Genomic DNA, 119,234 nt, shown 5'->3' with positions numbered 1-119,234 from the left:
GAAAGCATAGTGTAGACGTGCTAGTTTTGACTCTCCACAGTCCATTAGGGTGGCTTGTTCCCTATCAGTAGAAATTAGAGGTATGGAGGGTATGAAAGTCCTATTTTCTTTCTTTGAAGCTTTCTGGTTTTCAAGAAACGTTTACTTGCACATTTTTCTTTAGTTAGACAAACTTGCACCAAGTAATCAAGTGTTAATTTTTTTCTCTGCATCAAGGTAAACCAGAGAGACAGCTTGTAGAGGTTTTTTGTGTTTTTCTCCCCCCTGCCCCCTTACAGGCAGATATAGGCAAACTCTCAAACACATGTGAAGTTTGACAGGACATGAACTTCTCCTCTAAGCCTCAACCTATTCTGGATTCAATCAACACATTTTTAACACATAAATGAGCATTCTTGATATAATTTAGGAGATCATGTGCTCTTTATACAATTGAGTCACCAGTACTCTCATTTCAGTTGCTGGTCAAGCTTACAGACAAGACCCATGTCAGTCTAATAAATTTCAGTCAAAAGCCTATAACTGCTGCCTGACTTCATACTGTTTGCTTTAAGATTCCTTAATCCACATCTTACCCAAAAACTTTCTGTTGACTCCCTTCCTGCATGATCATTTCACTTTAGCTTGCCTGGATCTTAGCAGCTGTTAAAACCCTTACAAATTCTTCTCCAGCTTCCAGTTCCATATGTTGATACTAATCTAATGCAAATATAGAAATGATTTAAGGTAGACACAGCTGGTAGTAATTGCATATCCCAGTTGACCATGCTGCTTCAAGTGAATTTTGTAGCTAAAACATGACTGCATTTAAGTACAACTCCTCTTATCTCTTAAATGCTGAGCTGTTGTCACCAATCCACACTTTTATAACTGGCTCAGCTCTACTCATTAGCATGCACACAAGCAGCTATGTGTTCGCAAACTATGTGGAGGGGTGAACAGATTTCCAAATAAGCCTTTTTCAACTATTCAAAATACATACTCTGGACTATAACAGTCTATAATAGTAATAGCTCATTCTATGCGAGTGAAAAGCATGAAGATATGCTAAAGTATGTTAGTTGAAACAAATTCTTACCAGTATACAATTACGTTGCAAATTAAGGTTATAAACAATAGATTAGGGATGGCCTTAGTAAGGTCATAGTTCATAATTTTTATCAAAACTTGAAAGGTTGTGGCTGACAATTTTACACCAACTCTTAAAAGCTGAAATTGTGTATCTTTTAATTCTACACTACACAGCTTTATCAAACCTACACCTATTACAAGAAATTAATGTTAAACACATGGAACAGTACTTCAAATGACTGTCTTCCTGTTTACAGTTCCTGTATTAACTTCCAGCAAGTCCTCTCTCAACACTAAGGATTTTAACAGTGATAGTCCTAGACTAGATGAAGTTCTACTGGTTTCCAATATTCTCACCATAGTGTCATCAAAATCTAGGCAGCAGAGCAGACACAGTAGAATACTAGTACTCGAAACAAAAACATAGTAGCAGCACACAAGGTTCAAGAAAGCAACCAAAACCCAGTGGAGAACTTTTTTGATCAGGTGTTTTTGCTTAGGTCATTCATAAGCACATAGTATATCTGAAAGCTGAAAAGTGCACAAATACAAGTGATATTGCACAATCTCCGTTTAGTGTAGTCGCCTAACCCTAGACTGGTTCATGCCCTTGTCCTTGCTTTCATCCCATGCCTAAACACCTAAACTGGATACACTTTGGAAATACTCTAAAGTGTAAATGATTCTTTTTAAACTCCATGTTTTTAATCTAACAGAATATCTTCAGACTAAAACAAGACCTAATTTATATTAATCTTTTGGGGAAAGCATTTAAGCTGGTAAATCTCAATGCCTTTTGAAAATGTTTAAGCAAAATTGTGGATGTGGTATATAGGGTTAATGTAGACCTTTTTTCTGCACACTTAACCCTTTCCCCTTTCATCACTCTTTACTCATTTGTTGCTTTTTGAATATCTGCACTGCTAACATCTATGCAGGATTCAAATTTAAATTTAGATTTCATAAATCCATGGAAAAGAGGACACAGCACTACTCAGTTCTTGGTAAATCTTTTTTATGGGGCCAAGTCTTAAAATATGGTAGTATCATAATTATCTTACAATGACTGTTGGAGACAGGTTGTCTCCTGGCTGCAATGTAAGATGATTAGCATTAGGTTTTGTTTCAAATTCTGTGAAATGAAAAGCCTGTTTATAGTATACTGTAAAATAAGTTTCCTTAACTGTGGATTAATTTATTGGAATAGTGGAATAAACTTGAAATGGCTGTGTTGAAGGTAACATAAGATTTTTGCTTTTTCAGGCCACAAGTGTATTGAGGCAGAAATACAAATGATCTGCCAGAATGGTGGCATTTGACATAATTTTGTACTTAAAGAAATCCACATCCTGCTGTGCTAAGATGCAATAATTTCATTATTTATCCCTGTAATGTTACCTTGGCTTTGCTATTTACCTTTTCCTCATAGACCACCTTCAATACAATGAACTACAGTTATTCTGTCAATAAAACAGGTAATAGATGAAACTAGTTCAGAGCTCTGACAGTCAAAGCTTTGAGTGTGGGCTATCACAAATAGCTTTTGATCTGCTGCAGATTTGCCTTCCTAATCATACTAGTATCAAATCCTGATATTTGCCTTTCCATATTTGAGAAATGGGCTTATAGAACTAACCATGTTGTTGGAACTAGATAAAACTAGGTTTTTTATATACATTTGTGAACAAGTCTTTATCCTTAAGTGTTGAACTTGAAATAGGATGCTTGCCTTCGAACTGTGGGTAGTATATATGCTTGTATTTACTGTCTAAATCACTTGCTGAAGGATGAGAAGATCCAGGTACGAGGTTCCCCTCTTGTGTTATCTGGACCACTGATCTGCTAGATCACCCTAATCCTTGACTCTGAGAGCCAGCCTCACTCTGCTCTCCTGGGAGAACCCCCAATCCTGAGCTGTTCGTGTATAGTCTATGGCATATTAGCGGCTCCCAGCTACTTGCAACTGAATGACACTAGCCAATATCTCTGGTCCCAGACACAACCCTAGGAACCTCCATCTTGCACTGTCCAGTTATGCCCACTGGATGCTACAAGCTCATAGGAGTTTGTCAATTTAACAAAAAATTGATATGCACCAGGCTTGTTATCCTAAGGAAGCCTCTGATTCACTGTAAACCAAATGCATTGCTTCAGGTACAAAGAAACAAATTGATAACTCTGAAGATCTTAAATGATTATAAGTCAGATTTGGTCAAATGAAATAAAAGCAACATGCATTCTAAGCTGTTTTTAACACTTTCAATGTCCTTACAGACTTAGTCAGTCTGTGGTGAGAAGCATCTGCTTACTTTTCAGTCAGGCTCTCTCCTTTGATCAGCACTTCAGTCATAGCCCACGTCCAGACTACCCTGCCGTATCGGCGGGTTAAAATAGATTGCTCGGGGATCGATATATCGTGTCTAGTCTAGATGCAATATTTCGATCCCCGAGCGCGCTTACATCGATTCCGGAACTCCATCAACCCGAACAGAGTTCTGGAATCGACACAGAGCCGTGGACATCGATCCCGCGCCGTCTGGACGGGTGAGTAATTCGATCTTAGATATTTGACTTCAGCTATATCTAAGATCGATTTTCCTCCCCTAGTCTGGACAAGGCCATGGAGTGGTGGTGGTGATGGTGTCTGTAGATGGAAGAGAGAGAGAGCATGGCAAAATCTCTCTCCCTTTTATTATGTCTTTGCTTTCCTCTTAGCTCCCCTTCTGCCCTCAAGCCCCTTTCAGACTCGTGAGCATTACCTCATCACAGTCCCAAACTGCAAGCCAAAAGAGTGGTACAGTCAAAGTCAATACCAAGTACTTCATCTCATGCAGGAACAACCCCTACTCTAGGGCACGGCTCCTCTACCTTCAGGTACATGTGATGGAAGGACCTGAAGGTGTCTGTTATCTGGAGGGTTACATTTACCTGTGATGTGGGATATGAGAATTTTTGCCCTGTACCAATTCTCTCCCTGCCTGTAAGACTGCATCTCTCTCTCATCATTCCTGTCTCAACTGTCCATCTCTTTTGAGTGTAAAAGTGTATTCTTCATCAGCCAGTAGTGGTGATTTGCCCACATTCTCCTATAGCTCCCTCCCCAGAATTTGGATCTGAAAGGGAATCTAGGATATCCTATTGCTCTAAACATATAGACTATCAGGCTCCGATGTCTTTGTACCCTTCTCCACTTCCTTCTGGTGCCTCATTCTGGCAACAGTAAAATCCCTGTGGGTTTTTAAGGGAATACTCTGCTCATGCACCTTCTCATACTAAGTAAGTCAGGCAACAGCCCACACCCCCTCAAGCTCCTCCACTTCCAATCCAACAACTGGAATAACTCTCGAAGGAAGAACTACCCATATCAGCACTCACAGCAACCTCTCTTGTATCATGTCTGGCTGATAGCTACTCTTTTTATGAGTTCTTGAGGCACTCTAGAGTCTACCTGAAGTTCCTTAAACTATTAGTCTTATATGCTCCCATGTCAGGACAAGATGCCTCCCAATTCAGGCCCTCTTGTAGCCTGCAAGAAACATGTGACACATTCCTGCAACCATTTCCCTGACGGCTAAGAAGACAGAAAATAGTAATGGGAGCAGAATATCTATGCTCCCCTAAAGGCGGCAGCTACAAATGAAAGGAATAGGCAACCCTGCTCTAAGATGACCCTACCTTAAGCATCTCAACCTCAACGGCTGAGACTTCTGTCTTTAAAATGTGTTTTAATCCCCTTTCCCACACACCCATGCTAGATAACCAGCTATGTAAGGAGAAGAATAATGCTGCTATTACATATGTGTGACTTTAAAACACTGAAAAACTTAATTACTTTTGGATCCAATAGCAGGCTAAACTGTTGAAATGCTTGGAAACGGTTACTGGACCATTGACTTAGTTTACTGTTTTTCATTTAAATGAAAACCCCAGAACAAAGACTACTATACGTCTTGACATTTTTTTTACCTCAACACAGCATCCTCTCTGTTACCATCCTTCTTATAAAAGATGGAGCACTATGTAAACTGTCACTTATTTGTACAAGCAATGAAGAAATACTGAACGAGGTGTCATGGAGGATAATATCAATTTCTTATTGAAAATGCCAGATTTGCTGTAATGGGGGTGAATACAGGACAGCAAGGTACTTAAACATAGCCAGTTTAAAGTTATGCTAGTTTAAAGCTGCAGCAGAAGACCACATACACAGAAACAATATCTCTGATAAGGCATGGTGTGAAGGTTTTTGATGCAAGGGGCTGCATAGCCAAGATGTTGGTAAGGGTATATACTGCATTTTACATCTAAGTTACATTCTAGGCCAGTTGTGTACTGACAGAATAGTATTACAATCTGAACAATGTGACCTATGTGACATGACCTTAGAGAAAGGCTAAAGTTACTCTCCAATTTAGGGGGGATAATGTAGAGAAGTGGTTCTCAACTTACTTACCATTGTGTTATGGGGACTGTCGGTTGAGCGCCACTGCACTAAATACATACTGGCCTACCTGGCCCTATGCTGCCAACCGGCCCCTTCCCCTGGGGGCCAGATCCATACTGTGCAATGCCCCAACCCCCTACCCAGCTCTCCACTGCTCAGAGACATCCCCTCCCCCAGACTCCTATACCCAGCACACCACACCCTGTGGCTGCAGAGCCAGGAGCGGAGCCTCAAGTAAAATTTGGGGGTGCTGTAGCACTCCCTGTGCACCCCTAGTTCCTGGGCCTGCACTGCCCTTCACACCCCTCCTCCTCCACTACCCAGAGCCTACCCAGTGACCCACTCTCTCACACTCTGCTCCCCTGCCGCAGTCACCAACCCCACTGCGGGCAGGAGTGCTCCAGCAGGGCTGCGGACACCTCTCCCCACTCAGCTGGTCCCACCCCTTGCCAGACAGGGAGTAGCAAATCTGATTTTTTTATTTTTATTTATTTATTAGCACACACTGGAGCTGCAGCAGTGTGCTAATTGGACTGCATGTGGCCTGTGGGTTGAGAAACACTGGTTTATAGAAACTCGTACTGTAGCTGCTTTCAGGAGAAGAGAGTTCAAGCAGCTGGGTAGGCAACTTGGTAGTCTTAGGGCTCCAACTATTGATCCAGGCTGTTGCCTAGAATATTTTCTTCACTCTAACTCCAAGGACAGTCGCTAATGAATACTTACCTCTTGCATTTTGCATGGAACTGAAAATCTGTATGCTCCTTAACAATTAAAATTGTCTAATTGAAGGAAAACACAAATTAGGCTGCCCCATTTCCTTTTCTTTCTCTCCCTGCCCACAACTGATTTGTCCTACATACTGATGTATGAGAGTAGATTTATGTATCCGGGGAATGTGGCTAACCTGCAGAGGTGAAAGTAAGCCGGTATGCCCTGGTATGCTGCAGCGGACTGGCTTCCCTAGGCGGCAATTTAAAGGGTCTGGTGCTCCCAGCAGTGGCTGGAGCCCTGGGCCCTTTAAATAACTGCCTGAGCCCTGCTGCTGCTACCCCAGGGCTCTGGCAGCAGGGCTTAGGCTGTGATTTAAATGGTCTGGGGCTCTGGCTGCTGCTACTGCCCTGGGCCCTTTAAATTGCTGCTGGAGCCCCACCACCACTACCCCAAGGCTCCGGCAGCAATTTAAAGAGCCTAGGGCTCCAGCTGGCGCTACCACCCCAGGTGCTTTTAATTGCCACCAGAGCCCTACTGCCGGAGCTGGCAGAGATTTAAAAGGCCCAGGGTGGTAGCAGCGGCCCAATCCCCGATGCCAAAACCCTGGAGTAGGGGTGGCAGCCGGGATCCCTGGGGCTCCATTGGCAATGTAAAGAGCCTGGGGCTTCACTGCAGTAGTGGCGGCTGGGAGCCCCTGGCCCTTTAAATCGCCACCAGTGCCCTCTACCACTGCTGCTACCCCAGGGCTCTGGGAGCAGGGCTCAGGTGATTTAAAGGGCCCGGGACTCCACTGTAGTAGCGGCGGCTGGAGCCCCAAGCCCTTTAAATGGTCCCCTGGGGCTCCCAGCTGCCTCTGCAGCTGCTAGCTCTGGCAGTGATTTAAAGGACCCTGGGTTCCCAGCTGCTACTACTGCAGCCAGAGCCCGGGGCCCTTTAAATCTTGATTTAAAGGGCCTGGGGCTCTAAAGGGTCCATCTCTTCCAGTTGAGACCATGCCTCTTCTGGTTGATGCCCCACCCCCTGCTCTGGACTCTGGAATACCGGTAAATCCTTTACATTACTTTCATCTCTGCTAACCTGACTTCACTGGAGTCATGCCAGATTAACATCAATATAGCTCAGTGAAATTTGGCCTTATAAATAAACAAAGTAAAATTTACAACTATGCTAACTTGATGAAGTAAATATTACCCGTGTAAAGGGATTGATTACCTGCCAAGAATTCAGAGGCACAACCAGAATTTTCCTAAGGAAGGGGCTTGAAGTGGAAGACATGGAGGAGGCAGCATGAAGAGATAGCATGCCAGGATTCAGGGAAGCAGGGACCCAGGTCTGGGGGAGTCCTATGGCTACAGCTCCAGGAAGAGCTACTGCCTTCCTCTGCACCCTCCACTGTGCTGGAAACTGACAGCTTCAGTCGCCACTTCTTCCAGGATCAGTCCCCGCTGAGGACCACTGGAGAGACCAGGACTAGCTAGGACCCCTTCCTCCACTTCTCTCCCACCAGAGAGATGAGGAGAGACTGAATTTGTGGTAGCATCTATGGCCAAGACTCCTACCCCACATCTGCCTCCCATTGCACCCCTGTAAGAAAGTGAAGGAATTTCCTTCACCCTACCCTCTTATTGTTTTTGCATAATTGACCAGGAGCATTTTCAAGGCTCTTTTACCACTCTTTAGAAGGTTAATATTGGTGCCTGGAACTAGTTAACTGCATTGATATAGATGTCAAACAAGTGCCTGTGGGCTGGTTCAAACTATGTATGTATTTGGCCAGCAGGGTAGATACATTGCAAAGAATCTGTAAGCTTACATTTTAAAAAGTGAGTTTCTAGTCCTCATCGTTACGAAGAATTCCAGATGTGAATGGAATACAATTGATGCAGTGCTGTCTTCCTGAATCTGCAGATACCATGAAATTTCCTCAGTGTAGACAAAGCCTCAGCGTGTTTCTTCACCTGCAAAATGGCCATGATAATAATACTTAATCACTACACCAGGATTATGTGAAGCTAAATTCACTGTTAATAAAGCACTTCTAGATCCTATGATGGAAAGGTCTCGTGAAGAAGCTATTTTTTACATGAAAGAAAATGTGGCCTAATCTTCATCGGTAGAAAGAAACATGACTGCTAAAATGTGGTTGAAATCAGATGCTACAACTGTGGGGAGTTAAAAAGAAATAACTATACTTATCAGGGTGAAGGGATGAGGTAATACTAATTAAAATTTCAAATTTTCAAAGTCCATTGGTTATACCTACACTCTCTCTAGTTAAACTGGGTCATATGCACTTGAGAAATGCAATTGTGGGACAAGCAAATACTTTTCTGTTATGTAAAGAATTCAGGTATCTTGTGACTTGGGAACTTGAAATGTTTAGGGCTAGACTATCAATGGCCTTTATTTTTGTACCTCTCAAGATATTTCTATTTTGGTAAAATTGCCAGTATGACCCTCTGATTTAAAACCAACTGAATTAATCTCTGAACTATTAGGTGGGGGCAATCAGTGATAGGTAGGGCCCTACCAAATTCATGGCTATGAAATCTGGTCTTTTGCATGCTTTTACGCTATACTATACAGATTTCACAGGGGGAGACCACCGTTTCTCAAACTAGGGGTCCTGACCCAAAAGGGAGTTGCAGGGGATTGCAAGGTTATTTGTGTGGGGGGGGTCACAATATTGCCACCCTTCTGCACTGCCTTCAGAGTTGGGCAGCCAGAGAGTGGCAGCTGTTGGCTGGGTGCCCAGCTCTGAAGGCCGCAGTAGTGCAGAAGTAAGGGTGGCAATCCCATAACAGGACACAGAGAAGCCTACTGTCTTCCACACTGAATAGTTCCTCACACTCTGGGAAGGGCCAAGACCTGTTAACCTGTAAAATCCAAAGCCGTTTTTAGGGCACCATGTCGAGTAAGACACTGGCCTAAAAGCACAATGGATTGATTTAAATCCAAGTGGAAAGCCTCAATTTAAATCAGATTATAATCAGCTTTTCTATTTGTACTTCAATTATATACTAAAGAAAGGGGCATTCTCATTGGTTGATATAACCATTAAAACATGTTGATTTTCAGCTAACTAGAACCTTTACACTAGCTTTGATACATCTTTTTGCTAGTAGCTAGGAGGGTACACTGTAACTATAAGCAATTATTTTTCACTCTCACTTTTTAGAGAATGAACAAAGTAGAGCCACCAATCTTGGCCTCTGAGGAACCCATACCTTTCAAATAGAGAATCCCTGCTCCACTAGCAAGGCAAACCGTGGGGGCATCTTGAAGAAAAGACTCTGGTGGCTGCAGCCAGCTGGGGATCCACCCTTTCTAAACAAATCTATCAGCTGGATGGCTGGGGCAAGGATCACCTCTACAAGCTGCAGGGGGAGGGGACAGAAACACCTAAACCAGGGGCTCTCAAACTGGGAGTCTGGACCCCTCAAGGCGTCATGACCTGTCAGCCTCCACCCCAAACCCTGCTTTACATCCAGCACTTGTAATGGTGTTAAATATATACACACTTTTTAAAATGTATAAGGGGGAGGTGGTGTCAGCAGTACAAAAGTCTGAGGACCACTGACCTAAACCCTCCAAACACCTTCAAGCTGCTTTGTGGAGCAGCTTTGATCCCCCTGAACAGTTTCCAGGGGAACAATCTCTTTCTCCCCTGGCCAGGAAAAAGCTGGAGGGAGCACCTGTGGCTATGCTCCTCCCCCCGGGAAGGTGCACACCTCCATCCCTCCACCCACTTAAGCAAAACTCCAGCTGGGTGGCAACCGGGGGCACCTGTCACCCTCCCGTCAAACAGTAATGCCAGGACCAGCTGCGCCGGGAGGGCGGTCAAGGAGACAAGTTTCCGTATCATAGCATGGCCGCCCCCATGGGGGACAGAGCGTGCTGTGGCAGCCGCCGTAAAGCAGCTCTACAATGCCACTGTCCCTTTCCGTACAACAGTATGGTGGCCTCCTTCCTTTTGCCCCGGCTGCAAGAAGCTGAAGGAGGCGCGGTGGCCGTAAAGCAGCCCCCGTTTCCCGACGCCTGGCTGTCGCGCGCACCGGTGTGAATGGCCGCGGGGAGCGGAGCAGGCTGGTGATTGCGGGCTGGGGGCGACATGGATCCCAACAGGATCATCCAGGCCCTCAAGGGCACCATCGACCCCAAGCTGCGCATCGCGGCAGAGAACGAGCTCAATCAGGTGAGGGGGCCGGGACCAGGCCCTGCCCCTTCGCCCGCGGAGACGGGGCCCCGGCCCGGGGCGCGGGGGGAGACCCGGTGATTCTCCCCCCTCCCAGCGGCTGGGGCGTCTCCGCGCTGCCCTCGTCTCTAGGGCGGGGGCTGCTCGCCCCTCCAGCACAGCGTGGGGGGGGGGGTCCCCCGGCCCTTGGGGGCCGCCCTGTGGCTCTTCCCCGGCTTGGCCAAGGGCAGGCAGATTCCCCCTGTGCCCTCACAGCCCCCTTCGCTCGTGGTACGGTGAAATGGGGGCGGCAGAGGGGTCAAGAAACCCCCCGAGGGAGCCTGGACATCCCCGAAGCATCCTGCCCGGGAGCTTCTGCTTCATGGCTGCCCCGGCCACCAGCTGCCGTGCGTCAGGCGGCCTGCGGGCGCTGGGCCTCCGGGCGCTGCTCTCAACCCTTCGCTGGACCCCAGCCCCAGGGATGATGGTGCTTGTGGGGCTCATCTCTGCTGGGCGTGAAGGCGGGGGAGAGAGCAGTGAGGGGAACCTAGAGAGCACCCTAATTACCTCTCCGCTTCACCTGAGCTGTCTATTGAGCCTGTTCATCCTTCCTGTGTGGATGGGGGAATCTGTCACTTTCAGCATCTGACAGCTGGCTTTGTAGTCTCTGTGGAGTGGTGATAAGGGCAGAGCCAGCTTGGTCCTAGGCACCAGTGGACTCTAACTACACGCAGCTCCTAAATGGAAACAATGCTTAAGGGGATTGTCAGCTGAAATTGAAAATGGTGTAAATCTGAAGTACAATAGAAATGTTGCCACAATTAACAGGGAAATCTGATGAGACAGTTTGTTGTGAAAAAAATATTTCCCTGCAGAGTTTGAAAGTTACTGGCTGCAACTGGCTATGGATACTGCAACTGGCTATGGATGAACAGACTTCTGTGCCGCTGTGGAGTTCCACTGACTTCACTGGGAACCTGTGTGGTTATAGAGGTCTGCCCATCTGGCACCAGTTACAGGATCAGTGCCTTCACTTTCCTAGCTAAGTTTGTGTGCTTAAAGATATGAGTCAGGAACTGTCAAAGTAAAGGTTGCACTGAATTCTTAATTTGGTGGTCTTGTACGTGTGCATTAGACTTGAAATACATGATTATGTACTAGTTTTTCAAGTAATACATATAATATACAATACTTCAGTACATTGTATGTGCAGGTTGCAATGCTCATGTGCCATACATCATTTACTATGAATTTTGTACATTGACTCTCATGGATTCCTGATATATATATTAGACACACAGATTATGCAGTGTTTGTGTATATAAGGTTCTGGAAAAACTGTGATATTCTTTCTCAGATATCCCATTATATCAGGTGGTCATGTAGTTAGACTGTACTGTAATGGCACAAGGGTATACAGTTAAGTTTATGCCTGCAATCATAATTTTTGACACTTCCTGAGTTTTGGTTTGTCAGACAATCTTAATATTCTCCTATCATAGGCATTTTGATGGAATATAGAAGAATAACTTCAGTTTTGAACTTATTTTGAAGAGACTTACCTTTCTGGGTCTTCACTATGTTAACTGAAATGATTAATAAGGCTTCACAGGATTCAGGTTCAGTTTAGAAATTTGTCCTTATTCTAATTTTCCACACGTGCAATTTAAAACCACTCCTGAATTAGTTATATCTAACACTCTCACTTTTAGTGGTGGCAAGTTGTGTTCACTGTTGATTGATAATGGGCATTTGAAATGCTGTGTGGGGTGGTTATATCAAAATGTGGCCACCTTCTTTATTCTACAAAGTCCATATCTATTTAAAAAACACAAAAACAAATGCACAGTGCTTGTTTTACCTTAATTAAAAACAACATATGAGAGCAAAATTACAATAACAAACTGCTGTATGTTTGGCAGGGTTAGAGCAAAAGAATGATTGTCTGGATTCCTGGATCCTGTTCCTGACTGTGTAATTGATTTGTTGCACGAGTGTTATAAAGCTTAAAGAAACTTTTGAAGATTGTTGGGATTATCAGATGAAAGATGTGATGACTGCAGATTACTAGCAATATAGTTGTTATTTGGGATTCTGATTCAGTTTCAAGGTGCAGGAGTACTTAACAATGTTTTTAAAAGCATGTATTTTTTAAGGAAAGATGACAAGATTTTTTAATCTGGTTTAGAAAATGATTCCTGGAATTAAGAGAAATGTGTAATATTTTTGGAGGCCTCCTGTTAAACTCATAGACTTTAAGGTCAGAGGGGACCATTATGATCATCTAGTCTGACTTCCTGCACAACGCAGGCCACAGAACCTCACATACTCACTCCTGTATCAGACCTGTGTCTGAGCCATTGAAGTCCTCAAATCATGGTTTAAAGACTTCAAGGTGCAGAGAATCTTTCAGCAAGTGACCCATGCTCCACGCCGCAGAGGAAGGTGAACCCCCCCCAGGGCTTCTGCCAATCTGCCCTGGAGGAAAATTCCTTCCCGACCCCAAATATGGCAACCAGCTAAACCCTGAACATGTGGGCAAGACTCACCAGCCAGACACTCAGGAAAGAATTCTCTGTAGTAACTCAGATCCCACCCCATGTAACATCCCATCACAAGCCACTGGGCATATTTACCGCTAGTAGTCAAAGACGAATTAGTTGCCAAAATTAGGCTATCCCATCATACCATCCCCTCCATAAACTTATCAAGCTTAGTCTTGAAGCCAGATATGTCTTTTGCCCCCACTGTTCCCCTTGAAAGGCTGTTCCAGAACTTCACTCCTGTGATGGTTACAAACCGTCATCTAATTTCAAGTCTAAACTTTCTGATAGCCAGTTTATATCCATTTGTTCGTGTGTCCACGTTGGTACTGAGCTTAAATAATTCCTCTTCCTCCCTAATATTTATTCCTCTGATATATTTATAGAGAGCAATCATATGTCCCTTCAGCCTTCTTTTGGTTAGGCTAAACAAGCCAAGCTCTTTGAGTCTCCTTTCATATGACAAGTTTTCCATTCCTCGGATCATCCTAGTAGCCCTTCTCTGAACCTTTCCAGTTTGAATTCATCCTTCCTAAATATGGGAGACAGAATTGCACACAGTATTCCAGATGAGGTCTCACCAGTGCCTTTTATAATGGTACTAACACCTCCTTATCTTTACTGGAAATACATCGCCTGATGCATCCCAAGACCTTTTTGTCAACCAGGCCTACGTCACTTTTGATGAAACAGGCAACCTTTTATGAGTGTAATATTTAATTTAAAAAAGAAATGTAAATAAAACTAATAGTCCACACACACAGTTTTTTAACCAGTGTTTTTTCCTTTAAGAACATTCTGTTAATCCTCTAACATCCCTTCTTACTTCCTCTTCTACCTCTGGAAAGCCTTTCTCTGGTGAGGAGACCCTGAAGCATTTATCTTGCGCCTTATCACCAACCTACCTTCAGTTAGAGGCAATTTGTGGAGATTTATGCTTGGTCTTCCTGACTTCCAGGGAAGAATATGCTGCCTTCCCAGAGACTCCGGCTCTAGGTCTAGAGATAGAAAGATGGAGTTTGGGACCCTATATTTACAATTTCACTACAACCCCCTGACTTGCACAAATTTATTTTTCAAAACGTAACAGATAAATGTGTATTATAACTTGTAAATAGATTACATTGTTTCTTCTGCAGCTTACTGAATTTTTATATCTGTAAAGAGGGAACTGATGAAGAGAATACTTTGCACTGATACATCCATTTTTATTTGAGATCCCAAATTACTTTACAAAGATTAAGCCTCCAAGCACAAAGCAGGTTAAAATCAAACCAGTTTTGCAGATGAGTAAACTGAGAACCAGGAAGTTAAGTGATTTGGCAAAGGTGTTGCAGTGACAGAACAATTAATTGAACCTACAAAAGGAATCTTGATTCACCTTTAGTTGGTGAAGAATTGTGAGGCTGGACAGAGAGCTAATGATTTCTTTCCAGTGCTTTGAATCCAGCCCGGTCTATCATGTGTGATCCAAATTGTATTTGTTTTGGAGTTTAGGCAGTGACTCATTCATGGTGCTACTATCTCTTTTTTTTTTTATATAAGCCTCAGTTTTGATACCCTCCATCCCTAATTCTCAAAAAAAAATCCTTCTTTGAGTAGAGTCCTTATGGGAGCCCCATTGTAGGTGTGTCTGCACCCCTGCACCTCTGATCAGGGAATTTCCGTGGCAGTCTCCATTCAGTCTACACATGCATTGCACCCCCCCACCCTATGCTCTGCCAGGAGGCTAACCGAAACTGTCTGCCAGGAGGCAAACCCTCCTCAGTTTCTTCTCAACCGCCCCTGGATAAAGATGGAGATTTAGCTGTCCATTAGCGGATCATTAACTTCTTCATACTTGTTAATTTTAGTTACCTTTTTTTGGAGCTTTCCTACTTTATTTTGGATATTATTTTTCTTTGACCTTCTCCTTCCTCTCCCCAGGGTCTGGGGACCCCTCTGGACAGGGTATGCCTGATTCACAGGGCTTCAGGAAGTGTCTTAGTTGCAAGAAATTTATCCCGGTGACTGACGGACTCATGTGTCACTGCCTGGGGAGAGAACCGCATACCACAGAAGTGTGGTTTGTGCCAACAACTGAAGGCCAGATCCGGAAAGGTTAGAGAACTGAGCTGCAAGGCTCTCTTAATAGAGGTGGCACTTCAGCCACTCTCTGAACTGTGTCAAGACCTGGACAATGGGAAGTCTCACTGAAACCCTCTACTTCTAAGGGAGGTGAGCCCAAGAAGACATCCACAAGCCAGTCATGCAAGGCCTCTAGGAAAAGGGCCATGAGTCTCCACAGCAAGCCCCGACCTAGCCGAAAATGATTTTTGGCTTGCTTAATGTCATCAGTACTGACGGCACTGAAGCTCTCTAAGTCCAGTACCCAAGGCTCGCACAGCACCGCTCCAACAGAGCATGTTGGGCTATATAAGGACCCACAGGGCACAGGCAAGGAATCATCAGTACTGACTGGGTGGGAAAAATCCAGAAAAGCTGCCCAGGGGAAGGTTCCTGTGGTATGGACAGCAACATCAGTACCATCTTCAGCATGCTAGATAGCAGCGGACCATACTATCAGATTCACGTCACCAACTCCTTCGGTGCAGACATCTCGGCACCACCAACCACCACCGGTACCAACGCCTTTAGCACTGCCAGACTTCTGATACGCAACAGACCTTTTGTGTGTGATGCACTGGATTCTCCTGTACTCAGTACTGGGGCCTCAGTACCGAGTCCACCCAAAGCTCCAGACTCACTGGAAACATCATGCCATACTCCACCTTTTTCATCCACTGAGTCTGATAGTGAGAAAGAAGATGTGTTCTCTTGCTGCTCCTCTCACCCACCCTACAGTGCCCAATTCCAGTATGGACCTCATGCATACCATCCCTCTGATCCCCAGTCTCCTTGATATGGGCAGCCATTGTACCAACTACCACCCCTCCCCAGTGGTCCTAATGGGATCGTTGGCAAGCACACAGACATCGTGCTTCCTATGGCACTAGTTTGACCCATCAAGAGCCAAGGAGACATCCTCCTTCAGCTGCTGCATCGAGGGCATCCTAGCCCCCTGAACAATTAAGAGAAGAACAAGAGACACAAGTCAAGGAGAAAGCTATCCCCCAGACTAATTTCTCATCATCATCACCATACGAGGCAGGGATGCCCCTGCCACCATTGTTGGCAGATGAATTTAAGCTGTTTCAGGAGCTGGCCCAGCGGGTGCCAGAGGCACTGCAGATAGCACTACAGGAGATGACAGAGTCACACCACAAAGTAGTGGACATTTTACATTCTTCTACCTCATCCAGAATGGCCCTCCCTATTAATGAGGCCCTCTTGGACCCTGCCAGACTCATACTGCAGACTTCAGTGTCGGTCCCACCAACATGCAAGCGGGCCAACAAAAAGTATTACATGCCAGCAAAAGATGGAATTTCTCTTCTCCTACTCACCTCCCAGTTTGGTCATTGTGGATGCAGTGAATTCAAGAGGTTGCCAACCCCATCTCACATCCACACCCTACGACCAGGACTGGAAGCATCTAGATCTTTTTGGGAGAAAAATATATTCATGAGCCTGTCTTCAGTTCCATATTGTGAACTAGCAAGCCTTAATGGCAAAATACAGTTACAAACTACTAAAAACTCACTTCCTTTATTGATCATCTCCCAGATTCACACAGAGAGCAATTTAAAGCAAAGACATCCCTCCAAAGTACACTCAGTGCACTTGACACAGTGGCACATTCCATCTCTACTGCCGTGGTGATGAGACGAGCCTCTGCTGCGCTTATCCAAGTTCCCTAAAGAGGTGCAAACAACTGTGGAGGACCTTCCTTTTGAAGATACAAAACTGTTCACTGAGAAAATGGATGCTTCTCTCCATACTTTAAAACAGTGGTTCTCAAACTGTGGTCCGCAGACCAGCAGTGGGACACAAGCTCCATTCAGATGGTCCGCGGATAATTCCCTCTAAGGTGCATGCCTGGGTGGCCACACACAAGAGAATGAAGGGTCACCCACCTAATTAGTGGAGCAGAGCGAGCGAAGCTCTACTAATTAGGTGCCTGGACCCTGAAGAAGACCACATGTAAGGTGAGGTGTTGGCTTTGGGGGAATAAGGGGTAGGTGGGAGGGGGCAAAGGGGTAAGAAGAATTTGGGATGCACAGGGCTGCAGCAGCCAGAGATAGAGGCAGCCTTCCCTAGCTCCTGGGCTGCAGTTGCTGGGGAGAGAGGCCCTCCTTCCCAGCCTCAGCTCTGTGGCAGGGGAGAGACACCCCCCCCACCCAAACTCCTCCCCAGCCCAAGCTCAGGGGCTGCCATGGCAGGGAGAGAGCTGGCACATCCATCAAATTAGAAAGGTAAGACTACTGATCTACAGATAAAAGCACACAACTCATATTTTTATAACAAAAAATGTTTGCTTATTAATTTTTTTGTATAGCGATTTTATCCAAAGCCCTTTTCAATAGTTATCTAACAGTACAAACAACATATATAAAGATAATTAAGTGGTCTGTCAAGAACCTCAGCAATTTTCAAGTGGTCTGCGGGAAAAAAAGTTTGAGGACCACTGCTTTAAAAGGTTCCAGGGCTACTCTTAGATCGCTCAAAATCTACACACCTGGGCAGAAGAGAAAAGATAGCCCCCAGTCTTCATTCAGACTCATTTTGTCACAGTATTCATCCCAGAGATTTTATGAACTCCAGAGAAAGAAGACAAAGTTCCCCAAATGGAAACCATCAGACTCAACCTCCTTCTTCACAGTCATCCACCTTAAAATGGCAGTTTTGATGGGTTAGTCAAGGTGCCTGCAAACCATTCTCAATGCTATCCAACACTGGAAAACTTCCCTCATCCCTATGGATGCTGTCTCACCCTGTTCTGCAGCTCCTGGGAAAGGATAACCTCCGACAAATGGGTTTTGGAGATTATTAGAGATGGGTACTCAATCCACTTCACAGCTCCTCCCCTGCCAACATCTGTCCTCGTCCATCTTCAGGGACCCTTCTCACAAGAGTCTGCTACGAGACGAGATTGACCATCTCCTCAGCATAGGAGCTGTAGAGCCAGTGCCCATACATCTAAGAGGCAAAGGCTTTTACTCTTGCTACTTCCTAATACCCAAGAAAAAGGGAGATTGGAGACCTGTACTAGACCTCAGAGTGCTCAACAAATTTGTCAAGGCTCAGAAGTTCAGGATGGTCACATTGGCCATGATTATCTCAGCATTAGAAAAGGGAGACTGGTTCTCAGCCCTTGACCTTCAAGATTCTTACTTTCACATTTTGATCATGCTGAATCACATATGATACCTCAGATTCACATTTGGTCAAGACTACTACCAGTACAGAATACTCCCTTTTGGCATCTTAGAGGTCTTCAGAGTATTCTCCAAAGTCATCTTGGTAGTTGCAGCCCACTTAGTCTCCCAGTGCATTATGATTTACCCTTACCTGGATGATCGCCTCCTCAGGGCGTGTTCCTTCACCGAAGTGTTACCAAGACTACCCTGGATCTATTCAAGAACCTGGGCCTGCAAATCAAGGCACAAAAAATCAACATTAATACTAGTACAGAAACTAGAATTCATAAGAGTGGACCTCAACTCAGTCCAAGCAAGAGCACTCCTCCCACATCACAGGTTCTTCAGTCTCTTCACAGTTGTAGAGACAATGCATCCAGCCCCCAGATATTGGCCAGACATTGCCTTTAGTTTCTGGGACACATGACCGGGGGCACATCGCTGATACTTCATGCAGGACTCTGCATGAGATGCCTCCAATCATGGTTCAGTTAGGTTTACAGTCTGAACAAGGACAGCCTAGACAAACTGCTATTGATGCCCACCAAAATCAAACAATCCCTGAATAGGTGAAAAGACCCAGCAAACACCTGCATGGGAATCTCATTTGCTCAACCTCCCCCATTACTACTACTCACTGCCTATGCATCCCTCATAAGACGGAGCACCCATCTCAGTGGTCTCTCAGTACAGGGCAAAGGGTCTTCATTTGAGACTTGCCTTCATATCAATTTAGTTGAACTTTGAGTGGTCAGGAACATATATTCACTTCCTGCCAATGATCAGAGGAACACACACAAAGATCATGATGTATAATATAACCTGCATGTATTACATAAACCGACAAGGAGGTGTGAGATCACCCCCCCTTTGTATGGAAGCTGTCATAGGTTTCACCCCCACACTGAACTTTAGGGTACAGATGTGGGGACCTACATGAGAACCCCTAAACTTAAGTACCAGCTTAGATCTGGTTGCTGCCACCACCCAAATCGTTTAGAACAGCTGTTTATGAGTCATTTGGGAAACTCGATTTCCCCCCCCCCACCCAAAATCTTTCCCTCTCTGGGTAGCCTTGAGAGACTCCTCCACCCATTCCCTGGTGAACACCGATCCAAACCCCTTGGATCTTAAAACAAGGAAGAATTGCTCATTCTCCCTCTTTCCCCCCAGCAGTCCCTGGTGAGTCCAGATCCAATCCCCTTGGATCTAAAAACAAGGAAAAATCAATCAGGTTCTTTAAAAAAAGGGTTTTAATTAAAGAAAAGAAAGGTAAAAAAAAAACCCAAAAAACCTCTGGGAGAGATTAGCATACCAGCTACTCTCACAGACAACAGATTCAAAACACAGAGGATGTTCCCCTGGGCAAAAACTTAGTATACAAAAGAATCCCCAATTTGATTATCCCACTAATGCAAAAAGACAAAGTCACAAAAGCAAATAAACATAACCTTATTTATTCTAAATACTCACTACTCTGATAAGAGGCTGATTCCATGATCTTTTCCACTCCAGCCAAAACTGAAACTGACTAAGACAAAGGGATCTTCCCTCCTTCCTTTTGAAACATCCTGTCCCACCATTGGTTCCTCTGGTCAGGTGTCAGCTTGGCTAGGTGAACTTCTTAACCCTCTACAGGTAAAAGAGGCAGTAACCCTTAACTGTCTGTCTATGACAGAAGCACTAAAGCTATGGAACTGGCACGTTTCCCACACTGTTACAATATCAGTGGCATACACAATATGACAGTGAACAGTCTCAGCCACAAATCCCCCCACAATCATGAGTGGGAGATACTCAGTGGTACTCTGCGATATATTCCAATGGTGGGGGACACAGATAGTAGACTTCTTTGCTACTTCTCAGAACAACACCCATGGTACCGCTCCAGAACGGGCATCAGCCAGCACTCCATGGGGGACTTTCTCCTCCTCTCATGTGAGAAGGGCCTCCTTTATGCCTTTTCCCCCACTCCCTCTGTTGCTGAAGGTCCTGGTTGAAAGTAAAAAGAGAAAAAGCAAACATAATATTAATCGCTCCCATCTGGCCAAGATAGACGTGGTACTCTTACCTGTCACAACTGGCACTGTGTCTACCGATGACTCTTCCAATCACTCCTTACCGCCTCTTGCAGAGTCAGAGATGCACTCTTAATCACCAGCCTACAGATACTTCAGGTCAAAGCCTGGCTCCTTCATGGTTCCAGCACTTAGAAACATCATGTTCTGAAGAGGTACAAGAAGTGTTATTAATATTAAAGTGGCTATCCATTACACTTACCTACAGAAGTGGTCCAGGTTCTGGATCTGCTGCCAGTCCAAAAGGGTCGCACCAGATACCACCACTCTACCCATAGTCCAGAGGCTCTCAACTTTTCCAGACTACTGTACTCCTTTCTGGAGTCTGATTTATCTTGCGTTCCCCCAAGTTTCACCTCACTTAAAAACTACTTGCTTACAAAATCAGGCATAAAAATACAAAAATGTCACAGATCACTATTACTGAAAAATTGCTTACTTTCTCATTTTTACCATATAATTATAACATAAATCAATTGGATATAAATATTGTACTTACATTTAGTGTATAGTATATAGAGCAGTATAACAAGTCATTGTATGAAATTTTAGTTTGTATTGACTTTGCTAGTGCTTTTTATGTAGCCTGTTGTAAAAGTAGGCAAATATCTATATTAGTTGATGTACCCCCTAGAAGATGGTTGCATACCCCCAGGGTATGCATACTCCTGGTTGAGACCACTGTCCAAGACTGTTTGTTGGATCTCAGGTAATGGGGACTTTCATTAGCTTGTTAAAAGTATACTTAGCAGCAATAGCAACCTTCCACCAAAAGGTGGAAGGAGTACTCAGGTTTTCCCCACCTGACTATGAAGAGGTTTCTCAAAGACATAGCAAAACTCTTTCCCCAATCCAGCTTCCTACCCCAGAATGGGACCACAGTGTAGTATTAAAAGGACTGACTAGACCACCCTTTGAACTCATGGCCACTTGTTTTTTAACTCCCCTTTCCTGATCGCCATTACCCTGGCAAGAGAATAGGGGAGATGCACTATCAGTGACGCCATCTGATAGTGCATCTCCCCTTCACAGTGTTCTTTCATGACAAAGTTCCACTTAGACCACATCCAAAGTTCATCCCAATTTGATTTCTGCATTTCACATGAATCAACTCATTCACTTTCCAATGTTTAATCCCAAGCTTTATCAGGACAATAGGGAAGCCATCCTCCATACGCTCGACATTAGGAGAGCCATGGCCTTTTATTTGGACAGGACAAGAATTTTTAGAAAATCTCCGAGACTCTTCCTCGCCATTGTGGACAGTTTGAGCTGAAATCGCTGTACCTCTAAAGACTCTGTAAATGGGTCTCGAACTGTATCAAACTCTATCATATTTGCAACTGAGCACCCCTATCTACAATCTGCACACATTCTATGAGATCGGTTTCCTCATCCGTTGCATTCTCCAAGGGTATCCCTGTATCAGAAATCTGCAGAGCAGCTACCTGGGCATTTGCACATACCTTTGCAGAACACTATGCCATCCTGGAGGACTCTGCTGCAGACACCAGATTCGGTGCCATGGTACACTCATCCATAACAAACTCGACACAGAAGCCCCAAACTCCAGTGGGGGGATACTTCTCGGGAGTCACATACAGTGGAGCACACATAGGGACACTACTCAAAGAAGAAGTTGTTACTCACCTTGTGCAGTAATGATGTGTATCTCTATGGGTGATCCATGACGTACCCTCTTCTTTGGAGTTCTCATCATAAACTCTGTGGCAGAAAAGAAAATGAGGAGGGTTTACCTGCACGCTATTGGTTAGCCTCATAGCAGATGATGAGGGGCGGGAGAGGCAACACATGCGTGGACTGATTGGACGCTGCTACCAACATTATCTGTTCAGCAGCACAGGGACGCAGATACATCTACCGTGGAGCACCCATAGGGAAATTACTCAAAGAAGAACCATCGTTACTGTACAAGGTGAGTAACTTCTTCCTTCTCTGAAATTTTGTGTGTTTGAGGGCTTTTCTGAGCCTTCTTATAACCAGCCCTCCCAGGGTATAGTGTCAAGATGGAAATCCTTACCTGGTTTGCTGAAAAACCTGATGGGAAACAAATAGACTCTGATCTTTCTGCTCAGAGTTGGCAAAAGTGACCTGCCAGTTTGGGCATGATGGCGTGTATCCAAGACCAATGATCTAAATTCCTTGAGTCTGTATCAGTCTCCAGAAGCTCTTGCATATTTGTTGTGTTGCTAGCTGTTACTGCTGTGGCGTCATGTCAGACTATGTTGACACTATAGCTTATATCAGCGTAACTTATGTTGTGAATGACAATATAAGTTACACCAACACAAGCGCCGGTGTGGACTCATTTCGTTATGGAAATTATCATTATTTCATTATGGAAGTGCTAGATCAAGGCATCTGGGCCATGAGAAAGAGACCTAATCTTGTATTTCTGAGCAGTTGAATGAGATGTAGTCCAAGAAATGATGTAGTGTAGTTGTGTTCAATTTTTAGTTAAAGTTCTTCCCTTTCAGCAAGGAAAATCTTCAAAACCACTAGAGCTGCCAAATGTAAGTTATCTGAAGAGTTTGGTGAAGCCTTTCCAGAGGAGATAACATAAAGAGAGCTGCTGTCATGCAGACACTGGGGAAAAAGCTTTCTTTGAAACATCTATTGTCTGGAGCTGAGAGAAAAGAGATCATAACTGACTAATAACTACAGATGTTGCTGAGGCTGAAAAGTCACGGAACCATGCAGAGTTCCCTGTTCCTCATGCAGAAGGATGCCGACTGAATTGTGGCAGTATACTATCATATTTTCACCTTTTAATCTGGCATGCTTTGCTCAGAAGTTCACTAAAAGCAGTGTTTCCACTTAGTTCTTCCGATTTTCTGAAAATAGTGTGTCTGAAAAGTTCCCAGAAAATACATGAAACCTTGTGGCTTTGAAATCTAATCTGTCAGCACTTGATTTTAATTATGTATGACTAGTCCAGTAGGTTTTCCAGATTTTTAACTTTTCTCTTATGTTACTATAAATTTAATCCATCAGTTATACTGCATATAACAAAAGCATTTGCCAAATATACTTTAATGTAAAGTAAACGATTTACTGATTTAAAATGGAGTGGGGTAGCATTTCCATTAAACTCTGAAGTATTTCTCACAGAAGTGCTATGTATCTGTGAAGCAAATCAATATGCATTTCTCTTTTAGGGGATTTTTTTTTTTAAATAATTCAGGCACTTTCTATTATTTATAATCAGTTTTGTCTAAGTATTTAATATCTCAGAATCTCCAAGAAAGTGCCTTTGTCACATCACTAATGCCACTTCCTTGCCTATATGTGCTCAGTTTTATAAATATTTATTTATGGTGCTGGAGGGGGTGAATTTAACAAAAGTAAACTTCCATTCAAACTTCCTGTGGAAAGTCTCAGAACACTGCAGTAACTCTCTCAAAAATGATCATCCTAATTTTCTTACTCATTTGGCAATGCAATATTTTAAATTTTTTTAAAAAACACAACTTTAACTATTGGTTGTTCTGTATAAATTTCAGTCGTACAAGATCATAAATTTTGCTCCAAGTCTACTACAAATCATAGTTTCGGATCAAGTTGAATTTCCAGTACGTCAAGCAGGTGAGCTAACTCCTTGTTTCATTTTCTTCCTATTGTAAAAAGTCAATAAGATATTAAAACAAAGTGGCGAGCTATTGTTATGTCATTAAAATTGACTCTATTTTGGCCTTTGAATTAATGTAGGTCAGTGAAGGAGCCAGAATGACTTGGTGATTCACTTTCTGATGTAGGGTGAAATCTGGTTATGGCACACCAAATCTTCTCCCTTACTTTCTTGTGTTTGTAGTGATCTCTCAGATTAGTTTGATTGCTCTGCCTTTCTGGGCAAAATTTGGATATACAGGAGGGCATGAGGAGCTCAGATTTTTTCTTATGAGGAGAGATGGAGCCCACATGAAGAAGGTATACGGAGATTGGGGATCTTATCTGAATGGGTCTGGCAGTGTTTTGAATCCTTAGCTTAGAGAAATAGAAGTCTTTATTAACATGGCCAGAGTCAACGCTATATACTAACAGACCCTTCTCCCAAAAACTGACCTTAAGAAAGTTTCTTTAGATAAGTTATGGGTATATAGCTAGCTAAATGCATCTTGAAGAGATTCCTTATATGCATGTGATACCGAGTGCGTGGTATAGCTAATATTAAGCACGTGTGTAACTCTTTGCAGGATCAGAACCTAAATTGTTTTGTTTATAAAACATGTTGATTAATCCTGTACAATAAGTGGCTAAATGTGAACCTTTAATTAGAACAGTGAGTATTCCACTTTTCCAAGAAGAGTTTGATGGGCATTTTTCACTCACAGTTCTCTTTTTAGCATATGAAATAGAATTTTCCATACAAGGTGGGGGAGGGGTTGAATTTTTGAGAGGGGAGGGGAGTTAAAAAAGACCAGTTAATCCCCTGAATGCATTGGGGCATGCTGCTGTATGCTGTTCATTTTATTTGGCCTGTATATTATCGTTGATAATCCAACTGTGAATGGCATTGTTAGGACCATGTTGGCATAAAGAGAGGCACTTCATTCAGCTGTCACTTCTTTCATATGGTCATTTTAATAAATTAGACTCTTATTTTAATTTGGCAGAACAAAACAAATGTATGTGTGGAGCATATTTCAGTATTTTTTGGAGGGAAGGAGGTGGGGAATAGAAAGACAGTGAATTTATACCAAATTGCTAAATCAACAGAATGCTACAGTGGCTGTGAGAGCAAGAATTTATTCAAAATCACAATCCATGTAGAAAGCACATGTCCCTGGTGTGACCTCAGTGTGTTAAGCTATTGTATTGGTCATTCTGGTCCATTTTTTGTCTGAATACTCTGTCTGAAAAACAAGTTTTTTAATTTCTGACATCCGCTTGACCCTTTTAACATGCTTTGCACACAAACTACAGAATTTGGTTAATACTCTTCAGTCTGTCAAAACTGAGAAAAATATTCCACTCGAATGTGCCTGATTCATGCTTTAATATGCTTTAAAATCCCAATCGGGAATTAACTAAAAGGAAAATAGTGAAAGGATTAGTATTCTAAAGGTTTATTAAAAACTTTCTGCTAATATTATGTCTGAAAGAGTAGTTACAGGCATTCTTTAGGGGTAAGTAAAATTTTCAGCTAAGGATTACCAGATAGCACTTTTTAATGACCTTCATTAAAGGTGATAGGGAACATCTCTGTGGAATTCCAGAGAATTTTAATGATGAGATAAGCCTTGGGGACGTTACAGTGGACCTTTTTGCTGGGATAAAAGGTATGCTCTATGCCAGTTCGATACCAGGCAGTTCCCCCAAGTAGAACGTACTGGCCATGCATACAGTTATGCTTTGTTTTAAGTCAGCCCTGCAAAACTATACTTACTGAGGGTGAGTAGTTTATTTTAAAGTTGAGTGAAATATTGTAATTTCCATTCATTATAACTATGACAAACGACAGACGAGTAGCTTTTGTGCCTAGGCTGATAAATTGTTGTGACAGTTTGCAAAGCTGGTTGTAATAAAGAATACTGTCCAGTAAAGGCTGTCTGAAATAATCCCATATTCTGTATAGGACCACACATTTGACCCTGATGTTTCTAGTGATGAAAAGCTTGGGTTCGTTGACTAAGATCTCCCACAACAGCTTATGCTGAATTATCTATTTGATCTTGTATTTAGCTGTGACACTCTTCTTCAGATCTGGGAAAGATACTAAGAGCTCTGTGTTGCTTGAAAGCTTCCCTCTGTCACCAGCGGATATTGGTCCAATAAAAGATATTGTTTCATCCATCTTGTCTCTCTAATATTTGCTAAAGGACAGATATTCAGGAGTTCTTAGCCTTCTGCTCTGTTTTGTTGTTCAGCATCACTTTGTGCCACTTCCAGTTGTAATCCACATTGAATGGTAGAGACTTTGTTGCAGAACTGAATTTAAGTAATCCTTTCCATACTGCTATGTTAGGATTTTTTCTGTAACTTAGCTGCCATTTACCTGAAGAACATGGTGACACAGTACTGGCCGGATCGGGAACCGCCACCTGGAGAAGCAGTATTTCCATTCAACATTCATGAAAATGATCGCCAGCAGATTCGTGATAACATTGTGGAAGGAATTATTCGGTCTCCTGACTTAGTGAGGTACGTTATACTGTGTATATGTTGACGAAGGGCTTGACTTTCAGAGGTTCTCAGCTTCCGCAACTCCTTTAATTTGTCTCATTAGATTGGACTGTTTTTAACTTGAGTGTCTTCTGCTCACAATAAGAGATTTACTACAAAGTGTAGAAAGTTCAAAGTAACTCCTGAAACTTGGTCTAGTCACTTTCTATTTATTTTACTAAGTCAGAGGAGATCGGTGCATGGGGCTGTCATGGTAGTTATTTCAGCCTGCCACTGACCCTCAGTTCCAGATAAATACCATTCACATCATAGCCTGAAAATTTATTTTTTTGGTGCAAAGTCCGTTACTCAGCTGCTTTCATGACTTTTATACATGTTGGAATAACTTATTTCCATTAATGTTTTCAGTACCAATGTTTTACAGATTTTAGGAAAGCTAAGATATGCTTCTCTACTTTTGAGGACAGTGGTCTAATTCATAGGTTTATTTCTAGTTATGACTGTTCATTGACCTAAGTAAAATTAGTTTGATAGTATGCATCAGGTTTCTAGCGGACGGGTATCCCATTTAAAAAAACAAGAAGAAACCATTTTCCGTCACAAATGCCAACAGATGGGTTCCTTGTTGGTAAATTATCAGAAAGGTACTTGTGGGGGAATTCTGCACCAAAAAGAAAAAATTCTGCACACAATATTTTAATATTCTGCATATTTTATTTGTCAAAATAACACAATTTAATCACACTAGTTTCATTTATTTTGGTACTTTATTTCAAAAATGTCTGTCAGCAAGTATATCTGTAACAATACAGACAACAAAAAAGACTCCAGAAATGTTTTTTGACAAATAGATTTCTTCCTAGCCATATTAATACAGAAGTTTGAGTAATAATTCATTTATACTGCAATATAGAAACTTATTTCCTGCACCCCTCAGAAATAGTGCAAAGGTTTGGGAGAGTCAGGGCTAACGAAGAGCTGAGGGAGAGGGAAGTGATTGCTGGGAGTGAACCTGGAGGGTTGTTGAGTGTGGGTGGGGATTGGGTTTTTGTTCGTTTGTTTTGTTTGTTTGTTTGTTTTGGAGGGAGGGATTATTAGGAAGTTGGGGAGCAGCCTCCCCAGTGCAGACCTGGCTGACCCCTAGCCTCTCCCATTCATTCAGGCACATCTTTCCCTGCACCCCCCTCCACATCCCCATGTGTCCTTGCACCCCACTCCCATTGAGCCACTGGCTCTTTACTGTCACCCCACTAGCTCCTGTGCCCCTGCTTCACTCTTCCCCCCCCACTAGCCCTTCTGAACCCCATTCTGTGACCCCTCCCAGCAGCTGTGTGTGCCCCGCTCTATCCGTCCCTCCATACACCATCTCCCCCATCGACTGGCTCCACAAGCATGTCACTGTAAGGAAAAGCTGCCTTTTCTCCTTTCCTCTCCTTGGCTGGCTGCTCCAGCTGGTGAGCCAGCTGCCCTTTCTTCTGATGCCACAGCAGATGAAAAAAAATCTGCAGGGGACATGAATTCTGCATGTGTGCAGTGGCACAGAATTCACCCAGGAGTAAGAAAGGTAAGGGATTGAATGGCCACAGTGACTGAGTAGTATCGCAGACACTTCAATTCTCATGTCTGAATTTAGCAGCAAAGAATCCTGTGGCACCTTTATAGACTATAAATTAGAGTCTCCTTCCCATGGGCCCAGAAGATGAAGTTGTCATCAATGTCTGAATTGTGAGACTCTCACATTTGAACCCTTTCTTTCACTCAAGTTTATATCTGAAATCTCACTGAATGGAGCTCAGGACTGGGAGCAGGAGCCCATGTATTGAGTAACAAAGCCACTCAAATATGGCCCGGTCGTCCCTCCATCATGCGAGCAGGGAAGGGTCTCCACTATTACAACACCCAGCTCTGGTTATTTTCTCCATGTTGGTGGAGTGTGCCCTGCCTCCCATCCACTGCTGGTGGAGCCTGGTCAGAATCTTATTGGCTCTTAGCTCCCAAACAGACAGCCAGTGGGGAGGCAGTAGCTGGAATTGTGTGGGATGGGTTGGAGTCAGAGCCTGTGTTGATGGGGCAGCAGAGCGTAGCATAGTGGAGTGGTATGAAGCAACAACTTCACTAAAAGACTGTACCTATCAGAAACCCAACTGAATCTTTAAAAAGAACTTTTTCTGGAACTGTGACACTCCCCCAGGTCTTTCTGTAATGTTATATTAGTATTCAGAAAAGCACATGCATTACATCTTTTCCACCTTGAGATCTCTGGTGCTAGTGGATAGAGTTTCTGTTAAAAGCCGTGTTCTCTCCAAGCCAAGGTTGTAGCACAGTGTAGGTACCTTGCACTGCTGTTATCTGTACTGTTACTGTTTAATGGATAACTAGAGTCCTGCAGTCTCCCCTGGCATTGTTCCAGAACCACAGTCAGCACTAAGTTTGGTTATGTCTACCCTATGCAGCTTTTAGTGACACAGCTGTGCCGCTACAGCCATGCTGCTAAAAGGCTCGCAGTGTAGCTGCTGTTTGTCATCGAGAGAGAGTGACGACAAAAAACTTCCATCCCCAACGACCGGTGATAGCTTTGTCAGCAGGAGAGCGCTCCTGCTGACAAAATGCTCTTCATACCAGCGCTTTTCCTTGACAAAATTTTTGTCTTTTGGGTGTGGGGAGGGGGGTTTAATGCCTCTGAACGACAAAAGTTTTGTCATTCACTTGCCAGTGTAGACAAAGTCTTAATCTGAAAAGCACAAAAAAGAAGTTTGACAGGCTTTTGCCATATCATTTTAATTGGTGAAATGTCCAAAATATTTTGATGTTGACCAAAACAACCACGTCTGAAAACCAGTTGTTTAAAAGCCTGTAGCAAGAAATCACTGTGGGTTATTGCTTTTAACTTGCATAAAATAGAGGTGTTCAATCAGTGCCAAGTAGGAATGTGGTGATTTGCTAGAAGGGTAAAAAGAAGCAAGGTCAAACAAACTTTATTATAAGTAGAGCAATGCTGTGGCGGGTATCACCTTTTGCTTGCCAAAGCAATGGTAGGAGGGTGTAGATACAGAAAGATGGAGGTGTGAAGCACAAACTGCAAAGGGATGAGAGGGAGGAGGAAACTGAGGCAAAGCTAAAATAATTAAGATTGGGAGCCCCTTGCTGAATAATGACATCCCTCCATGGAGTGCCTGTATGGAGAATTGCAAAGAGGATTCTCTACAGTAGAAAATTAGGTAAAGAGAAAATATTTTTGCAGAATTGTTTCCTCCCTTGGCAGAGTCAAGAGCATTGATTTCTAGATGATCCAAGGGAAATCATAATTTGGTGAGGAAACTTCAGGCTGGATCACACACAAGCAGGGCTGCCCGGGGGGCGGCGGGGTGGCAAGTGGGGCTATCTGCCCCAGGCCTTGCAGGGGCCCCCATGAGAATATAGTATTCTATAGTATTGCAACTTTTTTTAAATGGAAGGGACCCCCAAAATTGCTTTACCCCAGACCCCCTCAATCCTCTGGGTGGCCCTGCACACAAAACAGTTTTGTGTTATAAAAATTTGCAAGCTTACATTTTTTTGTTGCTCCTTTTAATTTAAAAAGGGGTAGTGCTAGTAGCTTTCATAAAGAAATTGTATGTAACACTTGGTAGGTGTGGAAAGTGATAAGGACGGGAGAAAAAGCAGCTAAAAAAGCCTGAAGTTGGATGAAGAGCAAGTTCCCTTAACATTAACTTCAAGTCTTTTTTTTGTTCTTCCTTTCTCTTCTCCTGGCCCTCTCCCCTCAAACTCTTCCAGTGTTCTCAAAGTATGTATAATCCAGTACGTTATATCCATTAAATAATGAGAGTTCAGGATCAAGCCTTTAATATAAACTGTTCACTGTTAACATATTTATCTTCTTATAACACATTGCTTTTTCTTCCTTTTTTAGGGCCCAGTTGACAATGTGTCTCCGTGCTATCATTAAGCATGACTTTCCTGGCCATTGGACAGCAGTTGTAGACAAGATAGGCTATTACTTGCAGTCTCAGAACAGTGGGAGCTGGCTTGGCAGCCTGCTGTGTTTGTATCAACTGGTGAAAACTTATGAGTAAGTGGATTTCCATCAGTGGAATAGAAATCATCAGTGTTGTTATCTCAGCTGATTTCTTTACTTGGAAAGAAAGAGCTGAAAGAGTATTGACAACTCAGATGAAGGATGGGAATTTCTGATGCCCATATGCTTGCTTTCTTCTGTGTAAATGAGAACTATTGGTCATGTCTATATTGACAGCAATTTGAGAGCAGAAAATACAGCAGCAGTCAGAGTTTTAGGGTATGTCTATGCTGCAGAGAAAAACCCATAGTGCAGAGTCTGAGTCTGGGTCAGTTGGCTCAGGTGGCAGGGCTAAAAATAGCAGTGTAGATCAGTGCTTCTCAAAGCCAGTCCACTGCTTGTTCAGGGAAAACCCCTGGCTATCCATACTGGTTTGTTTACCTGCCACGACCGCAGGTTTGGCCTGTTGCGGGTCCCACTGACCACGGTTTGCCACTCAAGGCCAATGGGGGCTGCGGGAAGCAGCACGGGCAATGTGCTGGCCGCCCTTCCTGCAGCCCCCATTGGCCTGGAGTGGCAAATCACGGTCAGTGGGAGCTACATTTGACCAAACTTGCAGACGTGGCAGGTAAACAAACTGGGCCAGACCACCAGGGACTTTCCCTGAACAAGCGGCGGCCCGACTTTGAGAAGCACTGGTGTAGATGTTCCTGCTTGGGCTGGAGACCAGGCTCTGAAACCCAGTGGGGAAGTGAGGGGGTCTCAGAGCCCAGGCTCAAGCCTGACCAAAAATGTCTACACTGCTCTGAGACTTGGCACTGTGGGTTTTTCTTTGCAGTGTAGGCATACCGTTGGTGATTTTTTTTTTCCCCCTACCCCAGTCTACTTTTTTTTTTTTCTTGAGTTTCTTCCTTGGGTATTTTACTTGAGTAGAACTATTTGTGAATAACTAACCTAATGTATGTAACAACTTTGCTCAAAAGCTCCCAAAATGTTTTATGCACCACACACACAAGAATCATGATCTTTATGTTCTGGTAGTGCCCAAAATGTGCTATGCACTGTCCACACACAAGAAAACATAGTCTCTACCCCAAAGTATGTCCAGTCGAATCAGACAAGCAACATCGGAAGAGGGATTCTCTCAAATACATACATTTTACAACTTAACTAAATATCAACTCCCTTTATTGTTGTGTCACTGAAAGTGCAGCCTACTTGGATCAGAAATTATAACCAGATAGCTAATCCACACACAACAGCATGGTGCTAGGGAGAAAGAAACTTTGAGTCACTACCACAATCTGTATACTAACATGAAATGCCATGGGACCTTTTGAGTCAGCCAGAACTTACCTGACACACTGGATTGCAAAGTACAATAAATACATCTTTGAAACTGTTTCATGAGGCAGGACCTGAAAACCCCCCCCCTTTTTTTTTTAAATGGGATAACTCTGTTTTTTAGGACTTGCCTTCCTTTTGACTGAGCTTATGGAAGTGGGGAGAGGAAGAGCAAGTATGAAAAGAGAATCTGGGAGTGATATTGATGCACACAATATCTAATGCTTAACAATCCATCAGTGTTGTGGGTCTATGCCAAGATAAAGTCTTGAAATGTTGTATCCCTGCTGCTTATGTAGGGATGTCTTTGGTCAACCCATGCTATTTCATGTAGAGGAGCCTCTTGCAGTGAAGTCCTCACCTTTGTCCAAGCTGGCCTATCCTTTCTTGTTTCTAAAAGAGCTGTTTTGTGTAAAATGGACGAATTTGAGGAGGTGGGGGGGGTGGGGCAAAGTAGTTTTGGATTGTAATGTTGCTCAACTAATCTGTCAGCCACAAGGCTTAATAAGCAGTAATAGCCTTGCTCCGTGTGGAATCCATGTGGACTTAGAAAGTATTGAAATGTAAAGTTAAGTCTAAAACTGAAGCTGCACTCTGTTTTTCTTGACGTCCAACTTTTGTAACTGTATTCAGGGCCCTGGATGTGTAAACCACACAGGTAGCAGTTTGCACGGATGCACCATGACACTTAGAATTTCTCAAGAGTTGCTGCCTCTTTACAATGCTTTCTGGCACTGCCAAGAACTGAGAGGATGACTAATTCTTGGCCACTGCCAAAACATGGAAGTCCACATTGAAGGCTAAAGTACTTTTTCTTTGTGAAGGAGTAGAGCCATCTGGTGGCCCTTAGTTATTGGAATACCTTTGTACACATTTGGAGAAACAGCTGTAATTTACTAGATAACAGGTATGACAAAGTTCCTCCTCTACCTTGGTGGGGCCTGTGCTTATTGGCAGATTTGCTCGCCTCACAGATTCACCACATGGGTTGGGAAACAGCACAGAGACCTTCGCCTCTGGTAGAAGCCACAGTCCAGGTCAATTCCTCCAGGAGTTGGGAGGAACCCGGGCCCGCCCTCTACTCCAGGTTCCAGCCCAGGGCCCTGTGGACTACAGCTGTCTAAAGTGCCTCCTGGTACAGCTGCGTGACAGCTACAACTCCCTGGACTACTTCCCCATGACCTCCTCCCAACACCTTCTTTATCCTCACCACAGGACCTTTCTCTTGGTGCCTGATAATGCTTGTACTCCTCAGTCCTCCAGCAATATGTCTTCTCACTCTCAGCTCCTCGCATGCACACCACAAACTGAAGTGAGGTCCTTTTTAAACTCAGGTTCCCTGATTATCTAGCCTTTCCTAATTGATTCTAGCAGTTTCTTAATTGGCTCCAAGTGTCTTAATTATCCTGCCTGTCTTAATTGGTTCTAGCAGGTTCCTGATTACTCTAGTGCAGCCCCTGCTCTGGTCACTCAGGGAACAGAAAACTACTCATCCAGTGACCAGTATATTTGCCCTCTACCAGACTCCTATACCCCACTGGTCTGGGTCTGTCACACAGGATACAACTTTTTTTCTAGCTGTACTTTCAAAGAAAACGCTGAATTGTGAATATGGAATCTGCTTTGTTGTATTGTTGTTCAATACTGTATATACCCTGGGTCTGATTTTCAGAGGTGCCAAACGCTCTCTACTTCCTCTGACATCAGCTGGAGCCACAAGCATGTGGCATCACTGAACATGGTCCCATTTGTTATAAATTTTTTTGATCACTTAGTTATATTTATAAAAACACAAACATAAATGTTAAAAAGTACCCAAAAGCCTAGCCAATCAAAAGAGCTTTCACTATCTGTTGAAGGCTATTCACTTATTTACTGAGCACCAGCAGTGAGCTTGGTACTACAAGAACATATAAAAAGTCCTAGTCCCTGGTCCAAGAAGCTTACAGTCTAGTCACAAGGATAATATTATTTATTATTTGTATTACTGTAACACCTAGGGGCCCTAGTCATAACCCAGAACTCCAGTGTGCTAGTTGTTTGTACAAACACAGAACACAAAGGAGGTCCGTGCCCCAAGGAGCTTACAGTCTAAGTAAGATTAGTCCTGCCTATAGTGGCATTAATGTTGACTTAACCTTTGTTTTGACATTTTTCCATCTGCTGGTAGAAGAGTTAGCATGCATTGTGTGGGCTGTTAGATGGAGGCTGGAGGAGGGGAGAAATGTGTAAACACTGCACTCACGAATGTCAGGCTTTTTTTTTTTTTTTTTAAAGGTAAAATAATTGGATTGTAGGGAAGGAGTAGACATTAGAACTGGGAATACTCAGACCCTTGACATCTATGTTTGTCCTCTTTTGCAGATACAAGAAAGCAGAGGAGCGAGATCCTCTCATAGCAGCAATGCAAATATTCTTGCCTCGGATTCAGCAGCAGATGATCCAGCTTCTTCCTGATAACTCCCATTACTCTGTACTGCTTCAGAAACAGATCTTAAAAATCTTCTATGCACTTGTGCAGGTAGGTTTCTGTGCACCGAGAGCGATGTGGAATTGTAGATTGCTGGGGACAACAGCTAATTTGCACACACAAAGCCAGTTTGATAAGATACTGCTTATTCTGTACATGTATATAATTAACCAGCTAGCAATTCAGAACAAAATAATGTGTTGCATTTCACTAAAAATGCTATTCCACCATGCTAAGAGGGTTCCACAAGCCTTAGCACTTACAATCTTTGCAACGTGCCCTAAAAGTTAATAGATTCAAGCCATTGTGGACTAAGAAGGAGCAAGTCACAGGGCTGGTCTAGACAAACAGTTAGTGCACAGCAAACTGGGATGTAAATCTACCTTGCACTAGCTGGCCACAGGCTCACCAACTATGTGGACCCTGCTGCCATGTTCTAAGTTCTTCTTCAAGATGTGTTGCACGTGTCCATTCCACTGTTGGTATCTGTGTTTCCCAGAATATGGCCATCGGAAACTTTTCCCTCAGCAGTGCCTGTCCGGGTGGCTTGAGTGGCCTCTGCTGTTGCACGACATCATGCAGTTATAAAGGGCAGAGCTACCCTCTTCCCTCCTCAGTTCTTCTTTCTGCCTATGACAGTCATTGGAACTGCTTTCTGTTGCTTTGGCAACACTCATCACCCTTTGTGTAATAATTTTATGTTCAGTTGTAAATAGTTTTGGAATTTTTAATAGTTTAAAAAAAATTCTGTTGCTGTTTCCTGTTTGGAATGCTGTGGCCAGTGGGGTATGCCCCTGTCACCAGGCTTCAAGGCCTGTGCTTCCTGCACAAAATCCTTGCCCGTGAGTGATCCACACAACTCATGTCTGAAGTGCCTGGGCAAGACTCACTTAAAAAGACCAGTGCCAAATTTTTTGGGACTTTAAGCCTAGGACAAAGGAGGACAGGGAAACTAGGCTGAAGTTCCTGCTAGTGGAAGAGGCACTGAGATCACCCTTGGAGCTGTCCCGGTCTGAGTTGATATTGAGTGCTGCAGCTTCAGTCAGAAGTGTGCCTTCACAACTATCCAAATCCCAGCACTGATCTCCTTCTCTGGTGCTTGGGAAGAGGTATAAACCTTCCAAAAGGGCATCAAATCTAGGAAGATCTCCACCCTCCAAGCCAGATAAGGAGGAAGGAAAGAAGTCGAGTAGAGTGCATTCAAGTTCAAAGTACTCCTCCTCCAAGTATTTGGCAGTAATGGCACTGTTGATTCCAGTGCCAGTACAGGCTCCGAGTCTGGAACCACAAATGGTACTGTTGACTTCAGTGGCATTGCATCAGTTGGAGATGATCTTGGTGCTGGCTATGCCATAGAGGTTTGCTGCTCAAAACACCTAAGTCTATCAGTACTGGTGTCTCCAGTGATACAGGAAATAGTTCTCCCAGTGCCATAAGATCTCCCAGAACTGACTCTTGTGGTGCAGCATTTGGTACTGCACCTGTCTTCAGTTTACAAATCAGCCTACCTGTCGGTACTGTTGGTGGGGAAGCTGACAATGTTGGCTTTTCTTCAGCATTTGGGATCTCTGCACCATTCTCCTGTACCAAGAGGCAGCCCTTCCGTGGTTGATGGAAAGAGAGTCCCCTTCTTCAGACTCTGACGCAGAATTATATGTCTCTCAGCCTTGAGGCAAGACTTGCCATTCCACCCTTGACCCTACCACCACCCAGGATACCTTTGGGATCCTGCCTCAGGGCTTGCTCCGGTAATGTGGCCAAAAGGCCCTTGGGGCCCAGTTCCTTATCAGCTGTCTTTTTGGAACTCTTAGGGGTCTCCTCCAGCCTTCAGGTCATCCCCACACCCTTCCTACTCAGTATCTTGATCCCGGTGAGGCGAATCATTGCACTGAGTTGAATCTGCTCCTGTGTCCAGTACTGGGCCTGATATTGAGCAGCCGGCAGAAGAGGTTCAGCTGAATCTTGAGTTGACTTCATCCTCATCCTCTCCAAATGAGGTAGCTTCCTCTAGGACAACATCATCCCCTCCTGAAGACTATAAGGCGTATCAGGAGTTACTATAGATGGTGGCTTCGGACCTAGACATTCAGGTCAAGGATTTCAGGGAGCCCCTCATTGCCTCATTTTGTCTATAATAAGTTCATCTTGAGTGGTTTTGCCAATCAATGAGATTATTTTGGAGCCAAAACAGTCCCTGCGGCAGACCCTCATCATTGTTGCCTCCCACATGAAAGCATGCGGAGCGCAAATATTGTGTGTCCTCCCAAGGGTTTGACTGCCTGTAATCCCATCCTCCTCTAGGGTTGCTAGTAGTTGCAGCCACTAATGAGAGGAAATGCCAGGGTCCTCCAGCTGCCATCCCTGAATTCAAAGATGTAAACAAGCTGGATTTATGTAGTAAAAAATGATATTTGACCGGGGGGGGGAGAGGAGAGGGGTTGCAGCTTAGAATGGCCAACCAGCAGGCTCTGGTGGGATGTTATAATTGTAGCTTGTGCAGTTCTGTGGCTTAATTTAAGGACCTGCTGCCTGAGTATGCTAGGCAGGAGTTCTCCTCATTCTGTTTGAGGGCAGGTCAGTGGCAAGGACTTTGCTTCAGGCCAGGTTAGGTTCTGCAGACTTGGCTGCTAGGTCCATAGCATCTGCAGTCTGTGAGAAGGTACTCTTGGCTATGGTCTTCCGGTTTACCCCATGAAGTCCAGCAAACTATCCTGGATTTTCCCTTCAAAGGTCCTTTGTTGTTCTTGGAGCAAACAGATAGCAAGCTCCATGGACTCAAGGGCAGCCTTGAAATCTTTGGTTTTGTATACACTTGCCCCAGCAAGAAAGCTCTATCAGCCTCAACAGTTGTGCTGGTGTATGGGTCTGGTTCCTCTTAAGGACCTGTTGAGGAAGAAGAGCAGGGTTTTTAGGCATAGTCCTGCCCCTCCTTCAGCTTCTGCATCAGCCCTTGGCCCTTCTAGACACCCAGGGAGTGCTAAGTAGACATTTTGATGGCTCAGTCGAAAACATCATGCCAGTCACCACTATTCCAGTTCCTGTTTTGCAAATTTTCTTCTACTTCCTCAGTGCTTGGTCTTGAATTACTTCAGACCAATTATCAGCGGGGTAGCTGTGTTAGTCTGGATCTGTAAAAAGCAACAAAGAGTCCTGTGGCACCTTACAGACTAACAGACGTATTGAACGTATTCACCCACGAAAGCTTATGCTCCAATATGTCTGTTAGTCTATAAGGTGCCACAGGACTCTTTGTTGCTTTTTTTCAGACCAATTGGTCTAGAGCACTGTGGAAGTGGGATATATCTTCCAATTTGTTCCTACCCCTTTTCAGGGACCTCTCTCACAACAATCTCATCCTGCAGGTAGTTCAAGCTCTCCTTCGGATAGGTGCCATAAAGTTTCAGAGGGACGGTGTTTATTCCGCTATTTCCTAATGCCAAAAGCAAAGTATTTGTGTTTTGTCTCAGACCGATCTTGGACTTGTCTTCTTAACAAGTTTAAAAAAAAAAATCTTGCATGGTCACCATAGCTTCAGTTATCCCCTCCCTCGATGCCGCCCTCAACTTGAAAGATGCCTTCTTCCATGTGGTGATCAATCAACGTTACAGGAAATATCTCAGATTTCTGGTAAGTTAGAATCATTGCCAGTTCACTGTACAATTGTTTGGTCTGTCAGCAGCTCCCTGACCTGAACAACTTGGTGTAAACTCTCAAAAAGCTTTTTTCTCTCTCACCAACAGAATATGGTCCAGTAAAAGATATTACCTCACCCACCTTAGCAGCTTCCAGTGTTTTTACAGAGGTATTGGCAGGTATGGCAGCATTCCTCAGAAAATCAGGAGTGTAAGATTATCCCTGCCTGAATGATTGGCTGGTGAGAGGCCGATCCAGGATTCAGATATTGTTCAGTGAATCGCTAATCCAGTCAACTTTCGGTGCAGTGGGTCTGTTAGTCAACACAGAGAAATCTCTCTCCTTTCCGGTCCAGAGGATATAGTTGATAAAGGACAGAGCTGGACTAATCTTAAGCCAGAGCTTTCCTTCCAGACTATATGTTTCAGACAACTTGGGCCATTGTTATGGAATTCAAGTCTCACCCAGTCATAACAGTACAAAACTTTTTGAGGCTCCTGTGGCATATGGCATTGTGCACATATGTGTTCCAATATGGCAGACTGGGCCGAAGAATTCTTTGGTGTTGGCTGGCCTCAGTTTACTCACTGAACTATTTCCCTTTAAATTCAGTAGCGAGGTGCCCTCTCAGGTTCTTGCCTCCCTAGATTAGTGGACAAGTCTGGACAGTGTATGATGGGTTGTCCTCTTTGCCCATCCTCATCTGACCCTCATGTTAGTGACAGATGCATCTGCACTCGGCTGCTGGACCCATCTTGGTTCTCTTCAGACTCAGGGACTATGTTCTTCAGAAGACCAGTCTTTACATATAAATATCAGGGAACTGAAAGCTATCAGGCTAGCATGTTAGGTTTTAGTTCCGCAGGTCAAGGGGAAGGGCCTATTAGTTCTCAACAGGCAACACAGCATCAATGTTTTACCTCAGTAGGCAGGGAGAATCCTGTTCTTTCCTGCTCTGCCAAGAGGCAGATTGACTTTGGGACTTCTGCATTGCCAACTTGGTTGATCTCAAAGCGTCTTATCTTCTGGGGTGCAGAACGATCTTGCAGAGCACCTCAGCATATCATTTACTAGTCACCACAAGTGGATCTTCACCTGGATTTGCCAAGACATATCTTCAAGTGGTGGGAATCTCCCCAAGTAGACTAGTTCACCAGGAGAGTTAAGAGAAAATGTCAGCAATTCTGTTCCCTGCAAAGTCACAGCCAGGGTTTCCTGACAGACATGTTCTTGTTTCCTTGGTCAAGCAGGCTACTCTATGCTTCCTGCCCATACTAGTTATTCACACAGTATTGCTGAAAAGATGGGACCAGGCTAGAGTCATACTCGTAGCCCCAGCGTAGGCCTGCCAACACTGGTTCTCTGCTCTCCTTGATCTGTCAGTGAAGCCTCTGATTTCCCTTGGACTTGGAACTAATTTCCCAAGACCATGGTTGACTGCTCCACCTGAACCTACAAGCTCTTCATTTAACCCCATGGATGTTCCATAGTTAGATGATAGAGAAGAGTGTTGTTCAGAAGAGGTGCAGGATGCCCAGCTAAACAATTGAAAGCTATCTACTAGGATTACTTAACTTTCTAAGTGGAGATGTTTTTCCATTATAGGATTTCACCTTCCTGTTCCTCGATTGAGCATGTTCTAGAATACCTATTGCATCTGAAATACCAATGGTTGGCTGTTAGTTTGATCAAGGCACACCTAATGGCTATTTCTGTGTTCCACCCTAAGATGGATAATGATCTGGGTTGTTGTTTTTTCTGACATCAGTGAGGTTTCTGAAAGGCCTGGACAAGTTGTACCTTAGGTGCACAATCCTGTTTTCTCCCGTGGGACCTGAACGTAATGTTGTTAAGGTTTATGGGTCCTCTGTGTGAGCCATTGACTCCTTGCTGTTTACTACATCTGTCAATGAAGGTGGCATTTTTGGTAGCCATCACCTCTGCAAGAAGGGTAGGAGAGCTGTATATGCTAATGTCTGGGCCTCCCTATACAGTGTTTAAGGACAGGGTTTACCTTCACCCTCATCAGAGATTTGTCCCAAAGGTGGTGTCCATGTTCTATGTCAAGCAGCCTATTTGCCTAGCTTTCTTCCCAAAACCACACTTGAAGAGGAACGTTTTCACACTCTAGACATAAGAAGAGTGCTGGCGTTCCACGTGGATAGATCTATCTTCTTAATTGTTCATGGCAATAATGGACAAAAAGAAAGGTCAACCAGTCTCTACTCAAATAATTTCTTCTTGGATAGCCTTATGTAATAACACGTGCTAAGATATGGCTAATATTACCCCGCCAAATAGGATCACAGCTCATTTGACAAGATGGCAAGCGGCCTTGGCCGCTTTTCTGTCAAATGTTCTCATTTTGGACATTGGTAGAGCAGCAACCAACCTGTCCTCATTTCACATGTTTGTTTCCCATTATGCCATCAGGCAGGATTTAAGAGATGATGCTAGAGTTGGATGGGCTGTCCTCTAGTATTTATTAGGATAAACTGTGATCCCACCTCTCTTTCACGGCATGTGAGTCACCAACAGTGGAATGCACGTGTGCAATCCCTCAGCAAAGAGAAAACGGTTACTAATCTGTTCCATAACTGCTGTTCTTTGAGATGTCTTGCACATATCTATTCCATGACCCACCTTCCTACCCCTTGGAATCAGAGTTCTGTCAAGAAGGAACTGAGGGGGGAAGGGAGCAGCTCTGCCCTTTTATACCTGCATGCAGTGACGTGCACAGCAGAGGGTGCTCGAACCACCCAGATGGGCACCACTGAGGGAAAAACTACTAGGTGCACAAATACGAAAAGTGAAACAGACACGTGCAATTCATTTTGAAGAACTACAGTTAGGGACAGGTTAGTAACCATTATTTTTTCTAATGTGCTTTTCTGTTTGGGATGGATTATTGGGTGTCAGCATTTTAGACCTCATCAGGACAATGGGTGATGCTGACGTGGGGTTATGTTGTGAGCTGGGTGAAACCTGGCTATGGGGTGAGTTAAAACCTCATTGAAATTGATGTGTGAGTGCACCCTTCACTTAAGATAGTTGTGAGACAGTTAAGGGGCCATATCAAAAACAAGGCCTAATAGAGCCTCTCTGAAATTTTTTGATTGTGTGGGTGGAGGGACTTTTGCAGAGTATTGTTTTGGGTAGGAGTATGTGTGCATGTGGGAAGGCAGAACAGGCAAAAAATGGGAGAAGACTGAAGAAGCAGCTGAAAGCATGGTGGCTGATCATAGAAGAAACTTGGGAAGAGGTTTTTGGGTCCAGAGTATAAGCTAAAAAGAGTGCTGTTGGTGCTGTGAGCAAAAGAAGCTGTTTCTTGCTGTTTGATTTATTTTTGTTCAGAAACACAGGACTTTGTATATTCTTTATAAATAAACAAAACTGCATCAAAGAAGAAATACTGACTATCACCAAATTCTCTCCGGCTAACTGAAACACCCTGATAGATTCCAAATTTTTGGCTAGCCACTTGGCTCAAAAAGGATAACGTTCAAAGTGCACTAGAGAATTTATTGCATGGCAGTAGGCTCTGTGTGGCCAGTTATTGTACAACAGGCTAGCAAGAGGTAAATTACACCCCTGATTGCCACACACTAACCATTCTAGACAAGGGGCTCTCACAAAGAATGTCTTGTCCTCGACCCCTTGCTTATCTACTACGGAGGATCTAGCTTGAGTGTCTCACATAACACACTTGTCTCACAAATGTTATTTAAAGGAGCCACTATGATCCCTGCCATTTCCTCCAGCTGCTTTTCCCAGCTTCCCATCACCAGTTTTGTCTGGACGGACCCATAAAGTTGCTCTCATCTATGTGCCAGTCTCAGATATTGTTTGAGGCACTTGACTACATCTTCTAACTCACACAGAACAGAGAGAGAAAGAAAGGTGTCTTTCATGTATTGAACATACTGCATATTAATTCCTAGGCAGCTTATCTTACATTTCTCACTCTGTTCACTGCTTCTCTAGAATCAACAGTATTTCAGCTTGATTGACCACTTATGTTTTAATTAGTCTGTTTTGTTGGCTTGATATGTTTTCCCTTAAATTTTTTTTCACACTAAGCCTTAGAGGTATAAATTTGCAATTTTGCACTATAATAAATAAAACTTCATTTATCCTTATGTTTTCTTCTTCCCCTGTTTCAGTATGCATTGCCACTCCAGTTGGTGAATAACCAGACCATGACTCAGTGGATGGAGATTTTCCGTACTATCATCGATAGAAATGTGCCTGCTGTAAGGTTTACTTCACTGGGGAGAGACTCACATTGATTTCTTTAGGGTGGGAAAATGGGGATGGTCCGTGTGAAGAGATTATTGAACTAATCTGTAAAGATACCCTCCAGCCAGGAGTCTCGCTCTTAGGACTAGTGTCTCTGATACAAGTCATGCAGGCAACTCAAGAAGCTCTTAAGATTTTTGAATGTTTGAGGTAGCTGTACAGTATATACTCCAACTTTGGGTATTTCAGAGACTCCAAAACGTTTTAGCCAGTTTGTTTCAGAAACAGGAAGGAAAAGCTCAACATTAGCCTATCTATATGAAATGTCCACTCCTTGAACATATAGTGTAAACACACAATCTGTATCTGTTCCTGCCCTCCATCCTTTTTCCTCATAAAAGACATAAATAATTCCAAAGGAATGGGTTTAAGAACAGCATCAACAGGATGAACCCATATAATTTAAACCCTCAAACTCTGAAAGATGATGGATGGTTAAGCATCGGTTTTCCAAGCTATGTTCAGAGAAGCAGAATTACCAGGTATGTTAATACTCCCTTCTGAAAAGATACCTTCTATACAAAATTCTCATTCATGGAGATTAAATAGCCTTGGGGAAAATAGCACCAATAAACACTTTATCTCATGTCTGTTTCTGGCAAATAAAAGCAAAGAATAAGGAAGGCTTACTAAATTTGACACACACACATTAGGGAGGAAACAAATTCTCACAGAGAGTTTCGATTCTCATGTCCTGGAAGCATAATCATAGATCTGTAAGATTGAGGCTGGAAACCTGCCAAGAGACTGAATAGAAGCAATAGTTTGTCTACTTCTGGGGGCATTCTGCACCAAAAAATTAAAATTCTGCAAATTGTATTTGTCAAAATAAGACTACATAATCATGCCAGTTTAAATTATTTTGGTAATTTATTCCAAAATACCTGTCAGCAATACAATACAGATTTACACAAAATTTTCCCCAGGAGCGGAGAGTTAAAGAAACCCTTTGACAACCCAGTTCCTGTTTCTCTGCCTCCTTCCTCCCTCACCCAATACACCCGAACCCCCTCCCCCCGGGCCTCAGGGCATACCACTCAGAGCATGCTGGGAACTGCAGCTGCCAGGCACCCTCTAGCTCAGTGGTTCTCAAACTGTGGTCTGTGGACCACCAGTGATCTGCGAGCTCCATTCAGGTGGTCCGCGGATAGTTCCCTCTAAGGGGGTGGGTGAAGGGCTAATTAGGTGCCTGGAACCTGGAGAAGACGCACATGTAAGGCGAAATGATGGCCTTGAGAGGGAAGTAGGGGGTAAGTGGGAGGGGGCAGTAGTGTGAGAAGAGGGGATGGGGGGAAATTAGGATGTGCAGGGCTGCAATGGCCAGAGAAAGAGGCAACTTTCCCCAGCTCCAGGTCTGTGATTGCCAGGGAGAGAGGGCCTTCCTCCCCAGCCTCAGATCTGTGACTTCTGTGACAGGGGAGTGACTCCCCTCTTTCCCAGCCCTAGCCCCAGCTCAGGAGCTACTGTGGTGGGGGAGAGAGAAAGAGACTCCCCCTCCTTCACAGCCCCAGCTTGGGGGATGCTGCGGTGTGGGAGGGAGGGCACATCCATCACATTAGAAAGGCAAGATATTGATACTAAAATATGAATTGTGTGCTTTTATTTGTAGAACAAAAACCATTTATTATTGAGATATATATAAGATATCATTTTTATCTGAAGTGCTTTACTATAGTTAGCTAATGGTACAAACAACATTTGGAAAGATCATTAAGTGGTCCGCCGAGACCTTCAGAAATTTTCAAGTGGTCCATGGAAAAATAAAAGTTTGAGAACCACTGCCCTATCTCCTTCTCCCTTCCCCCAGCAATGTCTTCTATGTGCGAGCTGGAATCTGCTGGATCCAGTGGTCCCTTGGGGCAACTAGCAGCATTGCAGCCCGTTTCTGTTGGGGAAAGGAAATTCTGCACACACAACTGTTAATTTCTGCAAAATTCTGCATTGTGCGTGATGTAAAATTCCCCCAGGAGTATTTAGTGCATGGCCATGTAGTCAATATACATATATACGTAACTGAGTAACCTGAGCCCAGCAGTGATATGGAGTTCTATAGTTAGATTTTATTTCAATGCATACGCAAAGGGATGCACAAGCACCCCTAACTGCAACCTTAACTTTGGCATTTCCTAATTTCTGAGTGCTTCACTCCACAATCTTATTCTATTAACATCTTTATATGAATGTATGGTATATGCATATACACGTGATTATTTTATATTATACTAATATAAGAGTGCAAACATAAATACAGTATATACAGCTTTTTTGGCTGGGTTGTTTTCAACATAGTACATTTGGAGGATCACATCAAAAGAAAAAAATCCTATCATGTTTTATTCTGGTAGCTAATATTATCACTATTAATAAAATCAAAACAGTAATATTTGTATCTGAATTTGTATTAATCCACTCAGTATCAGGGTTTTTTTTAATTAATTTTGTATGTTTTGGCTGATTATTTATTTATTTATTTGTAGGAGACATTACAGATTGATGAAGATGATAGGCCAGAGCTGGTGTGGTGGAAATGTAAGAAGTGGGCATTGCATATCGTAGCTCGTCTTTTTGAACGGTAATATAGTGATTTAAAAACTAATGTGGCATAAAAATGTTAATTTTTACTTAGCTATCTTTTGTGGATATTGTTATGCAGAATATATATCCTATATTCATACTGCACAGGCACTGTATATTTATGATGTATGTATGTGCAGGTATTCTGAGAGATAATATATTAGTGGTAAAAGCTAGGGACTGGGAATCCAGATTTCTGGATTCTGATCTTAACTCTGACACTCACATTATATGTGACTACCTAGGACAAATAATGGAATTTCTCTGTGTCTCAATATGCCCTTCTGTGAAACTGAGCTAATGCTTAACTACCTCACAGGGGCATTGCAAGCTTAATTGTTTGTGAAATGCTTGGATGAAAAACACTGTAGAAGCACAAATGATTTATTTCTATTTCTTGTCTGCTCTTCCTGGGGACTTAGAATAATTTTTTGTCTTGTCCTTTGCTTGGTGCAATGATGATCAAGGTTTTATTTCAGAAGTTTTTCTTCATACGCAGCATATAATTTGCAGATTTTTTTTTTACTAGTTTGAGATATTTTTAGACTGATTTAGACTTGAAAAAAAGAGAGATATTTATGTGTATATTAGTGTCTTTAATCCTAAAGATTCTCTAACTCTTTACGGTCTATTGCATATAACTTTTCATGGAACAGCGGGGAAAAAAGGAAAATCTCTGGCAAAGGACTCCAGGGGAAATACATTTCCAAAAGATGCCATGGCATCTTTGTCTAGTAGATCAGACATTACCTCTAATTTAAGGTTTCATCCAGAAGACTGAGTGACAATAATTTACCTGCCCTTCAATTTTGATTTGGAAAGATGAAGGGCTAGGATTTGAGATTTGGGATTTGAGCTGGGATTTGAACCTTTAGTTCCAGGGAGTTAGGATGTTCAAAATTGATTCTTTAACGACTGAACCATCCACTCTGGGTAACATGGTGACTGTTTAACAAAATTAAGATTAATTCTGTTGAATCCTGAAAGATATCTCCAAACAAACAAAATGCATATTGCATTAAGGTTGGAAATATATGTGTATGTATCTTAAATTAAAAAACAAGTATTTAGAACAAGAGTGGGCAAACCTTTTGGCCTGCGGGCCACATTGGGTTTCGGAAATTGTATGGAGGGCCGGTTAAGCGTGGCCCAGCCCCTTCCCCCGCATCCAGCCTCCCCCCCACTGCTTCTCACCTTCTGATGCCTCCCTCAGGACTTCTGCCCCATCCACCCCCCCCAGTTCCCTGATGTCCCTCCCCCCGGGTCCCCTGCCCCATCCACCAGCACCCCGCTTCCTGTCCTCTAACCTCCCCAGGACCCCCTGCCCCATCCACCACCACCCCGTTCCCTGTCCTCTAACCTCCCCAAGACCCCTGCCTCTGACTGCCCCCCGCCACCCCATCCAACCCCCCCTCCTTCCTGACTGCCCCCTGGTACCCCTGCACCCATTCAACCCCCCCACTCCCCGCCTTCTGACTGTCCTGACCCCTGTCCACACCCTGAACTCCCCTGCCCCCTATCTAACCCCCCCTGCTTCTTGCCCCCTTACCGCACTGCCTGAAGCTCTGGTGGCTGGCAGCGCTACAGCTGCGCCGCCCGGCTGGAGCCAGCCACGCCACAGCGGAGCACAGAGCACCAGGTCAGGCTGGGCTCTGCAGCTGCGCTGCCTGGCCACCCAGAGCATTGCACTGGTGGCACAGCGCACTGAGTCTGTGGGGGAGAGGGTACAGCAGGGTAGGGGCTGGGGCTAGCTTCCTGGGCCAGGAGCTCAGAGGCTGGGCAGGAGGGTCCCATGGGCTGGTTATGACCCATGGGCCGTAGTTTGTCCACCTCTGATTTAGAAGCTCGAAACTCCAAGTTAGGGCTTTTTGTGGAAGCCTAACACTTTCTATCCCTGTCCACCATCCTTCTGTTGTTAGGAATGCATTTACCAACATGAATATTAGAACAGCTTAGAAACTTTTCACATGAACTAAACATTTAGAATAAAATATATTCTATACATGTGATGGCTCTTGTTTGTCCTCTTTGAGGAATGAACATTTTTATATGCATGCTATTATTTTAAACATCAATTTCCATTTGAGTGTTTCATCTGACAGTCTGTAAGCATAATACTATTGTTACCCTGCTTAGTTAAGGGTGCAGTGACATTTTTGAGGAACCTTGGGCTGGCAGGGGCTGATTGCTTTGAAGGTGGTGCAAGCTAGTGCTTTGCCACCATTATCTTTCATAAATAAAGCTATTAGTTTGTTACAGTAAATCAAAGTGATGCTCTGATTATGGAGAAAGGCAAACATCACAAATTTATAGTTTTTAATTCTAAAAACTCAAGTTGCATAATTTTAAGCAAAATATGCTTTTCCAATAAAACTGTTAAAAACCATATAATTGATAAAACTGGTGTTCTAATGCCTGTTGGTCTGATTCTGAATGAGGATCTGCTACCATGTGACAAACCAGTAGCTCTAATCTGAGTTCCTGCTCTCCCAGGCTTCAGTACAGTCCGCTTTCACTTGCTAGTTCTCAGTGTTTCCAGTAAAATTCATTCAGCTTTTCATCACTGCGTCTGCCTGCCCGTGCTTAAATTCCGAAATATCAGCACATGAATATTAAAAACAAAACAAAAACCACTATGGAATTTATATATCCTGTGACAAAAATGCAACTTTGTTGTTTTGTAGCCAGTAACTATTGTGCTTTGTGCATAGGTAAGAAAAATGAGGATATGGGTCATTGTGTGGGATATAATGGCCTGGAATGATGTTTGTGGAAAGAGATTATTCAGTGTATATATCTCCGGTGAAAGATGAGTTCTGCTTCAATGGCTTTTGTATTTTTGCAAGCTTAATCAAGGACTATGTTGTCCTGATAAACAGAAAACTTTGCTTCACAAGTGTAAATACCTGTTTTTCTTTTTTTGTTTAAAGGTATGGAAGTCCTGGAAATGTAACAAAAGAATATTTTGAATTTTCAGAGTTCTTCTTAAAAACTTACGCTGTGGGAATCCAACAGGTAAAGATGTTGTTTCTTGTTTCTGAATTAGGATAACTTCTACAGGACAACCATGTTACTTACCTTCCTGTAGCGTCTTCATATAAGACATAGGCCCCTTTACAGAAACCAGAAAAAAATGGTCAAATACACATCGTAATCAATGAGAAATGGCTTGGAACTCTTGTTAGTAATGATATTTCCATCTTGGGACAAATAATCCAAATTGCAGTGATGCAAAAGGAGAGAAAAATCCGAAAATCTGCAGTGCTTCAAAAAACATAAGAGCGGTAGGCAGGAAATGCTTGTAAAAAGACTGATGCAATTTGGGCCGGTTACATAGAGACATCACAGCAAAGAAGGTCTTATTTCCAGGTCATGCTTCCTGCATGGTTCTGCTGCAACTAACCCTGCAATACTGAAATCTGTTCTGGATGTGTCATTACCAGGAAGACATAGGCAGATTGGAGGGAGTTAGGAGCTGATCAGAAATACTCAGAATGATTTTTCATTGGGGAATGCAGGGAGGTTTGATGGTTTGATTTTTGACAAAGTTGCAATGGAAAAACGTGCAGATTTTGAAACTGTCACTCTCCCTGGTGTACTGTCAGCTCAGCAGCTGAAGGTTCTGGGCTCCCAGCTCTTTGCCAGCCTGCCTGAAGAGCTGACAAGGTGTGAGCAACCAGCTCAGCTAGGGCTTTTAGGCTCCTGGCTCCTTCACAGCTTGTCAGGAGGACTGCAGAGGATCTGGAAGCCCTGAGAACTACGACTCCCAAACTCCAAGGCTCCCAGCTCAGTCAAGGCTTCCAGACTCCCAGCTCACCTTTGGCCCACCAGGCGAGAGTACAGGGAATTCAGAGCCTGGGAGCCCCAGCTCCCAGCTCCTCAGCAACCTGGTCTTCCAGCTTTTGCATCTCTGGTGCTGACTGCCAGGCAGACTGCCCCAGAGCATGGGCTGCCTTCCCTTTTATAGAGAACTTCAAAAGCTTTGGTCTAAATCAGAATGAAACCAAATATTGAAATCTCTGTGAAGTGTAATTGCCTTTCTCTGCACAAAAATGGTTGAGATTAAATGTGTAAGCTTGGCTAAAAAGCCCAGTGAGAGAGGACATGATAATTCTATGTACATTTGAAAGAGCTAAACATCAAAGGAGATAAATTATTTTGGAAGTACAATTCGAAGTAATGGATGAAACTGAAAGAGAAACTGTCCCGTCACTTGAAATACTTAAAACTTAGACTCTCTCTAAAAGACTAGTAAGTGTACCTTAGGGAACAATTTGCCTTCTAAGGCAAATGGTCTAGTTGATCTACATAGGTCTTTTCCTTTTCTAGCTTTTAAGTTCATGATTCACCACACTTCTCAGATGTATTGAGGCTGTAGTGAAATCATAGTGCTAAGTATTCATTATATATTTATTGCTTGTTAAGTGCTAACATTGCGTTAGTGACTGTATGAGATACAGACAGTTCCTGCCCCAAAGAGCATATAGTAGAAATGGCAAATATAAGACCCAGCTCCCAGGGAGCCCTAGAGGAAGGTATATGTTACAAATATGCTACAGTGTGTTTACTACTCTACTATGAAGAATTATTATGAAACAAAACTACCTTTTTGAAAATAAATGACCAGAAAATATTTTATGATTTGTGTACTTGCCAGTTCTCCATCCTTGTTAACTCATAATAGGAGTCCTGTCATTATAGTGACCTACTGTAAATATTTTCTTGCTTGCAGTATACACAGAAACCTCCTATTTATAGAGGAATACTGTAGAATGAAAGGTCCCAATTGTTGCAATGGATTGCTGTTCTAATCAAAGAGAATGCATGTGATCTAGTATGGTGTTTTTCAGAGTTTGGGTCGCAACCCAGTACTGGGTCACAGTATATAAGGCACTGAGTCACCTTGCTCAGCACCCAGGGACCCTAGCGGCTCCAGTTAGCACCGCCGACCGGGCTGTTAAAAGTCCTGTCAGCAATGCTGCCCAGCTAAGGCAGGCTAGTGCCTACCTGTTCTGACACTGCACTGCAACCTCAGTGAAGTCACTTAGAGCTCAGTTTTTAAATATGGATTTCTCAAAATTTGGCACCTAAATTTTAGTCACCTAAATCCTATGCATAGATTTAGGTCCTACCTTTAGCTACTGAAGTTTGAACATATAGTCCTTAACATCTGTGCTTTACTTTTCCCCATCTGTAGAAATGAAGACATAACTTACTCCACCTAGTGCTGAGACTTACTTAGGCCCAGTCATGCAAACACTTACGCATGTGTTGAATCTCACTACTGCTAGTAATTCTGTTGTGGGAGAATTCCTGGTAGTAAAGGTTTGTGGTCTCAGAACGTCAACGTTTAAATTATTACTGATGTTTGGATAAAAGGCATTACTGAAGTGATTAATACATGAGCTTCTACTTAAAATGAAATTGACCTGTCAAAATGTCTTCACTATAAAATGGTTACATTGTGTGTTTAAAATCTTCATGCTTATTAAACAAAATAAATTTACTATTCCCTTAGGTTCTCTTAAAAATTTTAGACCAGTACAGGCAAAAAGAATATATTGCTCCTCGGGTCCTTCAGCAAATCTTAAACTATTTGAACCAAGGGGTCAGTCATTCTGTAACTTGGAAGCAGATGAAGCCACACATACAGGTCAGTGCAAGAACACAGTCATAAACATTTAAATAACATTATTCCCATGAACTGTAGTTGAGACTTCTGCTTTTGTGAAGAGGCTTGGAGAATCTCTCTCACTGCAGTCAGTCTGGAAAAGTGGTTTTCACAGAGATGTACTTGTCTGTTCCTTTATTGTTCTGTTTACCTTTTGCCTTTATTGCAGATATTTGCATTTGAATAAGAGCTTATTACTTCCTAGAACAGCTTTTTATTTTGCTTGATACTGCAATGAAGTCATAATCTTATGTTTTTGATTACTCAGTCTTTTGTCTTTTGGTATGATTCCTGGAAAGATACTGGAACAAATTATTAAACAATCCATTTGTAAGCACCTAGAGGATGAAAGGGTTATAAGGAATAGCCAGCACGGATTTGTCAAGGACAATTCATGCCAAACTAACCTAATTTCCTTTTTGACAGGGTTAATCACCTAGTGGATGGAGGGGACACTGTAGAACTGATATATCTTGATTTTAGTAAGGCTTTCTACACAGTCCCACATGACAGCCTCATAAGCAAACTGGGGAAATGAAGTCTAGATGAAATTACTGTAAGTGGGTACACAACTGGTTGAAAGACCATACTGCGTACTTATCAATGGGTCTCAGTCAGATTGGGAGGGTGTGTCTAGTGGGGTGGCATTAGACACACACTAGCAGGGATCAGTACAGTATTGGTCAATATTTTCATTAATTACTTGGATAACAGAATGGAGAGCATGCTTATCAAATTTGCATATGACACCAAGCTGAGAGGAGTTGCAAGCATGTTGGAGGACAGGACTAGAATTCAAAAGGAACTTGACAAATTTGAAAATTAATCTGAAATCAGCAGGACGGAATTCATACGAAGACTAGAGCAAAGTATTTCACTTAGGAAGGAAATATCAAATGCACAACTACCAAGTGGGGAATAACTCACTAAGTGGTAGTACTGCTGAAAAGGATCTGGAGATTATAGTGGATCACGTATTGAATATGAGCCTACAATGTGATGCAGCTGTGAAAAATGCTAGTATCCTTCTGAGGTGTATTAACAAGAGAGTTGTATATAAGACATGGGAGGTCATTGTCCCGGTTGGCACTGGTGAGGCCTCAGCTGGAGTACTGTGTTCAGTTTTAGGCACCACGCTTCAGGAAAGATGGGAATAAATTGGAGGGAGTCCAGAGAAGGGCAACAAAAATGATAAAGATTTAAAAAGCCTGACCTGGGAGGAATGGTTAAAAAACTTGGCCATCCTGAGTCTTGAGTAAACAAGACTGAGAGGGAGCCTGAGAACTGTTTTTCAAATATATTAAGGGCTGTTTATAAACAGGATGGTGGCAATTGATCTTCATGCCCACTGAAAGTAGGGTAAGAAGGAATGGACTCAATCCACAGTAAGGGAGATCTATGTTAGATATTAGAAAAAACGTTCTAACTATAAGAGTAGTTAAACTCTGGAATAGTCTTTCAAGGGAGGTTGTGGAATCCCCATCACTGGAGGTTTTTAAGAACAGGTCAGATAAACACCTGTCTGGGATGCTCTAGGTTTACTTGGTCCTGTCTCAGCGCATGGGGATAGGCTTGATGACTCTTCAGGATCCTTCCCAGCCTTACATTTCTATGATTCTATGATTGTAACTATAGATATTCAACGTTGTCTGCACTGTAAGATAAAAGAAGGGAAGACAAACTGTGAGGGAATGAGCTCTTGTTTAACCACTTCTTTTATCATTAGAACATGTGGAAAAAGCTAAAGAAAATGATTTTCATCTCCATATTTTCCTATCATAAAGTCCTCATGTTTAATCAGCTTGTCAGAAGATCAATCCCATGAGTATTAGGAAGATGAGGGGAAAGTAAAAGATCTACTCACATCTTAGTGCCACATTGTGAAATCCTCCACAGAATAATATGTTCTGCTATTATTAGATTGTGCCCTGCGGTATATTTTTTGTGTTGTACTGGAGTATAGTGGAGTAAAATTTATTGCTGCCTTCTGAGTCCTTTGAAAAACACGATGTGTGTGTTGTAAGATTATCCCAGTCAGTAAAAATAGTTTAACTAATCCTCTTAAAAACTAACTTTATGAAAAGGTACAATTCAGAAGACCTTTTGAGGGGGGAAAGCTATACTTGAAATATGTTCTGTGCACTTGAACATATGTGATTTCTCTGCTCTTAGAGTATATCTGAAGAAGTGATTTTCTCCCTAATGTGTTATAAAGACGAGGATGAAGAGCTGTGGCAAGAGGATCCATATGAGTACATTCGCATGAAATTTGGTAAATGTTTGTTCTTAGTGTTTGCTCCCTGTTTTTGCTGTAATTGTGCATTATAGATCCCTGAATTACAAAACTGTATTTGCCACTATGCCACTGTAGTTGTATCTTCACCAGAGTTTGAGGGAGACTCTAAAAGTGAGGTGAATTGTTCTTTAAAGCCTAAGTGGGAATAAGCTAGTTTTGTCCATTTAAATAATGTGTTATATTTATAAGATTGGCTCTAGAAAGCTTGCTTACCCCTTCAGACCAAGCTTGATTGTTCACTTTATTCCTGCCTTCCTCCCCTTGCTGCTTAGGCACCTGATGCATATTTTCTTAGATTCCCCCATTTTGCTCATTTAAACGCACCTTTAAAACCTAGTACTGAATCACTGTTATGCTTAGACATGAGACCCTATTATAAGGCAGTGCAACTCTAGTTGACCAAAGGGAGTTTGACATACTCCATCCCTGTTGAAGATCGGTACATTTTGAGTGCCACTTATTTGTATTAACATTTTTGAAATAATTAGAAATATGCATTCTTTCAAAAAACAAATGTAGGAATTAAAGTATAAATTGCATTGGGCCATATTATAAATCCATTATTCCCCTTTCAGGAGTAGTCGTACTGGAGAATAGTTTTTTTTGTTTGTTTTGTTTTTTAATAGTATAGGAAATCCTGTTGGAAAAGTCCCCAAAACTAAGCATCACAGAGAGAATTAAGGTGTTTTTTTTTAAAAAAAAACTGGTTAACTTTTGGCTAGCATTTTATTAAAAAAAAAAAGTGTCCTTTAGATTTTCTTGGAATAGTAGAAAATAAAACCTAGAAAGAGGTACTGTAGAACAATGAAGCATCATAAGATATTAATATTCAGGGAGCAGAAGTGTAGCCAAGACTTGCATCTGATCTAATTCTTCATGGACAGGCATTTAGTTCTGATTTTTTTCTTATGTAGCTAAGGCACTTAAACTGTGCATTTTTTATTTGTAAAAGGAAAAAAGAATGAAATTTAGGGAGAAATACGCAGGGAAGGAAATTCAGTTCAGACAATATTTAATATTCTTTATCTGTTATGACTTACTTGGACAATACCAGGAAAAATAGAATTTGCCTTCTTATTTCTAGACCTCATTGATTATCCCATCTGTTATCTGATGCTGCAAATGTAGCAATATTTTGCAAAATAGAAGAATTTTAGAGGGTATACAATACACTTAGTGTGTTTCGAGGAGGATTAATTACAATCAAAGATGTAAAAAAAATTCAACTTTTTTTAGTTCTTTGGTATAGCCATTGATTCAAGAGTACCCTAAATTCAAATACGTTTAGATTTAATGAAGTTTTTCGTAAGGTCTGTAACTTTTTCTTTTTAGTGACACGAAACCATAATGGACTTCACCAATATATACATGGCACTGCAGCATATTGGTGCTGCTACTGTAAATGTCATCATTACAAATTTTTCCGCCATTTACTACGCTGTGATATCTTAGATATCACAGAAAAACTAAGTCTCTCAAAAAGAGTGATTGGTATTTGGTATATTGGGAAGATAGTTGACAAAATAAACACTGGTCAAAGGTGATCGAAACTCAGTTATCAGAGTCCAGAGGATGAAAAGAACATGAATAAATGTAATGTTCTTTTGTCAGCCTGGTTCTGTGACATCCATCCAAAGCTCTTGCTCTAGGTATATTTGAAAATGATCTGAGAATTTTATTATTAAATTGTACTCAGTGACTGAAAACACTTCCTTTAAACATTGTTAGATGTGTTTGAGGATTATGCATCCCCTACAACAGCAGCCCAGAATCTCCTCTACACTGCAGCAAAGAAGCGAAAAGAGGTACTGAATTATTCTTTTTTAAAACATTATTCTTTCTTTAAAAGGGCATCTGTCTATCTCAAATGGTTCTGTATTATCCTCAAGCCTTGAAGAATCTACCCTGCAATGAATGAGTGCTATCAACTTCCATGTAATCAAAACATCAATTTCTATTTTTAATCTAAATTTCTAGTCATTATGGTTGCAAAGATTCACCTTCCAGATGTGAACCGAGTGTGAGCAGATGCAGTTAATGTCTTCCCAAGTCTGCAGGCAGACAGTCCCAAGGTCTCTGGAGCTCAGAGCTTCCTAAGCTACAGCAAAGGGAGAAGCGGACCTGATTCACATTCGTTTTTCACTGTTGCTATTTAGAATCCTGTGGGCAGCAGTGAAACTGATGAGAATCAAGTTGGTTTCGGTCTGCTGTTCCTTGGGAAAGCTATCGACAGGAGCAGAAGAAACAGGCATGAGAATTACTCACTGGGGAGGAAGACTCCAAACAGTAGGAGAGACCCTTGTACACCATCACCATGCAGCAGCCAGGAATGCTCTTGGGTAGCAAGAGAGAATAATCCTCCTTTCCAGCAGCAAGAATTGAGGGATTCAAATGTATTATTTACCTACTAGCCAGAGGTAAATATGGCAGACTTTTCTTAGAGCTTGCTTACAGATAGCAGCTTGGTAGGAATCCCAACATCCTCCCCGTCCCAACAGCTGAGTGGTGGGTTGATTTCTCACCTAAATGTTCCTTCTGAACAGCAAGGGTGTTCCCCTATTTTCATATCAGTCTTTGGCTAAGCAGTTTAGTCTTTTGGCTACAAGATATGTGGTAATATTCTCAACACTGTGGGAGAGAGTGGGGTAGCAGCAGCAGAAGGGAGTGGATAGAAGAGAGCTTGATGATATATTAAAAAAAGAAATGCTATATTTAGAAGGAAGTTGGTGGGAGAGCTAACAATTTATAGAAGAGAAGGTAGGGAACACAGTGTATGGAAAAAGACACTGAAGACAGCCAAGGAAGGATAGACCATGAATTTTTATAGGGAGGGTGAGAAGGGGGGATGGAAAAATAGCATGAAACCTGGAAAGGATAGAAAGTAGAGGAAAGCAAGAGAGATGGAGTAAGTTGCATTTTAAAGTGTATTAAGTGGATTGGCAGTGATGTTCACTATGGTGCACGATAAACAGTATATGACTATTTATAGTCCCTTAAATGGCAAGGGTTATGGTTTTATGCGGTATAACAGGACAAATATTTTCCTGGCTAAGTACTCTGGTATTTCAGGCTGATAGGTGTCTGAGTAAATTTTTCAAGTTCTTAATATCTCTCTAGAACAGCTGGAAATGGTTATGAAACTTTTCTTTGCCCACAACCTATTTCTTAAAAAAAAAAAAAAAAAAAAAAAAAAAACCTTTTAAGGCAACATTAAGACTAAAAGTTTTAAACATAAATCAAGAAATTCAATTGCTAAGCATCTCAGAGACAGGTATACTTTCTCATGTTGCACAGATGCATTTTTCATTGGTAGTTAATTTGTTAAATATATATCTTAGCAGGCAAAAAACTTCACTGAGTTTCAGTTATGGTTGTAAATATCTGTCAGTTAGGTAATGAAAAAGCCTTTGAGACAATGTTGTAGTTTTCTTAAAGAACACAGGCATTATCCTGAAAAGTCTGTTTAAGTTAGACTGCAAAAAATGAAGAATTAAAAAGCGTAAAGATGCAGTATTAAGGATAGACAACCAACTTTGTCTTGGCCCCTTCCTCTGACCTACCTTTTTGTGTAAGATCAAACAATCTGAGTTTTTGCTATATACTTCAGTGTGCACTTTGCTCTGAAAAGTGACAGTAAAAATGCCGCCTTCCTATGGATCTGCTCGCTTTGTTTATTCAGAAGTCTCTCTTCTGACTTTAATGACTAAAGTACACAGCTAAGATGGAGTGAGCTAAATTTGATTCCTTTGTGTGCACGTTTGTTAGAATTATTTACTAAGTTCAGAACTGTTGAAAGGGAAGGGGGTGCAAAGGTTTAAATGAGGACTTAACTTTCCAGCAGAAGTTCCATTATTTTTGGTGACTTGTGAGAAGGACATAAGCCATCCTGGCCCTGAATGCCCAACTTGACTTTGCAGAGCTAGTAGTTAGAACAAAGCACATTTGATACTGGAAGTCATTTGAGACACAATAAATATGAAGCATCAGGCTGCTGTTTCTATAGTAACTTTTCAGAGTCAAACCAAGTCTGCAGCTCTGAACGTGTAAAATCTACTTTCTTACATAGACTATGAGCTTTCCCCTCAGCTGCCCCAACGTGGTCCCTTGCCTGCCACCATCCCCATTGTAGTAGTCTGCATTGGGGTCTTTATTTCATGAAGTCTGCAAGCATATAATATATGTGAAACCACATTAAATGAATGATTCTGCCAATAGACCTTTCCAAATCTTGTAAAAACCAATAGATTGGTTGTAATCTGGAGTTTCTAGACCTCACTGTTCTGGAATTTATATAGAACGAGTCAGAAAAGAAGTTGGGAAGAAATTTAATAAGTGAGATTACTGCCTTGTGTGAACCCCTGTATCTCCAAATCACCTCTTCTAATTTTCTTTGAAGTGTCAAAAAATGTACCTCACTTATGATTACTAATGTGACATTTCCGGCAGATGCATCTATTTTTGACAAATCTGAGGGTTGTGATTAAAAAAAGGCTTATAATAGGGCTTTCCACATTAACTGGAAAGAAACTGTCCATAATGTATTATGGCAATGTGGGTTAGTTCACATTGGTACTATATGAAAGCTCTAAGTTCTTGAGTTTTCAAACTTTAAAAGAAAGATGTTAATAAACAGTTTTAAATAGTTCCCTGCACCACATACAGATTATCCTCCATTTTCTGTTTGTGTCTTACTATATTTAGGTATTACCAAAGATGATGGCATTTTGCTATCAGATCCTCACAGAACCAAACATTGACCCTAGAAAGAAAGATGGAGCACTGCACGTGATGGGATCTCTAGCAGATATTTTACTAAAGGTAAATTGATGAGAGCATACAGTATGTGCATGATCAGAATCTGTTATCAACTGTCCTTTTTAATTGAAAATGTTAATTTTTAAAGTGTGGCTAGCCCGGAAGCACACTTATGAAGTCTGTGAAGTGATTTTTGCTGTAAAATACCAATCCGAAGTTCTTCTTAAAAAAAAAAAATTAAAATTACTTCAACCACTTCTTTCTCTTCCCACTTTACAATCAGCTCTTTCTGTCAGACTGCCTGCCTTGTTACAGAACAGTTCCTTGTGCTGTCCTGCTTTACTGATGAAATGGGACCATGTTACAAAATACGTTCCAGCAACAATTGGAGCCTTGGACACACTGATTACCATGACACCTGTCCATAGCAAAAAACAGCTCCTGGACTTATAGACTTCTTCTGGTTCTGTAAATAATGTTTAAAGTGTTCCAGCAATATGTTATGTAGCCTGCCAGGCTCCCATTCTTCAATCTGTGCCTTTTTTGCTCCCACGTCAAAATGACATCTAGAAATTATTCTACACGTATTAATGGGATAGAAATAATTCATGTGAAGGCAGAGAATGGGTTTATTAGTCTGGATTTTACAGTTAGTACGAGTTACTGAATAATACAGTATATCCAAAAATAAAGACTGCTCCAAACTTAATTTTTTGTTTATTTCAACAGAAGAGTGTATTCAAGGATCAGATGGAGCTGATGCTACAGAATCACGTATTTCCATTGTTCATGTCTAACCTGGGGTATCTCAGAGCAAGAGTAAGTTCACCAAAGTTTATAGACTGCAATATGTGTCAGATTATTTCGTTTTCAGGTTTATTTCACTCTGAATAACAGACTGAAATGTAGCAGTTCCCACGTGTCACAAACCATAATTTACTTCTCAGCAACTCCATTGTACAGAAACCTTTTCAGCATTTTGATCTGAAATGATATGCAAGTAAAACTTATTTATAGACATTTGAAATTGTAGGTGATCCCTTTCTGTATGGCTCACTTTCAACTCACTGTTTTGATCAAATTGGGAAACTTGAGCATTGGAAATATGGTAACCTGCGGAGGTCCTTATACAATCATTATGTCCAGTTTCGGGCACAACACTTCTAAGAAAGATGTGGATAAAGTGGAGAGACTCCAGAGGAAAGCAACAAAAATAATAAAAGGTTTAGGAAAACTGACCTGTGAGGATATGTTAAAAACTGGGCATGTTTAGTCTTGAGAAGTGTGAGGGGGAAACTGATAAGCCTTCATATAAGTTAAGGGCTGTTATAAAGATGGATTGTTCACTGAAGGTAGGACAAGAAGTAATGGGCTTAATCTGCACAAGGGATATTTAGGTTAGTTATTAGGAAAATCTTCCTAACTATAAGGATAATTAAGAACTGGAATAGGTTACCAAGTGAGGTTGTGGAATCTCCATCACGGGAGACCTTTAAGAACAGGTTAGGCACGCCTGTCAAGGATGGTCTCAACCAAGATGGGCAAACTTTTTGTCCCGAGGGCCACATTTGGGTGGGGAAATTGCATGCAGGGCCAGGAATGTAGGGCTGGGGCAGGGTGTTGGGGTGCAGGAGGGAGTGCAGGGTTGGGAGGGGGTGCAGTGTGCAGGAAGGGGCTTGGGGCAAGGGGTTGGGGCGGAGGAGGCTCAGGGCAGGGGGTTGGGGTGCAGGACGGGTGTGGGGTGCAGCAAGGGGCTCAGAACAGGACTTCAGGGGGTTGGGGTGTGGGGTGCAGAAGGGGTGCGGGCTCCGGCCCAGCACCGCTTACCTGGAGCAGCTCTGGGATGGCAGTGGCCCTGTGCTGCTAAGGCAGGCTCCCTGTCTGCCTGGGCCAATGGGAGCTTCGGGTGTGGAACCCACAGGTGAGGGCAGCACGCAGAGCGCACCCACACACCCAGGGACCGCAGAGACATGGTGCCAGCCACTTCCAGGAGCGGCACAGCACCACGAAGGTGGCAATCCCGCAGGCTGGATCCAAAGCACTGAGGGGCCAGATCTGGACGGTGGGCCATAGTTTGCCCCCCCTGCTCTAAGCATACTTGGTCGTGTCTCAGCACAGGGTGATGGACTAGATGACCTCTTGAGGTTCCTTTCAGCCCTACTTTTCTATGGTTATATGATTATTCAGTAGCAAATCTCAGGAGTTTGAGCCAAAGCCAGTTTTCAGAGAGCAGTTAATGCCTCTTTGAGGATGGGCTGGGTTTAATCCCTAAGCTCTTCCCCCCTGTGCCCACATCAATCAATAATGCGTGATTAATTTTCCTGCTAAGTGTACATCTCATTGCCTAGGAAGAAAACTTTTAAAAAATAAATCCCAAGCTCTCTTGTTCCTGATAGAAGTTTAGTATAACAATTACAGTTATATATTGAATCTCTAGATGTTTGGGGAAAGGAGCAGAAGAACCACTGTAGTGTGAAACCTGCAGGATATGTAGTATTGCATGTATACTCTGTAAATGTGCAAACAAAAGAGCAACAATTTAAAACAGATTAAGAAGTGTTAGCATGTGACTGAAATTCTTTAAAGAATTCTATAACTACAGTAGCTCCTGACTTGCTTTCTTCTTGTACGACAGTCCTGTTGGGTTCTTCATTCATTCAGCACTTTGAAATTCCACAATGAACTCAACCTAAGGAATGCAGTAGAGCTGGCAAAGAAGAGCTTGATTGATGACAAGGAAATGCCTGTCAAAGTAGAAGCTGCCATAGCTCTTCAGGCGTTAATAAGCAATCAGGAGCAAGGTATGCTACAACAGTTCATTGAAGTACGTACTGATTATTTTCCCTGCCTAGATGACATGTTGCTATAATTTGCTGTGGATGTACATAAACAGTTTCTTGCACTTAGAGATATAGATCCCTGGAACACTTAATCACATTTAGACAAGTTAGTTTGCTCATTAGCTACAATATACATCATGAAACATTGGCTACAGATTTTTCTGACAGGTTTCTGAACAAAAGGAAACTGAATCAACACAATTCAGTTAACAAACCAAATGGCATCTTATTTTTTAACATTGAATTGAAACAATGGGTATGTTTAGGGCCAGATACTAGATGTGCATGTCTCTCATGGAAGTAGATCTTTTCTGTGGACAGAATTCTAAGTGATGGGAGATGTCTAAGTATATATATTATGTAATATGTTTGCATCTAAAAAGTACACGCTATTAGACTGACTCACCTTCTACTTGAAATGAATTGTTTTAAGTGTTTTTGCTGAAGAGAACAGTAAGGGTCCTGATAACTGAGACAGATTGTACATTTGTTTTTATGGAATGTTGATTTTTCCTAATTTTGTTTTGTTGTCTTATTAGCAAAGGAATATGTAAAGCCGTATGTCAGGTCCGTTATGCAGGAGCTGTTACACATCGTTAGAGAGACAGAAAATGATGATCTTACTAATGTTATCCAGAAGATGATCTGTGAGTACAATCAGGAAGTAACTACCATCGCTGTTGACATGACACAACACCTGGTAAGAGACAGTAGAACAATATCGTAGTCACAGTCATAGGCCTAGCTTATTAAACATTGTTGCAAGCTTGTTTGAAATGAGCCCTTTTTTTAAAAGGGACACTGTCAGGTTTAAAATCATAATTTTAAAAAATTCCCACCTATATTGCTTACAGCTTTTTTGATTATTTAAAATAAAGACTCTTTAAAATCTGATTAGCTTTTCACTGTTTATTCTGTTTCCTTTTGGATTTCAGCTTGGATGATGAAACTAGACAAGTCATCTAGTTTGTTCTGTTTCAATTCTAGTCTGTTTCACCCTCTGCCTATTCATGCAGTAGCATGATGGCATCAAATTCTGATCTGCATACACTGCATGTGTTAGCTCCAACATAAGCTGTTTTCACTGATATTTTTAAAACACTTTACTGAAAACCTATCTATCAATATCATCTGTTAGTCTATAAGGTGCTACAGGATTCTTTGCTGCTTTTATCTATCAATAGTAGCTCTTGTAAACCACCCCCGTCCCACCCATGTAAATTTTGGGGTTAAACTGCCTGACAGTTTCTCTTCAAAAAGTTAAACCTTAGTCCTTAAAATTACAGTAGTTTTGACTGTTTTGATAGCTTTTGCTGTTCTAAAGAAGCCAGGATATTTAATATTTTGATTATTTAACTTAAGTGACTTGCCACAGGTAGGTTTATCAGAGGAGGGAGAGAAGGTTTTTCAATGTTCCAAACTTCCCCAGTTCCCTTACAGAAGTATCAGGCATGCCTCTCACCACTGGTGGCTTCATCACAGATGTTTTAATAATTTGAGGACACCGCAGCCACTTCGTTATCAGTCAAAGGGCAATCCCTAGTTTCCTACAAGGCAAGCTGGAAGTGTGAGTTATCTCTAGAATATCTGTCTGTTTACTCCTTTTTCTTTTTCTTTTTCTTTTTCTTCTTTTTTCTTTTTTAAGGCTGAGATATTTGGTAAAGTTCTTCAGAGTGAAGAATATGAGGAAGTGGAGGACAAGACAGTGATGGCAATGGGAATCTTACACACCATTGACACTATTCTAACAGTTGTGGAAGATCACAAAGAGGTGAGATGACTCTCAGTTCACATCTAGTCTTCTCTCGTTTTATTCATCACAACAAGCAGTTTTATGTATATATTAAATAGCTTGATTTGAAAAGAGCATGTAACAGTTATGTAGCTTGGTGTATTAGGATCAAGTGATCCCTCAGTAAACATGAATTTAAAGCTCAGTGTAAAATGCTAATTTTCAGTTGTACGGTACTTATCTTTAAGAGATAATTGACATTTTTGAGGAAATAACACTTAAGCCTTTACTACAGCAAATATATTACTAGAAAATGTTACAGACTGTTACAAATACATTTTAAGCTAAATTCTCCGCTGAGAATGTTTGTTATAATTTTCAATAACTGCAGTATGATAATTATTGGTAATGGCAGCTTAGATTTTGATGTTGAACTCAGCAGTTACCTGGATGGAATTGATGGATCAACATATTATTGTACTGCAGGATGAGTTCTAGACTTTATATATTCATGAGCTATCTGCAGGAGGAACTTTTTTCCTAAAGCTCAGCTTAGGGTTGCCTTCTGCTTTTTTCTGATTTTACAACTGTATCGATTGAGGTACAAAGGAGGTCAATTGACTTGCCCCAGTGTCACACAGTTGTTGGGTAGTTCTGAGCTTAGCTGGTATTACCGCACGAAGATGTTTTGTCCTTGATCTGTGGTTTTCAAACTGGGATACGCATACCCATGGAGTATGTGAGCTCTTGTCAATGGGTACACAAGAAAATCCTGAAATGGCGGACAATGCTTTTTATTTAGTACAGAGGATTTCAAACTGTGGGGTACGTCACCCTAAGGGGGCATGAAGGGACATTGGGGTGGGGACAGCTCTGCACAGCTGGGCTCGGGGATGGAGCGCCACTTCCACCCCATGACATGCTTGTGGCAGGTCTTGGGGAGGAAGTGCTGCCTACACCCCCTGATTCACCTCAGGCCAAATCCCACTTTGAATTACAATTTTTGGTTGTGCCCCCCCAACCCTGGGGTGGCCCATTGAGGTGAGTCAGGGGTGGAGGTGGCGCTCCCTCCCTGAGCCCTGCTGCACAGAGCCTGACCCCCGCCCCCAATGTTCCTCTAGGTTTTTTTGAATGTTTGAAAATGTGACCCTGCGTGCCCTTCACCACTTGGCACCTATGCGTATCTAGACAAGGGGTCGGCAACCTCTGGCACATGGCTAGCCAAGGTAAGCACCCTGGCAGGCCAGGCCAGTTTGTTTACCTGCCGCGTTGGCAGGTTCAGCGGACCACGGCTCCCACTGGCCATGGTTTGCCGTCCCAGGCCAATGGGGGCAGCAGGAAGCGCCGCGGGCCGACCCCTGCAGTAGACTATTCGGAAAGGGAAAACAACCTAAATTGTTTGAAAACCACTGTCCTAGATCATGCTGCTTCCTTGGTTGTACAAGTTCTCATCACAAGAAGTAAATCTATTTTTGAGACATATCAGTCATCTGACAAGAAATGTCCGAAAAGATTTTTCTTGGTGACCACTGCATTTAATCTAAGATTTCAGAACATCTTCAGTTTTTCATAAAAGAGCTTTTTCCATCTTCTAAGGAACAGAATGGAAACTAGGATCTAAAATGAGCTTTAATACTGGTAACTTGAAATACTTTTCTTTGGGGTTTGTTCAGCTTTTAGTCTAGTGGGCATCTGTGTTAAGTTAGTCTTTTTGTGAGAACTTAGCTGCTCACTGTTTTGTAGTATGCAGCACAAGATAATGCTTAACACTTTATCTCAGGATCTTTTACACATACATGAACGCTACAATTTAATGCCTTTTTATGGAAATAGGCTATGGTCAAGATTTGAAGAAGAACCTAAAATTAGACTCTTAAATCCGTATTTAGGCACCTAAAGTATTGGCTTGACTTTCAAAAGCACAAGGAGTTCCATGGGACTTCCTGTGCTTAAAGCTGAGCATATGCTCAAGAGCTTTGCTAGAGTGGGGGCAGTGTGCTCCACACATTGCAGGAGTGAGTCCTTAATGAATGTGTCTGTTAATAAAATTAAATGTCCATGTTTGTTGGTTTTATGTAGACTTCTAATGTGGACCTACACTTTTCTTTTGTGACTGACAGTTTTCACCTCTAAAAACATTCTCCCTTCCCAACAACAATAAAATAGCTACTCACAGTAAAACCTGCTCATTCCAGCAAATGGCGCCCTTTTCACCAATACAGTCATATACTGTCTTCTGGGAAGTTCGGTATGGGCCACAGGCAGGAACATCTTTTCTTTTTTCTTGCTCTTTTTCTCTTCACCTCATTCCTTTTCTTCCCTCCTATACATTTTTTGTGCAGAGGTCTGTCTTCAGACCCTTTGGATAAAGCAGCTGGAACAAGGGGGTGCTCTTCAAGTGTAACCGAGCTCTCAGCTAGTGTATGGGTAGCAACCATTAGTTAGAAAGTATTACAATGATGATCAGTGTGTTAAGTAAGCAGTTCTAAGAACGATATTTGGGAAAACTAATTTTTAAAATAGCTGAGTACTTATAACTGAGTATGTCCCTGTAACATTCTGATGATAGTTGAAAGCGTTTAAACCAGGATGGAAACTCTCTTTTCCTTGAAAGAACTGCTTAGTCAAACTGAATTAGTCAAGTGGATGGATCAAGTTACTCTGATTGTAGGTTTTTAAATAAACTGTCTTATTTTTGTTTCAGATAACTCAACAATTGGAGAGCATTTGTTTACAGATCATTGGCCTCGTTTTGCAGAAACACGTAATAGGTATATGCAGAAGCTGGCTTTTTGAAGTATCCAGTTTGTTTTATATGGCAGAAAAAAGTTACTAATGAAATATTTTTAAATCTAACAGAGCAAATAGTACTGTCTTCCTGCCAAGTACTTTGTCAGGATTTAAGCTCAGGCTTGAATAAGCCACTTCTCCCAGGACTAAAGGAAGTTCATTTTTAGTTCTTCTTTGTGTATCCTGAGCTCCTATTTTCATGTTACTAAAACTACTACATTAAATTACATTAGCTTCTATGCATTGGAGCACTGAAAAGCCTCAAACTCAGTTCCCTATAAAATTTTAACTTGATTTGAAATTAAGGGCAAGTGATCTTTGATTACGTTTATGCTCCTAGCAGTTCCATATATTAAAAAGCTTCAGAGTTTTATGGCAAAGCCTGTAAATTAGAACAAGTCCTTAGAGAATGGAAAAAAGTGTGAACATGTTTTAGAAACAATTTCTTTAGTTCACTGGTAATGCATTGTTTTTCAATGCTTATAAGAAACTAAATACAGTGTGATACCTCTTTTTTTTGGAATTTTTCAGTCCATATTCTTCAGTCTCTTACTGTATAACATTTTACCTTTCCAAAGCTGTCTGCTCATTGCTGTATGGCCTGAGGGCATGTGTTTGAGAGATTATGTATTTGCAAGCAAAACTTCTCTTTTACAGACCCCTACCTCAAATTTTCTTCTCTTCAGAGTTTTATGAAGAAATTCTCTCCTTGGCATACAGTTTGACGTGCCAGATGATTTCCCCCCAAATGTGGCAGCTTTTAGGTGTTCTATATGAAGTTTTCCAGCAGGATTGCTTTGAATACTTTGCAGGTATGACTGTTCCCCAGCTGTAGTGTATTGTAACTGTTTGCGGATGCAGCTTCAAAAAGCTATCTTATGGAGTTACTTCCTTTTAGTCTGTATTAGTGAAAAGAGCACATGTGCTTGAGCCTTGTTGTGAACACTCCAGTACAACATGGTGAGCTAATGCCACTGTTCTTTGCTTGGAGAAATGTGGCCGAATAAGTCAGTTTTACACATTGTAGTAAGTCCACAGCTCAAAAGAAAATCCTAAAAATTATGAAACTATCAATTCGTTAGCTGAAATGTAGTTATGTCTGTTCTAATTCTTTTTCTGATAGTTATGTCTGTCTATATTTAAAAACCCCATCTTGCAAAGCCATCTGCTAGCACAGATAGCTGTATGCAGAAGCTTTAGGACTCCTGTCATGTTCAGGGGTCCAACCTAATAGATCCCATCGCTGGGTCAGGGCCTTAATGGTTAGAGTTTTGGGGCTTTTGGTTTTGTATAAAATCTTTTCTTGTTTTTTTAGATATGATGCCTCTCATGCACAATTATGTGACCATCGACACTGATACTTTACTGTCTAATCCAAAACATTTAGAAATCATTTACAGTATGTGTAAAAAGGTAAGACTTTTATTCCTTGTCATAGTCCTCACCCTTGATGTTTAAGCACCAAATATTCCAAATAAGAGTGACCAAAGCTTGCCAGTTGGTGGTGGTTGTTTGGTCAAGGTGAAATTATAAGCCTTAGCTCGGTTCCCAGTGGACGCATCACAGAAACCATTTCCACAATTGTAACAGATATCCTCCTCAGAGAGGCCACGGTTTAAATGGACATGGGAATTGACTTCCCCCTTTCATCCATGAAGCATGTGGATAGACCATTATGGAAGAAACTTGCCATGCTGTTGCTCATGTTGTACCTGTTCTGTGGAAAACAGGATTTCACTTTGTCAGGCTGTTAATCTGCTATTGTTCACCAAAACTGAAATCACATTGCAGAAAATGCCAGTTATCAAGGGTACTCATAATAATTTTTAAAATAATGTTTTCCTCAAGAAAAGGACAAGCACTGAAATAACATAATGGAAAAAATGTTAATATTTGTAAAGAACTATATGGATTTTGCAAACTCTAAGGTCACAGTTTGAATTCTCCAGTCTTGTGCCCCTTCGCCATGGTTTCTTATATATACATCTCTCCATACACATGTTCTCTCATGTGTGTATGTGTATTTCCACAGCAGATTGCATACGATGTTGTTGGGCTGAATTATCATTCTTGTTTTAGGTATTAACTGGAGATGCAGGAGAAGATGCAGAGTGTCATGCAGCCAAACTTTTAGAAGTAATTGTTCTTCAGTGCAAAGGGCGGTGTATTGACCAGGTAATATATTACAAACAGCTTTTTATAAATTTGATGCTGTGTAAACGCTTCAATATAAATGCAACCAGATTCATAGAAGTTTAGTAGATGAAAAATGTAGATTTAAGGAACAAATGTAGGAAATCAGATATTCTAAATGGAATTGTCCTCCAGCACACTGACTGTGCAAAGAGTGTAAATGAGTTCAAGAGATTTTTTTTGGATTTGTTTCTTGTGGAGGAGATTAAAGGACATGGCATCTTGAAAAAGCAAGAAAATAGGATTAAAACTGAACAATAAAAAACTGGGACCTTGGGTAGGAGTCTCTTTCTGTTTCCTAAATTTTGTCCTGATAGCATTGCTTGTTGCGAATTGAATGAGAAATTTTAATACATTGCTATGATTTAGAATTTAATCATGCAAGTCAAACTACTGGAGTTGTTTCCCACAGCAATATGAACTCAGATTTTTTTTATTATTGGTGCTGTATTTTGAATTGCTGTATATGCTGTAAAATCTATAACTTAGTATTTGACTGGATTGTGCTTGCTGTGAATACCGTAACTATAAATTTCCTGGATCTTTGTCTACACATTTTCAACCACTATCTGGAACAGTGTATTTTTCACATTAAGGGCTAAATTCTTCTTTGTTATTTTTGTGTAAAGCCCCAGCTCTGCACAGCAAGAACAGATTGTGTCCATTTTTCCTGGACCGTTACATTTACTGGATAATTCTGGAGTTAATTTTAACTGAAATCAGTAGAATTCCACTCATGTAAATCTGGAGTAATTGAAGGGAAAATTTTGCTCCGAATTTTTTTTTAAATGAGAAATCTGAAAGGGATGGAATTAAATCACATACATTTTCAATGAAATTAATGTGTAAAAGCGCCACATCTGTGTTAATGAAATGATTGCACATTGAAATCAAAACTTTCTCCCTTGCTCATAAAGATAGGATATACCTGCATCTTCTTATAGGGAACTGTTTATTTCATAGTCTAGACATACAAACTTGCACAATGCAAATATCTGAATAACCATACTCTTTGCAGACTTTTGTAAGAAGTTTTTCACAATACTTTGTTACAATTTGGCAGAATATATATTTCTTATTGAGGCTTATGTACATGTCTAGTGAAGCTTTAAAACTAAGAAGTTTTTCATTTATCTTAGGACAAGAATATATTTGAACTCTTTTCCCAAAGCTTGAAAATGCCTTTTATACACACTAAAACAAATCCTACCAAATTTCCCCAAAATATTTTACCTTGGTGTTGAGACTAGCCATAACTTTTAGTCCAAAGGGTAATTGTTTTAGAAAGCTTTATAAGCATGCAAACAGAGTCTTAAGGTGAAGGTACACTCTTGCTTTTATATTGGGAAATGAATATACTATACTATTACGAGCTACAAGCAGAATTCCAGTTGACTCTTTGTCTTCAGCAGGTTTGAGACTGATAAGTGCTTTTAAATTGTCATGCAAACTGGCAGTGTTTTTAACATTTAATTTTTTCCCCTCCTGTGTCCCCAGTGTATCCCACTCTTTGTAGAAGCTGTGCTAGAGCGATTAACTCGAGGAGTTAAAACAAGTGAGCTTCGTACCATGTGTCTTCAGGTTGCCATAGCTGCCCTTTACTACAATCCTGAACTACTTCTGCACACGTTAGAGAACATCAGATTTCCACACAACCCTGAGCCCATCACAGCGCAGTTCATAAACCAATGGATGAATGACACAGATTGTTTTCTTGGGCAAGTATTAAGTCTTTTTCTTAAAATCCTTGTTTATCATTTCTTGGCAGCAGATTTCTGAGCTTGGTTTGAATCCCTAGTCACATTGATTCAAGAAATTAAATTCCAAAGCTAAATTTAAATAACAGTAACCCACACCAAAAAAATCTAAGTGCCATGGTGCAGTTAAAGGTGACCTGCACGTATTAATATTTCTTTTCTGTTACGTGCTGAGTAGTATCCTGCATAGCAAGTATAAGATGGCATTGAGCACTTAATCAATTTTAGCCTCTCAGGTGCCTGAGGTTACAGAATATCCGCCTCTGCATGAGAGAGCCCAGTATGCACTGTGCTGGGGATCTCAATCACTGAAGTATAGAACCAACTCATCTGGATTTCAGGGAAATGATTGGGTTTTTTCTGAGTATGTGGAGTGTTTATACAACTTTTTTCTATTCTAAATTTTTAAAGTGCGCTGAATGTAGTGTGAGGGTTTTTGTTTTTGTTTTTAAATAACCCAAACCATCCCCAACCAAAAAAATCCTCTACTCTGTTTCGAGTCATGCTCCCCCCGCCCCCCCAAAAAAGAGGCTGGCTGGCTTCATGAGTCAAAAGAGACTCCACGGTTCACATTGCCAACATAGTGCATACTGGGGCATCTCAGCAAGATGTAGGTATCTGCAATCGTTTGTGACCCAAAAAGGCAAAGTCTAACATCCATTACATGCTGAATGGCTTGCGCCCTTAATTCAGGACATTTAGCACATAATATTTTTGAAAGATAATGTTTTTTCTAAAGTTTGTTGAAGCAGTGGTTTGTGTGGAGCCAATTGTTTTTCTTAGGCAGTTATTGGCTAAATGTTGGGCAGCATCTCACCGTGAAAGTCATTCTGATCCAAGATTGGAGATGTAACTAGCTTTCCAAGCCAATTTGTTACAACACTGTAGTAAAGTCTTAGTACCATGTGTAGTCTGGAAAAAATACTTAGTTTTAGGGGTGTCCTCTAGGACCCTACACTCATTCTTCCTCCTTTTACTTGGAGTTTTTCCCCAAGGTCCTTGCATTGCTTTGACCCTCTCTCCTAGCTGAAACCCTTTAGTGCTGCTATCAGCTTCAGCCAGAAAACGTGTACATTATTGGCTGCAGTGGTTGAGCTGGTGCAGGGTGTGTTGAGACAAACAACACGAACAGTTTTGATTAACAGAATACGTATTGCACATGGGTTACTTTGGTAGAGGCAAGTGGGGCATAACCAGAAAACAACTGAAAGGTAAAATGTCTCTTGATATTCCGGATGCTTGGAAAGGCATATGCCACATGCGTAGAGTAGGTAGGTTTATCTCTCTCTCTCTTCCTTTTCTTTACTTTTTAAAATGTATTACTTAAAGGACACAGTTGGGAAGGGGAACAGTTCGTAGGCTGCAGCAAAGCGGGGAAACCCAACATTTCTCAGAGGTTTTTGTGCACACAGGAGCTGGAAGTTCACCTTCTGCCAATTGGACCAACGCTGCCAGCATAGCAATGTGGCAGAGAGGCCAGTTGCTACAGTATAATTTGGCTATAAACAGGTGCCCAGTGGAAAATCTCATCCTAGTATTGTCTGTTAGGTAATGGCTTAGTTAGGATTGGTTGGGGAAAGTAATATAGCTTGACAGAAATGTGAAGTGTGTCACTTACAAAGGTTGCTTGAATTGATGATTGAAAAGTAGGGCAGGTGTTTTGTGACGATGTTGGCAATCTCATATACATTTCTTATAACATGTACGTGGCCAAACACATCTGTATGTCAGTTTGGAAAGCTGAGAATCTTCTCTGTCCAATGGTATAAAGCTCCAGTTTCTTGCTGTGCTGGATTACAAGGCATTGGAGCTGAAGCCTGTCACTGGTCTAAAGCCTTGACAGCCAAGAGAGAAGGATGGAAAGTGAATTCCATACTTCAGGAGAAAAGATGGATATGTCTCTTCTTCACGTAATTGTCCACATGGATCCCATTTCTGGTTTGCACGTGTCCTGGATGCAGGAGGGAGATTGGGTTCTTCTGGCCAGCAATGTCCACGCTGTTACTCTTCTTCCTTAACCAAGGACATAAGGGGAAGAGCAATTCTGTCATCCCTCTGTTCCTTCAAACAGCTCATGCTGTCTCCTTTTATTGTGCTCTATACAACTTAAATCTCTTTCGTATATATAGTTAGTATATTATAGATAGCATAATTGTTAGTTTTTGTGATTATTTTTATGCCTGTTGGCTTAAAACCCCCTAAAGCATGACTTGTTAATGTTAGGGACTTCCCCAGTACTGGATCTAGCTTCTGTGGCTGAAGCAAAGTCTGTGGGGTTCAAAACTTGCCCCTCCTTGTGATGCTTTAATTCCACTGAAGGATGGTCAAATGAAATGCCTCTTTTGCCTTGACTTCAACTATGCTTCATGCAAGGATGGTTAAAATCGGTGTATTTGCCAAGCAAACATCACATGGCCATGCAGGAGACAATCCCACAAGAAGTTGTGTCCCCATTAAACTGGAGGAAAGACGCATTACAGGTGTTTAAGGGAGTACCCTTCTCCTCCCCTCTGCCAACCAAGACTCCGCTCAGGGATGAGCAGCTCATTTAGAGCACTTACAGACTCTGGCCGTGTGGTATCAGCAAGTAGCTCATCTGTATGTAGCTGTTCTGGAACTCGGAGCATGCAGAGCATTCCTTTCCTGTCTTCAGGGATCTGCAGTCCAAGTGCTGACAGACAACATCACAGAGGGTGGAGCAGGTCATCTCTGCTCTGGCAGGAAGCTGTTTGGCTTTGGACTTGGTGTATTACTGTAAAGAAAGTAGCTGTTCTTTTAGGTTATTTAAAAATATGGTGACTCTTTGGAGCTGCTAGTGACTTGGAGTGCTAGAACTAATCTGTGGAGGTGCAGGGGTTGAGCTGGATTAGACTGCCCTGTATAGATGAAGCATAAATAGAGTGTATCCCCTGGATATTGCACATTTATGGGGTACATATTTGTAGGTATATAATGTGCTTTGTTTGGATTGTTTCATATAGACTGAAATATGTATTGTGTCGTTTATTTAAGATTGAATTAGAGTGAGGGTGGTGAAGAGACCGTAAAACCCTGTGTACTTGTGTTGTTTGCCATCTTTATCTCCATGGTCTGAAATTTGAATGAGCCATATTTTGCATGCTCAGTGTTTACTCTTCCTAGTAAAGATTCTTCTACAGAAACTAAAGTGAAAAGGAAAACTTAATTTTGGTTTGAACATGTGAGAAATCAATAGCTGAATTATCTAAAAGCTGAATAAGAATGTTTAGTTGATGAGTAGGAATCATTTGACTTCAAAAGAGCTAGAATTTCACTCATAATCTTTTAAAAACTGATGATTTGTATTTATTTAAGCAGAAGATCTGATATAGGAAATTCAGGCTGGTCCAAACTCTGTAACCTAACGGAAATGGCTAATTAGCTGCAACTCCGAAAGGAAATGCATTGATGTGACTGAAAGAAAATTGATTCTTAACACGAAAGAGGCAGCTAATTAGTATAAGGGTCTTGCTGGTTTCCCTTTGAATTTCCTAGGATTCAATTTAAAGTAGAAAAGATCCTTTAGCTTCTTCTGTCTATTACTGAAACAAGCATTTGTGGGCTACCGAAGAGCTTGCAGACTATGAAGACTGCATATAACATGTTAAAAATAGACTTGCCTTATGGCAGTATGTTGTGCTTCCATTTGGTCAACAGTCTGAATCCTTAGCACTCCAGGCTGAGAGTGCTATTCAGGTAGCAAGAAAAGTGCATGTCTGGTGGAAGAGTGTTTTATATTGCTGACCAAGTGACTCAGGATCAACACTAACGAACATCTCAGGGAATTTTGTCCAGGCCACCTCATGCAGGTGGAAGGATTGCTTCAATCTGGGCCTGTGGTGGGGAGAGACTAAATGGATGCTGGAGCATCCTTTCCCACTACAAAAAATATCCTATTTGGTTTGTTAAATCTTCTTGATACTTGATACAGACTCAGCATAACAGACTGCTGAACTTTGAATAAGATGATTGCTAGTTCTGTTATTCATCTGTGGCTGACAGGCAGAAGAAGCAGTTCTTCCTTTGTCTCAAATTCACTAAAATTGGCCTGGTGCCTGAGTTTCAACTATCCTTCTGGGACCTCTAACACCACAATATATTTCAAGAGCACACATTCCTTCTTGCAACTGCTTATTTAAATGCTTGAAAACATAAGGAAAGAAATATTCTATATTTGTGAAAGTTTATTGGGTTAGCTCCTAAGTATTACCATTTAAAATGGATTTATTCTTGAGTCTTCTAGTCTCCTTTATTGTCCAAGAAGGGGAATTTACTAGGAAGTAGAGGCACTAATTACTATGGCGTCTTGAATTTTTGCAATGTTCTATTTTGGAGTTGGCATTACATGACTGTAAGGCATTGATACAAACACCTCAACCCCGATATAACACGGGATCACATACAACACGGTAAAGCTCTGACATGCTGCTCTGAGCAGCATGTTAATGGTGCCAGCCTAGGCTGGGGACAAGGGGTTTGATAACGAGCAGAGGGTCTCGGGGGTGGTCAGGGGCTCCTCCCCCCTTCCAGGGTCTGGGGGGCAGGAGCTGTGGGAGGGCACTTTTTGGGGGCCCAAAGTCCCAGAGTGGCCCGGGGGATTAGCAGGGGGCTGGGAGCAGCCTGCTCTGCTTCCCTCGTCCTGGCCCCAGCTGTGTCCCTTGGGGGATAGGACTTGAGGGAAGGGATCCCTCCACCACACTCACCAGCAGCGTTGGAAGCGGAGCAGCCCAGCCCGCTCCACTCCGCCAGCTCCACTCCGCCAGCTCCCAGCCACAGCGCTCCGCTTCCTGCCGCAGGGGAATACGGGGGCATCCTTTCCCCAACCTCCCCACACTCACTGGCAGCAGGAAGCGGAGCGCCGCGGCTGGGCGGTGGCAATTGGAGCGGGCTGGAGCCACGTCACTCCACTTCCCGCCGCCAGTGAGCGCAGAGGGCATCTTTTCTCCAACCTCCTTGCACTCACCGGCGGCAGGAAGCGGAGCAGCCCAGCCCCAGCCAGCTCCACTCCACCAGCTCCCAGCTGTGGTGCTCCACTTCCCGCCGGGCAGATGAGTGCAGGACCTTTGCCCAGCCGCCCCCCAGTGACATGGCTAGGGCCAGGGCAAGAAAAGCGGAGCAGGCTGGGGCCGCATCGCTCCGCTTCCCGTTGCAGGTGAGTGCGGGGGGGCATCCTTTCCCCAACCTCCCTGCACTCACCGATGGTGGGAAGCAGAGCAACATGGCTAGGAGCAGGCTGGGGCCGGGCTGCTCCGCCTCCCGCTGCTGCCGGTAAGCGCCTGTCGGGGTGGGGTGGTGGTGAATAGGGGTTGGAGCAGTCAGGGGACGGGGGGTTGGGTAGGGGTGAGGTCCTGGGAGGTAATTAGGAACGGGGATCTCTGGAGAGGGCGGTCAGGGACAAGGAACGACAGGGGGCAAAGCAAGTTTGATATAACGTGGTATCACTTATAACATGGTGAGATTTTTTCTCTCTCGAGGACCATGTTATATCGGGGTAGAGGTGTATTATAAGATTATTCACTGTTCTGTTGCACGTATAGTAAAATTAGTTCATTTCACTTGTCAAGGTATTTTTCCCCCAGTTTGAACTTTTAGCATCCAAAAGTGGGAACTGCATGTTCCCTTCTAAGCTTAATTCCTAGCTTAGACTTGATAGTGCCGCCACAAGCCAAAATATAGTGTTTGGCACACTTTCTGTTCCCCAAAACCTTCCCTGGGGGACCCAAGATCCAAACCCCTTGGGTCTTAAAACAAGGAGAAATAAACCATCCCCCCTCCTTTCCCCCTCCCAGACTTTCCCCTCCCTGGGCTACCCTGACAGACTGCACTGATCCAAACTCCTTGGATCTTAAAACAGAGAGAAATTAACCTTCTCCCCCCATTTCCCCCACCAATCCCTGGTGAGTTCAGACCCAGTCCCCTTGGGTCTTAAACAAGAAAAAAGAAATCAATCAGATTCTTAAAAAAGAAAACTTTTAAGAAAAGAAGAAAAAGTAAAAATTATCTCTGTAAACTCAGGATGGAAAATGTTTACAGGGTATTCAGCTCATATAGACTAGAGGGACTTCTTCCCCCCTAGCCTGAGATTAAAAGTTACAGCAAACAGAGGTAAAACTCCTTCCAGCAAAATACACATTCACAAGTTAAGAAAACAAACATAAGACTAATCCGCCTTTTTTAGCTAGTACTTACTATTTTGAACATGAGAGACTGTTTCAGAAAGATTGGGGAAACCTGGGGTGCACGTCTGGTCCCTCTTAGCCCCAAGAACGAACAAAGAACAAAACAAACAGCACAAAGACAGACTTCCCTCCACCAAGATTTGAAAGTATCTTGTCCCCTGATTGGTCCTCTGGTCAGGTATCAGCCAGGTTTACTGAGCTTCTTAACCCTTTACAGGTAAAAGAGACATTAACCCTTAACTATCTGTTTATGACAGCACTGTAGGGACTTTAAGAAATTTCAAGGCTTCCAATGTCAAGCTACAGAACATGTATGGATTTGGAGGCTATAAAGGGCTGCTATCATAGAAAGGAGCTGCAGGAGACCGGTGTGCAAGGATCAAACTTCAATTTTTCTCTCTAGTCTTACAAAATTCATCTTGGTGATCTCCTTGTGCATTTGCTTTGCACATATACAGCACCTTTAATCTAATACTATCAAAGGGCTTTACAAATATCAAGCCTTACAACATTATGGTATGCGTAACTGGTGGTGGTAAGCCTATGTTAGTGATGGGTAAACTGAGGTACTGAGCAATTACATTTTTTCCCCTGGTTGCAAAACTGGAAATAGAATTCCTGGATTCTATCACCCTCCTGATTTCAGCTCCTAGCCTGCCTTCCTATTTGTGTGTGTGTGTGTGTGTGTGTGTGTGTGTGTGTGTGTGTGTGTGTGTGTGTGTGTGTGTGTGTGTGTGTGTGTGTGTGTGTGTGTGAGAGAGAAATCCTGAAAGTTAGAGAAAGAGAGGATATCCTTCATGCCTAGTTGCAGATAATAAATTTCTCAAGGCAATAAATGAGGAAGATTGCAAACACCATGTAGGCAAAACACACAGCTTGATATGCTGGTTGACTTTGCTTTCCCTTGGATGGACTATTGTAGCCAGAAGACTGTGCTTGCTCTTTTTAAGTAGCTTATTGCTATTGTGCATCACTCAGAAAACAGAACTGCTTTGCTAAGCCCAATTGAGACTAAGGCCTGGTCTACACTACGCGTTTAAACCGATTTTAGCAGCGTTAAACCGATTTAACGCTGTACCCGTCCACACTACAAGGCCCTTTATAGCGATATAAAGGGCTCTTTAAATCGGTTTCTGTACTCCTCCCCAACGAGAGGAGTAGCGCTAAAATCGGTATTACCATATTGGATTAGGGTTAGTATGGCCGCAAATCGATGGTATTGGCCTCCGGGCCGTATCCCACAGAGCGCCACTGTGACCGCTTTGGACAGCAGTCTCAGCTCGGATGCAGTGGCCAGGTAAACAGGAAAAGCCCCGAGAAATTTTGATTTTCATTTCCTGTCTGCCCAGCTTGGAGCTCTGATCAGCACGGGTGGCAATGCAGTCCCAAATCCAAAAAGAGCTCCAGCATGGACCATATGGGAGATACTGAATCTGATTGCTCTATAGTGAGACAAATCTGTTCTATCAAAGCTCCGTTACAGAAGACAAAATGCCAAAGTGTTTGAAAAAAAAAATTTACAGGCTACACAGTGCTGCGTGACAAGTGTAACGGGAAGCCAGAGACTCAAATGGACGCTCACGGAGGGAGGGAGGGAAGGGGTACTGAGGACTCCAGCTATCTCACAGTCCCCAGCAGTCTCTGAAAAGTATTTGCATTCTTGGCTGAGCTCCCAGTGCCTGTAGGTTCAAACACATTGTCCGGCGTGGTTCAGGGAATAGCTCGTCAATTTACTCCCCCCCACCACGTGAAAGAAAAGGGAAAGAAATCATTTCTTGACTTCTTTCAATGTCACCCTGTGTCTACTGAATGCTGCTGGTAGACGCGATGCTGCAGCAGTGAAGAGAAGTATCCGCTCCTCTCCCCTCCCCGGTGGCAGACGGTGCAGTAGGACTGGTAACTGTCCTTGTTATCAACCCGTGAGTGCTCCTGGCTGGCTTCAGGTGAGGCTGACCCGGGGAGCCTGGGTGAAAATAGGAATGACTCCCGGTCATTCCCAGTAGATGGTACAGAACGGCTGGTAACCGTCTTCATCATAGCAACTGGGGGCTGAACTTCAATCAGCCCCCTCCCTTTCATGTGAAAAGAAAAGATTCTGTACTGCCTGGACTATCATAGCAGTGGGATGCTGGGCTCCTCTCCCCCACACTGCTTAATGTCCTGCCTGGACTATCATAGCACCGGGAGGCTGCCTCCCCCTCATTTTATGTCACTAAAAACTAAGTGTTTCTTATTCCTGCATTCTTTATTATTTCATGACACAAATGTGGGGGGACACTGCCAGGGTAGCCCAGGAAGGTTGGGGGAGGAGGGAAACAACAGGTGGGGTTGTTGCAGGGGCACCCCCCGTGAATGGCATGTAGCTCATCATTTCTGCGGGATCTGACACCGAGCAGCTGTATTCTCTGATACACTGCTTCTCTAGTACATTTGCCCCATATTCTAGGCAGGACTGACTCTATTTTTAGAAACCATAAAGGAGGCCATTAGCCTTCTTGGCAACAAGGGCACACTGTTGACTCATATCCAGCTTCTCGTCCACTGTAACCCCTAGGTCCTTTTCTGCAGAACTGCTGTCTAGCCATTCGGTCTCTAGTCTGTAGCAGTGCATTGGATTCTTCCGTCCTAAGTGCAAGACTCTGCACTTGTCCTTGTTGAACTTCATCAGATTTCTTTTGGCTCAATCCTCTAATTTGTCTAGGTCCCTCTGTATCCTGTCCCTACCCTCCAGCGTATATGCCACTCCTCCCAATTTAGTGTCATCTGCAAATTTGCTGAGAGTGCAGTCCACGCCATCCTCCAGATCATTAATGATCCTATATTTCAGGATAGACGGTGCTGTGAAAAGTGGTTCACTTTAGCATAAGTATGGATTCTATTAAAGATGTATAATATTAGCTAAATAATTTTGGTAACACCCTTACCCAGAACTCCACCCAAAAGTGTAAATCTTCTGGTAACTCTCCAAAAGGCCACATGGAAGGTGCAGCACATAACATGTGCAGACTTTGCACAGCATTGTTCTTTAATAACAGGACAATTACACAGATCTACACAAAAGCAATAAACCCTATACTAATTTCCCCTCCCTCTGGCTCACCCTTTCTTTGCGGGACATCTGTATTCAGGTAGGCAAGGTTCTCCTCCCTTGGCTCATCCAGCTCCAGCAGCAGTTTCCCTCATCTTAAGCTGGTGAAAATTGCCAAAAAGAGCCAAAAGATCAGCTTCTGTCTTTCAAAACCTTCCAGTCCCTCTGTCAGATGACTCCTGCATCAAGAGAATGATCATAGACACTTACAGGTGACCCCACTGTTGGGTGTCCTGTCCTGTGATAAACTGTTCTCCTGGCTGGGAGCCAGTCTGTTGTCGAGAACTGTTTAACTTCAGTGAGAGAGCAGTTAAAGTTAATGGCGCTCTTATTAAGCTTTTGCCACTACTCCTGTTGGAATTTAGGTCCAACACGGAGGTAATGGACAATAGAGAGAGCAAAGCATGCATATTCAGAACGGAGTTTGCAGCTTGGTAAACATACATACAGAGAATTTATAAATTGTGCAGATTCCTTGAATCGTCACAATGCCCACTATGACTTAATACCATGGTATGTGTGGCCTTTGACTAGGAATGAAATTGTAGGCATTTTTTTAATGGTTAAAACTGGGGGGGCTCCCTGTAAGTTTTATTGCAGACCTTGCTATTACAATATTGTTTTGAATGTGCATCCTGTTAGTTTCCCCAGTCTCTACGTGCATTGACCCATCCTTCTAGTTCTAAGAAATACTAACTCTGCAACAAAAGTGTCTCCTAAGAGCCTTTGTTTTGTTAGATGCCATAACTTGCACGGCCACACCATATGAGAAATGTAACCATGTTGAGACTATGGAAAATGGCCGGTTTGTTACCAGTTGAAAACATCTTATGATCAGACAGCTAAAAAGAGATTTCTACCCCTTTTGTCCTTTCCTCTTTCCCACCCCTGTTACAGTCTTGTTAGCAGTAACATTCTGGAATGGATCCAGGAAACTGGATAGGACTGCTATGTTGCTTGGAGGAGCAAGGGAATGAGAACCTGCCAGCCAGGTTGGCAGAACATCTTTTATGGTAGCAAGGGGAAATTATCTTTCCTGTAGGATACTTCTTGTTCTATTTGGAGTTCTGCACAAAAGCTGTCAGTAACTGAGAATTTTTAAAGAAGTTTCTTTAATAGCGAAATGCCATCTAGTCAGAAACACAGTTGAACAGTATTTCTAGTACTACCCAGTATTTGAAGTGCAGACTAAAGAGTGTCCGAAGTAGATAAGGATTTACTCCTACTCTGATGGCAGTTGTGATGCTTTTGCTTATGCAGCCCAAAAGCACTTTTAAAAAAAAGTGATTGCATTAAAAGCGCTTATCTAATTTCCTGCATACGGTCAGTAATTAGGGATCTTTCCACTACCACTTTCCAACCAACTCCCTCCCATAGAATATCTTTGGATTACTTTTCCTTAGGTGTGTTAGTTTGCATTTTTCCTGATTAAATCTCCTGGTCCATTATTCTGGATGCCTTGGAAAAATTATTTCTTTCATCTCATTGATATTTGCAATGTCTCTGAATTAAATTTAATCTACAAATTTAATGTACAATTTGGACTATTTAAATCAAGGGTTCTCAAACTTCATTGCACTGCGACCCCCTTCTGACAACAAAAATTACTTCGACCCCCAGAGGGGGAACCAAAGCCTGAGCCTGCCAAGCCCCACTGCCCCAGATGGTGGGGGGGCAAAGCCCACTGCTCTGGGCAGGGGGGCCAAAGCTGAAGCTCAAGGGCTTCAGCCCCAGGAAGGGGGTCTGCAACCTGAGTCCTGCTGCCCAGGGTTAAAGTCCTTGGCCTGTGGCTTCGGCCCCAGGCAGTGGGGCTCGGGCTTCAGCTCCAGGCCCCAGCAAATCTAAGCCAGTCCCAGGGAGTTGCAGCCCACTTTGGGGTCCTGACCCACAGTTTGAGAATCCCTGGTTTAAATAAAACCAGCCCTTGTGGCACTCCATCAGATCATTGCCCCTCCCCGCACCCCCAATTCAGTACATTACTGTTTGTCATTGCTCTTTGCTTATGGTCCTTTCTTACCAGTTTTCAATCCATATGACAGTACTCCTATTTAACCAATTCAAATAGATTTTCCAGTCCAGTTTAGTGATGTACTGCGTCCAACGCTTTACTGAAAATCAGATAAATTACACCATTAACCATGTTTATTTAGCATTACATTTCTTTGTATTTGAGAATCCTAATCAACAGCTCTAGGAAGTTAGCCAGTGTGTGATAGATGATCAATCAGTTATTACATGCAGTACTTGTTATTGGGAATTTTGCATTTAAAAACCTAGCAGAAGAATATATTTAGGAGCTGTTGCTTAGTAGTATAATTCTACTTTTTTAATCTATACAAAGGGACCTGTTTCTCATGTAACATATTTGTATTGCTTTAGACTTCATGACAGAAAGATGTGTATAATAGGACTGAGCATCCTAATGGAATTGCAAAACCGACCTCCTGCGGTAGATGCTGTGGCTGCGCAGATTGTTCCTTCAATCCTACTCCTGTTTCTGGGATTAAAACAAGTATGTGCTACGCGAGAATTTACGGAACATGAAGACCAGGCTAAAGACGAAAAACACGATACAGAAGATAATGGTAAGATCTCCCATTTCCACATTCTGGATTGAATTTTAAATGTGTTTGAAATTACAGTTGATTTTTAAGACTCATCAGCCTTTCTGCTGAATTGGTCTGGTTTATTGGATGCTTGGAAAGATCCTCTTGTGAATTGGTCATTCCTCTTAAAATTAATGCTAAAGCCCTTTTGAGGTGTATCTATGTCACTCCTCCTGCAAGGGCAGTTTTGTTTTAAAAATAATAAAAGCTGCAAATCCATGGTGCCCAATCACAAATGTGCTCTGTAAACCAGCATGCAGGAGATTCCTGACTAATAGGCTAGCAGAAATTGGGCAGTGCTGTGGAGGCAGCATTCTTGGTCCCTGGGTAAAAAACATGTCCCCAATAGCTACCTCTTCAACTAATTTAAAAAGTAATGATAATGGGCTTGGAAGGGATCCCTGGCATGTGGTCTTCTCCCAGACGGAGGGTGGCAAAAGGAAAGATGGTTTAAAATATGACTTTTTTCAAAAAGAACTGATATTTTAATTTAAAGGGGAAGTTTTTTATTTAAATAACATAGGTTTATTTTTAAATGAAAATTTATTTACAATTAATTTTACATTGTAAAGAAAGTCAGACCACTGAACTAGTGAAGTGATTGGCTCGGCATCTAGAACCAGAGTTTGTTGAAGTGCTAAACCAGCTTTTGACAGCAGTAGCTTCTTCTGCAGGAGCAGAAAATATTTTCTTCATTTCAGTTTAATCAGCTAGTTCAGTTCAATGATTAGTTCATTCAAAGTTAAGAAACCAATTGTGAGTTGAAGAAAGCAGAAAAGCTTATTTTCCTCTGCTAATCTATGAATAAAACGAGGTGTGAGAAGATGAGATCTACTAGTTCTAAAAACTTGAAGAGTGGAAACAATCAGTTTAATTCACTAACTACAGATAATGATTCCTTTGTTTGATAAATCCATTTTAAATGGAAAACCGTGTTTTGATGAACTCCATTCTGTTGTATCCAGCATATTGAAGATAGTTTTGTTTAATAAAACAACTTTAAAAGTGCTCTCTTTGTGCACTTTTAATTGAATTTCAAATTTCAATCTTAATAGAGATTGACACAAATCTTGAGTAAAAAAGAAAATCCTCTAGTAAATAAATGCATCCTTTACCATTTTCTAACATCATAAAATATAAAATTTAAGAATGTGAATGAATGTAAATTAATCTATATAATTGCTTAAATAACTGTATATAGATAGTTTATGCTCCTGGTTAGCAAAATGTACCAAATTTAGTGGAAAGGCAATATTTTGTTGCAAATCAACATGCTTTAATGGTTTACCAGTCAATGAGAATCAGTCTTTCTTTAGGAAAATAAACAAATGCAAAACGAGATTAAAATCAATTCTTTATATAAAAGTTTCCTGCTTACTGCTTTAAATTGTGATCAGACTCAATGATGTAAATTGCTTTGGTTTAAATCAATCCACGCTGGCACAAAGAGCCTTCAGGACAGGTTTACAAAGCAGGAATTGAGATGATCATGATTCCTGTGGCAGAGAGGCCTCCTCTCAATCTATCAGGCAAAAAGGAAAAAAAATCCAGAGAATTTGCAGCACTGGAGAGTGTATATTACACAGCATTAATGACAGATTATTTTATTGTCTGAATATCTAATTTGCAGTATGAGATAAAATCATTGTAGGCTCTAATGCTTAAGATGAGTACAAATGAAATCCTTTTAAGAGGTGCAAATTGCAGATATAATTGTAATTAAATTGAGTTGCCTCTACTTAATGAGCATAAGAACATGGTACAGTAGCTACACAAACATTTCAGTAGCCATGTACTGCTCAGATCTCTGCACTGTGATTTGCCTAAAACTCCAGTCCCAACCATTCCAGACTGCTGTCCATAAGCCCGTAGCAGATATAACCAATTCCACTCATTTTATCCAGCTGACAAAAGAAAAACTTGAAATGCTGTTTTTAGCGCCCGTTATATTCTTGAAAACATTTCATAGATATTTTGGCATAGTAACCTGAGACCTTGCTTAAGTCAGAAATAGCAATGTTTGGAACTTACATTTCAGGTTTTTGGTTTAGGATATGATGGCTGTTTTATAAATACGAAGCTGGGTAAAACAGCCAAGGGAAGTTGTTTTAAGTGTGTGCAGTTAAGAGAGCTCTCCAAAAGTTGGTAGGCAATAAATGTGACAAAAGTCTTTTAACTGTATAGGGTATCTGTTTGTAAAGTCCAAGTCTTTATTTGCTGTATTTTATTAAAAAGCAAAATGACAGGCGATTTATATTACCCTATATACTTGATCATAAGCCAGCTTGTTTATAAGCTCAGCCCCCAAGATAGATAAGTAAAAATGGAAATTTTTTTATAACCCATTCATAAGCCGACCCTATAATTTGGCAGTCAGAAAACTTTGGCTCCCGGGCCATCAGGATAAGCTGCTGGTGGGCCAAGATGGTTTGTTTACCTTGAGCATCTGCAGGCACAGAGGTGAACCTAAGTAAACCAAGTGTCCCGGCGCACCAGCTGCTTACCTTGATGGGCCGGGACAGCAACCGGTGGGGACATTTTTTTGGGGGGGAGAAGCTGGGAGTCAGGGGAGTAACCCCTGTGACCACCCCCCACATGACCCCAAGCCTAGCCTGGGACACCCACACACTCCCCATCCCATCCCTTCCCACCTTATCTGGGGAGGGCCAGGGGAGGATGTCTCTGGTCTGGCTGGAGCTGCTCCGGCAGGCTGAGCAGCGCAGCTGCAGCCTGCTCCGACGGGTCAGACCAGATGATGTGGCCGCAGCATGTTCCAGTGGGCTGGGCCGGGTGACACGGCTGTAGTGTGCTCTGGGGAGCGGGGCCGAATGGCACGGCTGCAGCCTGCCAGCCCCGGAGCTGCAGCTGCTTTGGAAGCTGTGAGAGAGCAGCGTGGCCAGAAGCAGAGAAACTCTAGCCCAGCCTCTTCCCTTCTGGCTCTGCTGCTTCTCCTTGCTCCCTCTGTTGGAGGAAGGGGCTGTGTCCCACCTCTCCCTCTCTATATCCGTTCATAAGCCGACCCCCCTCTCTGGTGCTTTCCTTTTATTACTAAAAAAATTCAGCTTATGAATGAGTATATATGGTCATTTACAAGAGAAAAGTTGCTGTTTTGCTCCTACAGCAGTCTTTTACTCACAAAGTAACGGTACATGTGAGAGCAAATTTCAGTTTCACTCTTCCAAGATGTTACTAGAAACAGAGCATAACTGTGTTCTAAAATGTATGAAATATTTTGATGGCTTCCTTTTTCACATCTTCAAGTTTTTGTTTTTAAACTATGGTCCCTTTTCTGGCCAAAAATGTATGTATACATGTTTTGTCCCTTTAATATTTTTAATTACTGAAGGCATATGATGATTTTAAAAAGAAAAATGTTGATACCTTTGCAGAAGAGATCCCAAGTGACGAAGAAGAAACAAATGATGTGGGTCAGGCAATGCAAGAGAATCATGGAGGAGGTGGTGTTGGTGGTGGTGGAGAAGATGAAGATGAGGATGATGACGATGATGACTGGGATGAAGATGCATTGGAAGAAACTGCTCTAGAAGGATTCAGCACTCCTCTTGACCTTGAAGATGGTGTGGATGAATATCAGTTTTTTACACAAGCACTGTTAAGTACGTACATGCCTGTATGCATAATTCTTTAATATGATGGTTCATAGACACTTATGTAAATAATTGTTTTAAATCCTTATCTGTGGTACTAGTAACCTCTTGCACTATTGAAACTGAAAAATAACCCAAAATCTTTTTTGTATGTTTGCTTCACCATTTATGCTGATTTACCTCAGTTTGGATTTTTGAACGTTTTCCCCCTTTCTACTAATGAGTTTCGCTTTCTGATTCTCCTGTTCTAACATAACCATGAAATCTGTGGCTAGCACACACTCAAAGATACTTCTAAAGCTGAACCAGTGTTCTAACTGAAAAGGTCCTGAAATCATTTCTGTTCATACTATCTCTATTGCAATTTTTCAAACAAAACCTATATTATAGGGTCTAAACTACTTCATTGTCCTTTGAGTGCTCAGACAGAGTATTTATCTTTTCTAAATTGTCAAAACCCTAAAGGAAAAAGCATTTTTCTCCTGTCCAGAAGTTTTAACAAGTCTAGTTTTATTTTTAACTTCTGAAATGAGTCTAATTTTCAGCATAGTGGATGCATTTTGACTATGAAATTGAACATGGCTGTGAATATTGGGCACACTTTGAAACATTATTAAGTCCCTGTTTCCAGAAAGCTCTTAAACACATGCTCAATTTTAAGCTCCTCAAACCCCAGTCCCTTTTGGAAATAGGCCAACTTTATCTGTGTTCTGAGAAGCTGACAGAGGTGCTAAACCAGTGTTGATGTGTGAGGTCTGTGTTTTTTAACCACAAACCCAGATCTTCTTTCTCTCTGTCTTTTTCATCTTGTCCTTCTGAAATAGCCTTAAAACATAGGCTGATAATCACTTTGCATCCACTCCTTGTTTTGACAGCGGTTCAGATCCGGGATGCAGTCTGGTACCACTCACTGACAGCACCGCTGAGCGATGATCAGAAGAAACAATTGCAGGAAATTTACACATTAGCAGAACACCGGCGAAGTGCTGCAGGTCAGTCATTTCTCTGAGGCTATGATGTGTTGTAGGGACTCTGGTACAGAATATGCCTTTGTAGCAATTATATAGGGTGCAGTGGGCCAACTTGAGTCCCTGTGCACTACTGGGTCTGAGAGGAGATTTGAGGAGCATAAGCGGTGCATAGGGCTTTATGCTGTCTCTGCACTGAGATGAATCTCACCTAGAGATTAGCATTGCCTCTAATTTGTAGACTCCTATCTGGCAGATTAAAACAACTATATAGAAACTGAGCTAGATTTTCAGATGGATTTTGCACATAAAGAGTAAATTAAGGTATTACCTGGCTGACAGCCATTCATTTGATCAAGTCTGTTATAGATCAGTGTGTGTTTTACAGCTGTTTAATTTTTTTTACCACTAAAATTACTTTTCACAGTAAATATAAGCATTTGGACATTTAAAAAGGGGTCTGCATTGATGGAAATAAGTTCATTAAACCGAGGAGCATGCAGTGCAAAGTCATGTACAATTATTTCATAATAAATTAATCTTTCAACTTCTGTCCTAGAGAGGGGTGTGGAATGTTTCTTTAAAAAAAAAATTTAATCTGCTGCAATTTATCACTGCAATGGCAGATCTGAGAATGAAAGCTTCCTCTTCCACACAGGACTGTGTAGATCAGACGCAATTACTCTCTACTTTTATACCCCTTTTCTTTTCCTTCTGTGAATTCTAGAGACTAAGACGATAGAACAACAAAGTGGCTACACATTTGACAACAAAGGACTGATCACAGCATTTAACTTTGGTGGAAATGCTCCTGGAGGCAACTGAAGGAGAAATTGCAAAGGACTCTGGGAATGGCTTCATCATTACATTTTATTATAAAACAGTCATGACTTCTGAGTGTGTGGGGGAGGGTAATCTGATGTTCCAGATGGTTTCCCCTGGGAGACAGCAGTGTGTTTTCCTCACCAGACTGCTCTTTCTAGCCAGCTACTGTAATGTTCAAATTCTTGTGGTGTTTTTATAATTTGATGGACTGAAAAGAAAACATCTGCCCTCAAGGAAACTGAATGACTGAGAGGGGCTAGGTTGAATCTAGTTGAGTTGCACTTCTCAGGTTTTTGCTGTGCAGAATTGGTGGATTCATATGGATAACAGTGCCTTCTGTTGTATATGGATTATCTGAACAAATGAATTTGAGTGTATCGTAATTTTTTTAAGTGTAAGGATTCTTCTAGATGCACTGTAAGCCTCGGTTTCGTGTTTTCTTACTGTCTGTCTTTTACTACATGACTTAGTTGTTTGTTAGTTGCATACACGTTGCTGGTTTCAAAAACAACATCTCAACTTCCCTCCTTGGTGTAGACCTTTATATGTTGGGCATTCTTTTGGAATTATAAAGCATACTCTGGGGCTTTCAAGGGTTCTTATCAAAAAAGCAGATTTTTCCCTTGATGCAACGGTCACCTCAGCCCACATCCTTGAGATCTCTCCATTAAAAGACAACCTACTTGAGTTGTAATGGCACTCATGCTCTGGCAGGTTCAGATCAAAACTGATACTGGTACCAAATAATTTCTATCTCCGTAAGTGTGTGAGTGATCAATCTCTGGCCCTTGCGAGTAGAGGAACTACATGACAACTTGTCTCCTTTATTGCTGAATGTTAGGTTTTATTTTGGGACCCTATACATTCTTTTCCTTTAGTGATTCATTATCATTCCAGCTGTAGTACTGAAAAATGGGGGTCCATAACATTTTAAAGCAATAGTTTATCTTAGTGGAGGGGAAAGTAGCTCCAAATCTTGCTTTTTTATGTCTGAATTTCTACTCTGCATCCCATCTGGCTCCTATTCCCAGTGCTGTAATTTAGTCATGTTTAATTTTCCCATGTTAAAAAGGTCAGTCTCCTATACTCAAATATACACATACCTAATTGTATGTGTGTTCGTACAGTGAAACTTGTCTTAAGCAGACACTAAGCTAAATACTGATATGCACAGAAATCTCTCTTCTATAACTAAGGGGTTAACAAAGTTATAGTGGAAATGATGGGGATACATTAAAATGCTTAAATATTTTAAAATGAGGATTGAAGGTAGAATCTTTAATCCATATTTCATGTCTTTTTTGTGTCTGATCACTTGTTCAGGCCTTGAAAGTGTTTACTAGACAACTGTTACCCCAAGACTGACATGAAAGGTGAAAAGCCCTTTGCCTGGGGTGGTACCCAATTGAAAAAGCTCGACTCTTCTTTCTTTCCCCATCACTTCTTCAGCTACTGCAAAAGGGGAGGGTGCTGTCCTTGGACCCTGCTCAGGGCTCTTATCTTTTGTACAAACCTCTGTCTCTCCCACTGCCCAACTGTGAAAATACCTCTCTCCTGTTTTCCCTTTTTCCTACCCCAGAATCTTCTGCCTGCTGGAGAGAGGTCCTCTGCTGCTTTAGCCCTCTTCAGCCTTCCTACCTCCTGCTGAGGTGGTCATGTGTCTGCTACTTTACCCCTCCCTCAGCCTCAGTGTTAGGTCCTCTCCAATGGCCTTCTCTGCCTCTGTTTATAGATTTTTTTTTTTTCAAAGCAGCCGCAGAATGAAATTGACTTGGTTCTTATTTGTTTTCACTGACGCTATTCAAAGCCCTGGGTGCAGCAGTCAAAAACTATCACGTCTCTTAGATCAGCTTTCATTCCGCTAAAGCCTGAGAAAGCTTTGAACACTTGAAAATTCAGACCCCAGTGTCTTTGCTAGTAAAGTGATTGGTGATTTTGGATGTCCAGTATAAGACCCTTCAAAGAGGGTAGAGGCCTCTGTACTTTTTGAAAATCAGGCCCCAAAATAATTGGTCACTTTCAGAGATTTAGAGCTGGAGGTGTCTCCCTAACACTACATACTACATCACTTTACTTTCAGTTTACAGTTGGGATTTCTTTACAACAATGAAAAGATAGAAACTTGTTCACAATTCTAAACAAAAGTTATTCAGAAGTCGGTGGCATTGATTTCTGCACACATCCTTGGCAATGGAAGCTTTCTTTTCGCCATTGGGCATCTGGCAAATGGAGTTTTTAAGCTCTGTGTTCATTTATATATAAGATGTTGATTGTCAGTCAGTGGGATTTCCTTCAAAGCCTCTCCTCCCACCGGAACTAAGAACAAAAGGATTTTTTTCTGTTCCACTAATAAAGGTCATTGCATAATCAAAAGGTAGTTTTCAGGAGTTAACATGTTCAAGCAGAAATCTACCACTGTATAGCACTATCCTTATGTCCACCCTTCTGAGTCATAGTTGTTCCCTTAACACTGCTGCTTGTATACTTTTCAAATGAACTGCCAAGATTTCATCCAGAAGTTTCTGACAATGGATTTGAATTGCTATTTGGTATCTCACAGTTGTGGTCAGAGAGGAGATTTTAGGATGTGGTGCACAAAAGGGTGACGAGCTTTCTCCTTCCCAGGAGATTGAGCAGATGTTTCTACTGGCAAAAAAACAAACATAAATTTATACCCTTTTTGAAGAGGTATTCAGTTAAAGAAATAGTCCCAAGATTTCCTAGGCTCCAAACTCCCCTTTTACATGTGGTTCTCTTTTAATGTGATAAATATGCATTCATACACAATCATAATAGGCAAGGGATTGTAGGGATTTCTTCCTGAGATGTCTCTAGCTTGTACTACATTTAGTACAAATGTGCATTACTGTCTCATGTTGAAGCCAGAGTAATCGTGGAATGTCAGATAACAGCAACATTGAACTGAGCAAGATGTAGTCACCCTTGGAAATGCAGAGACTTATGAATGTATTGTCAAATAAAACAAAGGCTGATAAAAGTAACCTTTGCTGCCCTGTGCCAGCATTCACTAAGTGTGAAGGTGACTGTATGGACGCTATGGGTGCTTAAGAATGAAATTAGATTTGTGTAGGTTATAATTATAGCAAGTGTTAACTTATGTGGTAAAACATCTTTTTCAGATAAATTAACTAGTCCTGGGTGTGAAATTTCAAATGCTGTTTTGTCATTCTTAAACTTCCGGTGACTTTTATTATTCTTTTGGTTTCCTCTTTTTGCTTTGGCTGAGTCTTTCTTTGAAGCGAGAAGAGTACAGTCTGTTTTTGCAACAAAGCAAACTCTACAATCAAAGTGGCTAGCTCCAGGAAGAAAGCAGAATACCAAACTGAAGAAAACCTGCAGTGATTAAAATTGACATGCTTTGGCAGTGGCTGGGTCAAAATATGTAAACCATGTTCTGCAGAGTGTCACAGTAAGATTCTTTGCTTCAGTGGGAAATGGGTGTTTTGGGGGTGGGAATTAAGTGATTTACTACTTCAGAATTTGTCCAGGTGGAGAAATGTAGTCTTTACTGAAGGTTAGATTACATCACAAGTTAGTAGACAAGAGCAGCCATCAGAAGAGCTGCCGGCAGCACAGCTGTCTTCAGAGTTGGACACCCAGCTAGCTGCTGCTGCTCTCCAGCCGCCCAGCTCTGTAGGCGGTGCAGAAGTAAGGGTGGCAGTACCACAACTCACCCTACAGTAGCTTTGCGACCCCCTTTTGTGTTAGGACCTCCAGTTCGATAAACTCTCATTTAAGAGCTCTTCATGTTTATATTTTACCATTTAAAAATACATATTGTGATAGAGCAGGACCAGGGAGCAGTGGCAGAGTGGTCAAGGGGAGATATATAAGCCGTAGGCTAATTAAGGCATGGTTCCCTGTAGACTAAGGAAGGTTACTACAGGTTAATTGGAGCACCTGTAGTCAATTAAGGCCCTGTCAGGAACCAAAAAGGAGGGGAGAAGCTGCTTTAAGCAGACAGGTTGGAGAGAAGACTGGAGTTTGGAGGTGTGTTGCTGAGAACTGAAAGACCAGAAAACTGGAGGAAGGGAGACCCTGCCCTTGCAGAGCAGGGAGACTCCCTCCCTGAGCATCAAGAGGGTAAGAAACCCAGAAAGGTTGAGAGGGGTTGGGGCTCAGAGTAAGGAGCAAACCCAGACACCCCCCCGCCCCCCGCTTCCCTCCTCTACCGCCTTCCTGGGCCACTAACGGGGCCCTTGACTCCCGAAGAGCAAGGGTAAGGGGGGGTCGTGTCCTAGCCCCCCCGCCAAGGAAAGTGCGGGACCCACCATCCCAGTGTCGGTCATTTTGTCGCAATATTCATATTTTGTTACAACACCATGAAATTGAAGATTTAAATATCTGAAACCATGAAATTCCAGATTTTTTAAATGCTATGACTGTGACATTTATAAAAATGGACCATGAATTTGGTAGGGTGCTATCCATGACAAAGGTGGAGCTAACATAAATGAATGGTTGATGCATAGAACTTGATCTTTATCAGAAAGAAGGAAAAAGTTACATCTTCTAGTTAAGGTTCTGTGCCATTTCTTGTTAATGTCAGTCAGCACTGTGGGCAACTCCCCATGTCTCTGCTTCTTCAATCATTCTTAGTCCAGGAGGTTTTGTTGCTCTTCAGGTGGGCAGAGAATCCTATTTCCCCAATCCCAGCAAAGCACATAACACAGGTACCTTAACAGCTGCTTGACTGAGCAGAAAAACACTTCATACAGGTGTAGACAACATTCTCCTTGAAATGTTACATGTGATCGAAGCAAGAGGGGTGTAGTCATTTACAAAAATAGCAAAGGTCCTGAGACCCTATTCCAGGAAGAGATCAGAAAGCCTTAGATATAGAAAGAATATATAGACTGGTTCAGTTGCTTGCTTTTAATATTATCTCCTCCAATGCCATTACTGGTGAAAACAAAATATAAAGGAAGGTAGATCTAAATAAGTCTTTTGCTTTGAACTGGCAGAGACATCCCTGGTCCATGCATCTAATCGGGATGCTCTCTGTAGACATACTCCTATGCCTTTTAAGACAGGATCAGCTGAGCCAATGTGCAGTCTCGCTCTGGACAGCTGGAGACTCAATTTGACAGCCTGACAAGTGAGAGATCAAGTCAAAATTAGGCTGTGTTGGGGGGTACTCTCCACACAGGCTCTGAGAGGGCTGAATTAGGCCACGTGGGCCCAGTCAACCAATTAGGCTGCAAAGGGGGGAGACTTAAGCTGAGGGAAGCTAATTAGAAGGAGGCTCACCTGTGAGGGAACAGATGGTGCTTCTACAAAGCAAGGAGGCTGGCAACAGTGTGAAGACAGCAGGAAGGAAGCCTGCAGTTCCCCTCCATGAGGCAAGGGAGGAGAAGCCTGGTAGGAAGGAGTCCAAGGGGGAGAGCAGTAAGGTGGTGGAGATGCACACCTTACCTGTTCACTACAGGGCCCTGGAGTGGAATCCAGAGTAGAGAGTGGGCCTGGGTGTTGTACTTAAAGTACTGCACAGGATCTTTTCGGGGGGGATAAGGCAAAGCGCCACATTTATTGGTAATACATGTATCAATCAACACTGTATCATATGCATATGATATATATTGCACTCATGTACACACACACACACAAGCACACTTGTTTTTGTTACTAGTTGCTCCTCTTAACTTCACCGGCCAGGTGAGTCGATCCAGATCGATACTCCGATGTTGACAAGATGAGACCTGGGGTCCTCTGCAAGACACTTCATATTTATAGCAGCTTCCCTCTCATGCAAATCTATACCAGATGCAAAGTCTGTGTGTCAATTTGGTCATCTGTGACGCTTCCTTCTGGGTGTTGTCTTAATATTGCCACGTTTATTTTCAAAGATGGTGTTTTCAGAAGAAGGTGTTCGCTTCTTAACTATCCTTAGGGGCTATAACATTATACCAAGGCTCAATACAAAATTTCTACATAAGGATTTGATACAATGTTCCTATATCAAAGGACGTGATACAGAGTTGTATGAAAATAGAGGTTATATATGGAAAGACTTACAAGGTTATATGAGGAGATATAATACAAAGTCATATGAAAATGATACACAGTTATGCAAAGATACTTAATGCAGAAATTTATCTACATGAGTTCCCCTACCAACCACTGCAGAGTGGTACTGTTTGGGGGCAGACTACCTGAGTTACTTGTTGGAGTGACAGGATCAGGGCAGTGGACATGTAGACAGAAAAAACAGAGACCATCGCGGAAGAGCTGTGTCAAAAAGACGCTGGAGCAGCTCTTGGATGAGAGAGGGGCTGCAGACAGACAGAAAGAGAGAGATGGAGCACAAAGGTGGGAAGGGGAATCAACCATGCAGAACTAACCCCCAGAACAACCAGGAGGAGGCAACAGCTCTGGTAAGTAGAGCCCATCTTTTCCCCCCACCCCACTCCTCCCAGTCACACACTGTCTACCAGGTAATAGATGTGACTCCTCAAAATCATTTAACAAACTCACTCTAGACTCAGAGGGGTAGCCGTGTTAGCCTGAACCTGTAAAAGCAGCAGAGAGTCCTGTGGCACCTTATAGACTAACAGACATATTAGAGCATGAGCTTTCGTGGATGAATACCCACTTCGTTGGGTAGCTGTAGCTGAACGATTAACACTAGTGTTTTGCAAAGGGTGTTCAATCCCATTGTATACTTTCCTCAAGATTGTGGGTGTCTGCAGTAGGGGTCCTTAACAATATTTAGCATTCCAAGGACTGCAGCCAACTGACCAGCCTTAATGTGACAGGTTTTTGGGAACAGCAATTCAGAAAATCCCCCATGGAATTTAAATATGTGGTGGGATGGGCATTAAGAGTGTCCATTTGAACTAATGAGATCTATTTCTCTGTATGTTTTAGATCATATACACTGTTCTTAATTTTGGTTAGCTCTGTTAGATACGTAACCAAGGAACAACTCTATGTATTGGAGAAATTACAAGCAGAAACTTTTCCTAACATGGGGAATGTTGTATCGTATACTTTTAATCTCCCAAATCATTTTAAATATTATTATTATTGGTTAGGTTCAGTGCTACATGTGTTGTACATTTGCTTGGTAGGAATAACACTAAAAAAATTTTTCTTCTCTGGTTTATGGCATGTTCCACAAGAACCTAATCTCATTTGTAGTCTCTCTTCATACTGCTGTTTAAAATCTACTTGCAAAAATAGCCAGGAATTACATTTTTCACAAATTCGGAGTTAATACTTTCTTTCACATGGATTGTAGCAATATGTGTCTGTTTCCTTGCTGAAATGGTTATGCTATCCCATGGATTTACAGAAGCACATAGCAGACACTGGTTTCCGGTGAGAAAATAAAAGATGTAATGCAAAGACATTTCTTCATTTTACTAAGCCTGCCTGTCTTGCATTTCAGCAAAGCAGCTTCATAGAATCACTTACTGCTGGAGCTTGGACCAGCCTCCCTGTGTTTGAGATGTTTCAGACTTTATGCCAATTTTATATCAGAATTATATGATCTTACAGAACTTCCAGAGATCCAGCGCCTAATCCTGCTGCCTCCGCTCAGACAAATAAATCTTGTATACATTTTTTTTGACATACATGGGAAATTTGCCTGAGGTGAGGACTGCAGATATGGACTTGATAATTGATTGCAGCATTTAATAATCCTTAGCACTTGTCTTTTGAAATGCTTTACAAACATTAAATAAACATATCAACGCCCCTTGGAGAGGAATACTGACCCCATTTTACAATTGAGGAAACTGAATTAGTGACCTGTCCAAGGCTGAAGAAGTGTGCTCTCTGTCAGAACTGGCATTAGAGATTAGGGGGGAAATCCTGTTTTCAATTAAGTTACTGGCAAAATTCCCATCTGATTTCAGCGGAGACAGGATTTCACCAAGGAGATGTGTGAGTTCTTTGCCCTGTGCTTGGACCATGGGATTCTGTTTTCCTTTTTCTGAAACACTTCTGGAAAATATTTCATTATGGAATTCTTTAACAACAATGGAATCTTTTGTTAAGATGCCATTTTAATCTATCTAGTGATATCAGTTAACTTTATTCTCTCAGGTTGCTTGGTCCAAAAGAGCTTTTATGTGGGGGGAATAAATGGGTCCAGACTATGGTGAAGAATCACTGAAATGGAGGACTGAAAGGTACCTCAAGATGTCATCTTTTCAGTCCCCTGTGCTGAAGCAGGAACAAGTATAGACCAGCCCTGACACACATTTGCCTAACCTAGTGTTTCTCAAACAGGGGTCACTGCTTGTGTAGGGAAAGCCCCTGGTGGGCAGAGCTGGTGTGTTTACCTGCCCCGTCCGCAGGTCCGGCCGATCGTTGTTCCCACTGGCCAATGGGAGTTGCTGGAAGCAGCGGCCAGTATGTCCTTCGGCCTGTGCCGCTTCCAGCAGCTCCCATTGGCCCAGAGCAGCAATCTGCAGCCAGTGGGAGCTGCGATCAGCCGGACCTGCAGACCGGGCAGGTCAACAAACCGTCCCAGCCCGCCAGGGGCTTTCTCTACAGAAGCGGCGACCCCTGTTTGAGAAACCCTGGCCTAAACTGTTCTTAAAAACTTTCAAAGACAGGCATTCCATAACCTCCTTTGGAAGGCTATTCCAATACTCAACTATCGTTCTAGTTATGATCCCCTCCCCACAACATTAACCTAAATCTCCCTTCCTGCAGATTAAACACATCACTTTTTATCTTACCTTTAGCAGACATGGAGAAAAATAGATCACAGTCCTCTTTATAACAGCCCTTAACATATTTGAAGACTCTTATCAGGTCCTTTGTTGGTCTTCTTTTTAAACATGCCCAGTTTTTAACCTTTCCTCATAGGTCAGATTTACTAAACATTCTGTCATTTTTGTTGTTGCTCTCACCTGGACTCTTTCCAATTTATTTGCATTATTCTTAAAGTGTGGCAGACAGAACTGGTCACAGTACTCTAGATGAGGTCTCACCAGTACTGAGTAGAATGAAACTGTTATCTCCCATGGCTTACACATGAGACAGTGGTTAACACACCTCAGAATATTAGCCTTTTCTGTAGATGCATCACATTGTTCGATCTTTCAGTTCGTGATCCGCTCTAAGCCCCACCAGTACTTTTCAGCACTACTACTTCCTAGTCAGTTAGTCCCCATTTTGTATTTGTGCATTTGAATTTTTCTTCCTAAGTACTCTGCTCTTGTCTTTTTTGAATTTCATCTTACTGATTTCACATCAATTCTTCAATTTGTTATGGTCTTCTTGAATTCTAATCCTGTTTTCCAAAGTTCTTGCCACCCTCCCAGTTTGGGGTTATCTGAAATTTGATAAGCATAGTCTTCATTCTGCTATCCAAGTCATTTAATGAAAATATTGAATTGTACCAGACCCAGAACTGACACTTGTTGGACACCACCAGATACACCCTCCCAGTTTGACAGTAAACCATTGATAATTATTTTTTGAGTAAGTTCTTTCAACCAATTATGCATCTACCTTATAGTCATTTCATCTAGATTACATTTCTTTAGTTTGCTTATGAGACTGTCCTGTGGGACTGTGTCAAAAGATTTACTAGAATCAAGATATATCACATCCACAGCTTCACCCATCCACTAGCCAGTAACCCTGTCAGAAAAAGAAATTAGGTTGACCTGGTATGATTTGTTCTTGACAAATCCATGTTGGCTATTTCTTATCATCCTATTATCCTCTAAGTGTTTGCAAATGTATTGTTTTAAAAATGTGTTCTAGTATCTTTCCAGTTAATAAAGTTATCCCCTGGATCCTCTTTATTCCCCCTTTAAAAGATAATTTCTTTGCCTTTCTCCAGTTCTCTGGGCCCTCAACCATCCTCCATGAGTTCTTAAAGATAATTGCTAATGGTTCTGAGATGGCTTCGGGTAGTTCCTTAAGTAGCCTAGGGTGAATTTCATCAGGTCCTGCTGTCTTGAATACCTTTAACTTTTCTAAGTATTCTTAAGCCTCTTCTCTCCCTATATTGGCTTGTGTTCCTTCCCTCTTGTTAATATTAATCATGCTAAGCATCTGGTCACAGTTAACCTTTTTAGTGAAAACTGAAGAAAACAGGCATTAAACACCACCTCAGCCTTCTTAGTGTCATCTGTTATTAGCTCTCCTTCCCCCAGTAAGTAGAGAACCTACACTTTCCTTCATCTTTGTGTTGCTCTTAATATATTTACAAAAACTCTTCTTGCTTCCTTTTAGGTCCCTTGCTAGATGTAACTCATTTTGTGCCTTAGCCTTTCTGATTTTGTCGCAACATGCTTGTGCTATTGTATTGTACCCCTCCTTAGAAATTTGTCCATATTTCCAATTTTTGTAGGATTCCTTTTTGATTTTCGGCTCCTGATGAAGCCATATTGGCTTCTTCTTATCTTTCCTTCACACTGGGATAGTTTGCTGCTGTGCCTTTAATATTGTTGTCTTGAGAAACTGCTGATTTTCCTGAACTCTTTTCCCCTTGGATTTTCTTCCCAGAGGACCTTTCCTACCAGTTCTGAGTTTGTTAAAGTGTGCTTTATTCTGCTACTTACGCCATCCTTCCTGCCTTAGAATAATTAAATCTTATAATAACTTTCACTCAAATTGCTTTCCACCTTCAGATTCACTACCAATTCCTCCATGTTAGTCAGAATCAAATCTAAAAGGTCTGTCCTCCTTGATTATTTTCTCCACTTTCTGAAACAAAAAGTTGTCCCCAATGCATTCCAAGAACGTATTGGAAATTCTGTGTTTTTTTCACATTACTTTTCTAACAGATTTCTGAGTAGTTAAAGTCTCCATTACTACCTGGTTTTGAGTTTTAAATATTTCTTCTAGAAATGCCTCCTCCTCACTACCTCCTGATTTGGTAGTTTATGGTAGATTCCTACTATAACATTACCACTGTTTTTTCCCCTCTTCACCCACAGACTTTCAACAGGTCTGCTTCTCACCTTGTCCTAGACATTAAAACAAGTGACTACATTGTTGATGTACAATGCAACACTCCCTCCCTTTTTCTCTGATGCCTGACCTTCCTGACCATGCTCTGCTCCTCTGTACTAAAATTCCAGTCATGAGATTTATCCCACCAAGTCTCTCTGATGCCAATCAACTCATCATTTTGCCTGTGTAGTTTGGCGAATAAACAGGAAGAACTATTAGTCTTACTCCTTGCATTTTTGCACAGAATACAAAATGTTATTCAGATTCCCAAACTCATTTTCCTCTTGTTGCTCCTATTGTAATTTTCCATTTTCCCCGCCCCTCAACTTCCAGCCCTCTGGCAAGGAGATTTTTTTTTTAATATACTTACCAGCAGGTTTTTGTCACCTGCCCTTCTTGAACCTAGTTTAGAACCCTCCTCATTAGCTTGGCAAGTCAGTGTCCCATGATATTTCGTCTTTTTCTTCATTTTCATAATCATCAAATGTGTACCCCATCTCTTCCCAGCAGCCATCCATCATGGAATGATACACTCATTGTAAAATGTTTTGGTTGGATTGAAATGAACCTGAGGATGTGGCACCACTGAATATCTTCCAGATGGATGAGAAGTAAGGTTGCGTGTAGAGCTTCAGATGATCCATTGCATTGCCTATATCCAATATGCTAATGAGCCTTATAGTGTTTTTGGAAGAGCTAGCCAACATGCTGGATCAGTTATGAGGCCCATAGGTTTTCGTTGTCTAAAATATGCAGTAGACTTACAATGATAGTAATTCTTCTCTTGCCGTGATAACCAAATTGCTTTCTTGCCTCCTGAACAGCATAAGGATGAATACTGAACTCCTGACCAGCTATGGATCTGATCCTACAAGCATCCTCAAGTAACTTTACTGACATGTAGAGTTCCATTGAAGTTCTGTAGAGTTACAAGTAGCACCTAAGATGACTATAAGTGAAAGAAATTGGAGAAAGACTCCAATGCCCAAATAAATGCGTGAGTCTCTAAGGTGCCACAAGGACTCATCATTTTAAAAACGTTATTTTGTGTATTTGGTAGCACTTTCATTTCATTGTTACCCTTCCATAAGGTAAGAGCCTGGAAACACAGGAGTAATTTAACTCAGATCAATAGTCCTATTCTGTTGTTCCTGTAAGAGGTTACAGTTGCTTCTTGTCCATAGCTGTTATTGCCTTTTGCTTTTTCCAGTACAGTACTGTACATTGCTTTAATTGCATCACTCATCTTGCAGTTTTTTAATCTTGTCTTTGGCCATGGACTCTCCTGCCTCAGTAAGTGATACTGCAGCATTCAGAAAACATTGTTATGCTGTAGAACTGAAGTAGGCAACCTATGGCACGGGTGCTGAAGGCAGCACGCAAGCTGATTTTCAGTGGCACTCATACTGCCCAGGTCCTGGCCACTGGTCCGGAGGGCTCTGCATTTTAATTTAATTTTAAACGAAGCTTCTTAAACATTTTAAAAACCTTATGTACTTTACATACAACAATAGCTTAGTTATATATTATAGACTTATAGAAAGAGACCTTCTAAAACCGTTAAAATGTATTACTGGCACGCAAAACCTGAAATTAGAGTGAATAAATGAAGACTCGGCACACCACTTCTGAAAGGCTGCCGACCCCTGCTGTAGAATTAATGCAGAATATCAATGCTATAAATCTCCTATAGGACAAACTGGAGGTAGAGAGTGTATTATACCAAATAAATGCATTAATCAGTGAAAGGTGAGAATTCCATCAGCGGACTACATCCAGAGATGTGCAGGGCTCAAACTGAGGGTTACCAGGTGGTACGGCACACCACCACTTTTTAAAATGCCAGATTATGTTCCAGACTCTAAAGCTTCTTTGGAGGGGGAGGAAAAAAATTTCCAGTACTGTAAGATTGTGAAGAAAATTTGCAAAGGCGAACAGAGTACAGTATAATTGTAAAAGTGAACTGCAAGGTCAGGATCCATCTTTTTCCCTTTTTATTCAAAGCTGAGCAGTGGTTTGGTTTGGTTTGCTGGTGGTGACTTTTTTTTCTTTTTTTTTCATTACCTGCCTGATTACATTTTTAGGCATGGAGACTGGGGGAGACTGTTAGTTGTGTAGTTCGCTGATGCACATTATATCTAGGGATTGGTTTATTACTCAGATTTCTTTACGTTTATATTTTTGGTGAGTCAGTTAAACTCTCCTAATAGGAATAGGATGAGAACATGTGAATTAGTCATAATATGATAAGCACTGTAAAAACTTCCTCTACACTTACTACCCTGCGGGTGCACCTCTTTCTTGACCTGCAACAATCTTTAAAAGAGGTTTTGTTAGAAAAAATATTGAAAGCTTAAGCTTAGGGGGTTTGTGTACTTGTTTCTTTTGTTTTAAAAAGAGAAATCCCTGCAAGAGACTTGTGAAGTGGCTGAAAACAATGAGGGGAGAAACATGGCCTGTTTGGAGCTAGTCATGAGACTTGTGAAGTGGCTGAGAACAATGAGGGGAGAAACATGGCCTGTTTGGAGCTAGTCATATTATCAACTTGCAAGCAGAAGGAAAGACTGGAGAAATGCAGCAGTATATTGTTATGTCCAAAACCTCACAAGCAGATGCATTGACCTTTTCTTCTACTGACCAAGTTTCTACTCATCCTGTACTGTGGAGAAAACAGGCAGTTTTGGATTGCTAGAGGTATGGTGGTATGTAGAAATATGAATATAGAAAACTTCCTGGCTTCTGCATGAGCAATTGCAGAGAAGAGGAGAGACTATTTTCCAAAGATTTTTTTTCATTTTGTCTGCACAATGGTGAAATTGTTTGCTCAAGATTGACTTATTTAATCTCCATCGACTAGAAATGTTTCTGGCTTTGCCCGTAAACTTTCCTCCATGCGAATGCATCCTTTTACAAAGAATGTACCAATTGGAAACATCCCAAGCAACTCACTGAGTGCGAGAACTGCATGCTGACTTGAATAATACCTACAAAATCATCTGGTTGGGTTAACTTCGCACCAAATTAATTCAGAATGGCAGTATTGGAGAGAGGTGCCTCAGTGTCTGGTAGCAGTTATCACATTTTTAAGTGCTCATGACTGTGGCCAAGATGAAGTATTAGGATCCAAAAGCAATGGCAATTATTTGGGGACTTTGGAGCTAATATCACAGTTTAATCATTTCTGGCTGAGCACTTGGCTAAATTTGGACTGAAGGGGAAAGGTAAGCCCTCTTACCTGTCCTCAATTATATGTGACAGATTCATTGAATTGATGGGGAAATAACATTAAAAAATACCATAACAGGAGAATTACAGCAAACTGAGTATTTCTCTGTAATTGCTAATTCAAAGCCTGATGTAGCATGTAGACTAGCTCATATTCATCTTCTGATTTCTCAATTCAAAGGGGCAAATAATTGAGTGATTCCTTGGTCTTCGGTCGCTTGGGAACCACACACATGCAAACCTGGCCAAAGCAGTGCTGGCTACGGCAAATAACCTAGGTTTGGATGTGCCTAACTGCTGTGGACAATCATCTGATGATGCTAGTGACATGAGTTGTTGTTACAATGGTCTGTAGGCCCATCTATCATGGAAAAATCTTAAATATAGTATGTGCATTGCGCTAAACATTCCTTACATTTAGTTGGAGTCAACAGTTGTTCAGATGCAATCAATTTTGGGGGGCTTTATGTATAGTGACTACTCTTTTTCTGCTCTGCATCAACACTGATGGAAAACTGAGAGTGCTGACTTTGATAAACCTCTTAGTTTGGTGGTGGTGGTGTGCTAATTCTACCAAGGCATTGCATCAAAATTATAGCAGTAGTTGGAAGTGCTGTCAAAAGACACAAATCTAGCTCCTGACACTCGTTTAAATACAGCTTCTCTTCAGAAGAATTTTTGGAACAATTGGAGACTGCTGTCCTGGCACACTTTTTTGAAACTCTGTGTTTCAGCAGTTCAAACTGACCAGCATCCAGCTATAGAAAATGGACATCGATCTAAGTAGTGCTGTTAATTTACTGCACTGGCTGGAAACATTTGTTGCAATGTTGTCTGACCAATTTGAGAATTTGCATTCAATGCAAAGAAAATGTGCAGCGCTATCTCTGTCAATGTGAGTTTCATCAGCCTCAAAGAAAAATGCTTGAGATTAATCTGAAGTAGAAGAGTCGGTATTTGAAAGAAGGCCTCAATTTTACATTGAAACATTTTTCTTCAGACTTGGCAAACTTGAGCTTTCGTTAAATCAAGGACTGAATGCTTACAATGTTCTGTGTGAGCTCTTTGGAGTCCTCTTTAAATTTGGTTCACTGGATGTCCATGAAGTTCACCGATGTGCACCAGAACTTGCTGTGGTTTACCCGCAAGACTTGGACCAGTTTCATTTCTTTGCACAAAATGAGAGATCATATGCCTGCATCAGGTGCTACAGAATAGCTGTCTTCAGTCTACATTCCCTAATGTTGACGTTGTCCTACAAATTTTTTTCACCCAATCCATGACTGACTGTGAAGAAAAGCAGTCATTTTTGAAGATGGCTTAAGATAAAAAATAACTGGGATTTTACTGCCACAAGGGACAAAAGAATTCAAGGGATCCATAATGCAGAAAAGTCAGAGTTGGTCCAAGAAATGAACTTCGACAACCAACTCACTGACTTTAGTGTCCTTAAATCTAGACAGAAAACAGTTGCATAAAAAAGTATTAATTGATCTGTATTGCTTTTAAATTCAGAAAAATGCCCATAGCAAAGGCATTGGTCTTTTATTCACCTATCAGACACACCATTTGCTAAATTATCTGTTGTGCAGATTTGTTTCTGTATAGTGTGGTTTGTGTTTAAAATGAATTGATGTATGTCTGCAGTTATTGTTTGCTGTTATGTCTTTATCAAAACCAAAAATTAGTATCTTAAACTTGAATAAGCCTAATTATAATTTGACCTGTTTGTTGAAAAGTGTTAATACGAAGTATTACATTGATATGAAATATCACACAGTATAATGAGTCTCCAGAGACAGCTGTTTTGATACCAAGGCTTATTTTTAGCTTTTCTGGAGAAGAACAGGTAAGGTGAAATCCGCACAAAGTTGGATAGTAATTTTAGGTGATCATAAACTCTCTGCTTTAGTGAATACTGTTATATCTGTTTTCCACTACACTTGGCTTCAGCAGGAGTCTGTACTCAAAACCAAATTGCTCTGTTCTTCTTCTAGATGTGTTTGTTCATGTTCATTCCTGTGTGCGTGTGTGTGTGTGTGTGTGTGTGTGTGTGCGCGCGCGCTCGCCACATGCACCAGCGCAGGAAGTTTTTTCCCTCACCTGGTATCCACAGGGGACTGGCTCTGGCACCCTCTGGAGTGGCGCCCGTATGCCGTGTTATACGGGGAGCTGCTGGCTCCCGCGACCCTCAGTTCCTTCTTACTGCCAGTGATGGTGATGGAATATCTCCTTACCTTGGCAAGCTTATTCCTCTTGACAGCTCGTTGTGAACTTTTTTTGTACAGTACATAGTTATTAGTTTTAGTTCCCAGAGTGTAGTGCAGTGTTAGCTGGTAGTCTCTGAACAGTACTTAGCCTAGGGATGGGGCATGCCCCACTCCCCGGCCTTCAAACCCTGTGACTGTTGCAGGAAAGCTATGTCAGTCAGTGACCCCCAGAGTAGCTGTTTGACGTGCTTGTAGGGAACCCACATTAGCAACAAGTGCCACATTTGTAAAAGTTTTCAACGTCAGACCAAAAAGGAGCATGACATTCGTCTCCAGGCGCTATTTATGGAGTCTGTACTTACACCAGCACCAGGGCCGGATTAATTCTCCTGTGGGCCTCAGGCTATTAGATTTTGTGTGGCCCCTGTGGGTTTGGAGTACAGGATTGGGCTCAGGGCTGGAGCAGGGGATTGGGATGCAGGAGGTGGTGCAGCTCCAGCTGGGATGGTGGGGACAGGGATGGGGCTGGGGGTTAGAGTGCGGCAGGAGGTTCATGGTGCGGGTTCTGTGTGGGAGTTTGGGTGTGGGAGGGGGCTCCGGGCTTGAGGGTTGGAGGCTCCAGCCGGGAGGTGCTTACCTCAGGCGGCTCCTGGTCATTGGCACAGCAGGGCCAAGGCAGGATACCTGCCTGCCCTGGCTCCGTGCTGCTCTGCTCCCCGAGGTGGCCGGCATGTCCAGCCCTGGGTGGAGGGGCCAGGCCACTCTGCGCAGTGCATGCTGCCCGTGCCTGTAGGTGCTACCTCTGTAGCTCCCATTGGCCACAAAGCCATTGCTGGGGGCAGGGACAGCACACAGAGATTCCCTGAATGCCCCTAACTGAGGGGCTGCAAAGGTGAGCCAGCACTCATGGCTCCAGCCCTGCAGGGGGAGAACGGGGCACCAAGGCTCAGGGACGTGTGTCTCCTTTTCATGTCAACCAGGATATCTTCCTCCCGGTATTCTGTCCAAAGCTGCACTCCACCAATGAGGAGAGGCAGCTACACGCTCTGGATGTCCGGCGTGCCCTAGTGTTCTACCTGGAGCACACCAAGCCCTTCCGCAGGTCGACCCAGCTCTTTATTGCAACAGTGGGCAGGATGAAGGGCTTTCTGGTGTCTTCACATAGGATCTCAAATTGGATCACCACCTGCATCCAAACTTGCTATGAGCTGGCTCAGGCTGACCTGCCACCTATAGTGAAGGCCCATTTGACTCAGGCTCGAGCGCCCTCAGCGGCATTCTTGGCGCATGTTCCTATCTAGGACACCTTCAGGGCTGCGACGTGGTCTTCGGTACACACGTTCACACTGCACTGTGCCATCACCCAGCAGGCAAGAGATGACGCTGGATTTGGCAGAGCTGTGTTTCAATCAACACGTCCGTGAACTCCTACCCGCCTCCGATGGTACTGCTTGGAAGTCACCTACAATGGAAAGGACATGAGCAAGCGCTCGGAGAAGAAAAGGCAGTTACCGTTTTTTGTAAATGGTGTTCATCGAGATGTGTTGCTCACGTCCATACCATGACCCACCCTCCTTCCCTACTCTCGGAGTTTCTGGCAAGAAGGAACTGAGGGTGGGGGGAGCCAGCAGTGCCCCTTATACTGCAGCATACGTGCACCACTCCAGACGGCGTCAGAGCCAATCCCTTATGGATACCAGCGAGGAAAAAACTTCTTGCACCGGTGCATGTGGTGAGCTCACCCACCTACAATGGAATGGACATAAGCAACACCTCTCGAAGAACGCCAGTTACGAAAAACGGTAACTTTTTTATGCAAAATATTCATTTTTCACCCTTTAGCAGTGCTTGCATGGAATTACTAAGGTATCTAGTGTCTAAGCAGACACACCGTATCGAGCAGGCAGTGTTTCCTGGAATCCTGTTAGCTGTAAATATTAATTGCTAGCTAAACCTAATTCTTAATGTCTGGCTATAGTGTGTGTGGGTGTTTGTGCATGCGCGTGGTGTTCCCTTATTCAGTCAATTCTTTAAATGACATGTTTTTAATCATATTGGGAAAGCTTTAAGTATTTCTTTTAACTGGGGGTGGAGGGTGGGTTGTTTCTGGATATTCGGTGCTGAGGGCCCCAAGAGTTCTTAATCTATCCCTGCGCTGATTGAGTTAGCATGCTAACAATAGAAGTGTAGCCAAGCAGTGGGAGCTGTTAGCTCTCCTGAGTGTGGTTCCATCCAGGACCATAGTTCTGTACTGGGACATCTATTCCTTCTGCTGCTTGGGCTGCCACTGCTACACTCCACTTCTAGTGTGTTCGCTCAATCAGAGCAAGCAAGGGCATATCTCCCTGAGCTGGAAATTACCTCTCTGGCTCTTGTGTAGCCATAACCTACACAGAACTTGTAGTGCTGGAAAGGGTCTGTCTAAATTACACCACCCTCTCTGGACAGCCCAATGGGATGCTGAGCTTCCTGGCATCTCTACAGTGTTTCTTGCATGCATGCATGCATCCCTGCCCTCACATACCCCTCCCACCCTCCGCCTCACCACTGACACACCCCGTCTTTGGAAGACAGCCTTATGGCTGTCTTCCATAGAGCTTACACCAAGGGAATACCCTTCCTGCCGGATATGGGGGTTTGAGAACCTTTATGCTGTTCCAGGCATTTTACCTGATATCCAGGGCTGAGAACGGGGGTGAGACTTCCTTGCCAGGTCTCCAGATGCAAAGGTCTAAGGCATTCTGCCACCTAGGCCTTTAGCTATTACTATTAACTTTAAATTGTGCTTCTCTGGGATGTTCAGAAGCAAGGAGCTAACTGCAAACCCCGAGACTGGCTCTCTGAAACATTTCTCTCATCTTCCCCAGAATGCAGACTCTCACACAGCTCTTCACTGGTATCTCCAAAGAGGTTACATCACAAAACACTAAAAAAAATAAAAATAAAAATAAAAAAAATAAACAGGTTGACTCTTTCACAGCTGTGCACATAGAAACCTCCCTGAGAATGCAGAGTAACTAAGAGGACAGCATTACCTTTTGAATTATAAATAACTGTCTGAGCCCAAATGGGGGTAAGGGGCTTGCTGAATAACAGACAAGCTCCACTGCAAACTATGCTACTAAATACCATTCCAGAAATACTATAAACCCAACTAAAAATAGTTCTGATGGTTTTATGTTTGAACATGCTAGCTCCAAGCTCCACACATAAGAAAAGAAGAATTATGCCATTGTGGGTGGCTTAATAGTTACTTTTTTTTTATCCTAAACATATGCTTTTAGCAATCAGGACCTCATAAATTCTAGCTCTCTGCTTGTCAGTATTACTTTGGCTTCCCAACAAGGGCCTGTCTACTGCATTGGCCTTATGCCAGAGCTATCCTCTTGCCTCCATTGATGGCTGCAGGTCTTAGGGTCCAATAAAAAAACTAATTTAAAAACATAATGAAAGACAGGGCTTCATACGTAGAAATAATGAAGTGATGTCACTTAGTTTCAGAATTGCCTTTTTAATTATGATCTCCTTCCCAAATCACACTTCCCCTCGTTTATGCCCTCTGCTTCAAGCTGGGGCAATACTCCCATTCATTCCAGAAATCCTACACTGGGGGTCGGCAACCTGCGGCACGCGTGCCATAGGTGGCACGTGAGCCCATTTTTGATGGCACGTGGGGCAGGCTGAGCCACTCAGCCCGCCACCACTCTGGGGTTCCCGCTGCTGGCCCCTTGCCAGCCAGGGTCCTACCGCCGGTCCCACTCAGCACCCACTGCTGGCCTGGGGGAAGGAACCCTAGGCTGGCAGCTGGCTGCGACCCCAGCTGGCAGGAGCTGACAGCTGAAACCCCAGAGCGGCGGTGGGCTGAGCTGCTCAGCCTGCCACTGCTCTGAGGTTTCCCCTGCCGGCTCCTGCCAGCCAGGATCCCACCGCTGGTCTCACTCAGTGCCCACTGCTGGCCTGGGCTTCCTTCCTCCAGGTTGGCAGTGGGCTGAGACCCTAGCTGGCAGGACCTGGTGGTGGAAATCCCTGAGCGGCGGCAGGGGATTGCTTAGCCCACCGCCACTCTGGGATTCCTGCTGCTGGCCTCTTGCCAGCTGGGGTCCCACTCAGCACCTGCTGCTGGCCTGGGGGAAGGAACCCCAGGCTGGCAGTGGGCTGAGTCCCGGCTGGCAGGAGCCGGCGGCTGAAACCCCACAGCAAGGCAGGCTAAGCCACTCAGCCCACTGCTGCTATGGGTTCCCACTGCTGGCCCCTTGCCAGCAGGGGTTCCACCGCCAGTTCCACTCAGTGCCCACTACTGGCCTGGGTGAAGGAACCCCAGGCTGGCAGTGGGCTGAGACCCTGGCTGGCAGGAGCCAGCGGCTGAAACCCCAGAGCTGGGCGGGCTGACGTGCTCAGCCCGCTGCTTCTCTGGGGTTTCAGCTGCTGGTCCCTTATCAGCCGGGATCCCCATCGCAGCCCCACTCACCTTGCTTCCAGTTGGAGTTCCAGCGCAGGCTCCCTGCCACACAGGGTCCAGGCCTCTGGCCCTGCTCAGCCCTACCAGCCGCCAGCTCCACTCACCTCAGCTGTCAATCTGAGGTTCCAGCCGCTGACCTCCTGCCAGCCGGTTAACAACTGATCACTCAGAAGCCTGTGTGTAGCTTAAAGTATCCAAATATGTGCCACCAGACACTGGAAAACTCGGCAAGGATCACACTGAACTGATAAGATCTGCATTTTAATTTTAATTTTAAATAAAGCTTCTGAAATATTTTGAAAACCTTGTTTACTTTACATATAACAGTAGTTTGGTTATATATTATAGACTTATAGACAGACCTTCTAAAAAACATTAACATGTATTACCGGCACGCGAAGCCTTAGATTACAGTGTATACATGAAGACTCAGCACACCACTACTGAAAGGTTGCCGACCCCTGTATTAGCCACAGGCTAAACAAATCCCTTTTACCAAGATAAGCAAATGGCAGCTGCTCCAGGTCAATTAAGACACCTGGGGCCAATTAAGATCTTTCCAGAAGGCAGGGAATACAGCTAGGTTGATTGGGACACCTGAAGCCAATCAGGGGCTGGCTGAAACTAGTTAAAATCGTCCCAGTTAGTAAGGTGGGAGGCGCGTGTCAGGAACTGTAGGAGAAGGCCACGCTATTGGAGAGACTGAGCAGTACAAACTATATCATGCACAAGGAAGGAGGCCCCTTTCCCCTGATTAATTACTGAGACTGGGAGACCACAGAGACTGTGCAAGGGAGGATAGCTTCTCCTCACCTCCCTTGCTGGCTGATGATAAAAATGGCTCAGTAGGCTGTGACCCTGGCATCTAGAGAAAGAAGGGCTATGTGGAGGGTCAGAGTGAGCCTCTGAGGCTAGCAAAATCCACCAGGAAATGCGGAACTTGTCACCTGTGTGTGTTTTATATATAAAATATACACACACGCCCAGGCAACCTGAATTTGGACTCCTTGTGCATCTGCATTGTGATACAGTCTATAATTATTTGATCACATACTATTTTTCTACAGGACCCTTTCCTTGTTCAGTGTGCTGGATGGATGGCACTCCATTGATTAGGTATCCTAATTTAAGAATGTGCATCATGCATTATTTGCTGCACACCATCCAAACCATGCACTGAACACGGGCTTTTCCTCAGGGGCTTTTTATGACACTTCTCATTGTAGCAACTGATTGTTTCACAAACATTAATTAATTTATTTTTACAATACATCTGGTAGGGGAGGTAGTCTCAATATCCCTATTTGAGAGATGTTGAAGTTAGGCTGAGAAAGGTTAAAGATACAGTCATCAATAATATCCACTAATTTTGGGTGCCTAACTGGAGATATCTAGTGTTTGATTATTAAAGTAGTTAGCATTTTTATAGCACATTGTATGTTCAAAGCAGAGCTTCAATTAACTTCAGTTGCAGAGGGAATGCAATTCTTTAAATTGGGCCCCACATGTCTTAAATTGGGTAGTTAGAACATACTGTAACCATTAGTGGGAAGTTGGGGGGGTTTTTAAGTGGCTTGCCCAGCATCACACAGGATCTCTGTGGCAGAGGCAGGGATAGAATCCAGTTATCCAGGGCAGCATTCAACTGCTTAACCATGAGACTGTCCTTTCTCTTCTTGTAGTCCTGTGCCTCATTCATTACCCACCTTCCAACTTCCTCAACAAATGAGGCAGTGGGCTTACAGATGACTTATTCACTGCATAACTCTGACTTATTCCATGGGCGTCATCAGTCCAGTGCACAGAATGAGGCTAGGGTCCTATGGAAAAAAGGATGATCATGTAACTAAAGCCTGTATCACAAGGGGAACAAATAAGATTGCACAGGCAACCTCAATTCTGGCATTCCCTAACCTTTTAATATATGACTGTGAAATCTTAATGTTCTTGTAGTGCAGACTCGTGTGTGTAACTTCCTACTTCTTGTTGTAAAAAGCAAACTGAAAAAAAAAAACCCACAGATTTTTCCATCATGAGAAACCATACTGACTCCCACATAGGTCATTAGCAGGGCTGTGAGCTTTAGATCCACAGCAGAGGCCTCTGCCACTGAACAAACAGTGGTAGCAATAGTAACTTGGGTTCTCTATGTGGACCAGCCACTAAAGAAGGATACACCATATACTTTGTAGTGGAATTTACAGCTATTTGCAAGGCAGCAGGTGACTACTGAGACTCAGGGCACGGCTAAACTTGCAGATGTAGAGCACTGTGAGTTACACCTGCCTTCGGAGAGCGCAGTAGGGAAAGCACTGCAGTCTGTCCACACTGACAGCTGCTTGCACACTGTGGCCGCATTTGCAGTGGCATTCTGGCGCGGTGGCTTGTGGGAAGAGGGCACGGGGTGCAGGGCATTCTGGGTCCTGTCTCAACGCCCTGTGATGCACTGGTTTGCATCCCAGCATTCCCTGTGCTTCCATCCACATTTGGCACCATCTTTCAACATTTTTTGTACTGCGTGTTCTGTCTTCCCTTTCAATCTGCGGGAATGGAGACCGAACTGCTGAGGAATATGCTGATGAGTCTCGCCAGCACGTCATGTTTGGCAGTCGAGTGATTCCTTAGGATCCAAAGTGACAGTGAGGGCTCTGATGATGATTGTGACTCAAGTAATGCATATGACATGAGTTTGCTTGTGGCATTCAAGGACATGTTCACCATAGCCCAGGAAACAAGCACTGAGTGGTGGGATCACATTGTCATGCAAGTCTGGGATGACGAGCAGTGGCTGCAGAACTTTAGGATGAGAAAAGCCACTTTCATGGGACTGTGTGAGGAGCTCTCCCACCCTGCAGAGCAAGGACATGAGATTGAGAGCTGCCCTGCTAGTGGAGAAGTGAGTGGCTATTTCAGTTTGAAGCTGGCAATTCAAGACAACTACCCATCAGTCAGTAACCAGTTTAGAGTGGGAAAGTCAACTGTTGGAATTGTGTTGATGAAAGTTTGCAGGGCCATTAATCGCATTCTGCTCAGAACAACTGTGACTCTGGGTAACGTGCATGACATTGTGGCTGGCTTTGCACAAACGGGTTTCCCTAACAGTGGAGGGGCGGTAGATGGAACACCCATTCCAATTCTGGCACCAGCCCACCTAGCCTCCTAATATGTTAATTGGAAGGCGTATTTCTCTGTGGTTCTCCAAGCGCTTGTGGATCACCATGGTCATTTAATTGACATTAACACAGGTTGGCCCGGAAAGGTGCATGATTCCCACATCTTTTGGAACACTGGCCTCTTCAGGAAGCTGCAAGCCTGGACATTTTTCCTAGACCAGAAGATCACCATAGGGGAAGTTGAAATGCCCACTGTGATCCTTGGAGACACTGCTTACTCTTTAATGCCGTGGCTCATGAAACCCTACACAGGGTGCCTTGACAGCAGCAAGGAGCGGTTCAACAACAGGCTGGGCTGGTGCAGAATGACTGTGGAGTGTGCTTTTGGCTGTTTAAAGGGCTGCTGGCGCTCTCTGTATGGGAAGCTCAGCCTGGCCGATAACAGCATCGCCACGGTTATATCCATGTGCTGTACCCTCCATAACATTTGGGAAGGGAAGGGTGAAAGATTCACTCAGGCATGGAACTCGGAGGTTCAACACCTGGAGGCTGAATTTGAACAGCCAGAGAGCAGAGCTATTAGAGGGGCCCAGCATGGGGCTGCAAGGATTAGGGATGCCTTGTGAGAGCAATTTGAGGCTGAAAGCCACCAGTAATGTCTGGTTCCCTGCATGGGAGTGAAGTGCAGTGGTTCCAATGTTAGTAGGAATCTGTGTTTGCTGTGCTGACTTGCAGTGTTGTTTCTTTCCTGGATGAAGGTATCTTTTTTTTACTTTATGTAATAATAAAGAATGTTTTCAAAGCCAAAAAATCCATTTATTGAAAAGAAAATGCATTTAGTGAAAAGAAACACAACTGCTTGGGAAACAGAAAGGGCAAGGGGGCGGGATTGGTACAATCACACATTTGCATATGTCCTATCTGGAGTGCTGTGCAATGACTGCTGCACTTCAGGGTGGCTATAATGCATGGTGATGGGGGTTGAGCGCAGTGGGTAAGGGTCATAGTTTTCAGGGCTGGGTGGTGAAGCTACAGGTGTTGGAGGCAGCTGAACCTGGATGCTGGGGAAAGTGAATTGGAGGTGAAATGGAGGCACAAGGGAAACAGTTCTGGGACAAGGGCTGTGAGGGGCGGTAGTGCTCTGCCTGCATTGCTACAAGCACCTGTATTGAGTCTACTTGGCACTCCATAATGCTTATCAGACAATCTGTGCTTTTCTGCTGGAGCACTACTGGCTACATGCATCTAGGGATTCTTGGGTGTCTTCCTCCACCTCAGCGCAGTTGCTGCTCCTCCTCCTCCTGCCTTGTTGAACTGGGCTCTGAAGTGTCTATGGTAGTATTCGGAATGGAGTATCGCGTCCAGCTCTTTGTAGAAATGGCAGATTGCAAAGCCAGCATCGGAGCGGAGGTTTGCCTCGTGGGCTTTGCACAAGGCATTCTGCAGCTCCTTCACTTTAAACCTGCACTGCATCCCGGTCATGGCCCTTTTCCATCATGTCATAGAATATCAGGGTTGGAGGGGACCTCAGGAGATCATCTAGTCCAACCCCCTACTTGAAGCAGGGCAAATTCTCAGACATTTTTTTTAACCCCACTTCTCTAAATGGCCCCCTTAAGGATTGAACTTTCAACCTTGGGTTTAGCAGGCCAATGCTCAAACCACTGAGCTATCCCTCCCCCCCCCGAATCCCTTGATATCTGCCTTAATGTATCGTAATTCCTACAGCTGGAGCGCAGTTGGGACTGGACAGCTTCCTCCCCCCAAACACTGAGGTCCAGCAACTCGCCATTGCTCCATACTGGGGATTGCCTTGTGCACGGAGGCATGGCCACCTGGAAAGATGCACTGAGAGGACTCCATGCCTGGCTGAGCAACCAGGAAGGGGTTTTCAAAATTCCCAGAGAATTTAAAGGGCGGTCTGATGGTTGGTCACCTGAGGGCAGGACAGTAGAGTTCAAAGTGATGAGCAGAGTGGCTAGAATAGGCATTCTGGGACACTTCTGGAGACTGACCAGAGCACATTAACAGGACAGGTTATCCACCCTGGTGCCCCAGCACTCCAGCAGGGGTGCAGCAAACGTTATTCCACTCGGCGAGGTGGATTATCAGCAGTGCTGTAGCCATGAAGTCAGAGCACTCTATGTGCCTTGCCAGTGGGGATAGGGCCTGCGGCTCCTTTATTGCGCTGTAACTCGCAAGTGTAGCCAAGCCCTAAGGAAGCCAACACTCAGTTCCAGGTTCTGTAGAGAAGCATGCTGCTCTAGTGGCTATAGACTCCTCTGCTCCTGTCACCAGAGCCAGTCTCTGTGCCTCCCTGATTTCCAGTCCCACCAGCTCCTGCTTCCTCCGCACCTCATGATTTTGAATTTCATTCTTTTATGATGTTAGATTGTGGGGAAAACCTTTTAGTAAGAAGTCTGACCATTGTGTTTTATATTCTTAGTCTTTGTAACTCTCAAGTTCAATACATTTTGCCATTTATATATTTGCTCTTATCTTGTCTAGTCTGCCTTTTGAATCTGTCTGCTCAGTTCCTTATATTCTCTATGTTCTATTGTCTCCAAGCCATTCTCTTTCATTTTGCATTAGCGGGGCTGTGTTGTGAGCTGGTGGGGTGAATATCTGAGTGTCTGTCTCTGAGACCATTTGTCTGACTAGTGTTGGGCTGGTGCTCATTGCAGGGACTGTTCTTGCGTGTGTGTTTGTTTGAAAAGTGTGAATTGGGAGAACTTTGTTGATTGAAGTATGAAGCTGGTGAGGCTTTGAGCTGGGGCAACTGCTTCAAGCCAGCAGCCTTCTAAAACGCTTCGCCTGGTTCATACTTCAACCAACCAACCAAATGAACAGCAACCAGAAGAGAAGCAAACAGAGGGAGTTTGCCTTGGGGGAGAACCCAAAGGTTTTTGCCTCTCAGGCAAGCTCATGGAAAGGAAGATGAGAGCAGCAAAACAAAAACATTGGATTTCAGGAAAGCAGACTTCAACCAACTTTGAGAAATAGTAGGCAAGATCCAATGGAAAGACTGATTGGAAGAAAAGGAATCGAAGGAGCCAGGCAGTTCCTAAAAGAGGCTCAACATTAAGCTGTTCCTATGCAGAGAAAAGATAAGAGCCACACAAGGCCAATGTGGCTGCACAAGGAGTTTTTTAGCTACCTAAAAACCAAAAGGGATACATGCCTCCTTCCATCCCTTGTATGTCACTAAGGAAATATACAAGGGAATAGCTTGAGTGTGTAGGGACAAAATCAGGAAAGCCAAGGCAAAGAATGAGTTACAGCTGGCAAGGAATGTTAGAGACAACAGGGCTTCTTCAGATGTATCAGACAAAGTTCATGGACGATGTGGTTCCACTGCTCAGTGGAGAAGGTGAGCTGCAATGGAGGATGATGGGAAGGCAGAGCTGCTCTATGCCTGCTTTGCTTCAATCTTCTCACAAAAAATAACTTATGATCTGATGACAAGCAAAGTTACCATAGACCAAAGGGGAAGGGTTGCAGATCAGAATAAGTAAAGAACAGCTCAGAGATCTTCTGACCAATTTGAATGAATTCAGATCAGTGGGGCTTGATGCTATTCACCCCAGGGTACTGAAGGAATTAGGATTAGAAATCTTGGAGCCACTGGCATAATATTTACAAACTCATGGAGGACGGGAGAGAGGTTAAGGTAGTGCCCATCTTTAAAAAGGAGGAACCTGGGAACTATAGACCAGTCAGACTGACTTTGATATGTAGGAAGCTACTGGAGCAATGTATAAAACATATTTAATTTGTGAGGACATGGGCTGTGACCTGCAGCAACTGGGAGAACATAGATGGTAAGGGGGGTGGGGGACCACTGGGATGGAGAGCTCCCTGCAGTCAGGGGAGCCAGGGAAATCCCTGCTACTTCAACCCGTGGGGGCAGCCCTCAAGGAAATGGAACCCTCACAAGCCATGAGGAGCCAAGGTGTGTGTGTGGCAAACTCTCTGCTGTCCTGCTCAAGGGGGGAAACCCTAGTCTGGATTAATCTTAAAATTTAATTAGAAAAGTTAACTTTCTTGTGGGTTGACATGACTTGTCTTTGATGGAAAGCCAAGAGAGTCACTTTGGCACACATCAGATTCTTTCTACATTTTTTCCCCATAGCTTATGTGATCCATTGCAAACTTTGTTTTAAAACTGGGTTCTTACCACTGGCTGAAACTTAAAGTTCTTAATAATACAGTAATTTTACCTCAGGTTAGGATTATTTCTTTTAATTAAATTACTTTCTGGAATTGTGACTGTTGTCTTTCAGACATCTTTGCTTCCCCTGTAGAATAACTGGACTGGTAACAGGATCAACAGGTAGGAAAAAATGCATACTGGTAAGGTTTATTGGGGGAGATGAAAGAACCACGTGTTGACCGTGAATTACTGATTCTTGTAACACCAGTGTTGTCCAGACTAGCAGTGAACACCTTTGTGTAGTGCTATGGATAATATCTAGCCATATTCATTTTCTGTGTTGAGAAACTGAGCAGTTAATTTAGGTATAATGAACTGGGATGTGATTTGCTTTATTATTCAGTATGTAAACACTGAATAGAGTCTTTGTATTAATGCATTTTGATACATTTGTGTTTTTAACAGAGTAACTGGTTTGGTGGATGGGGGAAGGTGCTGGACATAATATACTTGGACTTCAGCAAGGCTTTTGGCACAGTCCCACTGTGACATTTTCATAAATAAGCTGGAGAAATGTGGGCTTAGCAGAACTACCATTAAGTGATATGTAAGTGGTTAAATAACGACAAACAGAGTAACTAGTAATGGGATGTCAGATTGGAGGGAGGTCTCAAGTGGGGTTCCACATGAATCTGTTCTGGGCCTTGTGTTTAGCATCTTTATTAATAACCTGGATGTAGGAATTGAGAGTACACTGATCAGATTTGCAGATGATACCAAGCTAAGAGGGGTTGCCAACACTTAGGAAGAGACAGCTAAAATTCAGAGGAATCTTGATTTAAATTGGAGAGCTGAGCTATAGTCAACAAAATGAAATTCAACAAGGACAAATATAAGGTGCTACACTTAGGGAAGAAAAACCAAATGCATTGTCATAAACAGATAGTTAAGGGTTAATGTCTCTTTTACCTGTAAAGGGTTAACAAACAGTGAAACTGAAACACCTGACCAGAGGACCAATCAGGAGACAAGATACTTTCAAATCTTGGTGGAGGGAAGCCTTTGTTTGTGTTTTTTCGGTTTTGCTTTGTTCTCTCTGGGTCCTGAAAGGGACCAGACATGCAACCAGGTTTCTTGCCAATCTCCCTGCTACAGTCTCTTATATATTCAGAATAGTGAGTATTAAGTAGAAAAGTTGGTTATAGTCTTTTGATTGTTTTATGTATTTGCAAATGTGTATTTTGCTGGACGGATTTTGATTGGTATTTGTGCTGGGAGGAGACTTCTTTCTAGTGTTTATAAGCTGAAAGACACTGTAATATTCCATCTTGATTTTACAGAGATTTCTTGCTTTTAATAAAAGAAAGAAAAAAGTTTTTCTTTTTAAAAAACCTGATTTCTCTGTGTTGTGATTCAAGGAGTTTGAATCACGGTGATCTCCTAGTGTACCCAGGGCAGGAAAGATCTGGGAGGAAAAAAGGAGGGGGAGGGGAAATAGTTTATTCCCCTTTCTTGTGAGACTCAAGGAATTTGGGTCTTGGGGTCCCCAGGGAAGGTTTTTGGGGGGGACCAGAGTGCCCCAAAACACTATATTTTTGGGTGGTGGCAGCCTATCAGATCTAAGCTGGTAATTAAGCTTAGAGGAATTCATGCTGGTACCCCATCTTTTGGACTCTAAGGTTCAGATTGGGGAATTATACCATGACATGCATAAATACAGAATGGAGGATAACTGGCCTGGCGGCGGCAGCACCACTAAAGAAGGATCAGGGAGTTGAGTATTACAATTTCAACATGAATCAGCAATGCAATGCTGTTACAAAGAAAGCAAATGCAATTTTAGTTGCATCGGCAGAAGCATAGCATGCAAGCCATGGAAGGTGATAGTACCACTCTACTCAGCTGGAGTGCTGGGTCCAGTTTTAGTCAACAATGTATAGACAAGATGTGGAGAAACTGGAAAGGATCCAGAGGTGAGCGACAAAAATGATCAAAGAGATGGAATGCAAGCCACATGAGCAAAGACTGAAGGAACTGGGTATTTTCAGTTTGAAAAAGAGGAAATTAAGGGAGTGTAGTGAGGCGGCCTGGCTCCCAGCCACCCGAGAGGACGAAGAGCCCAACCGGAGGCCGGACTGGGCGGAGCTAAAGAACTCTGAGCCCGCCCTGCAACGGGTCGGGCATCGACCCGGAACTATAAAAGCCAGCCCTCAGAGCTCAGTCAAGCTCCAGCAGCCGGAGTGAGCAGACGTCCCTTTGGGAGCTCAGGACTGGGAGACTCCTGCTACTCAGGGTAGCCGCCCAAAGTGGCCTGAGCTCCCCTGCGCCCGCTACCTAGAAGAGCTACCAGAGCTCCCCCTGCACCTGCTACCCAGAGGAGCTGCCGGAGCTACCCTGGGCCGACTTTCTGGAGAAGTTGCTGGACCTACTACCCAGCCCCTGCCGGGACGAACCCATGCCCCTGGACCCTGCGGAGGATGACCCCAGGATCCAGGTAAGCCCCGAGGGGGAGTCTGGAAGTAGCCTGGGGGAAGCCGACCCTAATCTGCTTGCAGCACAACCAGAGCCAATGTCAGTGTGTTGCGGCCAGGATCCCCACTGACAGAGAAGCAGGCTGCCTGCTGCTGTTAGGGCCCTAGGCTGGGACACAGAGGAGTGGGCAGGCCTGCGCTCCCCCTGCCCCGCCACCCCACTCACGGGTGGCAGTCTCCCCCTCGCCCCGATGCTCAGGCCCAGGAGCCTGGGCTGCTTACCTTGCAGAACTGTTTGCTCAGCCCCTGCCTGAGGGCCTGAACCCTTGCCTGTTGCTCCACCCTGACCCAGGGCCTGCGCTTGATAAACTGCACTGTTTGCTCAGCCCCTGCCTAAGGGTCTGAGCCGCTGAACTGTTGTTTGCAGCCCCGCCCTGACCAAGGGCCTGGGCTTAATAGACTGAACTAGCTGCTTAGCCCCTGCTTGAGGGCCTGAGCCCCGCATTGTTGTTTGTAGCCCCGCCCTGACCGTGTGCCTGGGCCTAATAAACTGAACTGGTTGCTTAGCCCCTGGCTGAGGGTCTGAACCCTGTGCTGTCATTGTTGCCCCAGGTAGTGAGGCAGCCTGGCTCTCAGCCGCCCTAGAGAGGGGTGAACCCCAACAGCGGACGTCTGCAGGGGGGATAGGACAGCAGTCTTCAAATACTTGAAAGACTGCCATAAAAAAGATGGAGAAAAGTTGTTCTCTCTTGCTACAGAGGGCAGGACAAGAGGCAATGGGTTCAAACTACAACATAACAGATTTATATTAAATGTCAGGAAAAACTTCCTAAGTGTAACAAATGTAGGACAATGGAATAGTCTGCCTGAGGAGGTTGTGGAAGCTCCTTCACTGGAGGTTTTCAGAAGGAGGCTGGGGATCAGACTAGATAGGGTTACCATACATCCGGATTATCCCGGACATGTCTGGATTTGGGGGTTTTAAATAGCCATCCGGGAGAACTTTGTCAAAATTTAAAAGGGTCCTGGATTTCCCTCCCATGCAGAGCACGGCGTGACTGACAGCAGCCAGGCTGGATTGAGCCGCTCGCAATGGGGCCTCCAGCAGCCAGAGCCATTCCCCTTCTCCCTCTCTCCCCCGCAGCCTCAGCGCACTGCGCCAGCAGCGCTCTGCATTGGGGAGCACAGCAGCGTGTCTGCGGCAGCATGGAGCCAGACACGCTGGTCTGAGCAGCACGGTAAGGGGGCTGGAGGATTGGAGAAGGGGCAAGGGGTTCCAGGGGGCTGTCAGGGGACAGGGAGTGGGGGGGCTGGATAAGTTGGGAGTTTGAGGGGCGCTGTCAGGGCAGGGATGTGGATAGGAGTCAGGGCAGTCAGGGGACAGGTAGGCGGCGGGGTCCCGGGGGAGCAGTGAGGGGCAGGAGTCCCAGAGGGAGCGATCAGGGGACAAGGAGCAGGGGAAGTTGGATGGGTTGGGGGTTCTGTGGAGGGCAGTCAGGGGGCAGGAAGTGGGAGGGAGTGGATAGGGGCAAGGCTACTCTCCCATGGAGTGTCCTCTTTTTTGAAAGTTCAAATATGGTAACCCTACAACTAGATGACCCTTACAGTCCCTTCTCTGATTCTATGCATGTAGAAGTTTGCAGATTAATTGCTTGATTATTTGCTTCATTATCTTTTCTGATACATTTCCACATGGGAAATTATTAGTTAAATTGGAGAAGATGGGGATTACTATGAGAACGGAAAGGTGGATAAGGAACTGGTTAAAGGGGAGACTACAGTGGGTCATGCTGAAAGGTGAACTCTCAAGCTGGCTGGAGGGAGCTTACTAGTGGAGTTCCTCAGGGACTGGTCTTGGGATCAGTCTTATTTAACATTTTCATTACTGACCTTGCACAAAAAGTGGGAGTATGCTAATAAAATTTGTGGATGACACAAAGTTGGGAGGTATTGCCAACATGGAGGAATACCAGAATATGATACAAGAAGATCCGGACGACCTTGAAAACGGGAGTGTAGCAAGATCTCCGGTGGTCCATCGAGCCGCTGGGGTGGGGTGGGGTGGGGAGTTACTGCCTTGCTGAAAGGCCTTGGTCACCTCCGTCAATGGGGAATTAGTGGAGGGAGGTGCGCTGTTGCAATTGGTGTGGCTGAGGAGTATCCGCCAGAGTCTGTGGCGTGCCCCTCAGGCAGGGGAGCACCGGAAAGCATCTGAAGCTCGTTGTTAGGGTTCTGCCGAAACAGGGTGGCAGAGATAGGGGAACGCAGGCCCACCCGACTCCACTGTATTCCAGCCCAGGGCCCTGCCAATGGTGGGTAGAGACGGTCCTGCCACTGGGTCAGCAGGGATCTGTCCGCAACGCGCTGATCACACTCTGACTCACCACACAGTCCAGTTCTGCCGCTGGGCTACTTCCTACCCAATCTCTCAAGCAGGTCCCTCTGGTTATTCCCACACATTGAGGTATTCTGTGGCCGGTAGTCCCGGTAGCTCCAGCTCACCCTCAGCGTTTGGCTTTCTCAGACTCGG

The 119,234-nt window shown here is 43.0% G+C and overlaps 1 protein-coding gene across 2 annotated transcripts; it reads left to right on the top strand.

Annotated features, from left to right (window-relative positions):
- Window positions 1-10,205: 10,205 nt before the first annotated feature.
- On the top strand, window positions 10,206-89,300 carry IPO8 (importin 8). Of its 2 annotated transcripts, XM_030543362.1 has the most exons (25): window positions 10,206-10,421; window positions 23,846-23,927; window positions 26,327-26,483; window positions 30,376-30,534; window positions 34,189-34,345; window positions 42,091-42,180; window positions 44,704-44,798; window positions 47,731-47,815; window positions 50,319-50,453; window positions 52,644-52,743; window positions 54,496-54,572; window positions 57,469-57,585; window positions 58,252-58,341; window positions 60,158-60,323; window positions 60,902-61,062; window positions 62,008-62,133; window positions 64,799-64,865; window positions 65,571-65,696; window positions 66,200-66,297; window positions 66,964-67,059; window positions 68,575-68,795; window positions 80,499-80,704; window positions 84,115-84,342; window positions 85,209-85,325; window positions 86,029-89,300. In XM_030543362.1, the coding sequence occupies exons 1-25, from the start codon at window positions 10,338-10,340 to the stop codon at window positions 86,124-86,126; spliced, it is 3,138 nt and encodes a 1,045-aa protein (XP_030399222.1). In that variant the 5' UTR covers window positions 10,206-10,337; the 3' UTR covers window positions 86,127-89,300. The 2 variants fall into 2 exon arrangements, with proteins under 2 accessions (XP_030399222.1, XP_030399230.1); XM_030543370.1 differs by lacking the exon at window positions 10,206-10,421 and having other exon boundaries at window positions 23,847-23,927; window positions 26,308-26,483.
- Window positions 89,301-119,234: the final 29,934 nt, after the last annotated feature.

This window comes from Gopherus evgoodei, chromosome 1 (assembly GCF_007399415.2).
Source record: "Gopherus evgoodei ecotype Sinaloan lineage chromosome 1, rGopEvg1_v1.p, whole genome shotgun sequence".
Lineage (NCBI taxonomy): Eukaryota > Metazoa > Chordata > Testudines > Testudinidae > Gopherus > Gopherus evgoodei.
This window is presented reverse-complemented; position numbering and strand designations above follow the sequence as displayed.

Excerpts from the sequence above, each read along its gene's own strand:
- IPO8 (XM_030543362.1), top strand. The coding sequence starts at position 10,338 with ATGGATCCCAACAGGATCATCCAGGCCCTCAAGGGCACCATCGACCCC. Across the intron at positions 47,816-50,318 it reads ACGCTGTGGGAATCCAACAG|GTTCTCTTAAAAATTTTAGA; the intron begins GTAAAGATGTTG and ends CTATTCCCTTAG. Across the intron at positions 54,573-57,468 it reads CAGCAAAGAAGCGAAAAGAG|GTATTACCAAAGATGATGGC; the intron begins GTACTGAATTAT and ends TACTATATTTAG.